General features: G+C 39.9%; 3 protein-coding genes across 5 annotated transcripts in view; 2 read left to right on the top strand and 1 right to left on the bottom strand.

Moving 5' to 3' along the window:
• ANO4 (anoctamin 4) overlaps nucleotides 1-18,779 on the top strand; it is a 250,595-nt gene extending 231,816 nt beyond the window's left edge. For all 3 annotated transcript variants that reach the window (XM_063447227.1, XM_063447226.1, XM_063447228.1), the window contains 9 exons: nucleotides 543-600; nucleotides 1,841-1,938; nucleotides 3,585-3,727; nucleotides 7,466-7,618; nucleotides 11,005-11,152; nucleotides 12,030-12,137; nucleotides 14,930-15,035; nucleotides 15,688-15,891; nucleotides 17,994-18,779. In XM_063447227.1, coding sequence (XP_063303297.1) covers nucleotides 543-600; nucleotides 1,841-1,938; nucleotides 3,585-3,727; nucleotides 7,466-7,618; nucleotides 11,005-11,152; nucleotides 12,030-12,137; nucleotides 14,930-15,035; nucleotides 15,688-15,879 — 1,006 coding nt within the window. In that variant the 3' untranslated portion in view covers nucleotides 15,880-15,891; nucleotides 17,994-18,779. The remainder of the gene's footprint in view (nucleotides 1-542; nucleotides 601-1,840; nucleotides 1,939-3,584; nucleotides 3,728-7,465; nucleotides 7,619-11,004; nucleotides 11,153-12,029; nucleotides 12,138-14,929; nucleotides 15,036-15,687; nucleotides 15,892-17,993) is intronic.
• A 14,530-nt stretch (nucleotides 18,780-33,309) lies between these two features.
• APPL2 (adaptor protein, phosphotyrosine interacting with PH domain and leucine zipper 2) lies at nucleotides 33,310-75,402 on the top strand. The gene is made up of 21 exons (XM_063447225.1): nucleotides 33,310-33,441; nucleotides 42,125-42,223; nucleotides 44,188-44,247; nucleotides 45,349-45,420; nucleotides 46,924-47,011; nucleotides 47,682-47,723; nucleotides 48,157-48,215; nucleotides 48,909-49,055; nucleotides 49,466-49,548; nucleotides 51,555-51,713; nucleotides 53,160-53,348; nucleotides 54,948-54,990; nucleotides 55,283-55,339; nucleotides 55,430-55,518; nucleotides 57,012-57,185; nucleotides 58,694-58,746; nucleotides 65,967-66,141; nucleotides 67,286-67,322; nucleotides 68,490-68,630; nucleotides 69,469-69,516; nucleotides 71,517-75,402. Exons 1-21 carry the CDS (start codon nucleotides 33,388-33,390, stop codon nucleotides 71,649-71,651), a joined length of 2,004 nt encoding a protein of 667 aa, XP_063303295.1. The 5' UTR covers nucleotides 33,310-33,387; the 3' UTR covers nucleotides 71,652-75,402.
• A 5,241-nt stretch (nucleotides 75,403-80,643) lies between these two features.
• Nucleotides 80,644-143,146, bottom strand: WASHC4 (WASH complex subunit 4). The gene is made up of 33 exons (XM_063447223.1): nucleotides 143,038-143,146; nucleotides 132,488-132,627; nucleotides 128,464-128,517; nucleotides 127,963-128,028; nucleotides 127,504-127,549; nucleotides 126,026-126,093; nucleotides 125,345-125,427; nucleotides 124,529-124,571; nucleotides 112,872-112,975; nucleotides 112,132-112,252; nucleotides 111,392-111,515; nucleotides 111,179-111,306; nucleotides 110,351-110,511; nucleotides 108,650-108,776; nucleotides 107,992-108,117; nucleotides 106,181-106,288; nucleotides 104,190-104,336; nucleotides 103,967-104,046; nucleotides 103,772-103,877; nucleotides 102,863-102,979; nucleotides 101,745-101,913; nucleotides 99,009-99,163; nucleotides 97,983-98,057; nucleotides 97,749-97,853; nucleotides 97,259-97,393; nucleotides 96,270-96,378; nucleotides 96,098-96,164; nucleotides 95,057-95,143; nucleotides 94,562-94,709; nucleotides 91,800-91,896; nucleotides 90,755-90,951; nucleotides 84,447-84,546; nucleotides 80,644-81,445 (listed from the first exon to the last, which is right to left on the bottom strand). The coding sequence occupies exons 1-33, from the start codon at nucleotides 143,102-143,104 to the stop codon at nucleotides 81,378-81,380; spliced, it is 3,528 nt and encodes a 1,175-aa protein (XP_063303293.1). The 5' UTR covers nucleotides 143,105-143,146; the 3' UTR covers nucleotides 80,644-81,377.
• Between the last annotated feature and the right edge of the window lie 1,033 nt (nucleotides 143,147-144,179).

The raw sequence follows: 144,179 nt of genomic DNA, 5'->3' as shown, positions 1-144,179 counted from the left end.
GTTTTTTGTTTTGGTGACTATAGTTTCCTTTTAAGTGTATATAAATGCTATGAACCAGTGAAGGCCAACCCCCGTGCTCCCATTATGTTTGTTGAGTATCATGGGAAAAATAGTTTACACATATCTGATGTTCCAAAACTAGCCATTCGTGCTTTAATGCATTGTTGTGTAACACATACTTGGATGATATTGCCATAAGAAAATAAAATTTTCCTCTAACGAGGAGTGTATGCATAATCAACAAATCACATTTTTAGTTGGTTGATTTCTATTGGCTGTGACAGGTTTTTTAAGTATCTCAAGCATCCAATCACAAATAAGTTTTTTGGGTTTTTTTGTATGCACAATAAAATAGGAGCAGGCCTCATTTTTTTTTTTGCCTCATTTTTCCTAGCAGTGGTATAATATGTGCTCCTTGATTTGTTTAGCACAATGTTCTTTTACAAAAAATAATTATATATTTTTTATAACTGATTTCAGGGAAAGTATGTTGTGTTTTTCTGCATGTAGTAATCCCATCTATTTTGTTTATTTTACTAAAGGTTTACTGGGAGACCGGGTGCTTATTTAAGACTTATAAACAGATGGCGACTGGAAGAGGTAAGCAATTTTACATATGTTAAAGTGTTTTTTCATAGAAGCTGTAAAAAAACATGAAGCAGAACACCATAAAATAGAATCTATTATTTTTTAGAACAGTACGTGTTTCAAGCTCTTTGAATGGCAGCCAAGCATTTTCTTGAATGAGAAAAAAAAGCAAATACAGTGTTTTCCCAATTATTTCCAAAGCTCCATAGAGTTATATTTTGAGAAAATTGCTCCAATTCAATACCTAGTAACCAGGTAAAAGAATAAGCTGGTGGCAGTCACGTTCGCCTTGTCAATCACATCAACCTCTCCACTCCATGCACATATTGGATGACCTTTCAATTGATACAACTTGTTTATGCCTTCTCTCATTCACGTGATGCATCAAACTTAAATTAAAAGTATTATTTTCTTAAGTTTTTATGTAATCAGCCCTATATAGATATATGTTTTTACTCATTGTTCCTTTGTATATTCCATTTCCGCTACCTGTGCTGCCACTCCGTGTGATCTTGGGTTAGAACCAGCTCTTATCCGGCCCAAAATCACTTACCCAGCTGCTTCCCGTCCACAGAAAAGCACATAACCAGGCACCTTTCATAGTCGCCTTCGTATCTTCATAGCAAAGCTGAGTAGCCATGAGTACCTCCGGCTCAGCAGTGAGGCAAACAATAAATAAAAAATCTATATCAACAGTTAAAGAAAAACATCATAAAATGAAAGAGGATCAAACTGAAAATAAATAAATAAATGACTGTTTTCATTAAGTTGATTTGGGGTATTGTTGTATTAATTTACAAGCCTTCCATTTTGAAGACGTAGACCAGCACCAAGCATTCAACAGTTTAGTCCTTTTTACTCTCTGATCTCCAGTCCTTGGATACATTTCTTCCTTCTGTTCATTATCAGACTTTATGTAATTTTTTTTACTCCTATCTAGTCCCCCAAAATCCTTTCATGTAGCTATTGCTGTCTCTGTATCCCTACATTTGAATACTTTCCTGGATGTATTTGCTATTTTTTATGAATATAATCATCCCCGGGTGTTACTTCCCGTGTTAAACGCTTCGGGTTAAGAAACACTCTAGAATCTTATACAGCACTGTAGAGCCTTATACATAGAGCAGCAAGGATAGCACACCTCTCCTTTTATAATGTTGAAATAGCTGTATGGACTAAGGAGCTTTGCTTGCCCACTGAATAACTCTGCAGGATAATTTGCATGTTAAACCTACTTCCCTTCTTCCATCAGTGTCACCCCAGTGGATGCCTTATTGACCTATGTATGCAAATGGGAATTATAATGGTTCTGAAACAGACCTGGAATAATTTCATGGAGCTTGGTTATCCGTAAGTACATACATATAAACATAACAAGCATTTATATCTATTGTGTTTGTAGTGAAAGGGGATGTTTTTAAAATACTGACTATACGAATGATAACCATGGCTTGTTAAGAATCTATTGTTTGATGTAAGACCCTACAATGAGTTATTACATTGATAAAGCCATGCAGAGACACCATACAGACATACATATAACCTGTAGAAGAAATAAAACGTGGTATATTATATCAGACAGACGAAGTAGGACTATCATTAAATCCAAAGGAGTTTAGCTGTTGAAGCAATAAATTGTAGTTAAAAAGATATAGAAAAACTAGTTCGATTTACCTATATTTCCAACTTGGATAATTTCGTCTACATTTGGCAATTTTGGATTTAATGTCACCACCACTTACTGGTTATTGGATAAGACAATCTTTAGAGTTTGGACACCATTTCAAACTGCATTTATTTGTAAACAAGAATATTTATACTTACACAAGTAGGTGGAAAAAAGTTCTATTAAAAAAAATTTAAATTCAGTGTGGGTTGATCTGGTATCTTCTATTAGTTTTTCGTAAAATCTTTACATTCATTTCATGTATACTGATGATAACCATGATAGCAAAGGTCACAAAAACAAAATTACTAAGTCAGGCACACTATGCAAGTTAAACCACAGAATATATCTGCAGAAACAAACACAGTATCACGGTGCTCACTGCACAGTCCTAGTCTCCATAGGACTAAAAGACATAGTACATTTGATACATAATGAGAAGCACAACCAATACAAAAATAAATCAACTTTATTATATGAACCATAAAGCACGGTACCAAAGAACAATTTCAATAAAAATGACGTTATAATGCTAATTATCTGTACATCACAGAAAAAAACATGTACATGAATAGCATATGTCAATGCAAAAAAATGCATGTAAAACATCAAAAATAATAGAAAAATAAATAAATTAGGGAATATCACAGAAAGAACTTTAGTATTTATGCTTCCTTGATAAAGGCGTTGGGAGTATTTCCTTGGATATCCCCCTTTGCTCACAGCTCTTTTGTGTTTCTGTGCATTCGTGTTATGTACTTTGTAAATGTTTTGGTATATCCCATTTTTTAGTGTATCTGGCATACTAGTATCTACTTCATCAGGTTTTTTCTGCGGTATTCCATCATGTATTTTTTGTCTATTAATTTTTATGTTTTACTTTGCATTTTTTTGCATTGATGTATGTTATTCATGTACATTTTTTTTATACCGAACTTAGCATTATACAGTCAGTTTTGGTTTTTGCATTTTTCATGGTTACCATGCTTATTTTTTAGAAATAAAGTTGATTTAGTTTTTTATTGGTTGTGTTCCTCATTCTTTATTGAAAGCAAAAGTCACAAAAACAGATCAGATGATGTGTTGATGTTTAACCATACAAAAGTCTTAAAACCATGTCAACAAAGTTCATAATGCTTAAAACGTTGCCAAGTACACATCCTTTCGAGTGGAATGAACATTCGTTGCTTGTGTGAGATTGATATTGCAGCTTACATTATTGATGTTGTAGTAGAGAAGGTCTTGTGGGACTCCAGAGTGGGTCACTTAGCTGTGTGACATAATATGTGTACCCTTCTGCAGATTTATAAAGATGTTCTTAACACCACAGATTGATTCAGAATTGGTGGACACGGAGAAGATTAAGACAAGAATATGGACCTCAAGTCAAAGCTAACTTTCCACAGTGGGAAAAAGATTATAATTTACAGCCTATCAATCCATATGGCCTTTTTGAAGAATACCTTGAGATGAGTGAGTATTTGATCTTTCAAACCTGTGTTCAAAGCATGGCTATAAAGAGCTAGCATTGCTTCACATAGAGTTAGTTGCATTACTTGGTTGCATTACTTTACATCATGTTAGCATAATGTAGGGAGTGGTATGGGGCTCTGGACACTTACTGTGCTTACCAGACGGACTTGAGGACCTCTGGAGCGTGCCTGAACTAATTCTACACATTTAGTGCCTGACCCGGCAATACCCTGAAACACTCTGAAATTGTTCCTCAAATAGGGGCATTGGGAAATTTGATGCGGGTATCGCCCAGTTCCCTGACCTCCAAATAGAGTGCGTAGGTACAGTCCAGGAAACGTCTGGACATTTTGTGTGGTGTAACTCTAGGACTGTGAGGGTACAGCAGAGAGCTGATTGTGTTAGCTGGGGATATTGTAATAAAGTCCCTTACACAGAGTGTCACCGGGGAGGGACAATTGTATTGTCCTTATCATTATAAGGAGGACCCCATGCAGTGTGAGTCAACTCTGTTCTGTATAAATAGCTGTGTTATGTACAAAATCATTCTATCCCCTACCTTCAGACTTGTCTAATGTGTGAGGGAAAAGCTATAATTAATATATAATCACTGCTCTACAGGAGAGAGGGTCTCCCGAGATATATTCATGGCAGCGTGGTCCGGTGGAAGAGATATTCAGAAACCCCAGCCAAACTTTTGTGACTGTGTCTGAAATGCTCCAGAATCCCCTGGTAGTAGCAAGGAAGCTAACCTGGAGGAGTACTCTGTACTCTGTCGGAGTACAGAAGCTCCGTCACGGTTATCATTCCTTAACATAGCTTTAGTTAGCATTCCTTCACATAGTGTTAGTTAGCATACATTAACTTGGCATTATCAATCCTCTCATGTGCATCTGGCTTTTATATTGATTTAGGGTGTGAGCTAAAATAGTGGTGATCAAAATAGTCAAGCAGCTAGTGATTCTGGGTAATGTTTCCTGTGAATGTCCAGTAGGGAAAACAATTCAAAAGGGAACATAAGGAGAATTGTACCGAAAGAGCCAGAAAAAAAAAAAATCACAGCTTCCTTGTAAGAATGGAACAAAAAAAAGGTTTAATCTAGGTTCTCCCGTACCATCAACAAACATGGGTACCTAGTCCCTCTGCAGCTACTGAGGGAACTATACTATAGATTGCTATCTCTTTTAAACAGTCCTTCCTCACCCCTTTTTCTATGCTGGCGCTATATAAAATAATCAATAACAATAGAAGAAGAACCCTGGGTAGAGTGGATGTCTGTGATGAAAGTATGGTTTGGGATATTTGCGGGCCTGGGAATTGTTTGGACTGGGAGGTCTGATGCTCTTAACACAAAGATTCAAGCCAGCTTCAGCCAGGATAGGTTTAAAGCTCCATCAATGATAAATAAACAGTCTTTGTGTAATGTAGAATCCTGTATTGAGATTAACTAACCAAGCTCTTAAACAGAACTAGGTTACACTTTGTTGGGCATTTTAAATGTGACCCGTCATGACGATTTAGTCTGTCTGGATTGTTTATGAGATGACGTTCTCTTAGTTGTTGTCATTGCAAAGATTAAGGAGCGGCAGCAGTAATAGAAAAAACTGCTTTCCAATCTCTAGTGTGTGTCTTAATGGTATATCTGGCACCAAACCACTGTACGGCTGAACAGCTACTTCTTCCATTTTTCTTCGAATGTGATAGAGAAACTGCTTAGCCATTCATAATCTCCCATAGGTATTTCTAACAGTGGCAATGTTACTTTGTAATCACTATGACTTTCACAATACAAATAAAAACGGAATGCTGAGCATTCTTAAAGGCCAGTAACTGCCTATAGCCATCTGATCCTTAAAGGGACACTCCAGGCATTTTATCAAAGTCTGCTCTTTGCATAGGCAGTGACGTCTCCGGGATTAATACTTAGGGGGACACACATAAAGGGCCAGGGACAAAAGTAGGGGGCAGTGTATACAGTATATATACAATCACAGTATGGCTGACAAATGTCATTTCGCCCTGGCACCTGGCATTTGTCAGCCCTTTGCTAAGCCACGCAGGAAACATTAAAGCCAGAGCCGCGGGGAGCATGGAGGCGGTGCGCGTAACAAAATAAGCCTTTTGATATCTTTTTAACTTTTACCAAACCAACAGTTACACTTCTGTCATTAAACAGATTGATCTCCAACTTTTCAATACTCTCAGGATATAAACTGAACTGAAAGAATGCAAGGGCATAAACATTTTCTTGATTGGCAGAGTTTTTGGATTTGGTTTCTTTATTCCATTTCAAAATATAACTCCCAGAAACTAATTGTCTGAGAGTAAAGGTAATGGTTTATTTAGCTAATTGTGCCTCTTTTGTTTAGGAATTGCAAACACTTCTGGCAAACTGAACAACTTACAATATTTCCTTGATTGGCCGTGTTCACACTCTGAAAATGATGGTCTTACCAAAATTGCTTTATGTGTTTAGATCTCTGTCAATCCCACTCCCGGGCACAGCATTCACAAAATTTAGAAATAACATGTTACATTATAGGCAGGTAAGAAAAGTGCAGTTAACACCTACGTTTGTTGTACGACTGAGGTGCTCAGGAGGCCTTGATGTGCATGACCTTGTCCTATTCTAAAGCGCAGCTAAGCTAATCAAGCACTTAATGGGCTTTCCAAAAAGGTCAGAGCCAATAGATGAACATTGAGGACACTTCCTGTTCTTCCTGGTGTTTTTCAGAGATCCTTTGGACCTGGGTGGGCAAAAGGACACTAGATACGTTTCTGCTGGCAACAGCATATAATTTATGCCTATGGAGAAATCATGCATATCGAGATGGTTTGTCTACCAGGGGAAGGGGCATGACTTTGGTGATTAGGAATCCAAGCTTCCACTGTCATTGTCAGAAAGGTCTGAAAGATTTAATTGGTGGATATTGCACTCTTTCATTTTTTTCTTGGTGACATCACGCATATGGGGCATCCATTAATGAAGGAATTCCTGTCAACTGCATTGAAACTGTTGCTGTAAGAAGAGGAATTTCAGTGAAATCTCCAGTTATCTTGAAAAATGAACAATTTAAAAAGCTAATACAATTGCTGTACTGGTAGAAATATATCGACAATACATTCTTTGCTCATTAACGCTAAAACATATGGTAAAACGTATTTTCAGAGAATGTGGGCAGAAAAATAGAAAATATAGGGTGGGAAAAGTCATAGACTTTCATTATGCACCAACGGTAAACAGAATGGCAACACGTGCATCTCACGTTGTTACTTAGAACCTGTACACCTTAATCATATCTATCCCATGTGCTCTCCAAGGTGCTGATGGGAATGCTCTGTTCCAGATCATACTTCCACATGGTGGAATGTAACCTGATTTCCAATTTCTGGAGGAGGGTCTTTTCATTTCATAGTAAACATTTAAATATATGCATTGATACTTGCAATCACTCCCGTTTTAATAATTTACCAATCATTTTATAGCAGATTCTCATCTAACATCTAAAAATAAGAGTAGCTCTTAAGCTGGGAGAAAAGTCCTTAATTTTAGAAAAGAGTTGAGTGAATGAATTTTATGGCAAGTTTATACCAGAAGGTCATGGTATTGATAATAGAGTAAATTAGAACAATGCGAATGATGAAATTTGCATACATTTGGTAATCCATATTTGTTGAATGCTATCCGTTAAGTAATTTAACAAATTAATGTTTAAACCTTGTTTTATTTTTACACAGTTCTTCAATTTGGCTTCACTACAATATTTGTAGCTGCATTTCCTTTGGCACCACTCCTTGCCTTACTCAATAATATCATTGAAATCCGCATTGATGCGTACAAATTCATCACTCAGTGGAGACGGCCATTAGCTTCACGAGCCAAGGATATAGGTGGGTGACATTTAGAGCTCATTTATTTATATTCAACAGTGGAGTATATTGACTGATATAAAAAAAAAACAGTTTTTTTGTTTTTTTTAAGATCACCTGTTTAATGTGGACAAAAACTGTGCTAATATCTAAAAAAAATTATATTTTATTTGACTGCACCAGTGGTCCTTGACCTTTTTTTGACAAGGACCCAACGAATGGACAGTGAATTAAGTCAATGATCCACCTCAATCTTAATATTATACAGAGTAAACACACATATTTCTGTTAAACCCCTTAAATGTCAGGAACTAATAAGGCTGCAGCAAACTACATAAAGAACAGAATGAATAGCAGACAAAAACGGTACAAGAATTTATGGCCCAGCACTAGAGTCGGAAACTGAAAGGTGAAGAACAGGCAAGGTCAGAGATGCAGGCGATATTCAGAACAATATAATGTAAGCTCGATCAATGTAATTTTTTATTTTTTTATTTATTCTTTATTTTTTTTTGTGCTGAGCAAGAACAAGGGTAACATTTCAGACATTGTGCAGTTAGCAATAAGATCATATCCAGCAAACAAGGTATATAAAGGAGACAGCATATTTGTTTTTCTTTTTTAAATTCAAGATAAAATTAGTGCAGTGCTAGAGTTGAACACAAGATACAATTAGGTGAGCAGAGGATATGCACTGAAAAGAGATATGAAATGAGAAATAGATAAAACTGTAAAATAAGTTGAATTGCTTCATCAAAGAGTGAAACCCTCAAGAGCTCCCCCCCCCCCTCATTTAGGCAATAACTGAATGTACTGCATGCAGGGCCGGCGCTACCATTAAGGCGGACTAGGCAGCCGCCTAGGGCGCCCCTTGGGAAGGGGCGCCGCCAGGAGCGCCGGCCCCCCTAAGGGCGCAGCATGAAGAGAGGAGCTGACAGGAGGGAAGCGCTCAGCGCTCCCTCCTGTTACTCCCTCACTGTAGCGTGGCCGAGCTCTGTACTGTCCGCCGGTACAGGGAGCATTTGTCTCCTGTACCCGGACGGACTAACAGGAAGTGAACACTGAGTGTTCACTTCCTTTTAGTCCGGCCGGGTACAGGAAACAAAAGCTCCCTGTACCCGCGGACAGTACAGAGCTCGGCCACGCTACAACATAGGTAGGGGAGGGTGGGGGAGAAATAAATGGGGGGGGAGAAATAAATGGAGAGGGAGGGGGAGAAATAAATGGAGAGGGAGGGAGGGGGGGAGAAATAAATGTAGAGGGAGGGAGGGGGAGAAATAAATGGAGAGGGAGGGAGGGGGGGAATAAATGGAGAGGGAGGGGGGGAATAAATGGAGAGGGAGGGAGGGGGGAATAAATGGAGAGGGGGGAATAAATGGAGAGGGAGGGAGGGAGGGAGGGAGGGGGGAGAAATAAATGGAGAGGGAGGGAGGGGAGGGCAGGACAAATAAATGGAGAGGGAGGGAGGGGGGAAATAAATAGAGAGGGAGGGGGGAGGAGAAATAAATGGAGAGGGAGGGGGAGGAGAAATAAATGGAGAGAGAGGGGGGAGGAGAAATAAATGGAGAGGGGGGAGAAATAAATGGACAGGGAGGGGGGGAGAAATAAATGGACAGGGAGGGGGGGAATAAATGGACAGGGAGAATAAATGGACAGGGATGGGGGGGAATAAATGGACAGGGGAGGGAATAAATGGACAGGGAGGGGGGGAATAAATGGACAGGGAGGGGGGGAATAAGTGGACAGGGAGGGGGGGATAAATGGACAGGGAGGGTGGGGGAATAAATGGACAGGCAGGGTGGGGGGAACAAATTGAAAGGGGGGGAAATAAATTGACACGGTGGGGGGAAGTAATTGACAGGGAGTGGAATTGACGGGGTTAGGAGGGGGAATGAGAGTGGGGAGGGGAGAAGAGAGTGACAAGGGAGGGGGGAGAAGAGAGGGACACGCAGGGGAGAAGAGAGTGACAAGGGGGGAGAAGAGAGGGACAAGGGGGGGAGAGAAGAGAGGGACAAGGGGGGGAGAGAAGAGAGGGACAAGGGGGGGAGAGAAGAGAGTGACGAGGGGGGAGAGAAGAGAGTGACGAGGGGGGGGAGAGAAGAGAGTGGCGAGGGGGGGGAGAGAAGAGAGTGACGAGGGAGGGAGAGGGGGAGAAGAGAGTGACAAGGGAGGAGGGAGAGATTGACATCCATCACACACACAATGCACCCCTTGCACACAGAAAAACACACAATTCATTACACACACAGACACACACACACAAGCAATTCAACCCTTACATACAATGCATCCCTTACACACACAGAAACACACAATGCATTCCTTACACACACTCAATGCACCCCTTACACACACTCAATGCACCCCTTACAGACGCACACACTGCATCCCGTACATACACAGAAACACACATTGCAGCCCTTACACATACAAACACAGATTCACACAATGCATTCCTTACACACATATCAGGACATCCCCTACTCCTGTGAACAAACTATTTGGTGGAACATGAAGGTGGACCCTGGGGCCCAGACCATGAGCTGTGTAAAGGGCCTTTAAAAAATGGAGCTGCTTTCCGTTCTCCCAGAACACAAACAGCCTCCAGAGAGCCTGTTCTACACCAGACGAGTGGAGCCAGACTGCAGCTAGAGCCCATTACCATCCTCATCTGATTGTAAGTAGGCAATCTAGTATATTATTCGTGGCACTAATCTCTAATTTACCTCACATTAAAGGGACACTTTAGTCCCCAGAACCACTGCAGCTTAATGTAGTGGTTCTGGTGTCTATAGCCTGTCCCTGCAGGCCTTTTAATGTAAACACGGCGGCACTGCAGCACTTGCGTTAGTTAACATGGGGCATTGTGATGTCATATGGGGGGGGCAGCAAACTTTACTTTTGCCTAGGGCAGCAAAAATCCTTGCACCGACGCTGACTGCATGCAGGTAGGAAAGACAAGCCATGCCATCCTTCCGGCATCCTTCCGTCACCCTCCCCACCCCTCTCCCCAGCGATCAATGTAAATTTAGTTCAGGATCAATGATAAATAAGCCAGAGTCAGGTGTGCTCCTGCTTTGGATAGGTTAAAAGCAGTACTAAGACAGTAAAACTTTTATTATTGGTGATCCTACAATTGATGACCCATTAGAATGACATGGGGACATATTTTTGGGTCCATACCCAGATGTTATGATCCACTGATCTACGCATTGTAACCAAAACAAACAAACACGACTATTTAGATTAACACTTGTCACATCTCCAGTTAACGTACTGGAACAGTGTGTCAACCTATGTGTCAACCTGTCCTTGATCCACAGCCATCTGTAATACCAAGGTTAGTTTATGTTCTAGAAAACTCTTAACAACAGTTGCTTGAATCTCATGTTGACATTATATTTTAGGTATCTGGTACGGAATTCTAGAAGGAATTGGAATCCTGTCGGTTATTACAAATGCGTTTGTCATTGCTGTGACCTCAGACTTCATTCCACGCCTGGTTTACGCTTATAAATACGGACCATGTGCAGGTCAAGGACAAGCAGGAGAAAAGTACAGTAATGTTTTGCCTTGAAATCTTTTTCTTAGATGGAATATGCATTTTTTTTATGATGTCTCTCATAAACAGAAATACATTTTAAAAAGAGAGAAATCCATTTTTAGGGGGTTCAAAAATATTTTTCGATTTATTAAGATGGCATAAATATTAATAAATGGAATACAATATTTACAAAAGTAACCCAAAGTAGTGAATAGTGAAAAATAATCGTATGTCACTAAAAAACGAATTGCAGAAGAGAAGGATATAAAAAGCCATTTCTTAAAGGACCATTATAGGCACCCAGACCACTTCAGCTCATTGAAGTGGTCTGGGTGCCAGGTCCCTCTAGTTTTAACCCTGCAGCTGAAAACATAGCAGTTTCATAAAAACTGATATGTTTACACTGAGGGTTAATCCAGCCTCTAGTGGCTGTCTCACTGACAGCAGCTAGAGGCGCTTCCGCGATTCTCACTGTGAAAATCACAGTGAAAAGACGCTGGCCGTCCATAGGAAAGCATTGAGTAATGCTTTCCTATGGGCGTTTTTAATGCGCACGGCTCTGGCCCTGCATGCGCATTCGGCTCCAATATTTTGCTAGTATAAAACACTGTCAGATCTGTGATCATCTGTATGTCAGCCACCTGATTCTCAATAACTTGTTGGAAAAAAAAATTATTATATTTGTCACCTCCAATAAAGATTTATTTCTTCACTTTTCAAAAAAAAAAAAAACATCTCATGATGAAGACATCTCTACAATTGTAAAAAAAAAAAAAAAAACTATGACGTGTGGGTTGATTGGGAGAAATATGTAGAATTTGAATTACTATTATGGTGCAATAAGAATAATATGCCGTTTAGTATTTTGTGTGTGGTCTCTCTCTGTAGATGCATGGTTGGCTATGTAAATGCTAGCTTGTCTGTCTTCTTGGTCACCGATTTCGAAAACCGTTCGGATTCTACATTATCTGGATTATCTGGGCCAAAATATTGCAGGTATGTAAATATTGTGTTTTAAATATAAGGGGTACCAGAATACAGTCCTACCTCTCTTTTAAAGGGTTACTCCAAACACCATGACCACTTTGGTCATGCACTTTACTGCAGTACTACACAGGTAAATTACCTGATTACAAGCACGTGCGGTTTATTTTGGTGAAGGATTTTGCAACAAATTAATTCTAATACCAACACGAATGTTGGCCTAGCCTAATAGGTTATGGTACTCACTTGTTTCTAGTTCCTCACTTGAGAGAGGTACCGGTTCACTCACTTTTCTATAGCCTGTTTCAATGGTTCGGAAGATTGACTTATAGTGAACTGCTCCTATTTGGCCACATTCTATTGGCAGCTTCTGTGAACCAATCAGAGTGTGAAGCACCATATTTAATCTTCGCAACACTCCGATATTACTGTCCCTTGAAGACAGACTATTCAAGGCGAAATGCTTGTCAGGGCTCTGAATTTGTCTGCTACTATCAGATATATGGTATTTGACATTGCAGTTTGGCAGAGACATGGCAAGTTGGGTTTCTTAGCACACTGTAGATCCGTTTTTATTTTGTAAGTCAGCTTTATGTTTCTTTTGCGTTTCAGGGAAAGGGTATTTAGTGGATTGGAATTATGATAGATAGGTGCACTCGAAAGCACAGATATAGGGCTATTCATTTATAGACAGGAATATTTATTTCTATTTTAGGAATACATTTATTATAGGAATATTTTATGCATATATATAAATGTACACTGAACAAAATTATAAACGCAACACTTTGGTTTTTGCCCCCATTTTTCATGAGCTGAACTTTCTATGTACGGAAAAAGGCCTATTTCTCTCAAATATTGTTCACAAATCTGTCTTAATCTGTGTTAGTGAGCAATTCTCCTTTGCAGAGATAATCCATCCACCTCACAGATGTGGCATATCAAGATGCTGATTAGACAGCATGATTATTGCATAGGTGTGCCTCAGGCTGGCCCAAATAAAAGGCCACTCTAAAATGTGCAGTTTCTGGAATTTCTGGAAGCTGAAGACATCCCAGTTCTTGCATGGCCAGCATACTCATCGGACATGTCACCCATTGAGCATGTTTGGGATACTCTGGATTGGCGTATATGACAGCGTATTCCAGGTCCTGTCAATATCCATCAACTTCGCACAGCAATTAAAGAGGCGTGGACCAACATTCTACAGGCCACAATCAACAACCTGATCAACTCTATGTGAAGGAGATGTGTTACACTGAGTGAGGCAAATGGTGGCAACACCAGATACCTACTGGTTTTCGGACACCCCCCTGGACTACCCCGGATCCCCCCAATACAGTAAAACTGCACATTTTAGAGTGGTCTTTTATTTGGGCCAGCCTGAGGCACACCTGTGCAATAATCATGCTGTCTAATCAGCATCTTGATATGCCACACCTGTGAGGTGGATTGATTATCTCGGCAAAGGAGAAGTGCTCACTAACACAGATTTAGACAGATTTGTGAAAAATATTTAAGAGAAATAGGCCTTTTGTGTACATAGAAAAAGTCTTAGATCTTTGAGTTCAGCTCATGAAAAATGGGGGCAAAAATAAAAGTGCTGCATTTATAATTTTGTTCAGTGTTTATATATATATACATAAAAAAACCCAAAATATGTGTTATATATATATATAAACACATATTTTGGGTTTTTTTTATGTTATTTTTTTTCTCAATTTAATTATATATGTTTATTGTGTTTGTTTCCTATATAGCTGAGGCTAGGTGTTTAAACCAAAGAACTACGATACATTGCAGTTCTTTCTTAATTTAATGTTAGTTTAGGTCTTCACACTATTAGCATTTAAGTTATAATTTAACTCATTCTACTCTTTATCCTGATTAGAGACCCGGGATGATTTATAGATATTATTAGGGTTTGAAGTAGTTTTAATTAATATGTTTTAATTTTCCAATTACCGTACTTAGGTCTGCGATCTATTATACATTTCACCTTATTATTATTTGTATGCTTTCAGTCCATTAGAACCAAATCATTGAGTATTACTTTTATTTGCTACTCTGTTAACTAGTGAAACATATTGCAATTAGATTTTAACTTATATAAACTACATAATCTTGATTCACACACACATCTCACTTCGTTTTTTTCAGCTTTGCAGCTATTTTGGTCTAGCAGTTAGATCTTCAATTTAATTAAGATACATAAGATATATTTTTTCTAGTATTTCCAATATATTCGGTTACTATTGTAAATTACTTCTTAGAACCTGGTAGCTGACTATAATACTTTTATTGCATGTTGTTTATCAATTCTATTTGACGTATTTTAATTGATAAAATAAGGGTTATATTTTATTACAGTAAGGTTGGGAAATGTATCAAATCTATTTTTTATTTGGTTTTTGGCAAAACTATTGGCGCCTGTCTTGCAGACAACTAGTGGAATTAATGTCAAAACCGGAAAAAAACAAACAAAAAACTATGTAAATAAGCCATAAGTGAAAGAGAAAAATAGACAAAAGGAAGAAAACTAGACACAACCAAATGAATCATATTAGGATATTTGTTACAACAAAAAAAGCTAATAACACTCATAGTTAATCAGTGTAATAAACAAATACAAGTCAAACATGAGCCACAAAAATTAATTCACCTAACTATACTCAAGCATAATACTCGGTTCTGTGTCTTATAATAAAAACATTGTGTTACTTGTATAAATTACAAACTTAAATTATTGGCTATATTTAATACCTTTTTAATTTCATAACTTTTATATTTCTATTCCTTTTAAGGTACCGGGACTATAGAGACCCTCCCCATGCTCCTGAGCCATATGCTTACACACTGCAATTTTGGCATGTTCTTGCGGCTCGCTTGGCTTTCATCATTGTATTTGAGGTTTGTTACAAAATTCTTTCATATGTGTAATGCAAATAATATCTGGAGTGAGGCCAAACTGCTCCACAATCTGTCCCTCTGTGCACAATCCAAAACCACACTGTTATTCTTCAGTATCACGAGTAGTCATTTCAGAGGGGATATTTCAATTCATTTTGATTCAAGTTTTTTTTTAAAAGTGTAACATTTCATTATAGTAACAACAACTGCTGTTTTTTATTTGTTTTTTCGGGGGGGGAGGGGGAGCCATTCAATGAAATGTGAGATGCAATTTAGCATATGCGCATGTTCTAAAACTGTTCCATATATAGTTTGTTTCACGGGGACTCCTCAAATATATAATATTTGAATTTGTTTCTTTTTTATCAACCTCAATACACAGAGTGCATTTGTGGCTGAAAAGAGAAATTTTATTTTTGAACATCTATTTAATTTAATTTAGTAATTGCATATATTTTATACCAAAGTATTCTTCTGTATCTTTAGATTGTAAGTTTGTTCTGGTAAGGCCTTCTTCACCTGCTGTTCTCGTATGCTGTGTGTTTTGTCAGAAGTGAATGTTTGTTTTGTGTACCTATTATATAGCGCAGTGGATTACGTTGGCGCTATATAAATAATTGTAAACATTTGGGTTTTTTTGTTCTTTTTACAGCACCTTGTTTTCTGCATAAAGAACCTGATCTCTTATTTAATACCCGACCTTCCAAAGGACCTAAGAGATCGGATGCGGAGAGAAAAATACTTAATACAGGAAATGATGTATGAAGCAGAATTGGAGAGAGTGCAAAAAGAAAAGAAAGAAAGAAAAAAGAATGAAAAATATCAAAATAATGAGTGGCCCTAAATGTGAAAAAAGGTATTGAACAATTAATTTAGATAAAGTGTCTATGGCAAAACATTTGATAGACTGCAAGAGGTGTTTAGAGACAGAAAGTATGTAGTTCCTTGCCCTCTTTGCCCTTAGTGTCAGGAATGCCCAGCCCCTTGGCATTAAGCACTACTTAAACATTTTTGTATAGATGGGTTCCTTTGCTTAAAGGAGCACTGAACACACCTAAGGCACTTTAGCTTGCTGAAATGCTTTATGTGTGATGAGTGTGTGCACTTTTCTCATTTTACAAAAAGTGCAGATTTCAATAGAAAACCTTGTTACATCTCACTGTCTGTCAGTCAGACAACCAGTTCTGTTAGTTCCTGGTTTGGTTAGCTCAGTGTAGCTAAACTCAAGAGGCAGCAATTGATCAAAACACCTGCCCTTCAAAGACTTCTCATTGAGCTGCATTGGGAAGTTTGTGATTAGACAGCCACAGAAAGTCTGGTCGGAGTTAGAAGGGGAGAGATTACAAGGGCAGCAGACAAGAGATCTACAGCTTTTGCAAGCTGTTGTTTATATTTACCCCTAATGGAAAAAAATGCATAATTAAATATATATACACATTTTATTTTTATTTGGGAAGTGAAGTGTTTTTTTTAACTATTCAATTTATTTTCTTAACTTTTCTATTAAAAGATTATTATTATTATATGAAATAGATACATATAGGGCAGTGGCTTGGTGGTAGAGACAACTTACTCACCTTTGGGATTGCATGTCCTCCATATCTGCCAAAAAGGTGAGGTGGAAAACACCATCCATTGCTGATATCAGCACTCTCACCACCACAATGGGTTCTGCAAGATGGCAGAGCGAAGGCCTTATCACCTACCTCAAGCTTTGGCAACAGTAACAGGCCTAGCAACATCCATCTGTGCCGTATCCCCGAGCATGTCAAAACCTCATATCGTTATATCCTGGTGTTGGAAAAAGGCACTCTTTTCAACTAAGAAAAAAACAAAACTTAAATTAACACACCAAGCCTGCTGTAGTAGATATCATGGCAGGAGTGCTCTGGGCTGACTTATGGAATGTTGTCAAACCATTTTAGTGCGGTTAAACAACTTACCTAGATCCTGCTGGGCGCCGGCAGCCATACCGCCTGCTTCCATTCTTCAACTTCTGGAGAATCCGATTAGCTCTACAGAGCAGCAAGGCTGAGTGTCAGCTGGTCACAGTATTGGATCAGCAATGCTTTATTCTATAGGCACATCCGTTCTCCTAGACACAGGAGCCCAGGAGATCATGGTAAGTTGTCAAACCATACTAAAATGGTTTGACATCTTACCGTGCAACAGCACTCCTACAGCAGGCTGTAGTGGTTATGGTGCTTGGAGTTATACTTAAAAACCCCATGATGAACTTAGTAGGAAAAAACAACCAAACACAAGAAGAAGTAAATAAAAAAAAAAATAGTTGTATCTCAATGTTACAGAAATAAAAGGCATTTGTAGTTGGGGACAATAAACCAAGTTAAAGGAGTGAAAAGGGGGCCCACTAAGTGAATGCAGGGAGTGGTGGGTGAGCTAAACCAGGAGGTCTTGGCCCAGTGGGAGGGGTGACCTGTGAATTTATAGGTCGGCAACTCCTCCTAAAACTACAGGCTCCACCTTTCCATATGTCAAAATATTCTGGTTTACAGCTGTAAGACTATTTGTTTGCCAGCCACTTTTGTATATGTGTGATATTGTTGGGTTTCCTTGGGGTTTTTGTATTTGTTGTTTTTAAAAGTAGCATTCTGCCTTTTAACGATCTTTTGTATTATATGAAAAGATAAAGATAAAAAGATTGTGAGTAGAAATTATTTTTTTGTTTTTTACAGGGAAACTTGAAAAAAAAGACTCCACTCAGCATTTAGGGACATGAGGGGAGTCAGGGGGTACATCTTTTTAGTAATGCAATTAGTGCCAAGGGGACCAGGCATCCTGGCACTGAGCAGAAGGGGGCAGGACTGCACATACTGCAGGAGATTGGCAGTGAAATCTTTTTGCAGGGGTACTGGGCATTTACGCTACCAAGGGCTGATCGGGTGTTGTATTACATTTTCATTCCTTTTTACTTTCTTGTTTTATTTTAATTTGCAGAGACAGATGGCTCCTACAGTACCATTGCACTATTTTACACACACTATTGCATGGAAACAAGACAGCAACACAGCATCAAGCTCACAGCAACTGATCTACTGTGAAATCATTTTTGCAAAGGAGATTGCAATATTGTTACTCTCGAAGCATGTGACTACTGGAAGACCTCCTCTAGTTTATATACTCTTAGACAAAAGGATAGAGCTGGACATCTTTTCCACCTTTTTGTACTTTTTGGCATTTTGCTTCAATATCTGTTTTACAGAAGCGTGGATTTTCTTGTCATACATCGATTCATAGAATATGTACATCTTACGTTCGAACACGAAAATTTGAAACTACAGATCTGTTTACATTGAAACAAAATTTTGTACTTCAGATATTTCTGAGGAAAGTTTCTATTATATTGTACATCCTATATAAATGTAAATATATAAATGTATATAAATCAAGGAGCTTAATAATTATTTGTACATAGCCAAACCCTTAAACAAAGAATGTTGAATTTTCAGACTTTAAATAAAATATTCTTTGGCATAAAGCCGTATTTTATGCTTGCATAATGTGATGCAATAAATTTAATTATGCACCTGAATATTTTGGCTGTAATTCATGATGCTTTAAGGCTAATTCGCTGTGTTTTGATTGTGACACTAATAAACAGTTCCACGCTTGTGACTGGGTGTTACAGCTCTCACTTCGATATATTGACAGCACAGATAGACATCTCCAATACATTATCTAGCCACTACCCAGTTACCACAGCAATTGTTTCATTAACCCACTAGAAACCACAATGTATCAGGCACATTTAGTTCTTAAGGGACGTGTCATCCAGCGCTAATAAATGAATTAGTATGTTACTCATCTGACATGGCTGATAATTTTTTTTTTTGTTTTAGTTTTTAATTCCCTTGTGACAGTTATGTGAAAATGTGTTTCAAATCAAATCATGTAAACATTATAAACAGAAATAGAGTCCCTCTCCATACGGAGATATCAAATGTGTATTTCTCCAAATTACACCAATAAATATCAGATGTACATAGCATAACACAGCTTCAAACATTTACATTCTAATTTGCAAAGGCAAAAAACAACTAACAAGTAACAGGGTATTTCTATTAGATATATAAATAGGTTTTAGTTAAAACTTGTTCAGTTAATGCCTGGAACCTAGCGTATAGTATAGTTAATGGTGTTAAGCTGTGATTGTTAATCATCAATTTGGTCATCAAGCTATGAGAATCTATATAGTGACATAGAGAGTGATGTGTTGTATCCAATGAAATTGGAGTCTATCCTTCGGTTATATAAAACAAGCATGTCAAACTCAAAGGCTAGCACGGGCCACATAAACAAGGTTTAAGTTTATGTGGGCCGCAAAAAAACCAAACCTTACATTTTCATAGAAACGTAGGTTTGTTTTTAAAAGTACAGTATAAAAAAAAACAACAGCATCCCTCTCTACTAAACCCAAGTCCCCCCTCTGTACTAAATACCAGCCCTCCCTCTGTACTAATTCAAAGTCCCCCCCCTCTGTACTAAATCCCACCCCCCCCCCCTCTATACTAAATTCCACCACCCCCCTCTAGTAAACCCCAGCCCTTGTTTAAAAAAAACAATATTAGCCAACAAGCAGACTCCACTCACATTGCTGCTGCCAGTATGCAACTCCAGAGTCCAGCCTCTGGTATACCCCCAATAGCGCCATATCCTGTGCCAAACGTATCCTCCTGCTACTCCTTGAAAACCTGTGAAGGGGGAGCACCTTAACGTCACGTCAGAATGTGGTGTTGCGTGCCCCGCCAGGTTCCCCACTGTCCAGCCGCGGCCATCGCAACACTGACCAACACACACTGACATACACACACACTCTCTGACAGACACAAACAAACACACACACCGACAGACAGACATACACTAAAAAATCACTTACACTGACAGTCACACACACACAGTGACAGTCACACACTGACAGACACACACATACACTGACAGCCACACACACACATACAGTGACAGTCACACACAGTGACAGACACACACACTGCCGCCAGAGACCTCTCCCCCGGCCGGGTAAATGAGCAGAGTAGGCACCTGCAATATGGGGAGAGCAGGTGCCTACTCTGCTTTAGTAAGCATGTCAAGCTCGCGGGCCGCAAAAATATTCATTGTGGGCCGCATGCGGCCCATGGGCTGCGAGTTTGACATGCTTGGTCTAAAAGAATGTTTGATCTAATGGAGGGGGGGAATCCATCTAAATAGATGATGAGATTAATTCTATAAATGTCTGATAAACATGCAAGCAGGTGTGGTGTCTAATTTTTAACTTAAAATGGCTTTTCTGCAGACAGCAGCAGTAGAGTGGAGTAAAGACTGTGTGTCTTCATTAGGCCTCTAACAATCCCCAGAGTGTTTTTTTGTGTTTTTTTTTTATAAACATAACAGACTCCACATAAATACATTTCAGTATTCGCTTAGATATAAAGTGAAACACGATACACATAATTCATTACAAATTTTAGGCAAAAATGTTTTTGGAACTTCTCTGAGTTTGTTCTGTCACATGCTATTTACTTTGCTTGATAATCGTTTTAATGGGACTTGCCTTTCCATTTTGAGACAACTTTTTGCGCCATCTTTTGTCTGATTTTGGTTTCTGCAATCCTTAAATCCTTAATTTCACCTCATTGGACTAAATATATGTTTACCTATATTAGAGGGGCCTAAATCCTTTTTCTTTATTTTTTTGTATTCTAACTACATTGTCATGGACAAATTAATGCGACATCACTCAAGTCCTCAAACAATTATGAACAGTTTGCAAAAATCTTCTCCAAAGCACAAACACATTGATCTCCATTTCAGAAGTCAGACGATTTGGTGTTCAATCCATCCTATTCTATCAGGGTTATTCACTGAAGTGAAGAGAACTGAAATTTTTAATTTTTAGGCCAAAGTAGCTGAACTGAGAGCACCAAGCCAAAAAGCTTAAAATAAAGCACAAAAATTGTTTCTTAAATTTAAAAAAGGGAAAAAGGAACAAATTGTCCTAGTCTATCTTGTAGAGCAATCAAGTCAAACATTAAAATGTTAGCAAGGGCCAAATAAACAAGGTTTAAGTTTATGTGGGCTGCAAAAAAACAAAAACTTAAATTTTCATAGAAACTTATTTTGAAAAGTACAGTATAAAAAAAACACCTCCCCCTCTACTAAATCCCAGTCCCCCACCTCTACTAAATCCCAGTCCTCCCCCTCTACTAAATCCCAGTCTCCCACCTCTACTAAATCCCAGTCCTCCCCCTCTACTAAATCCCAGTCCCCCACCTCTACTAAATCCCAGTCCCCCACCTCTACTAAATCCCAGTCCTCCCCCCAGTGGTGTATCTTGGTTTTGTGCTGCCCTAGGCAGGACAAAACTCAGACACCCCCCCACCCCCCGCGCGCGCGCGCACGTCACCCCCACCCAACCCTTCCCCCCTGCCCCGCCTTCTAAATACACACACATTCACTGACAGATACGCATACACTAGCTAACAGACACACACAGTCGGACACACACACACACACTAACAAACACACACAGTCGGGGACACACACTAACAAACACACACAGTCGGACACACACACACTAACAGACACACACAGTGAGACACACACACTAACAAACACACACAGTCGGACACACACACTAACAAACACACAGTCGGACACACACACTAACAAACACACACAGTGAGACACACACACACTAACAGACACACACTGTCAGACACACAGTCAGACACACACACAGTCAGACACACACAGTCAGACACACACAGTCAGACACACACACTAACAGACACACACACACACACTAACACACACAGTCACAGACACACACTAACAGACACACACACACTAACAGACACACACACACTAACACACACACTAACAGACACACACACACACACTAACAGACACACAGACACACACACACTAACAGACACACACACACACACACTAACAGACACACACACACACTAACAGACACACACACACACTATCAGACACACACAGTCAGAGACACACACACACACTCACATTAACACTTTTTTTTTTTATTTACTCCCCCCCCCCAGCCTCCCTACCTTTGGGAATGCTGGGGGTGGGGGAGTTCTCCCATTCCCTGGTGGTCCAGTGGCTGCAGGGCAGCACTGGCGGGCAGGCTGGGCGGCCGGCGAGGGAGCTCTTCCCCTGAGCTCTCTGCTCAGCTCCCTCGCGCGCCGCCCGCAGAGTGAGGCTGGGAGGCGGAGCCGGAATATGACGTCATATACCGGCTCCCAATCTCACTCTGCGGGCGGCGTGCGAGGGAGCTGAGCAGAGAGCTCAGGGGAAGAGCTCCCTCGCCGGCCGCCCAGCAACCAGCCCAGCGTGTCTGTTAGCCGCAAGGCTAACAAGACATTTGCCTTGGGCATTTGGGGGTGGCATTTTTTGCCGCCCCCTGGAAAATGCCGCCCAAGGCAAATGCCTTGTTTGCCTCGCGGCTAATACGCCCCTGCCTCCCCCTCTACTAAATCCCAGGCTCCCACCTTTACTAAATCCCAGTTCTCCCCTTCAACTAAATCCCAGTCTTCCCCCTCTACAAAATCCCAGTCTTCCCACTCTACTAAATCCCAGTCTTCCCACTCTACTAAATCTCAGTTCTCCCCTTCAACTAAATCCCAGTCTTCCCACTCTACTAAATCCCAGTCTTCCCACTCTACTAAATCCCAGTTGTCCCCTTCAACTAAATCCCAGTCTTCCCACTCTACTAAATCCCAGTCTTCCCACTCTACTAATTCCCAGTCCCCACCTCCACTAAATCCCAGTCCTCCCCCTCTACTAGATCCCAGTCTCCGACCTCTACTAAATCCCAGTCTTCCCACTCTACTAAATCCCAGTCCTCCCCCTCTACTAAATCCCAGTCCTCCCCCTCTACTAAATCCCAGTCCTCCCCCTCTACTAAATCCCAGTCTTCCCCTTCTACTAAATCCCAGTCTTCCCACTCTACTAATTCCCAGTCCCCTCCTCTACTAAATCTCACTCTTCCCACTCTACTAATGCCCAGTCCCCTCCTCTACTAAATCCCAGTCCCCCACCTCTACTAAATCCCAGTCCTCCCCCTCTACTAAATCCCAGTTCTTCCCTGTTTTACTAAATCCTAGTCCTTCCCTTCTACTAAATCCCATTTCTTCCGATCTACTGAATCCCAGTCCCCCCCTCAACTAAATTCCAGCACCCTCTCTATTAAACCCCTGCCCCCTGTTTAAAAAAAACTAAAACATTAGCCAACAAGCAGTATCTGGCGTCCGGCCTCTGGTATACCCCCAATGGCGCAGTCCGCACCCTATGCCAAAGCGGATCCTGAAGGCAGAATGTGAGATGGCATTGCGTGCCTCTGTAAACCTCCAGGTCCTCAAATGTCCAGCTGCGGCCATCGCAATACTGACTGACGCACACACACTGACAGACAAACACTCACTGACAGACACACACATTCACACATTCTTGCACATACTCACAAATCGTTTTATTTATTACTGATTGCTCCCTACTTTTGGGAGCTGGCGTGGGGCCTTTCCCTGGGGTCCAGTGGAGATCTTGCACATACTCACAAATCGTTTTATTTATTACTGATTGCTTCCTACTTTTGGGAGTTGGCGTGGGGCTTTTCCCTGGGGTCCAGTGGGGATCTTCTCTCTGGAGTTCTCCCTTTCTGCTCCTCACTGCTCTCTCATGCGCGCAGTTTAGTGATGCCGGGTCGAAATTACATCATATTCCAGAACCTGGCATCACCACAGAGGGTGCGCGCAGTGAGGAGCAGGTAGAACAGACTGCGCTCCCTCGGTGTTGCCAGCTTCCTGTTTCCTCTCCCCCCGGCCTGGTAAATTTCAGCAGATTAGGAACCTGCAATGTGGGGAAAGTAATTAATGCTCCAGGTGCGCCCCGAGGTGGCTAGCTGTCCACCACTTGGGCCCCCTTTTACAGTCCATCTACTTGCGGCGTCCCCCACCTCCTGGCCCAGGATCGGCCCTGCTCCCCTATAAGTAATAAATATCTTTGCTGGGCCGCAAAGACATATTTATTGTGGGCCGCAAGTTTGACATGCTTGTTGTAGAGGGTAAACATAGAATGTGACGGCAGATAAGAACCATTCGGCCCATCTAGTCTGCCCAATTTTCTAAATACTTTCATTAGTCTCTGGCCTTATATTATAGTTAGGATAGCCTTATGCCTATCCAACGCATGCTTAAACTCCTTTACTGTGTTAACCTCTACCACTTCAGCTGGAAGGCTATTCCATGCATCCACTACCCTCTCAGTAAAGTAATACTTCCTGATATTATTTTTAAACCTTTGTCCCTCTAATTTAAGACTATGTCCTCTTGTTGTGGTAGTTTTTCTTCTTTTAAATATAGTCTCCTCCTTCACTTTGTTGATTCCCTTTATGTATTTAAATGTTTCTATCATATCCCCCGTCTCGTCTTTCCTCCAAGCTATACATGTTAAGATCCTTTAACCTTTCCTGGTAAGTTTTATCCTGAAATCCATGAACCAGTTTAGTAGCCCTTCTCTGAACCCTCTCTAAGGTATCAATATCCTTCTGAAGATACAGTCTCCAGTACTGTGTACAATACTCCAAGTGAGGTCTCACCAGTGTTCTGTACAATGGCATGAGCACTTCCCTCTTTCTACTGCTAATACCTCTCCCTATACAACCAAGCATTCTGCTAGCATTTCCTGCTGCTCTATTACATTGTCTGCCTACCTTTAAGTCATCAGAAATAATCACCCCTAAATCCTTTTCCTCAGATGTTGAGGTAAGAACTCTATCAAATATTCTGTACTCTGCCCTAGGGTTTTTACGGCCAAGATACGTTATCTTGCACTTATCCACATTAAATGTCAGTTGCCACAACTCTGACCATTTTTCTAGTTTACCTAAATCATTAGCCATTTGGCTTATCCCTCCTGGAACATCAACCATGTTACATAACTTAGTATCATCAGCAAAAAGACATACCTTACCATCAAGACCTTCTGCAATATCACTAATAAAAATATTAAAGAGAATGGGTCCAAGTACAGATCCCTGAGGTACCCCACTGGTGACAAGACCAAGCTTTGAATATACTCCATTAACTACATCCCTCTGTTGCCTGTAACTCAGCCACTGCCTTACCCATTCAACAATATTGGAATCCAAACTTAAATATTGCAGTTTATTGATAAGCCTTATATGTGCAACAGTGTCAAAAGCCTTACTGAAATCTAGATAAGTAATGTCTACTGCACCACCCTGATCTATAATTTTAGTTACCCAATCAAAAAAATTAATAAGATTAGTTTGGCATGATCTCCCTGAAGTAAACCCATGTTGTCTCTGATCTTGAAATCCATGTGTTTTTAGATGTTCAACAATCCTATCCTTTAACATGGTTTCCATCACTTTCCCCACTACTGAAGTAAGGCTTACTGGCCTATAGTTGCCCGACTCCTCCCTATTACCTTTCTTGTGAATGGGCACAACATTCGCCAACTTCCAATCTTCTGGGACTACTCCTGTTATCAATGATTGGTTAAATAAATCTGTTAATGGTTTTGCTAGTACACCACTAAGCTCTTTTAATAGCTTTGGGTGTATTCCATCAGGTCCCATTGACTTATTTGTCTTTACTTTTGACAGTTGAAATAGAACCTCTTCCTCTGTAAACTCATGTGTAATAAATGTATCCTTTTTCTTAACTGAGGTCCCTCTCCTTCATTTTCATCTGTAAATACCGAACAAAAATATTCATTGAGGCAGTCAGCTAGACCTTTATCCCCATTTGGTACACTTTATGAAAGATAGATTTCTATATTCAACTTGTAATAATTCGGATTGTATATTTTAAGCCAAAAATATATATAATATATATATACAAGTGCCCAATGCCTTACTAACAACCATATATACACAGTATTAGGTCCATGATGATGAATAGCAGTTACTGACCCGAACTGTATCATTATTTTATTGAAAAGTAATGTATCCACCTTTGCTTCTGACTGAATACCTTGTGCTGGCCTCTAGAGGGGGTTCACGTATTGGACTTACTGTCTGCCTAAGAAGGTCTCTCATTTCACAAGTTACAAGACTAGGTTTCAAGGCATACCTGCCAAGTGTCCCTATTTAGGATAGGCAGTCCCTATTTTGGCTTTATATCCCTCTCTCACTCTATTTAATCCGAAATCCATTCTTCTCTAGGAGCTCCATATTGCTGGAAGAGCTTCCCAGCAGTAATACTCACAGTGATGTATCTTTAAACAGCGATAAATGTGTTTAGAACTCAGTCTGTGTAAATAAGATACATTGTTCTTGTTCTGAATTACATTTTAGTTAAAAAAAAAAAAAGAGTTTTTGGTAAATTATCAATACTAAAATTTATCAAAACAGCCAGCCCCTGGCTACACTCCAATCACAGCCCTCAAATTAAAGTGTCTCTCTTTGCCTATTTGAAATGTTGGGGGGGGGGGAGGGGGAGGGGGAAGTATCTCTGGTAGGATGAATTAGCAGGAGGATTAGATGAGACAAAATAATGTTCTTAGTTTAGAAAAATAAGTTTTCAGCAACACAAGTCTTCCCCCTTAAGGGCAAACTGTGAAAACGTTTTCCACTTTATTGTATGTACAAGAACAGTGTGAGCTGAACTGCAGGAAGCAAAGCTGCCTGCCAAGTAAAGAAAAAGGATAGCCAGCAGGCAGAGACAAAGTATCCTTAACACACATGTATGTATATCTGTATGTCCTTGCTACCCCCAAGAATTCCATTTGCATATGCCCAGTGTATGCCCACAGTAGTTCTATGTGTGTTGTTGTTCCACTTCCCCAGCACATTTGGATTTTAGTTTCAAGCAATGCTGGAGTGGCCAACTAGGAAGATGGAAATGTTTGTTTGTTTTATAGTTTTTTTTTTTTTTTCCGCCTATGGTATATATGGCTTAGTGTTGAGAAAGAAGGAGGTCTCAGGGTTTATCTTACTTGTAGCAAAGTATTTTATTGCATGATTTAAATTATTAGTATTTTTTGTCAGGCAACTAAATCTAAATGAAGCGGTCTTGGTGCCATGGCCCCTAACCCCCTGTTTTAACCCTTTTGTCAATGTCTATCACTTAAAGGGACACTATAGATAACCAGACAACTACATCTCAGTGAAGTGGACTTGGTGTGATGCCTCCCCCCCCCCCCCCCCCACACCTCCTTTTAATCCTGTAATTGAAAACATGGTGTAACAGATCCCAGTACTCCAGCTGAGTACATCCGTGAAGAATCTCCCAAGTCTCAAGCGCAGTAGTGATTATAAGTGTGAATATAGCTCCCAATCCCCCAAACATGAGCGTAGACTTCATGAAGGGGTAAAATTATCTGTTTAATCCAGGCTCAATGACCTGCTTTTATACAATACAGTGACACAGAAAACACGCCCATGACACTCCCATAAACACACCCACAAATTGTCCCAAAAATGCCATGTCACTATGACTAAGCATAAAATGACATATTATAGAAAACACACATATTTCCCATCCAGGAACCCCCATAGTTTATACATCCCAGGATAGCCTGGATCTGAGCACCAAACATATCCGAAAAGCGCTCAGATCCCACGAACGCAGCCGAAACGCCACCAGGGTAAAGTGCTGACCGGCCGCACACATGGGCCTATGCCCAAAACAGTTCCAGGATGTTTTGTGCTTTTGCCGGTCAACTTCGGGAGTTCCATGCGGAAGAAATACCGAACGCACACTCTGCCTATTTAGTAGCGTTTGTTGGTATGGTTCAAACGTACAAACCTACAGAACGGCGCTCTCCTAACATGTGTGGGAAGTAAGCAGGCATTCGTCAAAGTTCATCGGTGTTCGGGGGTTTCCGTATCTAATTTTAGTTCCATGCCATTGACGCCCAAACACCACTGCCTGCATTCCCGTGAACAAGATGCCGCCAACCCAGTTCCCACATGTTCGTGCATACGAATGGCGGCCACCCAGCCGCACAATTAGAACACACGATAATTAAAGTGTCAGGAGAGGTTAACAGGGGTTAACAAGCCCAGATATGGTCCGCAGTTCGTGAGTTTGTTCGGTTCCCGAACAGTACAAATAAATCCCACGAACCAAGTCTTTTTACCAGCCTTTTCTATGGCTCATAGTCAGTGGGCAGGAGGCAAGCATCCACACTCCTCCAGGAGTCTGTTGTGAACGTCCAGGCAAGGGGGCATTTTTCACATATGGGCGTTCTGTTTTCATTGCAGGGTGTACATGTCTCTAGTGGCTGGCACTTATATAGCCACCAGAGGCACTTCTGCAGAAATAGCGGAGTGAAACTGGAGTATTTCTATCAGATGGTCCCACAGACACGATCTGATTGGAACAGGACAGCATTGAGGCACACATGCACACTTGCCTCACAATGCTTTCCTATAGGCAAACATTGGATTGGCTGAGATCATTGATCTCGATGATTTTAGACAAGTGGGCGGGACAGCAGGGTGGAAGTCAGCACTGCAAGGAAGAAATGGTAAGCAAAATAGCTTTTTGGGCCTCAGACCATGCTACCAGGGCAGTGTTTGGAATACACATTTGTATTCCTAACACGTTAGTGTTCCTTTAACACAAACTTGGATCAATTATGCATAAGATTTAATAGATAGTGGGGGCGGAGCCTGACCGCTGAGCTGGACGGACGTGCTAAACACCAGCTCCTGACAAACGCGAAATAATAAGAGACATAAACCCTGAAATCCAGCTAATTCACCCACCAAAAAGCACAAGCGGAACAGGGGGAACCCAGGGGCACCAGACGGCACCAAACTCGACATACCTACCGCCCGGGATCCCGCAACATGCAAACGAGGCCTGACTGTGGCCGAGCCGAGGAGAGACGGCCGCTCTCCTGGACGGTAAAACCGCAAACGGATCCCTCGATGTATGTGCCTCCTACCCCCCCCCCCTCAGGAACCGGCGGGGGTTATCCCGGTCCACACAGAGTGACTGGGTCAATCAGCCGAGACCCTACCTTGCTCCCACACGGAAAACAGCCTGCACGAGGCGCACCTAAAATGGTGGCTGACAACACAGCACCCACAAGCAAGCTGCCGACACAGAGCCCACAGCGAGACTCCTTGCAGCGCCTGGAGGTGATTTTTGACCGCTTCTGGGACCAACTACAAGAGCGGCATCGAGCACACATTCCCGACCTGCATGACCCACTAACAACGGGTAAGAAGAATCGCAGACTGGGGGAGGTGGGGGGAAAACCCCAGGGCGCAAAACCGCAACGCTCACCCACCCTCACCTTACCTGACCCACCTGGGAAGCAGGCCATAGCAGAGAGCAACCGGAAGAATCTCACGCACACACAGAGGCAGAAGCGGCCCAAGAGACTGCAGACTACCGGTCCCTCCACCAGAAACGCTGCACCCCACCGACCAGAGACACTCACTCTCTTTCCTCCGTACGACCTCGGACCCAGCTTATGCAAGAATCCACCAACAACTACGACCCTCTATGCACCGCACGCTGGCTCCCACGGCCTCGAGAGATCGGGCATCGGATGAACTGTCTCAGGGACTAACGCACGTAGGCTGTAGTTCAGAGATGCCACTCATAATATGCAGCATTTTCCCTTGCCTTGGCACAACCCTACCCCAGCATGTACACCTACGGCAGCCTCCAGTAGTCCAAACTGATACACTAGAAATTCCCGTGCCCAGCAATAAGCTCTGGGGCAGCTTAGCCAAACGGCTTATCAATCCTGTCATGGGCATTGCTATTAGTGCTACCCAATGCCACACTCCTGCTCTGGCCTCTGATTAGCTGCACGATAGTTTTATCATTGTGTACTGAAACCTACCTAATCATCTAAATTGATACCACCGTGTTTTCTCCTGCCAGCCCTGGCTTGTAATGCTCGGCCTATATGTAAATAGAGAAGGGTAGGATTTCCAGAGCTACTTGATTAAAGCGACATACCCCAACCAGTAATATGACCTCAAGCTAAATTGTGTTTGGCAGCATGTATAGCCTGAATGTTATTGTTATTTTTAATTTGAAACGCCTGTATATGCTTGCTTCTGAATCTCTATACTCTAGCAAAGTACAGCAAATCTGATGTTCTACCATTGCTTGCTCTATAAGTTAACTACTCGTGTTACTCGTTGTCAGTTTTGATATTCCGCAAGGCTTAACTTACATAACTTTTTGGTACGGTCTCATAAACGGTATGCCACGACCGCTTTGACCAGCTGGCACCGCATATAAAGTTGGCCCTCCACTTAAGCGTAGTCAAGCGTACCCCTATCACTATATAGATACTGAAACGACATCGCTCGACATCATTATTAACTTTCAACTAACGTAAATACTCGATACTGTGATTGAACAAGATGTTTTTGTTAACCGACATAAAAATAAAAAATAGGCATTGTTATCCAGGAAATGTAACTAACGATGTATAAACCCTAACTTGTATGCCACTTTTGCATTTCCCCCTCTTCATTCTGTAACCCATTGCACATGCCTAAATAAAACAAAGATTGACAAAAAAAAAAAAAAAAAAAAAAAAAAAAGATTTAATAGATAGTGATAGTTGCACTTTTTGTAATATTTCCCTCTAGCTTGGGGCTTGCCAGAATGAGGTTCTTAGTGCAACGTTTAATTCATTTAAAACATTTTTAAACAAGTGTTGGATAATGGAGGGACAGTGCTGTAAATATGCAACAGTGAAATAGGAAGGGAGCAAAGTCTGCCAGGTGTAATCTCGCAATGCACAGACTTTTGATGAATGAGATACAATGACACCATATCTCAGTGGCCAAGGTTCTGACACGTAGAGGTGAAGTGAAAAAGCAAAGCAGTGAACTACCCAGATCTCCCTGTGCTTCGAACAGGCTGATTTACCAGACCCAATGCCAGCTCAATAAATAAGGTGTCCGTGAGAATGAATGTGTATCAGTGAGCGTGTGCGTCAGTGAGAGAGTGTGCAATTTAATTAGTGTATTTGTGTGTTAGTGAGAATGTGTATGTATCAGTGCGAGTATGCGTATCATTGTGTTTGTCATTGAGAGAGCATGTGAATAAGTGAGTGTGTATAAATGAGAATATGTGTGTCACAGTGTGTGTGCATGTATGCTATAAGTACATGTATTCCTATTATATGAAATATGCATAGTACATACAAATATATGATAAAGGTATGTGTAAAACAGAAATATAATTAACTCATAATGTGTGCATGTCAAGGGCATGGATTGGCAACAAAACAAGGAAACTGAATGCTATGTTCACACTCAGGCCCAGATATATACCTACTGTAAAGGAGTGCAGATATAAGACTTCAAATTAAACAAAATAAACTATTTATTTTATGCAGTTGTGCTCCAGCATATAATCTACATTTTAGTCCCATTACTGCACCGCCAAGGTACTGTGGCTGAAATATTGACTGTATGCTGTTGCACATACATTATTTCACAGGTAATGCACATGGACACACAGGCCTCATGGTACATGGGTGGGTTCCCAATGAGTGAAGCACTCACATATAAGCAAAAATAGCCTATAATGACCTCACAGAGCATTAAACACTAGAGAAAAAACCTTGACGTTAGGACAGGGCCCAAAAATCATGACTGGTCCAGCATATTTGTGAAATGTGGCTTGGCTGGTGGATGGCCTTGACAGTTAGAGTGATATTGCTTTGGACAAACTTCAGTTATACTTATCTGAAGTTTGTCCCCCCACCACCATCTTGCTGGTCAGCTCTCTTTTCAGTTCAGGGTGCTACGACACTGGTGTACTCTCTCAGACATGCAAGATTACAAAATGGATATTTATGGATCAAAACATAAATACGGTACTATAAATACTACCAAAACTTGGTATCCTCCACAGATCTTCTTCCACATGGCCATAGACATCTGTTGCTCTTCGCATGAAAAGATGCCTATTCCCGTTAGTGAAGGCCCTAGGATAATGGCAAGATGCTTTAGGCAGAAGATCCACAATTTTAGTCAGTCGAGTCTGTGAAGAGGTAATGTGTTAAATCATTGATTGTGTTGGCATTTCAGTGACATTTCAACACAACATTTATGAGGTTTTTCATACAAAATCAATCTTTGTGAAAATATTGTACGAGACTGGACACTGTAAACATTATGAAGAGCTGATGTATATCGATTATTTCCGTTTTAACATCTTTTGTCGTGGAATGCGGTTATCAAAAAGTTATAGCAGTGAGCCACGTTTACATTGTAAAAGTTACAATAAACACTTGAAAAACAGATCTACATATCATACTTAATCACAGTTGACATAGCGCCCAAAGGAATACTCGAAGCCCCTAGCTACTTCAAACCTCACCATTGTGAGTACCACTGTGAGTAGTCAAGCTGATTTAGAACGGTTTGACTTCTTACCTGTGGTCCCTCTGGCACTTCTCCCCGCCTCCACTACCTCTGTCAGAGAGCGAAAAGCTCCTGCATAGAAGCTTCCTGCAGTTTAAAACGCTTTGACTACTTACAAGGGGTAATCATGACAATGCACTCCTGGCACCATAAATACTACAGCACTCCATAGTGCTTATGGTGCGTGGAGTATTTATTTAATAGATGCATTCTAAAGAGAAGCCAGATAGCAACTATATTAAGAAGATGAAAGATTTGAAATACATGTAAACACATTAATAGGTTTATTCACTAAACTTTTGCAGCATATAGAAATTATAGCCGATCTGTGACTACAACTGACTTGCACAGTTTTTTCAGGAAATCAATTTTTGCCTAATTTTTGCTATTCAGATTTTAATTCAGCTGAGTGAATAATCCTGTCATTAAACACTTTTGAAAGTGTTTTCTTAACCCTTTGTATGTTCCTGGAGTGGTGTTAGTGATTTTAGTCCCTCAAATGAAGGGACTGCAGAACATTACAGAAAACAAAATTCCCCTTTTCTAAAAATCTAAAGTTTCCATTTTGTCAAGTGACATGGACACAGGTCCCTACATGAGATAGAACTCTTATTTTACTGGGATTTGTAATACGTTGATTTTATTGCTTTGTTAATTATATAAATGGCGTCAATGGGGTGTATGTTGACTGGGAAGCATGAGATCCATGTCTGACCATGACTGCAGGACCATCAGATAATAATCCTAATTTTTCTATAAATACTGCCATTTCAAGGCTAATAGAAGTCCAGGCTCACTGCTGCCAACTAGCGGCCGGACGTGAAAACGCCCTCACTGTACGTGTCAGAACGCTGAAGAAGGAGGCGGAGGGAGAGTTAATTGAATCCTGCAATAACTATTCAGTGTCAGCCCTGGTAGGACAACATGCCTGCTGTGGACAAGCTGCTGTTGGAGGAGGCCTTGCAGGACAGCCCTCAGGTAACGGCAGCCTAGCTGTGATGTGAGTGGGGGGAATGTTGCACAGGCTGGGTGATGATCACTGCATTCTGTTTACATTCTGCTCCACCTTGCCCTCTCTGCAATGATTCTGGTTACACTGTAACACTGACAGAGTGCAACATTCCATTACATTGTATTTGAAGAACTACAACCGCCTTGAGACTCGCAATGCATCCTGGTAGTTGTAGTCCATCAACAGTTGGTGGATTTTTTTTTTTATTTCCCTCCCCCCCTTTGCTTTAACAGCTGGGTGCAATCAACCGGGTGGGAGTCACATGACAAGCTGCTGGGTACGGCACTCCACGGGTTAATCAGGAATCTGGGTTGTGGTTTGTTTGTGGATGGGATGGGAGCGGATACCCGGATGCTGAATAAACTTTGTATCCTTCTTCTGTTCGTCTTTGTTTCCCACTTGAAAGAATGTGTTGGGTTTAATAATTGTACTGTGTGTGTGTGTATTGATGCTAATATAATATGTGCAGTCTGTGGAGCAGGATCTATGATTTATTTAATAATGCATTGCTATAGTGTGACTGTGTAACATTACACTAGAGGCTGTTGGAACACAATGTCTTTATAGCTCTCTGTGACAGCCATGATGTGAGGCCTGCAAGACATTCAGTTTTTTTTTGGTTTTTTTTCTTGTTGAGGATTAGGTTGATAATACTAACACAGGGTAATAATAGTGGGTGTTGGCTGCTGTGTTGTCACTGACCTGCTAGATTATTATTGCTCTGTAGGTGAGCAGATGGAACAGATCTAAATCAGAGAGAACTAGAAACTGAAGGATGGCTAAAATAAACACCCAACTTTTATGGTTTCATGGACAGGCTTGTATTTTAATTATTTAAATATGGGTTATTGGTATTTTGTACACATAATGGAACTGCATATACATTGAAAAATAAGGATTTTATTTGATGTATTCTCTATCTTTCATCTCTTGGTTATGGGATATAGAGGGTACGGTTGAGGCATTATTATTTATAAAGTGCCAACAAGTTCTGCAGCGCTGTACAATGGTTGGACTAACCGACACGTATTTGTAACCAGACAAGTTGGACGCACAGGGACAGAGGGGTTGAGGGCCCTGCTCAGTGAGCTTACGTGCTAGTGGGGTATAGTGACACAAGGATCACACATTATTAAAGGGGGGGGGGGGGGAAACACAGCATTCCTCATTTATAAAGCATCAACAAATTGTTCAATGGGTAACCCATGAAAAGTGATGGATTTTGGATCCCTACCTTGATTTTTGTAATCAGTTTCTTTAGAGCAGCGTTTTAACGCTACATATCACTGAGCGTCAATTCTCTAAACAAGAGGAGCGAGGGGCATACTGTAGGGGTGTGGGATGAAAATTAGGTCTTAGACGAGAACTATTATTAAAGTTTTTAGAATTGGGAGTACAATATATTTTCGGGTACTCCATTTATTTATTTTATTCTAAAGAGCACAGAAGAGACTCTATACACTGCGTAGATTATATTAATCTCAAAAAGACAATCGGTTCATGGGAGCCAGGGATTTCCACAGATCTGTCATCATCTCTTAATAGTTTTAAAAGAAAATGTGATCAGACCACAAGATACCTGCACCTGCTGATTGATGGACTTTAAAGGAAAAGAAGAAGAAAAATTGCAACCTTCCCTCCGCCATTCTATAGATAATATATTAAAATGTATTCAAAAGAAGTAAAAATAAATAAATAAAATACTTAAAGCTGACTGACAGACTAATCCCTGACAAGGGAGATTGTCCGCCAATCAGAATTCTGCCATTCTGTTCTATGGGATAAATAATTTAGCTCCCCTTTCCAAATTCTCCATAGAATGCGTGAACTGCTGTATAAAGTGATGGTAGCCGCTGTTTACAGGTGGCCTGGTGCATTGCTCTCTCGTGGGAGAGTTTTACTTTGTGAGGGCAACATGCGCATATCCTACATACAATTGAGACCACGATGGCACAATTAAAGGAACACTATAGTCACCTAAATTACTTTGGCTAAATAAAGCAGTTTTAGTGTATAGATCATTCCCCTGCAATTTCACTGCTCAATTCACTGTCATTTAGGAGTTAAATCACTTTGTTTCTGTTTATGCAGCCCTAGCCACACCTCCCCTGGCTATGATTGACAGAGCCTGCTTGAAAAAAAAAACTGGTTTCACTTTCAAGCAGATGAAATTGTATCTCAATCTCTAAATTGAACTTCAATCACATACAGGAGGCTCTTGCAGGGTCTAGCAAGCTATTAACATAGCAGGGGATAAGAAAATCTTAATTAAGCAGAACTTGCAATAAAGAAAGCCTAAATAGGGCTCTCTTTACAGGAAGTGTTTATGGAAGGCTGTGCAAGTCACATGCAGGAAGGTGTGACTAGGGTTCATAAACAAAGGGATTTAACTCCTAAATGGCAGAGGATTGAGCAGTGAGGCTGCAGGGGCATGTTCTATACACCAAAACTGCTTCATTAAGCCAAAGTTGTTCAGGTGACTATAGTGTCCCTTTAAGGAATTGAAACTGCTTTGATTAGAGCTGCAGCATTTTTTTACATTTTGGTACAGTTATAAGCCGTTCTCGGCTCATGTAACCTCTGTACACATTACTTTTTTATGTTTGTTTTTCCATGTGTGTGCTGAATATGTTGGTGTCTTAATTCTTTTTCCTGGCAGCTTAATTATGGAGCGGCCATGGGAATGAAGCATCGCCCCATTTATCAGGGACATTTAAAACTAATATATATATATATATATATATAATATATCTTTTTTTTTTTTCTTTTTTTTTTTTTAACAGTAATATTTTAAATGTAAACAGATTGTTGGTGGTTTTGTCTGCCCTATTTCACTGTTGACCTACATCTCTGTCTATAGAGAAAAAGTGTGGCTTTTGTAAAACTTGTGTAAATAACTACATGTAAACACTGACCTATACCGTGGTGACAAATATATAGAGGCAGTCGAGATGTAGGATGTTAGTAGACTGGAAGTGTATGTGATTGTAAGCAATACATAGTGATCATGAAGCCAAGATATAACCAGCATCACCTGAATTTTATCATGCGTGTTTTTTTTTGTGTGGTATAATTATAAGAATGCATTGGGGGTTCAAATTAACTACCCCATAGTTAGCCATTGGCAACAGGTGCTCATCAATGTATCAAAATCACTTAATTAAGATAAAGACTGTTCTTTATACCTCAGCATCTCAATCGTTGATCATGTCTGAAAGCAGAATTTTATATCCAAGGTTTTAGTAAAACACTCTGGGGTTTGTTCAACTAAACAGTGAATTGCAGTGAAGCCAACTTGCAGAATTTAGACTTTTAATATTTTTTTTATTTATATTTAAACTGCTATTTTAGGATGATGGTTTTTGTTTGTTTTTTTTCACTACAATTTTTAGTGGTGTGTGTGGTTTATTTTTTTTTTTTTTGTGTGTATAAATCCATGTGGAATTAACTTGGAGAAACATGAAATGGTTTTATTTTTAATGTCCTAGAGACACGTTTTGTGGCTAAACAATCAAATTGCAGGAGGAAGTGCCAGAGGGGAGACATCAGAATATATGTGTTGGGTAGCCTGCAAGGTGTCTGTGTGAGTTTACATTGGCAAATGTTCACGATCCTCATGTGATGGCATATGGCCCTTCAAAAGCTGTATAAGACTAGGGAAGCTACTGGGGGCTTTGTCTCAAATTTTCCTAGGCCAATCAAATTAGACCCATTGGGGTTTTCTGCCTTCTAGGCACTAGGAATTTTCTTCAACAATCTCAAATTATTTAATAAAATTACATTGAAACATAGGAGAGCTTTGGCAGCTGGGTGGCTAAACCCTGCAGTTCCTTCCATAGCAGAAGTAAAAAGTGGAATAGCTGAAATGTATTAGTTGATAAACTCATCGCTATGGTCCATAACTCCATGAAGTTGTTCTCTAACGTTTGAGAACCTTGGGAAGAGTGTGCAGCCTGACTTTGACCTTTCCCTTTTTGGTCTGAATGTTTGTATTTGTGTTTTTGTTTTTTCTTCTACCCAGCAGCTGACAGGAGCTGCTGGGTAGGTGGAAATTTAAGTATGTTTTGTCCTATTTTGTGTTTTCATGACCATGCTCCACAAAAATTGCATCATGTTACAAACTGTGCCTTGTAATTCTGTGCACAGAGCTAGCAGCAAAGTTTGCATACAATGGATTATATATTCTCATAAATAGACACCTGCTGCTAAGAGCACAGATTGTAAAATCGTCCATGACAAGCACACAGTGTGTCACTCTGGGAGGTGTGGTGTGCAAATATATTTAGCACAGACACAGTACTGAGTATAGGTAGACTAGTTATGGTCTTTATATAGTGTTTATATTTGGGGAAAACTGCAGGTTCTGTAATCTGCCACTGCAGTAAAAATCCTACACATCTTCAAAGATAAACTATAGGCATCAGAACCAACTCCTTGAAGTGGTTATGGTGCGGTGTGTGTGTGTGTGTGTGTGTGTGTGTGTAGTTCCCAAGGCCTTTGTCAAACCATTTCTAGCAGTTGAGTGGAGATTTTGTTTCATTTACAGGTTTATTTTCAATCAAAATGAAAAACCCCAGAAAGTAAAAAAAGAAGTGGGTTTTGGTTTTGTTTGTTTGTTTTTTTTAATCATCAATGCAAGATGCAATAATTATAGCACAGATACGATTATTAAATAAAAATTAGAATTTTACATTTTAGGCCACAGTAGTCAAATTGGGAAAATATTCAGACTTCTGATTTCAGTTTCTAATCTGGCCTAAAATTTTTAAATTCACAATGTGATGAATCACTCTGTTCATAGAGAAAAATCAAACCCGTAAAATGGAACTTGGCGAAATACATATGTAACTTTTTAAAACTTGCACAAAGCCTATAATACTCTGTTACAACTTCCAAATGTATCTTGGATTAGAAGTGATGCACCCTTCCCGTGTGTCTTACAGGTAGACCGTGTACTTTTTGTAAGGCTTGTTGATTGCGGTAAACGTCTTGCCTAACTCCCTATGTAGTGTGTGGGAGAGAACATTGGAAAAACCTTTGAAGGGATTACTGTTGCCTTGTATTTTGTTATTGACTATGTGTTTGGTTGTTTTTCACAGTCTGCTTCCTCACCCCTTTACATTAATATTGGGAAACTATTTGCACCAAAACAACTACCGTATAAGTCGAGACTCCTAATTTTACCCCAAAAAACTGGGGGAACTTATTGACTTGAGTATAAGACTAGGGAAATGCAGCAGGTACTGGTAAATTTCTAAATGAAATTAGATCACCAAAAAATTATATTCATTGAATATTTTATTTACAGTGTGTGTATATAATGAATGCAGTGTGTGTGATGCAGAGCCTTGGTGGGGGGTGGGCATTTGTGTGTTTTTTTTTTTTGTTTTTTGTCCATAACATTATTATTTATTATTATTATTATTATTATTATTATTATTATTATTATTATTATTATTATTTATTTTAATATTTTTTTATTATAATTTTTATATATATATATATATTTTAAATTTTTATGTTATTTTGTATTCGTCCCCCCTCCCTGCTTGTTGGCTGGCCAGGGAGGGGGGCTCTCACTCCCTGGTGGTCCAGTGGTGTGCACTGTGTAGGAGGGGGCTGGCAGAGAGCGTTTACTTACCTTTCCAGCAGCTCCCTTCTCTCACCTCCGGTCCGGTCAGCTCCATCTGCAAGTCTCACGAGAGCTGCGGGATCAGTGCCACGCGGAGCTCTGACCCCGCGGCTCTCGCAAGATTAAAAGAGGGAGCTGACCGGACCTGAGGTGAGAGAAGGGAGCTGACAGGAGCTGCTGTAAAGGTAAGTAAACGCTCTCTGCCAGCCCCCAACAGCCCCTTGTCTGTATTATGGCAATGTAAGTTGCCATAATACAGACACTCATTCAAGTATAAGACGAGTGGGGGTTTTTCAGCACAAAAAAATGTGCTGAAAAATTCGTCTTTACTCGAGTATATACTGTATATAGTTTAATAAAGCCGTTTATGGTTTATAAATAATGCCCCTGCAGTCTCAGTTCTATGCAATTAATGAGTTAAATCACTTTGTTTATACAGCCCTAGTCACACCTCCCTGCAAGTAACTTACAAGGTCTCTCTACACACTTCCTGCAAAGGGAGATCTAATGTTTTAACTTTATTGCAGTCTGTTTAATTTAGCATTTCCTATCTCCTTCAAGAGTCTGTAGAAACCTCTTGTGATGCAATCTGGTCGCTGGCTCTGCCCCAAAAGTACGCTCTGCACTAGTGGCCTGAACATAGTGCGAGCAGTCTAATCATGCGCTCGCACTAGGCTTCTTTGGGACTGTTCCCTGATGTCCCCAAAAGCAGAATGGCCGTACAGCACCCAAAAGTCATGACTTTTCCATCAAAATCAGGACAATTGTGATGCATGAAAGTGAACGCTCTGTGTTGTCAGATCTGATTTTGAAAATTAAAAAAGAGAAAAAAATTTCATGCAAGGAGGTGTGGCTAGGGCTGCATAAACCGACACAAACTTGATTTTTGTAACTCCTAAATGACGGAGAATTGAGCAGTAAGACTGCAGGGGCACCAAAACTGCTTTAAGCTAAAGTTGCTTTGGTGCTTAGTGTCCCTTTTAATTTGACAAATTCAAAAATTGCCAGTCTAGTGCTGCCTATTAGAAATTGCCTCTGTAGGTCAATCTGGCCTGGCTAGTCCTAGAAGCCTCTCTAGCTTGGTTTCTTGGCTCACGGCATTGTGGGTGTGTCCCAACATCCTTCCTTGTACTTTGAGTCAATGCTGCTTTTAAACTATGGGGGTTTATTTAGTAAGTTTATCCCTCCAGATTGAAAATTAGACAGATTCTTGGAGCTAGGTCCGACGGTTGTACAGCCACGTCTTTGTTAAGCACTGCCGTTGTTCCTTAAAAAATATGTGGATTTCAACAGATTTTGCTTTGAATTTGGCAAGATCTGAGCGACCTAGAGTTACTGTTTGCATTTTCAAGTTTATGAAGGAACAGCTGAGTTTTTTTTTATAGTGGAACATATTGGAGTTTATTGCCTTGGCTTCCCATATTATTAGCCCTACAGTAAAATTTAAGAAACTTTCGGTTGTTTTGTTTTTTTTTCTCCTCAGACTATACTTCCAGACATGGCACACATAGCACACATATAAACACTATGGAACCTGCTAACCTTTCATATTTGGCATTTTTATATCTGTCTCATCTCTGTGAACTCTCAGAACTTAAACATTTCACGTAGGATTTTGTTTTTAAACCAATCATGTGCCTTGTAAATTTATTTTATCAGGTTAATGTCTGTTGGAAAGTATTCTTGTGATGAATAATGATCCCAGCGTTTGTGAATCATGTGATGAGTTCATGAGTAATTATGTTCTAAAAAAAATAAATAAATAAAAAATACTCCTGTCTTTGCCAGGAATTCTGTTTCACATTATTCAAACAGATATGCTAGAGCTCTCTGTTTATACAAATTATAAAATATATATATATATTTTTTTATTTATTTATTTTTTTTATTTTATTTTTTTTTAAGCAGGGATTTGTGACGTGACTATTTTTTTAAGTAGCATTCTAATAACGAACTCCTACATTTCTTTGTTGTGGGTATGGTGTTGTACGTTGGGCGCTGCCTTCCTGATTTTTGTCAATCTGTTTTCAAGTGGTTTGACAAAAAACAGGGTTTTCCTTGCATCTACAGTCAAGTCTGGTTCCTCTGCTGTAGATTGGCTAATGTGAAGGTTGCATTAGCCATTTTAATAATCATTAATTACAGTATAAAGTATGATATTTAAGTCCCTGTTAAATAAACAGAGATTTGGAGGGGGGTGGGAACACTGCTTCGCAATTTGTTTTGTTCTTTATTTTTTATTTCTTCTCTTGTTCTTTTGACGTTCTTCTGCTTGATGGCCCTAGCAGACTTAAAAAAGCTCAGTTTACGTGTTATGGATAGGCCCTAATGTGATGATACAACAACTCTGGTAACAATTCCCCAATGTTACAAACAGACTGAAAATAAGATAAAATTAAAGTTTACATTGAAGCATTTTTTAGTAATGTGTACAGTGCACAAGAACCACATAAAACCTTTTTCTTCTTCTTTGGCAATTTTTCTCCCCTTCCCTTTTTTCACTTATTACTCATCTTGCCCTATTAATGGTTTTACTTTTCTCTCCTTGTTTTTCATTTTTTATTTTTTTTAGTTTTTGCTGTTGGTTAGTTTACATTTGATTATTGGTAGATTGTATTGCTAGATACCTTGCAATATATATAAATAATTTTTTTTTTTTTTATATATTTTTTTTTAACTTGAACTCACATTATTATACGTACAGTTTATATACAACTAAGACAGTTTGCTTAGCACATTTATTACCGTACGATGCCAGTATTTTCATTTTCATTTATAGTGTTTAATAAAAAATAATTCACAAAAACACCAATGCTATTTAGAGGAACAGTCTGAGCTCCATAACAATTTCTGTTATCGCTGAGGATTTTTCATATAAACATTCCTGACACGGTACCTTTTGGTTTTTGATGCTGCCTGGCCCTGCTTATTCTTATTCTTGTTTGTGTGTAGATGGATGGGGACTAAGTGCGTCAATACTGCTTTAATAATTTCCCCCTTTTTCTTTTTTACTGCAGACTCGGTCCCTGCTGAGTGTATTTGAGGAAGATGCTGGAACACTGACTGATTACACAAACCAGTTACTCCAGACCATGCAACGGGTCTACGGGGCACAGGTAAGCTTTTACCCCAGCAAGATATTTAGCTGAATGCAGTATCTGCTCCATTCACTCCATATACACTCAATAATGGATCCATAGTATTATCAGCGTAAAACCCCACTATATTCCACTGTTCATTCTGTAATGTGTTAACACGATCCCTCAGAACTTCCTTTCTGGTTTGTTTGATGTGGCATATTTCCCAAGTGACCCTCTTTAGGACTGAGAGTCCCTCTTTGGTTCACAGATCCCTCTGTCCTTGCTTTTCTACCACAGTATCTTACTAGAAACTTAATACATTTTTTATATTAAAAGGTGTCTGGGATCCACAGCAGTATTATGACTAACCAGTCTTTCTAAAGCACCTGGTAATGGGTATTTATCAATTAGTTTGTGAAAGTCAAATACTCTCAACCCCCATCACATGCTACAATTGCATAAATAGTTAACCATAAATGACAAGATTCCATGAAACCATTGCCCTCGTTTCTAGGTTGTGCCCTCTAAATCAGACTTCCCATTTACATCTGTTTTTCGTCAGCTCATTGTCGCCATGAAGACAAAGATCATGAAAACTGGTTAGCACAGTAGCAGAAAGTTAGTTTTTATTTTTTTATTTTTTTGGCTTAGTTTGTGTTTTTATATTTTATTTTTTTACATTGGTAATTTTAAATTAAATCTTATTAGATTATGTTTCAGCTTAGGGGGTATTAAACATTTTTTGGGGGGTTTTCTTGCTTTTTTTTTTTTTTTTTTTTTTTTAAATATAAAAACAACAAATCCCTGGCTAGCATAAAACTTCCATAAATAATACATCATGAAAGGATTTAAAAATGAAGTCCGTGTCCATCTGAATGAACGCACATTAATTACAACTGAAATTTAGAACCTTTTCAGAACTTTTAGATAATTGAGTAAAAAGGATAACTCTATTATCTCTGTTCCAGGAAACCATACAATTTTACACAAAATAACCCCAAAGCATATCTAAAATTATAGAGGAACCAACACCACAAATGGATGAATAGCCCTGATCTGAGCGCCCAAGTTGTCCAAATAGAACTGGATCGCCATTCGGGTTAAGTTCTGACCAGGAGGAGGTAGCCCAAAATAGTTCCACAAGAAAAGGGGCAGCGGCCTGTCTAGTTTTGGGGATTACTGTGCGAACACCGCCGAACGCGCCCCCTGTTCGGTAGTTCCTTTCTTCCGAACGCCATTCTCCTAACTTATCTGGGAGAGGAACGGGAAGCGGTAAAAGCTTCTCCAGAGTTCGCGGGATCGCATAGCCATCCAAGAGTTCTTGACACTTGACGACCATGTACAGCTGCGTGGGTTTGGGAGACCAAATGGCTGCCATTCACTTTGGCACGTGTGTTCGGTTATGTGAATGGCGGCTACCCAGGGAAAGAACTTGAACTAACTGTTCCTTTTGAAGTTAACAAGCCATTGGTGGTCAGCGTTCGACAGGTTTAAAAGATCTTTCATTTGGCTCATGAATAGGGGTTTATGGAGAGGTTCGCGAAACTTGGGCAACCAAAGAGGATAGTATAAGGGGCGCCACAGCCTAGATAACTAAAATAAAACACTGGTCGAATAGGACAGATTTCTCCTCAACTATTTTTACATAAGTGGTGGATATTAGACTGAAAAGAGGTGATCACCAGATATAAATGTCAGTTCACTTGTTCTCAGTCTCCAGCACAGGTAAGAAGTGTGACCCATATGGAAGAGGGGGATGGGATTACGTATAAGTGTTTTTTGTTTTAAAACTGTGTTCGTAGAATAGAAATCATCATAATATTGAAGATTTCAGCAGTTGTTTTAATAGTAGCCATAGTGTATTTAGTTTTTATTATCATGATCATAAAAATGATTCACTTTGCTATTTCGCATCACCATATTAAACGAGTTCTCTAGATTTACAGTTTGTTCCCCACCCTATCTTCTTTTAAATTGTTTTTTTATTTTTTTCTCTAAAGAATGAAATGTGTTTGGCGACACAGCAGCTCTCCAGCCAACTCCTTGCCTATGAAAAACAGGTAACTGTGCATTCCACACCATGATTCATTCATTACTTCTAGATCTAGGATGTCGCTTGTTACTTGAAAGTGGGAGTTTTATTACAGAATCCTTTTATATTTATTTTCAAAGAACACCTGTGCGTTGCTTATTCAACTCTGCTCCTAACGGTAGACAAAACGTTCAAGACTAGAAATCTAGCTACATTTTAAAATCCCTGACCTTTTTATTATCCATTTAGTCTTTCTGTCTTCGCATTGTGTAAAGAATCACTTTACGTTTGCTAGGAAACCATATCCCAAATGTGTGATCAGACCCTAATTATTTTCTGGCAACCAATTCAGTGGCCAGCACTTCGTTAGTTGTGGATAGATTAAGATGCATGATTCTCCTGATGTCGGAGTCAAAACTGTTAGATTTGTTTATTTTGAGAGATTGTGTTATTTATTTTGTAGCTTATTGGTATAGCTTCTCTTTTGTTGTATAATTAAAAACAAAACAAACCCTAAAGTAAATTTCAAAAGAATAATTATTTTAGCTTCTTTATTTCTCCTTGTTTTTAATGCAATATGCGAAGTGGTTATAGTCCCAGGAGTGCCTTGACTCCCCCCATTGCAAGCCATTTTGGAATGGTTTAACTTGTTAACTGGAGTCCTCAGAGTACATATCCATGCCTCCACTACCTTGGCCAGGGACCTGGAAGCTAAGTCAGGCAGTACAGAGCATAGCTCGTTTGCTATGAGCGATCAGATGGTGTTCTTAGAAGACTGTGCTATGCCTGCAGTACAGAGCATGTCTCAGGAGAGCTTACGGTAGCTACTATGGAGGAGCTTAAGGTTTTATGGCTGAGGTAGGGGAGGCACCACCCGGCAAACCCCAGGTAAGCAGTCAAACCGTCATACAATATTTAACACCTCACAGTGGGTGGCACCTTGGCACTCTTGGCACCATAACAACTTGCACAGTGGTGGTTATGGTGCTTGGTGTGTTCCTTTACTTTAAAAGCAAAACCTGCAAAGTGACAGTGCTGCTTTAACATGTATAGTGTTGCTAAGGTGTGAATAGAATTCAGAATACTCTGTAAGACTCTAACCCCGCTTTCTCAATATTCTGATTTGTAGAACTTTGCATTGGGAAAAGGCGATGAAGAAGTGATCTCTACTCTACAATATTTTGCAAATGTGATTGATGAGGTTGGTACATTAATGCATTTGACCTGGGTTTATCTCTACAGATTTACAATTGTGAATAAAAATACAAATGTTGTCGTGGGCTTTCATCGTACCACGGTTTGTTTTCAGTGATTTTGTAAAAACGCACAAATGGGCTTTTCAGTAAAGTGACTTGTCAGGAATTCATAGTTTATATTGTGGTTGAGTTTTATTTCTTGTTTGTTTTCTTGCTTGCTTGAGCATTTACTGGAAATATCATAACCACTACAACCGATGGTAGGGGTTATAATACTCCCTTGCCCAGTTCTCAGGTTTGCCCTCTTATCTGGGTCTCTACCAGGGTGCAAGTCTCCTGGAAAAGCCGGGTGATGAGCTGCAGAAGCTGGAACCCTAGCCAGTAGCCATTCACTTGCGAAGCATGTCAGCTGACCTCTCTCAGCCACAGAACAGCACACTGCGCAAAAACATTTGCACAGAATTGACATTATCCAGGTCAAAACTCGATGAACTCGATGACGCTGTTGGAGGTGGAGTTACACCTCTGGCAGCCAATGGATTAAAGTTGGTATACAGGCACTGTGACCACTTCAAATGACTGAAGTGGTCATGATGCTTGGAGTAACCCATTAACATTTATTTGCCTTCTAGAACTTTTTTACAGGATGCTGATAAAATACCAATTATGGCCTCCATTTAAAATAATTTATAAATGATTGATTTAATTTTTCTTTAAAGTTACAGCAGGAGTGATACTTTTGACCTACTGCTAGCATATCATTTGACATGCTACACATGTTAAGTCTGGTTTTGGGCTGAGGTTTTAAAGGGACACTATAAGTAAAAAAAAAAAAATTGCTTAATGGGGTGGTTTTGGTGTATAGATAATGCTGCAGTCTAACTGGTCACATTTATGAGTTAATTCATGTGATTTATGCATCCTTGCGTGTGACCTACAGTCTCCCTACACACTTCTTGTAAAGAGATCTAATTTTTAAACTTAATTTGTTACACCATGTGTTTTGCTCTTATAACTTGCTAGACTCTGCAGGAGCTTGCTGTGTGATTTTAAAACTCAAGTTACAGAGCAGGGGATAAAAACTTCTACATTAAATACACTGTGATCTGATTGCAGCTTCTGAGAAACTGCCATCATTTTGTTGTAGGGTTGAGACTCTCTGGTGGCTGTCAGACAGCCACTCTAGGTGCTTCCTACTTGCTAGGTGGCTTTTGGTCGCCTGATGCTGGACGTCCTTGCACTGTGCAATGGGACCTCCAGCATCAGAGAAAGTCCCATAGGAAAGCATAGATTCAATACTTTCCTATGGGGAAGGCCTAATGCGATTGCAGTTCTTGCCGAGCATGCGAATTAGGCCCCCCACCCTGGTGTTGGAGGAGGCGGAGCGCCGACCTAACTCCCGAGGCATAAATACAGCTCCATTTGTTCGACCAAAATACTTTGTTGGCTGTTTTACAGATCATGTTGTTTGATATGAATATAATGGCCGTTCTGACCTTCTCTTGCAGCTCAATGTCCTTCACACAGAACTTGCAAAACAGCTTGCTGACACTATGGTATTGCCTCTAATACAGTTCCGTGAAAAAGACCTGACCGGTAAGGAGGTGTATACCGTTAAATGTACTTTAATTCTGTTAAATTAGAAAATGTTACTCACTCAACAGGGGAAAAAGAAACAAATAATTTAGTAGATAGAGCGCCAATGAAAAAATGCAAGCATATTCTCCTATAATGTTATCATTTGTGGTCTATATCTACCAAAAAAAACTCCAATCTGACTGCTTCCTTTTATCTCCCCAGCCTTTGATTCGCTAGTAGTTCTGTCACTGATTTACAACATGGCCATTTTTGTTGCGCATTTATCCGTTACCAAGAGCCACATTTTAAGTGATGCCATGGGGCACAGTAGAGTCTTGTGTTTATGTTCAATTTATTACAATTATTATTTCAATTTGTGGTACATCGCTCCCTACCATTTAAAATAAATATTTCATTTATTAATTCTTGATCAACTTTGTGTTTAAGTGGTCCCAATATTAATTCATAGTATATTTAAAATGTAATAAGGAATGTAATCTAGTATGGTGAATGCCATTCTAAGAGGACAAAGTATATCAATTTTTTTTTTTTTTATATTTTTTTTTTTCTCCAAACAAATGGGTCATAGACATAGCACCAGTAATGTTTGTCAGAGTGAAGTTATGTGAATTATTATTTTATTTTGTTTGTTTATTTTTGCCTTACTGTGTCAATTTTTGTTTTGCAGAAGTAAGCACATTAAAAGATCTTTTTCTCCTTGCTAGCAATGGTATGTTTACTTCATATACAAAATAATCCATTCACTGATCCATCTCCACTAAGCAATTTTGAAGAGCTTTACGTGTGTGTTTTTTTTCTTTTTTTTTTTTTTTTTCTTTTCTTTAAATATAATTGCATTGACTGTTTATACCTGTGAATCCTAATTTCTGAGCTGGGAACCAAAACTGTGACCCGATTGCTCTTTTTAGAGGATTGCCATTGGCCATTCCAAAGAAAATCTCGGTTTGTGAATTTCCATAATACATTTGGTTCTTTGTTGGACAATGGGAAGACTCTAAATGTTTATCTGCTGAAATAATTCTAAAAGCCCCGTAGTTGATTTAACTATTAGATATCAGTTGGTCAAGTTAAAATTGCATACATAATTTTTCTCCCATTCCGATCAGTTTATACTTTGCTTTTTTTTTTTCTTTTTCTTCTAGAACATGATTTGTCTATGGCAAAGCACAGCAGGCTACCAAAAAAGAGAGAAAATGAAAAGGCAAGTCCTTGGACCTATAAAATGACTTTTACTGGAATGGTCCCAATTAATCCTGACCACTTCAGCTCTCACAGCTGTACAGGTGTTTTGGATCTAAAAGTCCCTACTTTCTGGATGAGCAGATGTGTGTTCTTCTAACATTGTTTTATTTAAAGTTACTCTAGAGTTCATTTGAACTGATACGGCAGTGAGGGCTTGTTTTGGCACCCTAGATGTTTTGTGATATTTTTTTAGGCCAGCAGAACACTGGGGAAATTACCTTTACAAATGGCTGTGGTGCCAGGGTTTGTCTCTAGTGCTATTGGTGATCTGTTCAGCAAATCCTGTATTTTCCTTCTCTAAACATTAGACCAAATCTGGAAGCCACTACCAGTAATGGGCATTTATGAGTAGGATTTTACTAGTCTCTCTAATTTTTCTTTGACTTTTGAGTTTATATTCGCTCAGTAAAAGGAATCTAGAATAACCTGAATTGCTGTTGATTTTAACGTTGAATGACTCGGAAAATTTCCTTCGTGTCTTTTTCATTGAACATTGGAAAGTGTCGTTTTTTTTTTTTTTTTTGTAATTTTATTTATTTAATTAAAAATGTCATAAATTTGACAGAATAAATCTAATATTTGACCAAATTGCCTCCATGTGGGTAGAACCGTTCAAGCCATTTTTTTACATGTTCTAACTCTTCCATTCCAGTTGAAGGCTGAGATTGCGAAAGAGGTGGCCAGTGCGAGGCGCAAACAGCATCTATCATCCCTCCAGTACTACAGTGCCTTAAACGCTCTTCAATACCGAAAGAGGACGGCAATGCTTGATCCTATCCTTGGATACACTCAAGGACAGGTACAGCTTTACTCCATTATTCTATGATGAGAATTTACTGCTTTAAATTAACTCTGTTTGGAGGAAAACATTGAAACAAAATCTATATTTGGTATATCTGTAATATCTGCAGCACGTGCTCGATTTATTTTATTATTGGGACATTAAGGGCTTAGAGTTGCTTTCTACGATTATCATTTGTTACTGTGCTGTTGTCGTTGCATTGACATTAAAACAGGCTCTGCACATTCACATTAAATGTCATTCATTCCTTAATACTGTGACTTTTTTTAAAGGTGTCCAGTACTGTACGATATAATACAGTGCTATATTTCACTGTTAGCCGTGTGAAATATTTGTATTTTTTGGGGTAGGTGGATAAAGTTTACTTTTTGTGCTTTTAACGTTTACATTTCTTATTTTTCCTCTAGATTACATTTTTAAAGAAAGGATCTGAAATGTTTTCTAGAAAAATGGATGGTTTCCTATCCTCCGTATCCAGTATGATTCAACGGTACAGTAAGCACATTCTGGGTTTTTCGGGTGGGGGTGTTTTTTTGTTTTGTTTTTGTTTTAAAAAAAAAAGTTATTATTTTTTTTCTCCGTTGCCATAGGCGTGCGCAGCCTATTGCATTAGGGTGTGCACCCTCAAGCACAAGCACACGCGGCGTGTGTGTGTGTATATGTATATATATATATATATATATATATATATATATATATATATATATACACACACACAAAGCTGTGTGAGGGTGCTGTTAGTGTGATGTGTGTGTGCTGGTAGTGTACTATGTGGGTGAGGGTGTTTGTGTGTGTGTGCGTGCTTGTGAGGGTGCTGTGAATGTGCTGTGTGTGTGTGCACTTGTGAGGGTGCTGTAAATGTACTGTGTGTCAGGGTGCTGTTTGTGTGTGAGGGTACTGGTAGTGTTTTGTGTGTGTGTTTGTTAGGGTCCTGTTTGTGCTGTCTGTGTGTCTGTGGGTGCTGTGTGTCTGTGGGTGTGCTGTGTGTCTGTGGGTGTGCTGTGTATGTCTGTGGGTGTGCTGTGTATGTCTGTGGGTGCTGTGTATGTGTGTATGTCTGTGGGTGATTGTGGGGGTACATTACTAAATATCCCCCCTCCCTTCTTACTTTATGTGGGGAGGGGGATTCTTATTCCTTGTCCCTGGTGGTCCAGTGGAGGTGGAGGCAGAGCAGTTATCCCCCCTCCCTTCTTACCTTATGCCTGGGAGGGGGGATCCTGCTGCTGCTGCCATCCCTGGTGGTCCAGAGGAGAGTGAACTCGAGATCTGAGCGTTGCCGCGGCAACGCTCAGATCTCGCGAGAGGAACCCGGCGGAGCTGCAGGCAATAGCTCCCCGGGTCCTCTCCTGCCTCCCTCACTGCCTGTGAGCCGGTGAGGGGAGGCTGAGAGCAGAGCCGGCGCTCGGATAGCGCCGGCTCTGCATGAGCCGGCAGGGGAGATCCTGAGATCTCCCCTGCCGGTCTCAATGCATAGGCGTGCCGCGGGGATTAGGGTGTGCCCAGGCACACCCGGCACACCCCGTGCGCACGCCTATGTCCGTTGCAGTATATCTAAATCCAGCTAGCATGGCTTCCGTACAAGTTTCTCTTCCTGATTGGCCAGCCCACCTTGATACTTCCTTCCAATACGCATACTAGCTTAATTTCACTGCCTCTGTTTTGTTTGCTAAGATTTACCTACTGACTCTACCTTCTAGATCAGATGCAGATTGGAACTACATTTCCCATGATACTCATGTGGGATTATTATTCTCCATACGCTGAACTAAGCTGCTAATGTATTGTAGTCATACCAGTCTTAAAGGGACACTAGTCACCGAGACAACTTTAGCTTAATGAAGCAATTTGTGTGTATAGATCATGCCTCTGAAGTCTCACTGTTCAATTCCCTGCCATTTAGAAGTTAAATCACTACTGTTTCGGTTTATGCAGCCCTGGTCACACCTCCCCTGGCTGTGACTCATGCATCCTGCATGGGAAAAAAAACTATTCACTTTCAATCAGTAGCTTGATTTATCTCCTGCTCTCTCAATTGATCTTTTTTATTGGAGGCTACATACTGGAGCCTGCTGCTTGGTCTAGAAAGCTAATCATAGAGCAGTAGACAATAATTCTAAATTAAACTGTATTCCCGATAAAGTGTAAACATTAGATGACCATTTACAGGAAGTATTCAGTTAGGCTGTTTAAGTCACATGCGGGAAGATGTGGCTGGGTCTATATAAACAAAGTGATTTAACGAACTCCTAAATGGCAAAAAATTGAGCAGTGAGACTGCAAGGGCATGTTCTATAAACCAAAACTGCTTTATTAGGCTAAAGTTGTTTTAGCGACTATTGTGTCCCTTTAATAATCGTATGCTATTTGTTGAGTCCTTTCTTGCCTGCAGCATACAAATCTGATATATTTATGTAATCTATTTGTAATGCATATATAATAATAATGGTGTTTTTATTTAGTTTGTTTTAGTAATGAAAGACTTTATTTGTTTTGTAGGATACAAAAGGAGCTGGATACAGAAGCTGAAGACATGAGACTCACCCAGCAGGAGTTGCTGTCGGGGAGCGATTTACTATATACCCCGGACTATGACGTGGCCAGTCCTGTTATTAACAGAAACCTTATACAGAAGGCTGGCTATCTCAACATGAGAGTGTGAGCACAATGCATGTATCTTAGCAGCCCAGATATTTGTGCTCTACATAATTCCTAATGGCTATCTTAAACATCTGGGCTGCCTAGTCATTACTGCTCATACAGTGTATACTTACAGGACATAAGCTGATTTTTCATTATTTTCTTTTTTCTTCAATTTGACAATTTTTATTGATGGTCAGGTTACAGCATGCTTATGTCATATCTGGGCTCAGCAAATATTGACATGGGTTATTACATTCATCATCAATGTGCATAGTCAAAGTACAGTTAAAATAAAAATTCGAAATCCAGAATCAAGACCCAATGTGTATAGGTTTTCAGTCATATCCTATTCGAGGCATGTTTGGGAGCCAATAGTTGTGGAATACTAGAAGAAGCCCTTGATGTCCCGTGTGTATCGTGACATAGTTTTCCGTGCGTGTAAGCTGTTGGGCCCCAGGTATATGTTGTGCGTTTCGTAACTTCCGTGAGTTCGGAGTTTCATCCCTATGTGGTGAAGTAGCTCCCTTATGTAATTACTGGGCCTTGATACCCCTCTATCCTTGTTTGCTCTTTTGAACTTGGTTGTACATCCCATGTGTCATCCCTCTATCTATGGTCTTCGTTAGTCTTTGCGATCCCTTTGCCACAGGGATGATCCTCCCTAGCTGTCCCTCGCATCAGATTTTCACTTGGGTGATAAAAACCAAAGGAGGTAGAAAGAACAAAGTATAACTATGTACAAGGATTAAGCCGATCTTTTAAGTATCATTATTGTTTTCACAGCCATAATCTATAACATTGCTCTCCTTTATAATGTGAGTCGAGACAGTCTTAAAGTGGAATTGCCACTTGTCTGGAAGTTACAATTCTTGCCCTTACCCCAATATATTCTATTGAAGCTGGGGTAAGCAGAGCTGTGGAGACAAGTATAACATTTGCTTCCATGAGCAGCACCTCTGTGTTCCGGGCGATATCATTGGCCTATGATGCTCCAGGCACGCTCAGATGGCTGTACCAGGATGTCCAGTGATACCATGATGATTTAACAAGCTTATTTGCTTAGGGGTGAATTTTAAATTTACTAGAAAAATCTTATAAGTCAGCAGTGCTTTCACTTTGGCTGTATTGGCCTTTAAATTGACATTTTCTTGAAATTTTCCCTTTAGTGAATAACTCTGTAAAATAAATAAGAAAAACATTAGAAATAATATGGCACAAATCGTAGCTTTTAGTTTGTTGCTGGGTTGTGCAAAAAGATGTGACATTTCCACCTTAAATCAACACACTAACCTATGCTTTACATTTTGCCATGCTCTAGAAAAATCAACACGTTTCCTATGCATCCTCTGTTAAATAAACCAGTTTTTATAAAATAAAAAAAAATTGTATTGAATTTAGTAGATTTTTTTTTTTTTTTTTTTTTCATGCATTTAATATAAATTTTCCTGTGCTCCTCTGTAGTAAAACTGGACTGGTGACCACATCCTGGGAGAGATTGTACTTCTTCACTCAAGGTGGGAACCTGATGTGTCAACATCGAGGGGAAGTAGCCGGGGGCCTGATTCAGGACTTGGACAATTGCTCCGTCATGGCCGTAGACTGTGAAGACAGACGGTATTGTTTCCAAATCACTGCTCCGAACGGCAAATCGTAAGTGCTGTAGGTGTTGGGTTTCCTGATAGCTGATAATGTACATTTGGGCAATACATTCTGGCCTCTGTTTGCTTTACAGTTTGTTTGATATGTCTGACAGATGTTCTGAGTGTATGTATCAGTACACGTGTTGACTTTTTGGGGAGTGTTATTTGCACTTATTCTTGCTGCTTTGCCATACGGTGACTGTTCACCACCTTATGAGTCACAGAGCTTGGATTCTGTTCCATACTAAAAAAAAAAAATCTAGCATCCAGGTGAATTTTACCACTTTAAAAAAATAAATAAATTATATTTAAGTTAATAAATATAAATACATATCTATAACTCTCTCTCTCTTCATGGGTGCATTTATATAAAATGGTCCCAAAGTGTTATGTAATGGTGAAGCATGCATTCTAGTACCCAGTTGCCTTTCCTCCATAACAAGTAGTCAATCCATTTGAGAACAGTTTGACTTTTTACCTGGGTCCGTCGGGTAATGCTCCCCGCCACTCTGCAGCCTTCACACTTCTTTCAGTTGATTATTCTCACCAAGACCTGCACCGCCTGGCTAAGCACAGATCTGAGCTCATCCAACTGGAATAGGGACCTGTTCTAAAATGGTTTGACTACTTTCATTTTGGGGTGAAGATGTTGCCAAGATTGGTGAAAGTTGCACTCCTGGAAAGTATCTTCTATTTGTGGTGCTGTCGTTAAATCAGCCCCTCTTTCTTCACTGATCTGTCAGGAGTTGCACCACCTCCTCGGCTCTTTTACTGGGATATCTGTATCGGGAGTAGCCAAACTAATGGCTGCCGATTTCTGCTCTCCCCAAGACTTCCACTAGTTTCTGGAACATTGAAAACCTCACTCCATATACAAAAGGACATTTGAAAACCTGTTTAAAATAATGGGAATGTTATGTAATTATATTCACCACCCCCAGAGCTTGCAAACTAGATTTTCCTTCCAAATTTCAAGACCTTATGTATAAGTGAGACTTGCACAATATAGTGGTGTCAGCAGATGGGTCAAGCTTGGGGTGACGGGAGATCACGAATTGTTGTCCAATATTTTAGCTAGTTTAAAACAGGGGGGACGGGGTGGCACCCAAAGGCTCCTTGATCCATAACTACATCGCACTGCAGTGGTTATGGTGCTCAGATTGACAAGCTTTATATTAGGTTCTTGACAAGACTACTTGCTCTGCACACTATATATTTTTTTTTTTCTGATTTATGACTAGCCCAGGAAAAATCAATGCTATTATTTACTCTGAATTTGTCCTTTGATCTTTGTTTTGATCATTAGTGCAAGGTCTGGATTCTCCTCTCTATAGAGATATTTAGATGTATAAATCTAGATATTTTGCACTTATTCTGTATCAAGATTATGTCAACTTAGAGCTAGAAAATCTTTTGAAGGATGGTTTGTCCCATTCTTTAACCCCTTAAGGACCAAACTTCTGGAATAAAAGGGAATCATGACGTGTCAGACATGTTATGTGTCCTTAAGGGGTTAATAAAGTAGCGTTTTTTTTTTTTTTTTTGGTTTTAGTGCATCATTATTACTAGTACCATAATTTACATATAATTTTTTTTTTTTTTTTTGTAGGAGTCTTATTCTCCAGGCTGAAGGAAAACGGGAATATGAAGAGGTAATTGTATGACCTGCTGATATTGCAGTTGTGCAAGGAAGGGGTGTCCAAAGGCACATATCTGGTAGTTGTAGTGCAATAACTCCCATGATGTTTTACCCGCCTTAAAAGACACTCTCACCCCCAATACAGAGGGAATAAAACAACAGTATATCAATTCAAAATGTTATGGTCTTCCATAAGAATTACAGTGATCAATAAATAAAATTGTTAAAGGGTATTTGCCTTCCACTGTCTGCAATGACAAACCATTTATTAAACCAAACATAAAGTCCTTTCATGTCATTTTCAGTGGATTTCTACTATCAACAATATTTCCAGACAGATCTATTTAACAGATAATCCAGAGGTATTGGTTCTAACCTATCCTGTTTTCATTTGTGTTCCTGAGCCCTGATCCAGATGTTTAAGGTTTCGATTTGATTCTAATTTCTACTAGGCTGTGGCCATCAAATTAAACCAGACTGCAATGGAGGCTGTCACCCCCATCACCAGCTTTGAAAGGAGATCTGAAAGTTCACAGCCCAGGTAGCTACCTCTACATGTCACTTTCCCAAAGTGCCAAATAACTTGATCAAGTTATGTCATTTAAGGATTCATTAAACCATAAATATCATTATTCATTAAACAAGGAGTTGTAGTAACTTGGTAATTGACTTACAAAGTTAGGGTCAAAAATAGACCAGATGAAGAGGGGAAAACATACCTGAAAATGTTTACTCTATTGGGTAGACCAGGGGTAGGCAACCTACGGCACTAGTGCCATGCACGGCACTCGAGGTGCCTTTGCACGGCACTCAAGGGTACAAGAGACAAACAGGCTCTGGCCTGTCAGGAGTCCCAGTGAAACTTAAGATATCTGCTAATATGAAAAGGTGGTGAAGGACAATCCTCCATTTATGCATTGCAGCACGTAGAGGAAGTGATCTCAGATCACTTCCTCCCAGCACTTGTGAATAGGAATCCACACTGTAGTAGAGCAGCCCACAACCTCCTGTCCTTGAGCTGTACCTGGCCAGCCTGGTATCCACTAAAACCCAGGGAAGCCTCAGAGCTGCAGAATAACCCTCCCCTCATACAAATAATACAAACACACACACAACACCACCAACAATCCACATACATGCACACAACCCCACATGCAGCCTCTCACATGCAATACCCCAAACAGCCCCACACATACACACACTACCAAATACACAATGTGATATATCCATCCACACACAATTCCACAAGCAGCCCCCATACACAGCCCAAATTCATAGGTATTATACATGATACCACAAACTATTAATGAACATATACAATATAATAGCTCATATACGCACAAATACAATGATACAAAGCAAATATGCAGTACAAATAACACAAGCAGAATATGGCAACATACACACCTCAATTTAAAGAAATAGGACCGGCACGCTACGGGACATCACAATCATATTTCGGCACAGTGCTGCTAAAAGGTTGCCTACCCCTGGAGTAGACCATTGATCCTGAGAGCTTCTTTCTCATAGGGAAACATTGGTTTTATGTAAGGTTCAGACATGAGGCTCAATGTATGTATTTTTTTATTTTTTTTTCCTCCAATAAAGAGTCTGTGGACCTCTTTTAATCTCTAGATTTTATACATGGATTGTTTACACTTGTTTAAAACTTCTTGTTTATTTAACGTATACTATATAAGAAATAAATTCTGACATTGCACGTCGATAAAATAATGAATTAACGGTGGTGGGAAAGATTTCGTGAAAAATAGTATGGGGTGTAAGGTACAGATGATGATGTCAATGTTCGCGATTTGTGGGGGGCGGTCAATGGCAATAGAAGGTAAGGAAACTGTATCTAGAAGCAGAGTAAATCTTTTAAAGTGTGTAATCCCACCAGATTCGCTGCATTGTATATATCAAGGTTAATAAAGCGTATCTTCTACATGAACTGAATGGTCATTATTCTGATGACCCATGTGTTTGGGAGAGAATTTCCAGAAGTTGAACGTTGCTGTTATTGTTTATTTCAAGTCATGTCTCCAGTGAAACTATAAAGCCTGTGGTACAAAATGAGAGCCATCGCCAGCCAGCTGAAGAACCTGTACATGAAACTGAGCCCGAACAGTTAATAGCCCCTGGAACACCCATTCAGTTTGACATCGTTTTGCCGGCCTCGGAGTTCCAGGACCAGAACCGAAGCAGCAGGTAACCTAGCTTCCACATCTCTGGTTGTTTGCAGAGACGGATTGATGGCGAAGTGTCACTGAAATCCACTACATTGTGAATTTTTAGTTTCTTCAAGAAGCTAAAATGAGTGATGCATTATATAAATAATACATATTGTATAAAGGGAAGTGTACTATGGAAGGGAAACTCAATATTTCAAAGAGTTGTATGATATCAGTTTCCTTAGTTAAAATGATGTAAAGTAAACCTCAATTAAGTTGTACGTAACTGGAGCACAGAATATTCGAGCACAAAATCCTAAAACAAATCTATATTACGTATAGTGAAATAGATATGGGTGTGGGGACCCCTTACACCACAAAAAATCACGAATATTACATGCAATAGGTGGAGTATATGTCTCTTGTTTCTATAAAGAAAAACAATATAACATAGTATAGTACTGTTTACATGGTTAGAAATGTCTGATACAAATGGTATTACTCACAAACCTAGAGCCAAATCTTAGCATATGGCTCGCATGGGCAGCGCAGTGAGACTCCTAACAGGATGTCCCCATCCTTCCTCTGGCTGATCCTTGTTAGATCTGTGAGATGCTAGAAAAATAATGAATCCAGAGATTACCTCGTAGATTATTTTTTTTTTTATTGAATTCAAATTAAAAATCATAAAGTGCAATAAAGAGGAACTCGATGGTGGATTAAATCCAATAGTTTAATCACAATCTAGTGCTTGTAGATCCGATCTGCGTTTCGCCCTATGGTGGGGGCTTCCTCAGTCGGCACCATAGGGCGAAATGCCTATTGGTTCTACAAGAGAACTTGACAAGCACTAGATTTTGAGCAGACTTTCAACAGATTTGGCTGTTAATAACCAAGCACTACTTAGTAGATCTATCCCCTATGTATTGTAATAATTGTGTGTGTATATGTATATATGTGTGTACACTTTTTTTTTTTTTTTTTTTAATATTGGTGGTCTGTCTAAAAACTGCTTGCATAGGCTTCAGACAATATATCTGCAGCTTTTGCAAGCCCTCCCCTTCTAACTCCGTCCACATTTTCTGCTGCTGTCCAATCAGACTTTCCAATGCAGCCCGATGAGAAGTCTTTGCAAGGCAGGTGCTCTGGGCTGCCTCTAGACCAGTGGTTCCCAACCCAGTCCTCAAATACCCCGTAAAAGTCCAGGATTTAGGGATTAATCCGTTGTCTACTTGAGGACTGGGTTGGGAACCACTGCTCTAGACCGTAAAACAAAGGGGACGTATCAATGTTAATTTATAAAATTGAAAATGAGCAATGAAACACTTTTTTTCCCACACACAACCTACATTTTAGTCAGTTGAATGATTTAAGTGTCCTTTAAGAACCTTTGTTTAATGATCTTTATCCATATTATAAGCTGGTAGGGGGTCATTGCAGATAAAATCAACACTTTTTTTTTTCTGTCTGCGGTCATGGGGAGTTGGCACGCATGATGCATACGGACTTGCTTGATTTTCTTTTCTTTTTTTTTTTTATAAAAAGACGCACAAATCCTTTTGGAGAATCTGAAGATAAAACTGACAATTCTGACGAAGGTAATGTTACTGTATTGACTGTGGTGCTGATTACATTAGTGTATTATTTACACTGCACACAATGTTACTGCTACACATTCTTACTTAAGGACACAACTTCTGGAATAAAAGGGAATCCTGACGGAATATTTCCGTCATGTGTCCTTTTAATTGATCTATGTCTGTAGTCTCCGTACACAAGCAAAGTTTGTATGCAAATCATTGCTTCCAACTCTGTATCTCTGAGCAGTATAGCTCAAAATGAATAAAGGTGAAAGTTGGCTGCAGTGGGGGAGAGCAACATTTTTCCTGGTTTGATTCTTATTTTGCCAAGTGTTACCAATGATTTTTTTTTCTGTGTGCTTGCTGTAAAATCATTGGGTGATCTAAAATCCAAATTTTTTATTTTTTTTATTTTTTATTAGCCATGAATTTGTTCCTAACTCTGTCAAACCTTAGTTTAATTAGAATTCTCATTTCTTTGAAAGAGATTTGTAAGTTTGTTTTAAAAGAACACTATAGTCACCTAAATTACTTTAGCTAAATAAAGCAGTTTTAGTTTATAGATCATTCCCCTGCAATTTCACTGCTCAATTCACTGTCATTTAGGAGTTAAATCACTTTGTTTCTGTTTATGCAGCCCTAGCCACACCTCCCCTGGCTATGATTGGCAGAGCCTGCATGAAAAAAAAAAACTGGATGTAATTTACCTTAAATAATTGTATCTCAATCTCTAAATTGAATTTTTTTTTTTTTTTTAATTCTTTATTTTTCTTGTGCATATTAAAGAACGTATAGTTTGTCTTACAGTGCCACAACAGCAACTGCAGGCTTGTTATGAACATTGACTTGTTATGGCATGTGATTGGCTAGCACATTTTTATAGCATTTATCATGAGAAACAAACGATTACGAACTGTTCTATAACGTAAAGGGTTAAGCATTGGCAGGAGCTTTTTCGTATACGAACTGTAGGATAAGGATCGTTGGGTACATATATAATTTTTACACATCAGAGAGTAAAGTGTTGGTCAGTTGCTATTGCGGATTCTACTAATTATCCCAAAGTAGGCGGCCAGAGGTGCCTGCTTAATTTTATATGACCTAAACATATTAGCTCATCTCGATGTTATAGCATTCCCTGGTACTAGCTAGTCGTCCGAGTATGCCCTTTTCGCCTTGCTCTCAGGTTAGCATAACGGCACGCTCAGATCAAGCATAATCATGCAGAAACGATTTTAGTTTTAAGTAAGCAAGCTAGCTGGGCTTCCCTCTGCTTTAAACAGTATATCGCTATTGACTTGCTTGGTGTCTAATTCCTACGTGTGTGTTGGTGGCTGCGTGAAGCTACCGTGGTTGCACTCTAAGAATACGTGGATTAAACATGCATGAGACACTGTAAGTATATATAGCAGGTCGAGCAGAGAGAAGAGAAATGCATAAATTAGCGGCATAATAGAAAAACATAAAAACTTAAAAATAGGTCACATAAAAGAGGGTCCGTTTTAAATAGGCTTGTTGGCGTGTATCTAGGGTGTAAGAGATCCAGAGGATATACAACCGACCTGACCCTGTCATATGTTGCTATCGTAAATCAGTCCACTGTTGGCCCCTGGAAGCAGGCCTCTTGAGAAGCCCGATGTGCATGGCTGGCTCTGTGGAGCTGGGGTATTCTGATGACATTGCTCGCGCTTGCAGGTACAGTTCCCTCTCAGATGCCTTGTCGGTGAGGTTAGAAGGCAGGTATACTTCGAGGCAGTGTCGGCATTAGCCTGATATTCTGGAACATATGCATTACAGCTGACAGTCGACTGCCTCAGAGAAGGTTCTGTGCTGCATGTTGCTCATTGCTTGAAGTCTTGACAAGCCGCCATCCTAGGTGAGTGTAGCATATTTCGGCCAGGGTGGCACGTGTTGCGGGCAGAGGGTCCGGTGGTTCTCTTGGTCCCTTCCACTCTCCAGCCGGTGTTCACTGTGTGCTCGTTTCGCCCTTCGTGTAGGTCAGCGTTGTGGTTGTGAGTTGCCGGAGCGTTTGGTTAGGTGCTCTGAGCCGCCGCCATTTTCGCTTGTGGGACCTGGGTGTACAGCGCCCTGTAGTCGGCTCTTCATTCAGCTCGGTAGTCCCAGTGGGGACCGGGATGACCCCCCCGGTCCAGAAGGGGGGGGGGATACAGGACCGGCAAGCCCCCAATCCTCCAGCGCATGGCAGTGTGGTGGGGAGACAGGGCAGCGGCCGTCCACCCCGCTCCCCCCCAGGTGGGCCGCAGCCTCCGAAGCCTCGTGTTCCCCGTGTAGGGTCCGAGGCTCCCGATCTCAGGGTCCGCTACCTCTCCCACCGCTGTGTGGGTATTTTCAGGCTCCGTTCGGGTATGATAATCCGCTTATTGTGGCCTAAAGGCCCGGTTCCTCCGGAGCCCCTCCGCCATGCGACCGGTCAGCATGGCGGTCCGGCCCCGCCCCCCCCTAAATTGAACTTTAATCACATACAGGAGGCTCTTGCAGGGTCTAGCAAGCTATTAACATAGCAGGGGATAAGAAAATCTTAATTAAACAGAACTTGCAATAAAAGCCTAAATAGGGCTCTCTTTACAGGAAGTATTTATGGAAGGCTGTGCAAGTCACATGCAGGGAGGTGTGACTAGGGTTCATAAACAAAGGGATTTAACTCCTAAATGGCAGAGGATTGAGCAGTGAGGCTGCAGGGGCATGTTCTATACACCAAAACTGCTTCATTAACCCCTTAACGCCGTTACGACGTTCTATGCCGTCACGCTTTAAGTGGGCTTTAAAGCCGTTGTGATGGCATAGAACGCCGTAACTGCTTTGAGCCCTGGAGCGCCCGGTATACTTACCTTACCGGCGCTCCGCTTCGGGAGGACTGCCTCACAGCCCAGGCAGCCTCCCCACGGCAAATCAGGCCCCCGGGGGCCATGTGATCGCTCTCAAAGAGCGATCACATGGCCCCCTATAGCTGGCTGTGGATCTGCCAGCAGGGGGACTGTCTAAAATATCAGACAGTCCCCTGCTGGTGGGATCTGTAAAAAAAAAAAAAAAAAAATATTAAACATGTTCAAAAATAAAATATATTTATATATAATATATGTATATTATATATATTTGTCATACATAGTGTATTTTAATACTAATATAAGTACATATATTAGTATTAAAATACACTTAGAATGACGTTACATATATATAATATACATATATTATATATATTATATGTATAATTACAATAATAAATAAAATTAATAAATAAAATATTGAAACAAAATTTAATATAAATTATATATACATATGTAATTTCATTCTAACTGTATTTTGTTATTTATATATATATGTAACAAAATACACTTAGAACGACATTCTATATATATCTATCTATATATAAAATGCAAATAACCGCAAATATATATAGATATAGATATAGATATATATAGATATAGATAAATAAATATAATTACATTAGTATACACGTAGAATTTAAATACCTATAAATGCATATATATATATATATATATATATATATATATATTAAAATTCTACGTGTATATTTAAGTAATCTTTTAACATAATTAGGTGATTTGATTGACATACCTGACAACACAGGGAGAAAGTGCTGAGAATTTAATTTGCAAGCACTATATTTGACCCTGTAACTCTCAAAGACAACATAAAACTTGTACATGGGGTGGTACTGTTTTACTCTGGAGACTTCGCTGAACTCAAATATTAGTGTTTCAAATTGGTAAATTGTATTACAACGATGATATTTTAAGTAAAAGTGAAGTTTTTTGCATTTTTTACAAATGGCACTTTTATGGACTATATTATTATTGTTGTAATATGTTTTACTGTTTTTTTTCCTTTTTCATATTCTTTATTTTTGTTGTGCTCAAGACGATACATACTCGTGCACTGCCCCAACAGCGGTGGCACAAGAATAAACATACAACGTATAACAAAATAGGGCATTAGATAATTCTGCACATTTTTTGTAATGGTAGGATTTGATGATGCATACAGTTGATATCCTATGCGCTTGATGATAAAACATTCTTGGCAATGCATGCACTAGCTATTGAATATGCTTAGCAACCATTACTCGTGATATTGATTATGCTGGACAACAAATACGTGTGGTAGTGATAGTAAATATGCTTGGCCACAGATACGCGTGGGAATGAAGTTGCGTAGTGGCACATAAGCGTAGGGTTGAGTATGCTTGGCACCATTTACGCGTCTATATTAAATATGCTTGATGACAGCTGTTCTAGATAGTGAATGTGTTCGGTAATATATACGCATGAAGTGCTAGGTTATCACCTAGAAAGAAAACAATAACAAAGGCAAAAGTTCCCTAGGAATTAAAGTAAAACATTATAACATAACTTAAGAGCATGTAAAAGACTCTCGCTGTATACCTGTCTAGCATATGAACATGGCAGTCCGATCTTGGCTCTATTTTAAAGGTAAATTTGTGATTCGCTTAACGTAAACTGCACATAAAGCAAACATAATTGTGATGTACAAGGTTTAAACAGGTGAGTGTCATTCTAGGCTAGTTTGTCTAGTTTCTTGATGCTTTAGCTGTAACTGGCTCTGACATTGGCATTTAAATGGTTAGTACTATGTTTTAGGGAATGTATGTTAAAACCACTATGGAAGCGGGGCACAATACACGTTTGTGGGACACGAGTATATGATAAGAAAAAGGAACAGATGAATCGCTGGGTAGTCAGGCTTGTCAGTATGAAATCAGTAGGTGACAGGCTATCTGGGAACATGTCTAGTGGGCGTAATCAGGCGTTATCAGGTTGGAAAAAGAATATTTTAAGAAGTGCAAAACCAAATAGAAATGAAAAAACAATGCAGAGCACTTAAGAGTTCAATGTTGTCCGTTAGGATAGGCCAAGGCAGCGGTGCCATCTGTGTTCATCCAATGCCTTGTCTATGTGGTGATCGGAGGTCGCCTGGTAGTGGGTAAGTATCATTCGTGTGGGCTGTACAGCCGTCATCTCGTAGTGGGGAGCTGCCGGCATTCTAGTGGTCTTGTTAATTACAGTTCCAGGGATGGGTGAGTTGCAACAGTGAGCGCTGATCAATGGTGGTATTCGGGGTTAAATATGACATCCTCGCGTAACTTGCGGTGTGGCCCCAGTCGTTGGGAGCATAAAACACAGTTCAGGTAGGTTGTGATAGGCTGTGTAATGACTGTCTCGACTGCAGCTTGGGTTTGGTATGCTGGAAGTTCCGTGTGCCTATGCCTGCCTTCGGGACCGGTGAGCCGTGCGGCCGCCTGTCGCAGGTCAGTTCAGGTGGTGATGGTAGCGTATGGGTCTGGTGTGAGGCCTTGTGGGACAAATGGGACAGTCCTGGTTGGGTCCCATCTGTGTCGCGGGGAAACTTGGCTCGTCTGGCTTTGTGGTTTGAGGGAGTCCATCGTTAGGCCTAGAGATTGTAAGAGTGGGACCGCGTCACTCGGTTCTCGTATCTGGTGTAAGTCAGTACCTTGTTGGACCGTTAGGGTGTGGGATGGCCGCCAGCGGTAGCTAAGGCCTCTTTGACGGATGAGAGTGGTCAGTGGCTGGAGGGATCTTCTCCAGGCCAGGGTGCCGTTGGAGAGGTCCGCGTAGAAGCTCAGAGCCCTGCCATCAAACTGCAGGGGCGTTTTGCCCCTTAGGGCGTCCAGTAGCGCCTTTTTGTCAATGCTGCTCCGGAAAACAAGTATGGTGTCTCTGGTGGACCCGGCAGGCGCCTTAGGTGACTTGGGGACCCTGAATATGTTTTCTGGGTGGATGTTCTCTGCCTGTGCCGGCGGCAATATCGTTTTGAGCAAGCGGTTGATGACCTGTGGAAGGTCTGCCTCCGCTGTATTCTCTGGGAGCCCCCTTAGCTTCAGATTGTTACGCCGTCTGGCGTCTTCGTTCTCGGCCATGCGGTGTTCTTGAGAGCGTTGCTGTAGTTGGAGCTCCAGGACAGTGCTTTTGAGTTCTTTAATGTCCTCAGTATTTGTGTCGGTGAGGGTCTCCACTGTAGTTAGGCGGCTTGTTGCTCCCTTTAGGTCCCCCCTCAGCGCTGTGATCTCCTTGTGTATATTGTCGTGGTGATCCGCCAGCATCTGCCTGAGAATTGCCACTGTTACCGGTGCGGAGTCCTGAGTGGCGTTAGACGGTGGTGAGGGTCGTCCAGCTGTGTGGGTTGGTATATATTCCTCCCCTGAGAGGTCGTCGGAGAAGTCCGAACAACCTCAGTGGAGCGCCGCCATGTTGGCTTCGTTTGCGCCACGGGCCTGCCGCCACATGTCTCCGATGGTGAGTCCTGGGTTGTTTTTCCCCGGGTTTTTTTTGGTGGTTTTGCGACCCATCTTGTTACGATGCGGGCCTGGGGCAGTTGCCGTGGTTCTGTAGCCGTTTAGGTGGGTTTTTGTCCGTTTTTGTTCGCTTGGGCCTCGGAGCTCCAGAAGAGTGCGACCGCTTGTTTCGGCTGGGAAGCTCCGCCCCATGTTTTACTGTTTTAAAACACTAATTTGTGTTTAGTGAAGTCTCCCGAGAATAACAGTACCCCCCATGTACAGGTTTCATGGTGTTTTGGAAAGTTAGAGAGTCACATATAAGGCTTGCATTTCATTTTTTTGACCAGATTGGTTATGTTGCCTTTGAGAGCGTATGGTAGCCCAGGAATGAGAATTACCCCCATGATGGCATACCATTTGCAAAAGTAGACAACCCAAGGTATTGCAAGTGGGGTATGTCCAGTTTTTCTTAGTAGCCACTTAGTCACAAACACTGGCCAAATATTTGTTTTTTGCTTTTTTAACACAAAAACAAATATGAACGCTAACTTTGGACAGTGTTTGTGACTAAGTGGCTACTAAAAAAGACTAAACATACCCCACTTTCAATACCTTTGGTTGTCTACTTTTTCAAATGGTCTTTTTCTTGTGATGTTCAATTATGTCTCATATTTGGTCTTTACTGGATGAATCCAGAATTCTTTCTGTTATGTGCAGTGGTGTGTTATGATTGGAGTTAATTACTAATGCTTGGTCAGAAATTCATGGTGATGGTCAAACTTCAGTTCACTCTAGAAAAAACAAAAAATATCCCGGCTAGGTTTTCAGTTTCTTATGTTTTAAAGTTCAGCATTAAAGTAGATGAGCCTTGTGTACAAGAAGTAAAGGTGACATCAGAATAACTTCTCACTGGTGGTATTGTTGGTCTTTTCCCCTTTTCCAGGTTTACATTTGCAACAGATGTTTGTAGTCCGTTTCTTGGGTTCAATGGCCATAAATTCCGACCAAAGCAAGAAGGTTATATTTGAGGCCATGAGACAGGTGTTGGCTGCACGAGCCATTCATAATATATTCCGCATGACAGAATCTCATCTGATGGTAACCAGTAATAACATCAGGTGTGTTGTCAACTTCCTTTAGACACTTCTTCTGACACGGTATGGTGAAAAAACTGTTCTCATTTAACCTGTTCAGTGGTTCTTGTGTATTATGTGCAAGGGAAAAAATAAAATATTGAGCCGAAAAAACATTTATTTGCCCATTGCCTAACATGAAATGTTTGACCCAATCCTTCTAATTATTGCATGTCTGTATCTTTCCATAATGTGAGCTTTAAAATAAACCTATCAGGGATTTAGACACTACATGCCCAATTTTAGTATTTTTTTTATTTTTTAAGATTTTATTTCTTTTTAAGGCAAAATTTGAGCTGAAATAGCAAAGCAGATAGCAGAGGTGCATGCTCTTTCCAAATCTTCTGTTGCTGCCTAAATTTTTGCAATTTGGTTTTCCTCTAACTGCAATCCGGTGTTTACAGGAACACTTTAGGGTCAAGAACACAAACCTGTATTCCTGACCGTATAGTGTTACAAACACTACGTGGCCCCTGGCTCCCCCTGATCAGCCTCCTTGGCTGACATCATAAGAAGTGATAAGTGATAGGAAAGCATTGGATTGGCTGAGATTGTCAATTCTGATCTCTGCCTAGGAAGCTGGCCAGGGGCGAAGCCAAATGCCACCATGGCCAATCTCCTCAGATGCACTAAATCAATGCATCTCTGAGTAAAGGTTCAGTGTCCCCATGCAGAGGGTGAAGACACTGAATGAGTGTGCAGCACTGCTCCAGGAAGCACCTCTAGTAGCCATCTGTGGAGTGGTCACTGGAGGTGTCCCTAGGCTGTAATGTAAACACTGCCTTTTCTCTGAAAATAGTGTTTACTGCAAAAAGCCTGCAGAGATTGACTATACTCACCACAACAAATACAAAAAGTTGTAGTTATTCTGGTGACTATAGTGTCCCTTTAATGAGAAAATCCCATTATACTTTATAGCAATACAAAATGCACTTCGAACATTTTTTTAGATCGTATTGCCATTTTGGTGGCATGTCACATAAGTGGACAGTAAGTACCAGACATGTCGATTTTAATGTTCTTTATTTGCAGTCTTGTATATGGCTACTATGGACAGATAATTTTACTTTGTCCAATCATCTGTCTCTTTTTAAATGTTTACGATTAAATTTTTACTATTTTATTGCAGATTAATAGATCCACAAACGCAAGTCACACGAATCAGTGTAAGTTCTATTTAGTTTTGTACGTAATAGATTTGTACAACCGGTCTGTCCATGCAGAGATTAAGGGTAAATTTTGTTAAATTGTGACCTAAAACACACACAAAAAAAAACAATAGTTAAAAAATGACAGATGTTGAGTATCTACAATTTCAACTTGGCAACGCTGGTTTTCAAATCCCAACAATAAATTTTTACTGAATAAAACCATTGGCTGTGTTGATGTTGAGATACCAAATGTTATCCACTTGTAAAAATCTAGATTTAACAAGCTCAATATTTTAGGTTAACCCCTTAAGGACAGACGACGGATATATTCCGTCATGATTCCCTTTTAATCCAGAAGTTGTCATTAAGGGGTTAAAATACCTGTTGAAGTGTTTAGCAATATGTCTGCTCTGCAATTTAAATACTGATAAGACCTATTCCACAATGTATACCAAATTTGTTATTGAGCACCTGTGCCAGTGTTTTTTTTTTTTTTGTTTTTTTTTTATTTATTTTTACCTGACTACAATGTGGTGATGGGCAACCGCTGGACACCAGATAATTTGTCAAACCATTGTAAAGCTATTTGAATACTACTACCATCTGGGAAGGTGCCGAGCACTCCTGCACCATAAACACTATAATTTGTGTTTTATACATGTTTTAAAAAAAATTGATACAATACTTTTTGATAACCTTTTTGGCATTGCTGGATCACCACAGAAGGACTCTATACTCACAAAAACAAATACCCAAGTCCCGTTCAGAAAACGTTATTGGTTGGACACTTTGTCAATGATCCCACTCGAATAGAAGTATTCAAAGACGGAAAGACCTATAGAGTCCAGAGGTGCACATGCCTAAACAAGCAGATAGTAAATGGTTGCTGCTGCAAGTACTCACAACTTTAAATTTTCTGCAGTTTCTTTTAAATGCAATGAAATTGTCACGTATGTGTTGTGTAAACACGTACAAAATGACTTATGTTGCAGTGTATGGAATTCAGCCTCAACCATGTCTACAATGGAACAGGAGTTTAAAAAAAACTGTCATTTCTAAAGTACTTTTATGCACTAATCTTGTATAGATTACAGCAAATGAGAAAGTAGCCCAGGGTTATAACAGCTGTAGATCGTGTGCAGTAAATGCCTTTTCACTTTTACCATTCTGTTTTCTGAACAGTTTGATCTTGAAAATATCACGCAATTTGCAGCACACCAAGAGAATAAAAGACTGTTTGGATTCGTGGTCTGTGTTCCTGAAGCTTCAGGAGAAGACTCTCTGAGTGCTTATGTTCTAGAATGTAATACAGAGGGTGAAAAGGTACAGACCTGTTCCTATACATTCTATTCGCTGAACTGTGTTGCTTATGCATTTTTCATCAAATAATGTGTATTGGCACAATACAATGTATGTCAGTGAGATTGTTATATTCAACTGAAATGTTTACACATTTTGCTGGTTCTGTACTTTTTTTTTTTATTTATTTTTTACGGAGGCTTCTGACTTAACAGCCTGTGATACATTTATATATAATCTGTTCTAATAATTTCTTACGAGTGTAGTGAATCACTAAAGACCTAAATCTGATTACCTAAAAGACCTATTCAATAAGAGGAATTCTGTTTAAACTTAACGCTTCTGTCTCCTCAAACTTCAATGCTACCTGGGTTATTCGCTAGTTAAAATACTTGGAAATTTCAATTTTAAAGGGACACTATAGTCACCAAAAAGAACTTTAGCTTAATGTGTGTGTGTGTGTGTGTGTGTGTATATTTAGATATTCTAGCCTTAATTTAGAAAATTCACTTTGAATTCCAGGCATTTCTCCCGTTCATGAATAACCCAGCTTTTACAGGTTAAATTCTGGTGACTTTGTAACATTCCGATTTGAGTGGCTCCGGCACCTCATTTCAATAAGACTTAGTGTTATACCTGACTGGATATTCCTGATTTACATACTGGCAGAGCCCCATGGAGAAAGGGGAACTGCTTCCTTGGAGATAGCAGAGTGGCGAGGAGGATACATTTTAGGAAATGATATGGTATAAAATGCTGACCACTCTGCTCCATTGTGAGTGTCTTCAGAATAAAGATGTTTTAAGCTATCAATGTATGCCACAGCTGCTGATTGCGTTAAACTGATCATCTTGTTCTACAGATTTCTTATGCATTTAGCTTGGGGAAAGAAATTGCTGCTGCACAGATGGTAAGTACCAATGTCAATACTTTACGTTTAAAATGCAGTAGAGCCACTGTAACTGGTGGTTTGTTTTGTGTGTGTGTCCATCTTTTATTATTTAAAAAAAAAAAAAAAAAAATTTTTTTTTTTTAAAACTGTCGGATCCAATTTTTTTCTGGATTTACTCTATTCTATTCTCCGTATAGTAACATGTTTGCGCCAATTACTATGCAAAATAATGAATGGTTCTTCTCCTGCAGAATTCAACAAAGAATGAGCAAAATTAAAATACTGTGTTTAGAGCTTCATGCCTAGCGTGACTGACGATCCATTCCTAATCAGATTCTGTGGTCCTCACACTAGCTGACAATCTGATCTAGAAGAGGCACAACCATGCTTGTGTCTTTAACTTTCTCCGTGATGGATGAAACCGGAACCAAGTGTTTTTTTTTTTCTCAGGGTCACAAACCATGACTCGTTAATACCAATAAGACATCACTATTTCTATATTTCTTGCTTGCTTTCACATTAAATATATTTTTGCATTTGCTTCTCAAATGTGTTCTTTAGATCGAACTTCCCTGTAACTTAACAAAGGCAGCATTCTGGGACTCGTAGTGGTGACCACTTGAGACAAAAGTTTTCAATACGAACATAAAAAAACCTATAATTTCTGTGTGGTCTTATTAATTTACCTTTTTTAGATCTAAAGAATTTTAGAAGTTTTAGTCCAACATTTGTGCTAAGCCCTCCCTACGATATGCAATCTCACTAGCAAGCTGTAGCTGAATCTTTTCAGTGAGGAAGATCAGGAACTACATGCAAACTTTAGGCTGTGTGCTTTCTATTCTATATATGAAGGTGGGTGTAGGTAGTTATGGTGTGAGTGTCCCTTTCCTTAACAATTACCCTAATGGTTATTTCAAAACGCACGCATGTTAATTGAATGTTTCTTTCTACATTTGCCTTTTAAGGAATAGTTTGAATGGAAATGCATGTCTGTGCAGTTATATATTTTTTTTTTTTTTTGTAAAATGCTAACCTTACTAAACACTCCCAAACATATGATCTTACACACTCATATCTCTGTGCAGTGTTATAATAGAAAATCTTAGTTTGTAATGAAAGGACTTGCATGATGCAGGTTTTATTTCTGGACATCTATGAAACGAAGAGGCTTATTCATTAGATTGCAAATTATAGGCTAAGAATTCAAACATATATGCTTTATTATTGACAATTTAAAGAAACTTGGCGGGAGGGGCGTTTAAACATTTTAGGGTGCAATTTTACAGCAGTCTTGTACTCAGCATGCTTTGGGATGCCTATAGGGGGGGGGGCATGCTCTTGCGAATGTACCAACTATCCATTTCCAAAGGCAGTCTTGGAGGAAATGTATGCCATCTTCAAATATATACCTGTTACAGAGGAGCAGTCACTGCTTTGGAACTTAACACCAATAAACAAACTAAACACAATTAAAACTCTCTTTAATCATACAATACTCCGTTTTGTATGTGTATTAAATATTGTAGTAGTTCCTGTCTGGCATATCCAGAGTATGCATTATATTTGAGGACAGCAGCTTTTTTTTTTTTTTTTTAAATATATATCTCCTTACCCGATTGACACGTACAAAGGATGGAGCTCATGAATTAAAGGGACACTCAACCGCCCAAACAAAAATCACTGTTTACTAGAAAGCATGTATATTTGTTTATCCACACACGAATAAACCTGCAGATATCTTGTCTGCTGTCTTTGCAAGCCCTCCAGACACACTCTTCACACAAAGATTTTTGGTAAGCTGAAAAGTGATTTAGGTCTGGAGTGTCCCTTTAATTAATAAGGAGCAAGGTAGGATATCAGTTCCAGGAAAGAGTTAAATGCAGCGTGTGTTTCTACATTTAGTTATAGTTATCAAACCTCACAAACGCACATTTTGTTAGATAGGTAAACCGAATTTAAAAAGCCTGGGGGGGGTGATGTTTTAAAATTAAGCTAATGGTCGTATACTTACATTTTAGGATCCTGAAGCACTGGCACAGCTTATGTCCTCTGTTCCACTATCGAACGATGGAAGATTTGTTTTGTTAAAGGACCAGTCGGAGGAGAATATCAGAAGTGTGAATGAAACTGAAGCACTGGAGTCTGAAGCATAACATCTCCATGTTTACATCTCAAACACATTCATTCTTCGTATACATTCTTACTATTTTAATATTCTAAACTATTTTTGGTAGAGACTTGTGAGATGTGGTGAAGCCTATGGTTTTATTTTAATCATTAAGGGGTAGTAGAATGTGAGTGAATGGTACTAGCTATAAAACATTTTGATTGCACTTCGGGATGTTTACTTCTGTAAAAATGTAATGCATCAATTCATTTAATTCCCTAACCAAAAAAAAGTATACATTTTGTTTTGCAGAGATCCGGTATGCACACCGGATAAATCTGCGAGATTTATTCATTCAGTTATCGTGCTTGTATTTCATCTGCTGCTGTGCATGCATTCAATGAAGGGTCTCCTCTCATCTATTCTATGTTATTTAAAGAGAACCAATCTGGCACACAAAATGATGTAATAACTTGCCCAGCTTTTATTACCAGGCCAATGGGTATCTTCAGCAAAGGGCACCCTGATTTTCAAAAAAAATTTTTGGTAGGTCTCCCATACAATGTATTTATTACATTTTAGGGCAGGCATAGGCAATCTTCAGCACTTCAGATGTTTTGGGCTACACCTCCCATGATGCGTTTTTTTTTTTTTTTTTAAAGAATTATGGGTGTAAGTGCATTTAGGGGGAAGTGAATATAGTCAACCGCTAGTGGCATCACTTTAACCGAATGGCTCTTGTTTATGTGCAATAGAAATTGTTCATAATTATTTCAAAAACATTTATATGATTAGACTTTATATACAAAACAGCCCTGCAGCTGAAATACTGCAAATAGATGTGAGTCTCACTAACACTGCAGAGACCAGGACAACAACTCGAACCTTCGATTGGCTCGGAGGATACAGATATCATTTGGATTAGAAGTTTGCAGTGTCTGGTTTAATGGCTCTTCTAGTGCATTCATGAAAATGCTAAATTGACACAAACCACAAACGTTACAAGATTTAGTTTAGTATGTTTTACTAAGCCATTACATTTTGGGGTATACTTCCCATTTAAACCTTGCTTATTTACACATTTTAGTAACAATATTAAATTAACTAGTAACTTAATGATCTGTATGTTTCACATATTACAGTAGCAATGTACACTTTTTTTTTTCCTTCTCTAACTATACGTGAAATAACCCAACTTTAAATATAATCTATTTTTATATTTCATTGCAACTAAATGTAGAGTATAATTATTAAGTGCCTGACACGTTCTGAAATATTGGCAATGAAACTATAATTTGATGTTTTAATCCAGTGGGGTTTTTATATTAAAATGCTGACCGAGAGATAAAGTAGAAAAAAACAAAACACTAAACTAAAATCTAGTAAACCATCGCTGACTGGCATATTTTCATATAATAATCACGGTTATTTCCTAAAGTGTGAACTGCCGGGAATTTTAAGAAAACTGTACATTTTACATCAAAATGTAAAATTCAAAGTCAGCTATATTTTCAATTAGAGTTTTTGGATTCAAATTTTACTTTCACTTTTGAATAGACAATTCAGATTTTAGTAAATGACTGTGGTTTTCATTAACGGAGACACAAAACTCACCAAGGAGGAGATTTTCTATTTTGTGTTTATTTCCGATGAGGTATTTATTGTGTCTGACATGCATTTGTGCTCCTACCATCCACTAACCCTCCGAGAAGCAGAGTTCAGTTGCCATACGACAATTCGTTCTCTTGGTGATGGCGTTATTGCTGACTATATAGCTATATGTGTCAGGATCACACATCAACTTAAAATGTAATCGGAGCACTCCAATATATACCTCGGCTGTAGGTGGTCAAAGCTCATACCTCCCAACTGTTCTGGTTGGTAGAGCCATACCAAATTCAGGTTTCTGTCAAGGGTTTGTGAGCTTGTGTTCTCCATCTGAGGACACCAGATCCATGTCTCCAGTCCGCACAGCACTAGACCCAAATGTACTATGCCAAGTGTTCTTAGAAAACTACTGAAGTGCTAAATAAGTGTGGGCAGCCCTGAGCAAGACCTGATCAAATGTCAATCTGACATTTACCATTTGAAACTGAGCCGTCCCATCACCACCTTTGTAGCCCACCCATCCCCGTTACCAGGTGCCATAGTTGGCAGGTATGTAAGGCTGCAGCAAAAAAAAAAAATAAGTTCATTTTACCAGGCTCCACTAGTACAAGATAGCCATCTGCAGTCAAATCTTTAAAGGGTTACTATAACCCTTTTGCGAGGTGGGACCTTTCTGGTGTACAATGCCTTACTGAGCATTATGGGGAATGCCCCCATATCACAATTTTTTTTGAAACACTTTTAGGAGAAAAAAAAAGTTTTACATACATTCAATTCAGTTCCGGGCGAAGCTCCAAGCGCTGCTCTTCCACATAATCTCTTGATATCACTGGTGCCACATGTGGTCCAATCACAGGACTTTTAAGTATGTGAGTAAACCATTTTGCCGGCATAGAGCACATACGCATACTTCAGGCTGGGGAGGAGGGAGAGGATTATAAGAACAAAAAAAAAAAAAAAACAGAGCATGGTGGGAGGGAAGAACTAGATTCCCCTTTTAGGTGCTCTGCCTGCAAGTGCAAGTCTTATCACCATGTAATGCGCTCTGACAACAGACGTAATTTATGCACAGAATTGACATTAGGCAGCCCGGTACAAAGTTCTGGCCTGCCTAAGTTATATATGCTGTGGGTGCAACTTGCCTTCACACACAATTACAGATATCTCAGTATGTACAACCAGACTCTTATGACTATGAGCACTTCAAATCACTGAAGTGGTCGTGGTGATTGGAGTTGCCCTTTAATTCATCAGTATTGGAGTGCATTAGGATCCTTGCTCCACATGTCATACATCTTGTAGGGAAGAAGCAGAAATTGCTAAATCTAGTTTAAAACCAATAATTCTGTATGACATTTTATTTAAAATGATAGGGATAACAGCTTGTTAGAGACGTTACGTGTTGGGTAGGGTTTTCCCAATAACTGCTAGGTTGGGTGAATGAAATATCCATACTACAAAAACATTTTATATTGTTCCATTTGTAATATGAATAAAATATATATATATTGTTTACTCACCATAAGCATTCTAGTGTACGCAGTGGCGTAGTGTGGGGTGGTTGCCTTGGGCGCAAAATTCTTAGGGGAGCAAAATTTAAAAAATAAAATAAAAAAGTAGTAGTAATGCATTTTAAAATTAGCTTGCTTTCCCCTCAAACAGAAAATCTCTCAATGTTTGAATATTCTGCATAGTTTTCCCAACATGACAGAGCAAATAAACAATGCCATGTAACATTTTACAAATGAATTACAGCCATACTGTCCTCATGTAATCCATGTTGGTGTGTTACATAGTACCAATTTACTGCCGGTATCTTCAAATGCAAAATCACACAATTTATAGCCATTATGTAAATGTCGATTATAGGGCATCATTCCAGTACGCTGGTAATGTGCGCCTAGAAAGCCTCGCTCCACTATCCCAGGTAGGGACTTGTAGACGGCTAATGGTCCATGGGTTAGGGGGGCAATACTTGCCTTGTTTCTGGCACTAGCAACCCATGCTACGCCACTGAGAGTAGGCCGCACCTTTTTGGGCTGGTAGCGCCACATTGTCCAGATGAAAATGAACCTGGACTCATGCTACATGTTGTAGAAAAATGGAAGAAGCGATTAAGGACTTTAAAGAGTTATAACCATTGTGGTGCCTGCACTTTTAAAATGAATAAAGTGGTGTTTTATGAATCACGTAATGCTTTTGTTGTGTTTGATTAATTAAAAAAAATATATACATATAATTTTAAAACAAAATCTACCTTTGTACGCAAACTGCAGAACTGCAAATTTTACAAAACGGAGACCGAACTAATAAAGGGAACACCGACCAAGATGGCGGAAAGATGTGAACGCAGCAGGACATTGATCGAGAAACGAAAAATTAGAAGGTAAAAGCAAGGGCTCAAAGAAGGTCCCCCTTATGAAATAAAGGGTATGTCGATTTTAGCAGGAATCTAATAAACTTTGATGGCTTGTAGATTTTCAAGGATTGTAGAAGTTTTTCCTCAATGCATCCAAATATCTTATGTAATATTCCACATATTACACTGCTACCCTAAAGGACCATAGCAGAACAGTAGAGTAATCACACATGCAGGGCCGCCACCAGACATTTTGGGGCCCCTGACAAAGCACAAGGTCTGGGTGTGTGTTAGTGTTGTGGATGCAGTGTGTGTGTGTGTCAGTGTATTGAATGCAGAGTGTGTGTGTGTCAGTGTTGTGGATGCAGTGTGTGTCAGTGTAGTGGATGCAGAGTGTGTGTTAGTGTTGTGTATGCATGTAAATGTAATAAAAGTTATTCCCCCCCCTCCCTGTTTCTTACCTGGTTCCTGGTTCCCCCCCCCCTTACCTGGTCCCTCCCCCCCCCCCCCCCCCCGCTCCCTATACTTGCAGAGGGGGCCCAGCGGACTGCAGCTGTACTTTACAGCATTTCCTCGCTCACTCCCGCGAGGTGTGGTGTGCACGCCGCGCGGAGCGTTGCCATGGCAACACTCTAACGGCCACACATCTCGCGGGAGAGAGAGCAAGGAAATGCTGTAAAGTACAGCTGCAGTCCGCTGGGCCCCCTCTGCAAGTATAGGGAGCCGGGGGGGGCCACGGCTGCACCTATATATAGCAATCATCGCTATATATAGGTGCAGAGAGTAATTGGACTGGTTGTCACCCCCTGATGGCGGCCCTGCACACATGTATTGCTTATTACACTGCTACCAATCTGATCACAGCAGGTTTAATCAGAGTTCCTGTAACCAAGGATACCCTTTCCTTAAATGAGTCTACATACGGTCTACGTCTTTCAAGGGAGAGATGCTGAACTCCCTTGGCCCACACTAAATGCAAACTAGCCAATGTGAGCTAAAATAAAATTAGCATATAGGCAAGACAATTTACCTGATACCTTGTCCACAGCCAAGAGGACAGGAAAAGAGACTGGGGAGAGGGGAAATCCCATTTAGAATTTATTTCCTGTCCTAAACAGCCAAGTGTGCGGAGCTAACCCTATTGTGATGCTGTCATGGATTAGGCAGGAAAGTAATATTTTTTTAAAAAGGAGAGCTTGATGAGGCTCTCTAGAATAACCGTAACTACTGGAGAGACATCGGAACAGATTGTGTGGCAACTTGTAGGCACAATAGACCCAGTCTTCAACAAAGCAAGAGGTCGGTGTTTATTTACTTTAAACACCTTAGCGACCGAGGCTTTTCGGAGACTCCATGCGCGTGGGGTCGAAACCTTCTCTGGCACTTTTTACATGTGTTTCTTCCATTGTAATTTCTCACTCTCAAAATGCTGTCATACACATTCCATATTGTACAGGACAGATAAAGCAGTAATATATTACAGTACTGGTATTGCTAACTACAGTCATTCTGCCCTTTAGTGTGGATATATATATATATATATATATATATTAATATATATATTTATTAAAGGAACACTAGAGTCACCTAAATTACTTTAGCTAAATAAAGCAGTTTTAGTGTATAGATCATTCCCCTGCATTTCACTGCTCAGGAACGTTTTAAAGAGAAATGATAACAGACAAAATGAATGTTGAAAGGGAGAGGCGGCTTTTGGAGTAGTATTTATTAGTGTTATTTTAGATGTAAAATTGTTTTAAACATAGGATTGAAGAATAAGTGATATTAATAAATAACATCTCTAGAAAAATGTTTCCATTAGCATACAAATGTTACATTTGGTCCATCATACCTGAGAAAGTCAAACAGTCTTAATAAGCACTGATGAACAAGTCAAAAATATTTTGTTTTGTTTAGTTAATATGGAATGATGTTTGTTTTAACCTTTTAAATCGGTTCTTCTCCCTTTAACCATACATTAACTCTGCATTAGACCACATTGTTCTATGGTTAGACATTAATGCACTGCGTACAGAGCAGAGTGTATAGGGGGGTGGCGATGTACTGGATATTGAAGGGTGTCCTCTAACTGATGCTTCATTGCAATTATAGTTCATAAAAAGCTGGGGACTACCTGCTAAATAGGTACATTGTGTATAACGGTTGCTTTACAGTTCTATTCCCAAAATAATGCAATACAAAGAAAATATTATCAGGACAGTATAATTTCCAACACATGGGGATGGATCGTTCCTTTTTTATAGCTCTATGGTCCTGAACTCTTATTCAGATATAAACAAATATTCATCATTTCTACTTATACTGGGAATGATGAATTCACAAAATATGGGCGGGATGGACAGAACGTATCCAGCAATGGGTACATAAAATAGTAAAGGGAGGCAATGGGGGTATTCCCAAGCAAGGTTATCCAACAAAGCGAGAATTGACATAAAGTCAATGTGATTTTCAAAATTAAGTTAAAATAAAAGTCATACTAGAAGCATAACGGACTTCGAGGATTTTTCTAGTTTGTAATAAAATTTGAATTCTTGACAGTTCTCTCTTTAGTGAGTAAATTGTGGAGGACTAAAAAATAACCTGCAAATTGTAGGCCAGAATAGTCACATTCATGAAGAAGGTGAATTATAGATTCCCCTCCCCCGCCTCCTCCAAATTCAACTATTTTAAACAAACAAATTTTAGATCACGAGAGCAAATAAAAGCACTCCTATAGGACAAATCGGATGCCTGATACGTCAGGGGCATTTTTGGCCCTAGACGTACCTCCATGAAGGCTATAGTATGTCGCTCATACAGCAAATTACTGACAGTGGACAACACAGAGGAAAAAGAATACATTTTTACAATTAAATCCACATGAAAAACACAATTTCTGGTTATGCGCTAAACTTGGAATTGTGCGAATTTGTAAGGTTTGAAGAGCCATTATAGTAGTTGGAATGAGTATACAATGACATATTAAGTTAGTTTACAATGTACAGAACATACTATTGTCAATAAAAACAGAGCAGGACATGGTTGGAAAAAAAGGTCTTATGTTTGTCCTATACAGCCATTAGGGCTCATTCACACTACACTAAATAAAGCACTGTTCACATAATAACACAATAATATTCTGCACTTTGTGATTGAATGATAGACTTGGGTTGCATGATTTTTCTAAAAAAAAAAAAACGTGCATTATACGATGTGCCAGATCAGATCACGCAGTATCACATAAACAATAGTTGCATAACCGGTTCAGCTTCGAAAGAAGGCAGCTTGATTTCATACGTCATACTGTAAGCACGCACATTTAGGTTAGTTTATTTGTGAATTTTAGCTTCACAAAAGCGTGTTACTGACACACTGAGCAGTATGGTTTAAAGCAGTCCTCCTCAAACCTCTCCTCAAGGCACACCTAACAGTCCAAGATTTATGGATTACCTGACTGTGTCTAAGGTGTAAAAAAATAAAATAAACATCTTAGTTAAGGTTTTTTCTTTTTCTAAACACCTTAGACACAGTCAGGCAATCCCTAAATCCTGGACCGTTGGGGGTGCCTTGTGGAGAGGGTTGAGGAGGACTGGTTTAAAGTACCAGCAATGTGATCAAATAAAAATTAATTAGTAGCAAAAAAAATTGTTGAAATCACAAGTAAAAATAGATCAACCTGAATATACAACTGCATACATTGTGGAACAAAAATAAGAAAATTAAAAAACAAAAACGTGGACAGTTGAAAAGGGAGTTTTACACGTCCATCTCTACTAGATGATTTGAAGATAATTGTTCAAATCCTTACATTTTGGGCCTCAGGTAGCTTGGTTTTAAAATGTGCAATTTGTACATCCATTCTACACAATTCCGACTGACTAAAAGAATTATTTTTAACTCACTACTGAGGGTGATCCGTTTCAGATTAGCATGTGATCTCAATTAAGGTTTAGCACACTAATGTTTAAACATAGCAAATTAAAATACATTTCCAGATTAATTTTCATTTTCACATATTTTAATCTAAGGTTAATTGAAATAGATAACCGCTACCACAAACCCAATTAAAGCTTTGTAGAAAGAGCATTTTCCATAAAAGGGACACTAGACTCATGCAAGGCACTCCAGCATGTCCCTATAGGCTATTTGAGAAAAGTGACAATTTCAAGAGAAATCTGCACTTCTATGAATCCCTTTAATAACACCTCCAACCCGTAAAACAGACTGCTGGGAGAGTGTCCTGCCTCACTCAGGTTTGAATTAGTTCTCAGAGAGATGCATTAGTTTCAATGCTTCCCTAGAAGAAACATCGTTGGTATACCCCTATGCACCTCTAATATAAACATGAGTTTACCATATTTGTATTCTTTCAGTGCAGAATTGCGATCGGAGCAAATAATCTAAAGGATGAAACCAATAAAAAATAAATTAATTTAAATGGAATATTTCTTTAACTTTTTTTTTCCCTAGGATTTACATTCTCACTAATAAAAATACCTGGATATTGTAAACCAACAAAGAATATTATTTAAATTAGAAGGTGAATATCTGAAAATTACGAGCTTTTTACGAAAGTAAAGTTTGAGCAAAAACAGTTCTACCTCATCCTCACCAAAGCATTTCACCCAGTTCATTAAGCTGACGTAAACTGTGCAATTCACGATCCTCCTAATAAACATTAGAAGCTGTGTTTGGTGTAGTATCAGCCAGTCACAGAGCTGAAGGAAGCAAACCGCAATCATAGCTATTTCTAAGGCAGCCAATGAGAGTGCTCAGTTCAATGACTGAAAGCTGCCCTCACCAATATAAAAAAAAAAAAACTACGAGGAGGGCAGTCAATACAAGTCTGACACTAATCAGGTTTATTCACTAAACCAGGAATTGGGAGGAATGTGAAAATCTTAAAACAAAATAGCAGAATCTGATCTATTCTCCATTTAGAGAATAACTGAGAATAATATGTTAAAACATGACGTGCTGGGAGAAAAGCTGGTTTGCGCTGCTTCACTTCCCTCAAGAACACTACAAAGGGACAATTCTTAACATATATATCTATTTTATTTTCCCAATTACGGTTTATATAACTTCCGTTTTTATTATGAAAACTAAAAGAAAATAAAGATTATCTTGTTTTTTTCTATAAAATAAAGGGAGTGGACTGAATAGGAGAATATATTGCATCTGTTACATGTATAATCTGCTCCCTTAGCTATTACATTTGCCCTCTATGTATGCAGGCAGTTAGATAAGAACGGACACCTGACAGTTTGAATTAATGTATATTTTATACATTTTTACATTTGTTGTTAGGACATGTACAATACTCAAGTGATGTACAAAACGAAAGGTGTGCCTTTATACATCTATACACACTCAGATCATCCATCCGGTCATCAAACGTTGGTTTGTCAATTTACAATAAAGAAAAATATGCATCTGTGGAATTCTTTTGTTTCTCAAACTACCTCCAGTTTTGTTTTATCTAAGCTCTGGATACTGATCCAGAACATTCTCTGTTCAAACATATTTATGGATCTATTCACACAATCGCCGATCATGGTTATCCTTCATTATATATTGTGCAAGCATTCTTTCCAGTCCACTCACAGACGTCTTAATTTCCATTTTCTTTCGATCCAGTTGGATCAGGGTGCTCGGGTATCACAAGTGAAGTGCATTGTCCGTTTTCCAGTTTTCTGAAAGGTAACCCCAATGGATGAAAAGAAAATCCTTCAGGTCTCTGAGAGGAGAACACTAGAACCGCATGGTGTATGAATAGCTTCTATGTAATTCTATTGGGTATCTTCATTTCATGACAGAGTCTGAGGATGTAGAATTACTTGGCAGGTTTCCAGTGCTCAGTTTCGACGTTTCTTTAAAGAGAAAAATACAGAAATGTTATCACAAGCCGTGTATCTAGAGAAAGATTGTTAACACCTATTGAAAACCAAAAATGACAGCTGATGGATGACCCTACTGGGTGAGCTTGTTCTCTTGTTTTGGTTCCCCAATCTACCGTCGTCCCCCCATATGTATCTCATCTCTGTTCTTATATTATTATTTTCCCTTTCCCCGGATCAAAGAGATATGTATTAAATATTAATGGTTTTCTTCTATCTCAATGAAGTGGTGTAAGTATAGGTTCCATTAACCCTGCACGTTAAAACATTGCAGTTTTAGAGAAGCTACAATGTTGACAATACAAGGTTTAGTCTGCTTCTAGTGACTGTCTCCAAAAGTAGTGTGACTCTGAAACAACGCTGGACATTCTCGTCACGCTTTGCATGAGAAGGTCCAGCGTGTTGAAAATCCTTATAGGAAAGCATTGAGTCAATGTCAAGGACCTCGGCGCTGGAATCAGGTAGGTGGGAAAAAAAATATTTTTAACCATTTACCACCCAGATGAAGGGGGGAGCGGGGCGCTGCAGGGGCAAAGGAACACTATACTGTTAGGAATGCAGTTTTGTATTCCTAACACTAGTGTTCCTTTAAATAATTAATCAGTTAAGAGAACTGCAACACAATCTCTGCCAGACCAAAAAAAAAAAAACAGAGGTTTTTTTAAAAGGTCCTTGGAAATTGTAGTTGTCTTAACAGAATTTTCACAAACTATCTGTTGAAAGGATTTCATAGCATAGCTTTGAGCCAATTGCTTTTTTTGGTTCCATGTTAGCACAATATTCCTACAAAAGGCATTAAATAGCGCTGATAAGGAACTGGTCATAGACTAAGGTGACACAGGGGGCTGCTTTTCTTATTACCGATAATGTCCCCGAATAGGTGTTACACTAACATACGAGGATTGCCAGACAGGTTTTAATGGCGTGTATACATTGTAACTATGTACACCTATTAACCAGCAGCAATTGCATGTTCACATACGCGGGATACATCATAAAATAGCTGCCGCACGTCCAGTTAACCAAAAGACGCGCCAGATGTTATGCTTGGTAACACACTACACACCCACAAATGACAGTTTAAAAAACTTTAAATTAAAGGAAAAAGGCTGAAACACATTCTTTGCCTCGACATTGTAACAAGCGCCTTAGTTTCAGTTTTGGAAATTACTGGGCACTAAAATCGCAGATAAAATTTAACGTAGAGAAATGCAAAGTTATGCACTTTGGGGTCAAGAATGCACAAGCAACTTACACCCTAAATGGTAGTGAATTAGGGACAACCACACACGAGAAGGATTTGGGAATTGTTATAGACAACAAATTAGGCAGCAATATGCAATGTCAATCTGCAGTTGCTAATGCCAGTAAGGTTTTGTCATGTATAAATAGGGGCATAAATTCTCGGGATGATAATATAACTTTGCCTCTTTATAAATCCCTGGTAAGACCATACCATGAATATGATGTGCAATTTTGGGCACCTGTTCTAAAGAAGGATATCATGGCACTAGAAAAAATGCAGAGACGAGCTACAAAATTGATAAAAGGAATGGAACATTATAGTTACGAAGAAAGGTTAAAAAAATATAAATCTCTTTAGTTTGGAAAAATGGCACCTCAGAGGGGATATGATAACATTATACAAATATATTCGTGCCAGTACAAACCATTATCTGGAAATCTATTCATAAACAGGGCTATACATAGGACACAAGGTCACACATTTAGGCTGGAAGAAAGGAGATTTCATCTAAGGCAAAGAAAATGTTTTTTTTTTTACAGTAAGAGCAATAAGGATATGGAATTCTCTGCCTGAAGAGGTGGTTTTATCAGAGTCCATACAGGTGCTTAAACAGCAATTGGCTAAATACTTCCAAAAACAACCTACAGGGATATAATTTCTAATTAGTGGGGGAATATCTGCTTGATCCAAGGAGGTATCTGACTTCAATTTTGGGGTCAAGAAGGAATTTTTTCCAAGTTTGTTGCAAAATTAGATGCACTTCAGACTGGGTTTTTTTACTTCTTTTGGATCAACAGGAAAAAAAAATGTTAGGAAGGCTGAACTTGATGGACGCAAGTCTCTTTTCCGCTATGTAACTACGTAATAAAGTTACCAGTGGACAACACGTGTTCCAATACGAAGATGGACGTAGAAAAAATGACCGGCTAGATAGACGCACAGTGATGACTTAAGTGGAACGCATGTGCGTTCCACTACGGAGCTGAGCACGGAATTCATTCTTTCCAGCTGATTTCTTCAATCGGGATTGGCTGACGGCGACCCGGTAAAAAGACTTACAAGATATATATGTGGATATTGTGTTTGGACACTATCTATTGAGATATTGTGCACCTGAGGAAGTCTGGTGACCCAGACGAAACGCGTAGGGCCGCTCAGCTGCAAATTATTATTTAATTTTTATTTCCATTTTGGATTTTTAATATACTTACCTAAGGATTGCCTGCAATAACACTTTCAGCAGTAAGAACGTTTGCACACCAGCACTTTATATCCAGTGACGAAGTGTTCTGGTTTTATTGATGGGCTTGCATGAATTGTCCTGATTGTAAGTTTTTACTAATAAATTGTTTATTTACCTTTGATATACTGCCACATATTTCGTGTCCTTTTTCCACATATATATATATTCCACATTACATTGAGGAAACCTTCAAGATGATCAAGTACCTGTGTACCTGACATCCTTATGACCTAGTGAGTGCAATAATTAACTCATTTGCGGATAATTTAAACCGTGCTACTCTATGTATGGTTTCTTTCTTAAACTTGTAGATATTTTGTCTTTTCAGATGTTATGCTTATATGGTTTGCACAAGCCTGACACAGCAATGAATGTATGGTGTAAGAGTTTCGATAAGTATAGGTGTATAAACCAGGTTGTATTATGTCTCCCTTTCCATGGTCACATGGTATGTGGACAGATGTACATTTTAGGTTTTCACAAACCTTCCTTTTCTTTCTTTTCCTGGTTTTCTTCAGCGGCGGTTTTGTCAGCTCTAAAGAATATTCTTGCACTGCTTAGTGAGAAATACAGGAATTCAAATTCCTAAAAGAAAAAAAAAAGAAAAAGAAAACACTATTATTCACGGCCCATATGGGTCTAATGGGGACTATTTTTGCCAGGCAGAAACCAGCTACTGAATGAATAAACATACCAATACACAGAAAATTAGTTTTTATTTTTTTACCTCATTTTCCCGTTTTATGGGCACAAAGAGACATTGACAAGAGAAAAGAATTACTACAGGGTTAGACAGAGCTAGCCCTCGGAGTCAAATAAAGGACTAAATGGGCAACAGAAATTGGGCATAACCCAGAGCGATAAATAGGAAGGAATTCTCAAGAGTTAAAGGTATTTGGGAGGGAGGGCGAAAGTCCAGCTTCCAAATAACACTAAACTCAGGGTGTGCCCATATCGGAGGTAGCAATTAGGACTCCCCTGGTAAAAAGAGGAAAAAGGAAAATAAAAAAAATCTTTAATTAAACGTAAATAGAGTAATTGTGCAGAGAGTGTATGCAATACACTGGGTTGGAGTCTCAAAGTGAGGTATCGCTTGTATAAGCCGAGTTTTTCAGCACATTTTTTGTGCTGAAAAACCCCAACTCGGCTTATACTCGAGTCAGAGTCTGTATTATGGCAATTTGCATTGCCATAATACAGACTGGGGCTGTGGGGGCTGCAGAGAGCGTTACTTACCTTTCCTGCAGCTCCTGTCAGCTCTCTCCTCCTCCGCGCCGTCCGTGCAGCTCCCTCTGTCAGCTCCCAGTGTAAGTCTCGCGAGAGCCGCAGCTCTCGCGAGACTTACACTGGGAGCTGACTGAGGTGCTGAACGGACAGCGCGGAGGAGGAGAGAGCTGACAGGAGCTGCAGGAAAGGTAAGTAACGCTCTCTGCAGCCCCCACTGGAAAATAAAAAAAATCTTTAAACGTAAATAGAGTACCGTATATACTCGAGTATAAGCCGAGTTTTTCAGCACATTTTTTGTGCTGAAAAACCCCAACTCGGCTTATACTCGAGTCAGAGTCTGTATTATGGCAATTTGCATTGCCATAATACAGACAGGGGCTGTGGGGGCTGCAGAGAGCGTTACTTACCTTTCCTGCAGCTCCTGTCAGCTCTCTCCTCCTCCGCGCTGTCCGTTCAGCACCTCAGTCAGCTCCCAGTGTAAGTCTCGCGAGAGCTGCGGCTCTCGCGAGACTTACACTGGGAGCTGACAGAGGGAGCTGCACGGACGGCGCGGAGGAGGAGAGAGCTGACAGGAGCTGCAGGAAAGGTAAGTAACGCTCTCTGCAGCCCCCACAGCCCCTGTCTGTATTATGGCAATGCAAATTGCCATAATACAGACTCTGACTCGAGTATAAGCCGAGTTGGGGTTTTTCAGCACAAAAAATGTGCTGAAAAACTCGGCTTATACTCGAGTATATACGGTACTCTATTTACGTTTAAAGATTTTTTTTATTTTCCTTTTTCCTCTTTTTACCAGGGGAGTCCTAATTGCTACCTCCGATATGGGCACACCCTGAGTTTAGTGTTATTTGGAAGCTGGACTTTCGCCCTCCCAAATACCTTTAACTCTTGAGAATTCCTTCCTAGACATTGACAAGACATTGGAATATTTTCGCTGTACATAAATGGAAATATAGAAACATGATAAAGTAACTGCAAATGTTTTTTTTTTTTTGTCAATCTTTGTTTTATTGAGGCATGTTAGGTTTCGGGTACAGAATAAAGAGGGGAAGACAATAATAAGTTGTACAAGTCGGGAATGTCACATCGCAAAACATATCTTCGAGATTCGACAGCCTCATTTTTTTTTTTTTTTTATTTTTTTTTTAAGAAAAACAAGTATATAACGGCATAGCAAATGTAACCATAAACAGTGCCTATCTAGGTGAGTTATCAAAATAAAGAGTCTGTAAGCTATATAACACCATAGATATGCTGTAGGCGATTTAAGTGGCAGGTTGAAATAACGTATAATGAAGCAGTTAAGAGGGTAGCTTTGCAAAAACCAAACGGTTAATCTTAAAACCTGAGTAACATCCAGGTTTAGTCAGCAAGTTAATTGCATGCTAGTCTGCGGGCTGGGCTGGTGGATGCTCGGAACTATGGCTAGGTGCGATCCTGGTCGCAGAATTTAAAAGAATGGACGCAAGCATAGAAAAATGGTCATACGACGGCCTAGGCTGCTGAATTTCGAGTTAGCTTAGTTTTAGTCTGGATGCAGTAGCAGTCCAAAGTATTTACCCCCAGCAATATGCCTATTTGAGTAAGTCAGGGGTGCGTCACATACTATTACAGTGGAAAGACACTAGAAAATGCCACCTGGTGGCTGCATGATTGAATTACACAACTTAAATAACTAGTAAAAACGTAAGTGTAGCATTTGGTAACGCAAAACCTGAGGACTGTCATATCCCTTAAGTAGGTTGCTGGGGTAATATTGCGCCATGTTGAAAGTGTCCGTCAGCTTGTGGTCTGGCCTATTCTTTCTGAGTTCTTGGAATCATTCAGCCGATGCCGGTCAGGATCAAGGTTGGTGTTGGACGGAGGGATGGTCGGTTGTTCAGCAGTGTAGTGAGGTAAACGTCAGTCAGTGGGGTAAACGTGAAGAAGGATTGAGTGCGGTGAGAAGCTTCTCCCCAGCTCCAGGCTTTACATTGGGCCCACACCTCGTGTCCACAGACTCGGGTACCTCTCTGGGCCGGGTCTTTCCCTTTGTGGGCGCTGTGGAGGGATCTGATGGTTCTCCGCCGCCGGCGGCGGTCGACCCTCCTGCGGTGTGGTCGGTGTTTTGGAGAGATTCTCCTGTTGGGCCTTTGCCTAGAAGGGCACTCCGCCATGGAGTAATTGGCGGCCATGTCCTGGATCTGCCCTCTCCGGCTCGCGGCCTCCCGCTTCCCCACTACTGCAGGTTGGTTGGGGGTTCGTTGTAATTGCCGCTGCTCCAGTTTCTCCCAAAAACTGTTCAACAGAGCATCCAGGCGTTCATGGAGGGGTTGAGTGGCTGCAGGCTCCGTGTTAAGGGTTGTGGTCGCCATTTTGCGGTTTACAGCCTGCTGGTGCAGAACCTGTTGTGGAGTGTCGTCGGTTTTTGCATCATTTGTGGGCTGATGGTACATGTTGATGGGGACCGGGATAACCCCCGCCGGTCTTGGGGGGGGGAGGGAGGTCCGATACTGCGGGTGCTGTGAGGATCGGTGAGCTGGGAGAGCGGCCGCCTCTCTCCAGCTCTGCGAGATGTAGGCCTCGGCCCTCCGGTTCAGCATCACAGCGGGCATGTAGGCGTTCAAGGTGTCCCCCGGTACCCCTGCTCCTGTGGGACAAGGCAAGGTGAACTGGGGTGCAGAAATTGTAGATTACCCACTGATTTTTGCCTAAAACCGGGATCAGGCTCAGGAGCTCTCAGTAAACGTGTCTGTTCAGCTCCCCGGTCAGGCTCCGCCCCTCAAGTAACTGCAAATGTTTGACCAAAATAGTTAAACTGGAAAGCCACAAGTTTTGGAGAATGTTACCAATCTGACCAGATGGGTTCCAGTTCCCTTTTTATTTCTCCAAAATTCTTTGTTTAGTGAATAAACCACATCAGAAACCAATACGCCTTAGAATTTATTCCCTGTTCAGGAAATATGTAATCAAAACATGTGGCTTAAATGATTCATCCAGTAAACAACATCCAGCGTGTGCCAATAAAACTAAACCCCAGTAAATTATTATTATCGCCATTTATAAAGCGCCAACATATTCCGTAGCGCTTTACAATTTTATAAGATTTGACAAGAAATTAGACAATTCCAAAAACTTAAGGGAATAATAGGTTGAAGAGGACCTTGCTCAAATGAGCTCACAAGAAGGGGTGGGGTATAAAGCACAATAGGACAGGAATTGGGTTTAGCACGGTAAATTTTGAGGGGTACATTTTCTCTTTTGCAGTATGACTGCACCAATACATCTGGACCCAAGATACCATTGCATGTTTTGGGTTTTTTCCCCACACTTACACAGGAATTTTGCCTCAATATCATTCAAAAATTTACTCTGTAAAATAGGCTATGAACTGGATGACAAGCAACGGTTTACAATAGAGATATATGGACAAAGAAAGATTATTATTTTTTTAATTCTTCTTCGCCAATAGGAAAAACGAAAAAACAGACTAATTAACCAATCTGATCAATTAAAACTATTTACCCAGATGATAAGTGAAGAAACACGAACAATGTACCTAACTTCTTTATATACACAAGAACAAATTGAAATAACGGCAATAAACAGCTGGAATAAGGAGTTACAGATAAATATAGAACAGTGAAAATGGTTCAAAATGCTGACCTAAGTAAGCAAAGCTATACACTGTTTAAATGGGATAGAGGTTCATTACAAATTAGTTAACAGATGGTATTACGACCCATTAAAACTTTTTTTTTAAAATGTACCCAAATGATCATCTGAGTGTTGGAGATGTGGAAAAACACAAGCAGACTACATTCATATTTGGTGGTTATGCCCAGAAATATGTAAGATATGGGTTTTAAATTTTCAAATGGATAGAGGCACGGACAACAAAAAATAGAGTTCTCCCCTGGATATAGGTTGGCAAAAAAAAAAAAAAAATCGAAAAAAATAAGCGAGATTTACATACATTATTAGCAACCAAGTTATACATAGCTAAAAACTGGAAATCCAATAATCCGCCAAAAATGATATAAAATTACACATTATAAATCAATGTCAAATGGAGCAGGGTATAGATAATCAATATAATTCAAACTCACTGGCGAGAGATACATCTATAGCTGAGGTTGACAGACGGGGGAGGGACAGAAGAAGAGACTACGACCCTGAATGTCTACTGGACACCATGCCACACCCCGACAGGAAAACATACCCAAAGACAACAGGAACACACACTGGGGGTTCTCCACCCCGACACACAGGAAAAAACGGACACTAATCACCACTATCCCTGATCACACAGGTTAAGGAAATGACACACCACGCGACTGCACACAGCACAGCTGACCACTTAGACATTGACGAATATATATGGCGACACTGATATGCATAGAGGAAACAAATGTAGACAAAGGAAAAATAAAAATTAAAAATAAAAACCCCATAAAGAGTACATAGAAATAATGAAAAGAAACACAGCTTAGGCTGCATGCACATAGACATATCAACATGGACCAACTAGGGTTGCACTAACTGCTTACCAAAGCGACCTTGACGTCCCATTGTCCGTAAGCCTTGACTATACTTATCGACGTCATACTGATTACACGCAAGCAACTGGGTGACTCAGGCTAACCGTGTATTGAAATAAGACCACCCTAGACCCACACAACACGATACGCCTAACTGATGCGGGTCTGCAAATCCGTTCCAGATGCTGTGGATATAGCATAACCGGAGATCTGTGAGTTACACTGCTACGTTATGTGACTATCACGTCTGCTTGTTTTACTTGTATTACACTTATTACAACACACTTATTACAACACAATGTGGCCTGCGCGCCACCAATGCCTGCGTATAAGATTGTAATGTCTCCCGTAACTCTAGGGGCTTTGTTAGTTTGATTGACGGGACCTGCGAGTCCCTACTGAAAATGTTTTCCTCTCAAAGGTAAAGTTGAAATAACACTCAATAAACATATTTATAAAAACAAATATATATAATTCAAACTCAAGATGGATAGATTGGGCAGAAATAATTAAAAAAGATAAACCAGGATAATCAAAAAAAGAAAAGAAAAGGGAGGATAAGGAGAACATGGAGTACGATATAGGAAAGAAGTAAAATAAAAATTAGAGATATAAGGTTTAAGTATTTATATACTACGTGTGTGATATATTGTGAATTTTGATGTACAGACGCATAAGAGAGGGTGTTATAGGCATACATACAGGGAGATATAAACCCCGAAAGGGAAAAGAAATACAATGTAAACAGTGGGGTAACAAAAAACAAAACAAAACCAAAAACGTCTTTTTAAATGTATTGTATAAAAAGATATATAAAAGGGATATATACACGTTTTGAAAAAGACGACAACGTACATGTTATATGTTTTGTCAAAAAAGGAGCATGAAAGAAGGAAAAAAAAAAAAACTTTAAAAATAAAGATTATATTCTAATTATAATAATAATAATAATAATAATAATAAAAAAAAAAAAAAGGGACTGTGAAACCTGAACTCTCCTCTACCAAATCACAAATGCCTCTATTCTGCTAAATACAACGTCATACCTGAAGATATATTTCCAGCCTCTTCTGGGTTAAGTTCATGGTCTGAAGTAGCTTTTCGTCCTGATTGGCTGACTGCACGTTTTGCTGCTTAGAGACCGCCCTTTTCTCCTTCATATACTTTTCTCTTACAGACTGAAACCAGTGCAGAGAATCAAACTCCTGGTACTGGTCCAAAAGCTTAAGGATGTAGGCGACCCCTATGATAAAATACAGACATTGACAAATCATGCAAGTCAAAGACCACAATGTTCCAAAATCACCCTAGGGGTTATTCACTCAAGGTGGAATTGTTGCAGAGAATAAACATAACAACAAGAGTAGCTGAATATATAACCCAAATATAGAAAATGGATAGAACTGCAGGTTGGGAAATATATGCTTCAAAGAAAGGAGCATAGGACATTAACATACAAATCTCTTCATTTTGTAAATATAGTTTTTATTGCTTTTTTGTTAATGTTTTTTATTTAATTTTTTTCCATGGCAGCATTAACATAGAACAAATGAGCAATTTAAACACCGAGGCGCGCAGGCCTCCAGGATTGTTCGGAATAGTTGATATTTATACAGTGTACACGATGGACTCGCAGGCCCGGTTGAGTTAAACATGCCGTTTTTGAATCGTGTTTCGTTAACCTTTATTACGGACAAGATGTAGGCATCTGTGGGTGTGTAGCGGCTTTATGAGGGATGAATCGTTCCTAGTGATTTATGTAGATGAGGTTGGGTTCGATCTGTGTAGTCATCTATCATATGACTGCGGGGTCTGTTTTTTTTATTTTTATATATATATATATATATATATATATATATATATATATATATATATATATATATATTTTTTTTTTTTTATTGTATTTGTTTACAGGGTAAAACTCTCCATTTTGGTCAATAACATTTCAATTAGAATTATTTTTGAACGGTTAAAAGCAATGCAGCCACCCAATCACCCACCGCCTCTTTAGTGAATAGTTACACCGATAATTACAATAGAGTAATTACAGCTTTTAGATGACAACTCAGATTGAGATTAAACACGTCTTACCCATTGCAAAGCCATCATCTGTAAACGCAGCTCCAACTTTATTCTTCTTGTTCAGCTTTTCCTTACAGCTAATGGAGTGCTCAACAAAATTTAACGTCTACAAAACGGAAAAAAGAAAAAACAAACAACAAAAACAAACAAACTTATGAACAAGAGGCAGCAAGCTTCATGACACAAAGCAAAAAAAAAAAAAAAAATACACAATCCATTTGAAGAGCAGAGGGCTATAAAAGAGGTATAGATTTCTGAAGACCGAATTCTGCATGGCAAAAATATATCAAAAGAAATGAAGCAATAACATGATACGATCTATAATATCCAGGAATTATTGTTTCATCAGAACCTGGAAAATAAATCCAAATAGGCTCACTATAAACTCTTAAAATGGCAAACAGTAAGCAATATCATGGTTGCTTTCCAAAATAGAAAATAAGCTCAAATGCAAACAAACCCAAGGTTTTAAAAAAGTAAGTCAAATGAACTCAAAAAAGAACTGGCACATCCTCCAAAAAGATGACATTCTAGGCAAGATTATTCCAATCCTGACCGTCCAATTATGATTTCTAAGAAAGCAGACAATCTTAAAAGTAAGTTGGCTCCCAGTCTACTCCCGGAAAGAAAGAAAAAAAAACCCCACCAAAATATGACAATATCAGGTATCAACAGAAATGGATATCAAAATGGATATCAATAGAAATTATACAGCTGCGGCCATTGCTCAACCTGTGTCCATCAAAAAAAAGTACCACAAAAACGTTTATTGGTACCTATGCAAAAAAGAATATACAATTAAAAAGTTTATACAATACGCCTCCTCGCATGTGGTATATCTGTTACAATGTGGCTGTAGGACCCAATACGTCGGCAGAACAACACGTAGGCAACATGTAAGAATACGGGAGCACTTTAATAACATACGGAAAAGGACACCAATCAGTGTCCCGCTTTCCAATGGCACAGCTTTGTAGCTATAGACCAGGTGGTAATGAATTGGAGCGGGGGTAATAGATCATTGGAACTTGCCAAAAAGGAAGCCCAATGTATCTTTAATTTAAAAACCCTCAAGTTAGGTGTTTAGATATTGATTTGGCTGGTCTAATTTAATTTCTGCTTTCTTAACTGTTTGATTTTTCTATGCATGGGAATTTTGCACACAGTTACATATGGATGGGTGGCTATCCAGCAATCATTTATTTTTTTATAACATTCATACACATTTTTTTTTTATACACTTCTTTGACTGTTTTATAGTGAATGAGCAGGTTGCTTGGTGGCAATCCATCCATTGAATATATATATATATATATATATATATATATATATATATATATATATATATATATATATATATAAATATATATATATATATATTTGCTGGTGGGTATGTGTGTGTATATATATATATATATATATATTTTGTTGTATTTTCTATGTGAATACTGAGCACACATTGTATGTGTATGACTCCGTTTCCACACAGCCTTTTGTTTTTGTTCAATCGTTATAGAAGCCAATACTCATCTGTGACTTTTTTCACAAGTAATCTCCGCAATCTTTCTGTCAGACGGACACAGCCGAATGACTGAAATGACCAGAAGAGGAAATGAACAGCGCATCCCACGGTGGAACACATTTGACCGCCAGCTGAACTGAAATTAGGAGCCATATAAAAACTGAGAAGCGACCACAATGTCCCGATCTCTGAACCCAACATTTGGATGAAACGTGTCGGATGCTGAATACTTGGGACCTTTTATAATTTATGTTATTTTATTACTTGTTCATCGGCTATTGTTCCTGCCCACTCCTACCTGCTGATTTTAAGATCCACTCCAGGTGGAGATATGCCTAAATCTACTGCCTTCTTGTAAATGCATTTTTATTACGTAAAGTGTTTTTTTAACATTATGACGCTTATTGGTTCCTTTTTCTTATGATCTACAGCTAGATACTGAAGTACAGTCTAACAGACCCTTAGCCCTTCGAGGGGAAATAAGCCTGCATTCTCCTACGTCTTGTGAGTGCTCTCACTCCCCCTCCCTTTTCTCTTCATTATTGTATTACACTATATATCATTGTCTTTTAGATCTGTGATCAGATTCTCACATATACCCACGGGTGGTATTTATTTGCTTATTTACATGTTGTGGAGCTGTTTTTTCTTATACTTTGTATAAGCATTTGTTTGCTTTTTTATAGTGGTGGTGTGAGTTTCACCAAGTCAGCTCCTAATTCTATTTTGCACCCCTAATATAGTAACTCGTTTTTAGTATTATCCCTCATAATGAACACAGGCTGGGTCCCAGTAGTATACAGCTGCATATGACAAAAGTAGTAAAGAATAAATAAAAAAACTGAAGTAACCACAGTTGTAAGCACCCCAATTCTCCTACACCACACCCATATTCCTGCCATCATCATACAAGATGTGACCCTCTCCATCTCCCCGTGGAGACCGTAAGCTTCCATCACTTTAAGTAAAAGTCGATTTTTTTTTTGTTTCTCCTGTATGAACTATAAAAAATGGACTTCACGTCAAAAAGACAGACATTTATACAGCACTTCTATTCTGTCACTTTCTTTCTGTATCTTGATGCTGTCTAATAGTCAACACAATTTCACTCCAGGTTTCTAAACAATTTTCAAATCACTATTCAGCCAATCAACATCTTAACAGTGCTCAGGCAGTCTGATCTACCAAATTCAAAAATCAGAAAAACAGAACCAGACATGGACAACACCACCACCCAGCTTGAGCATACCAGAGGTGGAACAATGCTGTAGAAGTTCCTAAGATGAATATTCTTTGTGCTGCGGAACTCAGGGGCAAACACATCCACCAGCATTTTGAAGTATTCTGTACCTTCTGCGGAGTTGCGTGTAAGGTCTGTTAGAACCGAATCCAGCTGTCTGCATATAGAAAAAAAAAAAAAAAGAGGTTCACTGAGAAACACTGAGTTGTTTAGGAATGTATAGGTAAGGGTTAGTATTTTGAATTGACACCTATAGGATACAGGAAGCCAGTGTAAGGATCGACAGAGGGGAGAGGTATCGGAGGTTATTCCATGAACTATGAAATGTAAGGAAGACAGTGAATTTGAAATTTTAGGTCAATATGGCTGAATTTGCTAAATTCTCAGTCAATTGTGCTTTCAGCTAGACAATTTGGGCACAACATTTGACAAGTCACGTTGACTACACTTGCATTTCCAAACAGATTACAACTTGTATAGGAGTTTCACTGCACTAATACAAACCTTGCAGCCTTCTGGGTTTCTTCCGACAGTCCCTCTTCCTTAACCAGCTCTTCAAAATTCACTATATCTTCCAGATCTGGAACAAATCTGCAAAGGCAAGATCAAAGGCTTGGTGTAATAATATTTTAAATTAAATGTGTCCCTTTACAATTTAGGTTACTGGACGACCCTTTATAGTCCTATTAAAAAACAAACAAATCACACTTTAAATATAGTAATTTTAAAGGGGCGGAGTCACCTAAACTAAGCAGATGTGTTCAGCAGTTGCTACGAGGAGAACTGGCTTTCTTCACAAATTATTATTCAGATAAAACTCACTTCACAATTGATATCCGGGGCAACTGTGGGGCAGTGCTTCAAGCCAGCAAATATCAGCACCCCTACTAAATCTTCCAACATTGGGGACCTACTCTGCCAACTGAACTCAAAGTAAGCCTCAAATAAAAAAAATGTGTAAGAAACCCTATAGGGTCAGGAACACAAACATGTATTCCTGACGCAATTGTGTTAAAACCAACTTTTAGGTGGCTTGTCCTCCACCCCTTAACCCCATTAAAATGTAAAAAACGTACCTTATTTCCAGCGCAGCATAGCTCCTTGCTGACATCAGATTTATGATTTTTAGTCAAACCAAAGCTTCCCCATAGGGAAAGCATTTGATTAGTTGAAATCGGCAAGGAGGCGTGTCGGGTGCGGGGCCAAATGCTGGTTTGGCCAATCAGCACCTCCTCAGAGATACAAATTCAGCATTACTATGTAGATCGTGGAGACTCTAGATGGAAGTGCTGCACACGGTAAATCACTGCCCCAGGAAGCACTTCCAGTGGCCATCTGAGGAGTGGCCACTGGAGGTGTCCCTCAGGGGCAATATAACCCCTACTTTTTCTCTAAAAAAAAAGGCAGTGTTTACATGAAAATGCCAGCAGGGAATGATTAGACTCACCAGAACAACTACATTAAGCTGTAGTTGTTCTGGTGACTATACTGTCCCTGTGAAAAAAGTTTTTTAAAAAGTCATAAAGCAGTTTAAGTTTAGTATACCTGATTGCATTGCTGCAGCAGTGAAGCCCACCAGATCGTATCATCCTGACATAGCCCATAGCATTTCCTAAAAACAAGATTATAATACTGTATTAGCAGAGAAAGTTTCTCTATTGACAAAAAAGGAAAATAAAAGGAAAACAAGGGGAAAATAAATAAACTTTGCTCTCACCTATTTGGCTTATAAGTTGTCGGAATTGATCTAGGTAGCTTTGCCCATCAGGTGTAAGACCCAACTTCCGTATTCCACGGTTAAACTTTTCCGCCCTTTCAAAAGGATACTAAAGGGACAAAACCAAAAAAAAGTGTTAAACAGATACTATTACTCACATAGCACCATATCTGAGTTTTTATAGGCAATAAGTATTAAAATCGACAATAGTGATATATAAACGTGTGCTCTTAAAAAAAACACTGAGAACGGTACATTGGAGATGCTAAAAAAAAAAAAAAAAAAAGTAAAAAAAATAAACCAATTTCTTTTGTATCTTGTGACACAAATAAGATTTGCATGAGATATAATACATATTAGCAGTTTGTATGGAGACGAAGATTTAAAAAATATATATTATATTAAAAGATTTCAAACCTTGCAGATCATAGCTCTAACACAATACCTGACATTTTGCCATCGGACCATGTGAAACTAAAGGTTGGCAGATGTGCTGGAAAATAGTGTTATGTTTCCAAGTGTTAAAAAAGGCAATGATTTCGAAGAACAAGTTTCAGAAGAACTATTTCTCTATTTAAAGAGCCTGCAAATTGCAACCTTTTATGTGTGGATACAGGGTGAGGGGTCCACGCATGTTGCGTGACGTGTCAAAAATCACAAATTATTGACTTCTCCCCTAACTAAAAAAAAATATACTTAATGCCTATTTAAACAAGAATATAAATCTATACAGGAAGATCACATAATTCTTTTTTTTTTTTAATAGTAATTTATTTATACAGTTTATAGAGATACAGAGTAAAGGAAATCATCTTCTAAAAGCAAATCAAATCAGTATAAAAAGCATCATAACACCAAGAGAAATCGGTCAGGAAATAAACCAGGAAGAACAGCATCCATAAGCAGTACAATAAGTTACAGAAATGATAGCACCGTGAAAGTAGCTTTAATAAACTCTATCACGCACTATTGGTCCCAACAATATTTACCTTTTGATCATTTTGATCTTTAACTTCTCTGAAATAACGAATGTCCTTGATCAGTCGGGACTTGATATGCTCATCGTACATAAACTGACTAAAAATATAGAACTTCTTCCTTAGGAACTGGTATGTGAAGTTTACCTGAAGGACAAAATGAAAATCCTCACTGCAAAATACTGTATTTGGAGAACAAATTACTCCATCGGCAATTTCTCAGTTTGTTTTAAAACAACCAATTAAAACAGACATACAATTTCCCCATAATTTAAACTGGATGGAGCCAATGTGTGGGATTTATAAAAGTCTCACTAACAGCAAAATGAGGCAAAGTTCTATTAGTCGAGCAATCACTGTGGAAACTGAGGGAATCAGCAGGAACATTGCTTTGATAGCCATAAAGACTGCTCCACTTTTTTTTAAAACAATGTCCTCAATCTTCAGTTAGTGGCGCTGGAATACCACCGATGGTCAGTAGAAAATCTAAAGGAATGCTTACAGTTGTACTCATGATCCCTGTGCCATGCGTTCGGATGGAATTGGCGATATGTCGGATGTTGATGGTGTTCAGATGCTTGTTATTGCTGGTCCTCTCCACGAAGATCTTAGAGAAAAAAAAAAAAAAAAAAAAGGAAGGAAGATGAGACATTGTCCGCATGTATCTCCTGGAACCACTGCATCTACAGTATGGAACCAGGCTCATACGGTCATCATAAAGAAGTCACATACCTACCTGATTATTGAGGTTGTACAGGTAGCGGGATACAAACACATGGATATTCCTCATTATTTCCAGAACATCTAAACCCTGAAATAAAAGGTTTTGCATACTATGTAAGAGAGGTTTAGATTTTTTACAAAATGTGTGCATAGCAAGATTTTATAGGGTTTACATTCATTGATGCTTATGGTCTATGTGTCCAACCACAAAATATAAATCGACTAGTAACACTTACATTTTACACCTTTTAGGCCACTAGCAGTAATTAAAGGAAACCCTGCCAAGTATTTTAACACGTGTTCTTTTGAAAGTGCCTTACATTTTACCTATACATTGTGCTAGCAATTTTGCAAGCAAAATGTATATACTGGGGAAAAAACACTTAAAAAAAGCCTCTCTCTCACCGGTCAGTCAAATGTTTGACAAAGACTATCCCAAAGAATTCACTAACAAGAGAGAGCAGAAAAGAACTCCCGCACAGGCAGTACTTCTGCTCCACGCAAAGCAACCACAGTGTGGTTGCCATGGTAACTCCCTCACCCAACGCTGCTAGAGCCGACTGACTTTGTTCAGATAACAACATGCTTGCAATGTTAGCCAGGAGGTTTGCCCTGCTTGGGGACACATGGGGCAAATTAAAGAAGAGAGCAGGAAGAACACGGAGCGTAACGGAGGTAAGTGTTACAAGAAGAGTAACACCCATGAAGATTCTCATGGCGGTGCTGGAGTGGGGTACGGTAGGTGTATCTCAAAAATAAGCATTTACTGCAATATGTATTATTGTGATATATGATATATTCATTTTATTTTGGAGAGATTTAAGCCATTAAAAATTTGCGTGACCGGTTCACTTTAAGAATTGGGTTTAAGCCAATCTGTGAGAACAGGGAGTTATGCTGTTTCATTATCACGTACGCAGACCTAACCCCAACATTTTATTGATACAACTGATCTACAAACAGAATAGTCCAGCCATTTCATTTTGGGGAAACTTTGCATTTTATAGAATGCGCAGACTCCATTATACACAGTAAGTACCTGTTCTAATGTCTGACTTGGTAAATGAGGCTCTGTCATCGTCAAACCATATCGCTGGGTGGCCAAGTTTCGCATTTCACTGTAGGTGGCCCAATCATGGAGAGCAACCGTTGTGAGATTATAAAATGTTTTATCCAGATAGTGTGTCACATAGGCTACAAAACAAAAACACACAGCAAATTTAGACCAGCCAAAGAACAATAAAAGCAAAAGCAGTTGCAAAGTCCAAATAAACAACATTTTAAAACTCTCAAGCAGACCAATTACCACATTTTCCCTTATGTTTTACATGTAAAATAAACAAAAAAAAATTTTTCTCGCTATGGCGCCACAACCATATTCAACACTTTCATATATGTTACTTATCTGTTTGAAATTGGAATAAAATACATGAAACAATGTAAAGAGAAGAATGGAGTAATAGGCGCTCTCTATAGTAACTAACGTACAGGCAGCAGTATACAAACAAGGATTCCCAAACCTTGTGAACAATGTACAGAAAAAGGAAAGGTGTATCCCCCCGCGCCTAGTATATTATATGTGCAAAAAATACATACATATATTCTCAAATATATCCGGAAGGAACCGAACCTCAGAATAAAAACAGAGAATAAAACACAATAGTGCAATACACTAATAAAAAATGTTATTATGGTGGTGAGTACAGCTATATATAATCCACTCACATTTATATGAGCTATAACAGAGCTCAGCTGTGCAGCGCTTGGACGGTACAATCCCCGTCTTAGGATATGTTGTTGTAGTATATGCAGGTGCTTCCAAAGTGCAGTATGCGTGGTATATGCAGACAAAAGGAAAAAATAGCAGCCAATGGTGAAGTAAGTCCCAATAATGGTGTAAATAATGGATAATATTGTACTTACAATTAATAGAGCATGTAACCTGCTCTAGTGTGGTCAGCTTAGGTGGTATAATCCCCACCAAGGATATACCGGATCCAGGAGGTAAAAGAATGAATATAAAAAGTAACTTTAAAAGTATACTTTAATATTAATACAATATAAACAAAAACCATAAAAAGGTATAAAAAGTAATGTCCCACTTAACGCGTTTCGCCTCACAGGGCTTCTTCAGAAGTGTGGTGCAACCTCCTCTCAGATCCGTTTTTATATGGTGGTAGATTGGTGGATTTTCGTCCGGTGTGTTTCTTCTTCCTAGTTCGCGTCGAGCCGGAAATGACGCGGTGCTCGCGTATAGCTGAAGACCGGCATTAACTGATACTGTAGCGCTGGAACGCACGTAACGTCCATGATTCGGCGTGCGTTGCGTTCCAAAAGCGCTCATAAGGGGCCAGCTTAGCAAGATAGAAAGTATAGAGAGAGAAGATATGCCCCCTCTCCATACTTTCTATCTTGCTAAGCTGGCCCCTTATGAGCGCTTTTGGAACGCAACGCACGCCGAATCATGGACGTTACGTGCGTTCCAGCGCTACAGTATCAGTTAATGCCGGTCTTCAGCTATACGCGAGCACCGCGTCATTTCCGGCTCGACGCGAGTGCCGCGTCACTTCCGGTGCGCTGTATGCCTTCCACCGGCACTAGGAAGAAGAAACACACCGGACGAAAATCCACCAATCTACCACCATATAAAAACGGATCTGAGAGGAGGTTGCACCACACTTCTGAAGAAGCCCTGTGAGGCGAAACGCGTTAAGTGGGACATTACTTTTTATACCTTTGATGGTTTTTGTTTATATTGTATTAATATTAAAGTATACTTTTAAAGTTACTTTTTATATTCATTCTTTTACCTCCTGGATCCGGTATATCCTTGGTGGGGATTATACCACCGAAGCTGACCACACTAGAGCAGGTTACATGCTCTATTAATTGTAAGTACAATATTATCCATTATTTACACCATTATTGGGACTTACTTCACCATTGGCTGCTATTTTTTCCTTTTGTCTGCATATACCACGCATACTGCACTTTGGAAGCACCTGCATATACTACAACAACATATCCCAAGACGGGGATTGTACCGTCCAAGCGCTGCACAGCTGAGCTCTGTTATAGCTCATATAAATGTGAGTGGATTATATATAGCTGTACTCACCACCATAACAACATTTTGTATTACTGTATTGCACTATTGTGTTTTATTCTCTGTTTTTATTCTGAGGTTCGGTTCCTTCCGGATATATTTGAGAATATATGTATGTATTTTTTGCACATATAATATACTAGGCGCGGGGGGATACACCTTTCCTTTTTATGAAACAATGTAAAACTATATAACGCATCAAAAAAAAATGCAGAGATTTAATACTTTAAATTCCAAAAGATAAATTATATTCACTGAAAAGGGTCTATTACCTCATTTTATTGACAAGTACAATTTAACTCACCACAGCATATGCTATGGAAGCATTTATTGGAGTGAGGTGTCAAACCAGTTTCACCGTTCAGAAGACTAGTGGTCTATGTGCACAAAACCTCAGGAAGAAAAATTCATTTATAAAAGATGTCAGGTTGTGTCTTGCATTCAGTACACAGTGTTAACTTTAGTCAACTAAAATGTTTTAGATTTGCCGGTAGTTGACTAAAACTAGACTAAAGCTAAAACAATTCAGATAACTAAAATACGACTAAAGCAGTTTTAGTCAAAAGACGATGACTAAAACTAAATTGAGATTAAGAACATTCAAATACAATGTGTGATTATTTTAGTTGCATTATGGTGTGGAAGCAAAATCCATGATTGCCCTCTCACCTTTGATGTCAATAAACCGGTCGAAAAAGCGAATGGGTTTTAATGAAAAGAAGTATGCCAAATCCTTCATGCCGACTTTGAAAGGATTCCTCTCATCGAGCTTAAGGTGAGTATGGACCGACAGACGCAGATCTTTCTCTATCTCTTTACACAACTTGTCCAACAGGTGCTAGGAAACCGTAGATAGACAATATTCGCATTTATATAGCGCTAACATTCTCTGAAGCATAAAAATGTGAGATAAAATTGTTAACAGACAGAAGCGCTAAAGAAAGTCCTGCTCAAATGAACGTACAATCTAGGAGATCGGTCGTAGATTTGTTATTGGCGACTTGATAGATTGTTTAATGTGTTTTTTTTGTTGTTTTTTTTTACATTTTAAAAAATTTAACTTTAAATAAATCAGCTCCTAAACATATGTGGTGAAAAATATATTTTAATCAGTTAGCAGAAATGTTTTTATTTCTTTTAATGTTTAGTGTTAATGAACATTGGAGACAGAAACCACCAGAATATCATTTAACACTTGGAAAACTAATTATGTTTTACTCCTGGAACCAACAACTGGGAACTTTAAAAACAGCTGGAAAGGAGACATTTGCAGCTCTGTTGTTTTGGGCTAAAACATTTTAATCCACTTGTCAACACTCCACAATTAATAATTTAATAAAAACTTAGTGTAAATGTTTTAATTGCTGCGATAAAAGATAGCAAGAAATTGGAAAGGAGAACACGATTTTACTTGTAACCAAGTGAGAAAGAGTTACACCAAATATCCAGATAAAGCCTCTAATCTATGGGACAAATGGGAAAAGGAGTTGAGCAACGTTTCCAATGATGGCCACGTTTGAAAGGCGATAGAAAGGCTGGGGACTCTCGATGACTGGAAAGTTAGTGGTTTATTTTTGTACTGTAGATAATTAAAAAAAAAAAAATACATTTAAATATAGAGTCGCAAATATGAAAGAGGGTGTATGTATTGATGTAATGTTAAAATTCTATTCTTTGTTATTTGTAAAGCAAAAAAAAAAAACTAAAAAAAACGAAACACAATATAAAATAAAAAACACCAGTACAAACTCATTGTAAAATACTGCCAATCCATCCAAAAGCATTACCTCTGTCAATACATCCATGATTTCCTTGTCATAGCACTGCAGTAATAACTTGTAGGAGTCTAAATGTCTGGAATACATCATGGATGGGACACAGCTCCACAACGCACTGAACATAAACTAAATGAAAAGGTTTGAGTTATAACAAAGCATGATATTACTTATATTGGACAATTACTTCATCAATGAATCGTAATATCATGCAAATAACTAGATGTCTAATTATGACAGTCACTGTGTTTAAAAGAATATTTATTAAGGATCAGACTCTGTTCATTACATAAGCACATAACAAGGTATTTATCAGAACTACAAAGCGTAATTGCGGGATGAACGTCTAAAAATGAAGTGATCAGTAGAAAGGGTATCATTGATTCCACACTTTTAAAATACACAAAGGGAATCAACACAGTAAGGGGGACAATATATTTAAAATAAGAAAACTACCACAACAAGAGGACATAGTATTAAATTAGAGGGGCAAAGGTTTAAAAATAATATCAGGAAGTATTACTTTACTGAGAGGGTAGTGGATGCATGGAATAGCCTTCCAGCTGAAGTGGTAGAGGTTAACACAGTGAAGGAGTTTAAGCATGCGTGGGATAGGCAGAAGACTATCCTAACTATAAGATAAAGCCTAATGAACGTATTTAGAAAATTCGGCAGACTAGATGGTCGAACGGTTCTCATCTGCCGTCACATTCTATGTTCTTAAAATAACAAATTTCTATGGTTACCTGCTTCACTGTTTAGAATTATACGACTTAAAACGATTACCAATAAAGTGGATACTCCATTTTACCCATCTCTCTCCCTGCCTTTTTAAGAAAAGCTGGAGGTTCTTGAGTTTTTACACAGAGTAAATTAACCCTATACTATATATATACACTATATTTTTATATAATAACTTACATGTATTCTGGATGCATCCACGGCATGCTCATACAAATCGTCCAAATAGATGGGGAACACTGCTCGGTGCCAGTACAGGAAACAGCAGTCACATTGGGCCCGGACTCTACAAGTAAATCCATAGTTATCAAGAAACAGAAAAGAAGAGCTTAATCAGACACGAAAGCCCAACACCCAATACATGCAGATCATTACCTTTCCCTCAGCTCACTAATAAGATCCAACTTCTTCAAAACAATGAGAAGTGGGAGAAGTTCTTCATCTTTAAAGGTTTTCTACAGAAAGATAATAAAAATGATTGATTTCCAGCATCAGGCCTGACTCTAAAGACAGAGTTAGGAGACGGAATGTTGAGTCCAGTAACTAGAAAGCAGTTGGGCTCATGGCTGCTTCTGCTTCCTGTATATTAGTGACTTACCATCTGTGTTCCTACACTTAATGCCAGGGAAACAACGAGCCTCCTCTGCCGTGTACTTGGTCCATTGAGTGTATTTTCTGCTAACACAAGTGCCGACAGGACGTCTAACCTCTTCTCACTGTATTTCTTGTCGGAGATTACTCTTTTCTGAATAATAGAGGAAAAAAAGAAAAAGTATTAGAAACACAGTTTTAATACTTCTCCAGTTTCTGTAAAAAACAATAGATTTGAACATTTCACTGTTATTATTCTAGTAAAACACATGGAGGGAGATTTATCAGGGTAAAAACAAGTGCAATTCTGGGACAAAGTCCTAAATAAGGAGCAATCACCATGAAATATCGCTGAGCATTGTGCACTTTGCTCCCAGAATAGCAGCTATTTTGCCTTGATTAATCTCCTCCGAGCGATCTGTGCTCCCATAGACTGAAAATGGGAGAAGACACACGCCATGCAGAACAATTTAATAGACAAATTCTGTCCACGTTATTAAAAGTGAAGTTTTGCTTATTGTCTTTTCTGTTTCTTGTAATAAAAAGAAGAAACAAAGGGTGATTAATAAAAAAAAAAAAAAAAAAAAAAAAAAAGGTATTCAGGTACTGTCAATATACTCCAACTGCAATGCCCAGCTACTGCTTCATGATGGTCAGTGACCTTGTAGAGTGCAGTATAGACACAAGCAGACAAAAAAAAAATCATTTGGAATGAATCAAAATATATCAAATGTGCTGATTTAAATGGCATGTGATGTCTAGACAGCTATACATATGTATAAATGAGGCGTTATTTATTAAATATACTCATATTCTGCCCACAGACCATAGATTTCACAGGGAAATTGCAAAGGATGCTGGTTAATATGCAAAAATGGAGCTGTAAGTGGCCAAGCATGTTTTAATAAACAAAATGGCAATACGGGGATATCATTGGGGCTATATAACAGTATGAAGGCCCCTTTTAATAAATATGTCCTTAAAGGACCACTATAGGCACCCAGACCACTTCAGCTCAATTAGATGGTCTGGGTGCCAGGTCCCCCAGGTTTTAACCCTGCAGTGTAAACATAGCAGTTGCAGAGAAATTGCTATATTTACATTGCAGGGTTTATCCAACCTCTAGTGGTTGTCTCACTGAAGGCCACTAGAGGCCGCTTCCGCGATTTTCACTTTGAAAATCACCGTGAGAAGACGCTGATGTCCATAGGAAGGCATCGAGTAATGCTTTCCTATGGGCATTTTTAATGCGTGCGCGGCTCTTGCTGCGCATGCACATTCGGCTCCACTCGGGAGCCAAAGACTGAGGGGGAGGAGACGTCACCAGCGCCAAGGGAGCCCAGCGCTGGAGAAAGGTAAGTGGCTGAAGGGGTTCTAATCCCTTCAGTCCAGCGGGAGGGGGGCCATGAGGGTGGGGGGGACCTAAGGACTACATAGTGCCGGGAAAACAAGTTTGTTTTCCTGGCACTATAGTGATCCTTTAAATTTGAATGATATTCTTATTTTTTATGTTAATACTTACGGTCATGAATATGTGATATTTAGGTAAACGTTTAACAGTTATTATAAGCAAGTAAAACCTTTAATAATAAGAAGGAAAAAAAAGGTAATTTTATGGGCAATGTGGGAGACATTTTGCTCAGGTACCTCCTATATCACCCTTTTTATATTGGTTATGATTTTTATGTATAAGTGTTTATGTTTTGGGGAGAAACCTGAAGAGGATATTCCCTGCCTCTTTCCTTTTTTAAATGGAGTAATATTCAAAGTTGATGACATTGACGTCAGTACCCAATTTGCATGGTTACTAACGCAAGTTATTTTTGCTATCTTATTTGTATGTGGTGTGATCTTTGGCAGAGTTACATAGATATGATGTACAATTTTAGTAGCGGTCTTATTTATTTGGTTAAAAAATAAATAAAAAGTGTAGTTTTGAATATGATTTTCCAGAAAATGAAGATTTAGAAGTTGGATGCATATTATAACAAATGGTACCTTGGCAACAGCGATGGCAGTAAGCGCTTGATGCTGCAAGTGTTGAGTAATGTGGGAAACAGAATCTGCAACCACCATACTTCTTCTGTGGAAAGTGTGTTCTATCGCCTGAAATCACACATCAAACCAAAAACACTTAATGCAGGGAAAAACAAACAAACATGGAATAGTGAATAGCACCAAGATCAGCTTGTTGTAGGAATGGAGCTTGTTAAAGGAACACTATAGTCACCTAAATTACTTTAGCTAAATAAAGCAGTTTTAGTGTATAGATCATTCCCCTGCAATTTCACTGCTCAATTCACTGTCATTTAGGAGTTAAATCACTTTGTTTCTGTTTATGCAGCCCTAGCCACACCTCACCTGGCTATGATTGACAGAGCCTGCATTTAAAAAAAAAACTGGTTTCACTTTCAAACAGATGTAATTTACCTTAAATAATTGTATCTCAATCTCTAAATTGAACTTTAATCACATACAGGAGGCTCTTGCAGGGTCTGGCAAGCTATTAACATAGCAGGGGATAAAAAAATCTTAAACAGAACTTGCAATAAAGAAAGCCTAAATAGGGCTCTCTTTACAGGAAGTGTTTATGGAAGGCTGTGCAAGTCACATGCAGGGAGGTGTGACTAGGGTTCATAAACAAAGGGATGTAACTCCTAAATGGCAGAGGATTGAGCAGTGAGGCTGCAGGGGCATGTTCTATACACCAAAACTGATCATTAAGCTAAAGTTGTTCAGGTGACTATAGTGTCCCTTTAAATCAGTAATACAGTCAAGAGGAAATTGCTTATGAAACAAACATTAATTTATTGGCATAGCTAAGGAGTTGGACAATGCTGGTTTAGATTATCAGCTTAATCAACAAAAGTAAATCACACAAACACTTGGAAACAAATCTTACCACTTTTTAAAACATTATATAGTGCACCATGTCTAAACCCTGAAGTTAGACTTAACCTCTAGTTAGAGTATTGAAAGGGACAATTTAGATCCCTGAAGCACTTCAGCTAAATGAATGTTTGAAGGGTAAATCCTCTATTTATAAAGTGCAGATTTCAATAGAAATTGGTACTTTTATAAATTAACCGCGTTAAAGCAGGTCCTGTTACTTGCAGGTTTGGTTTGCTCAGTGGAGCTGAACTTAAGAGGCAGATAATTGCCTGGAACACCTGCCTTGCAAAGATTTCTCATTGAGATGTATTGGGAAGTCTGTGATTGGACAGTCACATGAAGTCTGGCCGGATTAGAAGGGGAGGACTTTCAAAGGATTCCGACATGAAATTTGCAGATGGTGTAAGTTGTTTTTAGATATAACTCAATTAAAAACTGCATAAGTTAATACAAGCATATTTTCATTTGGGGGTGCAACAGTGATTATTTTTAAGTTTTTTTTTTTGTATTTGAACAGAGGAGTATCTGTCCCTCTCAGCAAGTTTAGTGTTCCAATGTTGGAACAGATACATGATTTTTATCAACATCATCAGGTCCCAAGCAACTGCCCGAAATATATTATTTATTGTAGCGCTGCTTTTACCATTACAGTGAAGACTACTTGCAGACTGGAAAGAGAGTATAAATCTAAAACTTATTCTGTTCTACATTACAAGAACCCTGACCTAACTTTCAAAGCAGACTTCTGTTGAAAGCTTTCAATGGTGGTTTGAAAGATGGTAACTTACATTTTTCTTATCTATTTAAGTGTAACACTGAGCTACAGAGTTGCTGTATGTGCGGATTGCCAGTTAACTCAATGGAGAATAACCAACATTAAAAGAATTTGTAGGACAGGCGGCATTTGCATTACTTACCTTGAGAAGCTCTACAAGTCTACATAATGATTTCACAGATGTTTTGGTCATTGGCTTCTGCATAGACATATACAAGTTCATAGTGGTTTTGATGATGTTGCTAAGGCCACATGCATATAGGAAGCCCTAAAAAATAAACAAATAAAAAATGGAGGGAAAATGTAAAACAAAAACAGGTGAAAGATCCCACAATAAAACTGCCAATAAACCTTAAACTGAAACTTAAGAGCAAAAATCAGCTGTTATGCATGTTATACCTTTTTGGCGTTTGTAGTGTAGTTTTTGGAGGGATAGGGGGGGATCGGTCTCCATGCATTCAGCATGCAAGGACACACGCCCATTCTAAAATAAATCGTTACTGGTATGTGATGTCCCACTCAGTTTATCTGTACAGTTTCTATAATAACACAGTTGTATGGATGATTGAAAGCGCCTGGGGTTTAAGCTACTTGTTACAGTCGCTGAACTTGTCTGTTTTTAAAGTGTGGTGATGTCTGCAATGTAATGAACATTACTGTGCCAAGACTTTTCTACAAAACTAATCTTTTAGTGGACTGTTTAAAACAAGCTGCAGACTGTCATACTAGTAAACTGTATGAAAGGGAAATTCAGCAAAAAAACTATTTTAAAAAAACATTTATATTCAAAAGAACCATACCTGTACAAATATATTACATCTACTGGTCAAATCCTCCGCAAATTTGTCGACTTTCTGTTCTTTTGCCAAAATGGCTTCCATTTTCATCATCCAAGAACTGACAAACACATAGTATGACTGGACATCTCTTGGAGAAAGGGCATAGCATAGAGTTAGAGCAAAATAAAAAGATCCAACTGACAATATAAACATATACTGCAATAAACCTTTATATTATAGATCTGAGCTGTTTGACAAACACGAAGCCACTGCCAGCACCCAAAGCCCAGACAACCTCCTGCCAATGAAATCATGCAGACGTTTCACTTAAAGAAACACTCTGGCCACTAAAAACCTTCATCTGAATTTGGCTAAACTTTATGATTTTAGTTATGGGATTTTTTTTGTACTAATCCATACAAATCTACATAATGATCGACTACGTGCTGGGGTAGCATAGCTCAGGGATTATGGCCTATCACCAACATCTACATTTGGACCATTCCATAAACATTTCAGACTGATCTCATCTACAAAGGCAATCAAAAAGCACCATGTCAAGCACGTATCCTGTATCAATGAAAGCTTAAAGGAACACTATAGGTTAAGGAACACAAACATGTATTCCTGATCCTGTAGTGTTAAAACCACCATATAGCCCCTCCATGCCTCCCTAAATACAGTAAAACCTTACTTGTATTCAAGTCTGCAGCTGCTGCCTCTGATCTGCCTGCTGACATCAGAAATGGTGGTCTGAGCCAATCACAATGGCTTCCCCATAGGATTGGCTGAGACTTTCAAGGAGGCAGATTAGGGGCAGAGCCAGCACAAGTCAAACACCGCACTGGCCAATCAGCATCTCCTCAGATATTAATTGAATCAATGTATCTCAATAAGAAAAGCTCATTGTCTCCATGCAGAGAGTGAAGATACTGATGACAGTACTGCACAATGTGCAGAACTGCCCCAGGAAGCACCTCTAGTAGCCATCTGAGACGTGGACAGCGGAGGTATCCCTAGGCTGTAATGTCAAAACTGCATTTTCTCTAAACTAAGAGTGTTTATTGCAAAAAGCCTGAAGGGAATGATTATACTCATCAGAACAAATGCAATAAACTGTAGTTCTGGTGACTATAGTGTCCCTTTGTCAGTCTCAAAAAGTCTTCCTCAATGTAGAATGGCTGGTATCCATCTAGATACAGTGAAAAAGTGGCCATGTCCACCTTAACATTTAGATGTGGGGCAAGCTGTAGGCATTTGCAAATAAGGCACGGTCTGTAAAAGACATTCACAGAAAATGGAACGCTTAAGAGCTTTCCCTAGGAGAAAAATTCACTTGTGAATATCTCATAAAAGTATTAACTCACTTGTACCAAAAAGGGGACTGCATGGGGATGGTCTATCTGCAGAGTTAAGTAAACTAAACCTAACATTGCTGAGACAGACTGCGTTTATGGACACAATAAAGTCTGAATTATTTTAATTTGGATAAAATGGATACTGGTATTGTGGAAGTGTTATTCCTCATTTGCAATATGCAAACGTAGGTTCCAGGACGTGTGCTCTCCACGAGGACCCTCGGTTTGTGTCAAACTGCTTGAAAACCGTTTAAAACACATGACGGCCATGCAGGCACTATAACCACTACAGAAGACTGCAGAGGCTGTGGTGCTTAAAATCCCATTTCATTCTTCAGAGGGCAGAGATTGCACTTGCACTTACTTGGCTAAGGATTGAGCCCTTGTTTGTAGATAGCTTTCCCTTTGCGCTTTAATAGAATGTAAGCTCTTCCGGTCCAATTGTTTGGCGGCAGCTGGAACCTTCTGTATCAGGAAACTATCCGCATACCAAATTACATTGGCTGTCAAAGTGATTGCTGGTACCTTAAAAAGGATGTAAGTCGGCGTCACTACATGATCCTTTCACAGCTAATTGGTGACGATGAGCCAAACGCAAATACACAAAAATATATGCTACATAGAATCTCACAGAGTTATTCACTAAAGTGAGAATTCAGGGTGAATTAAAAAAAATAATGGTCAAAATAAACAAACTCTAAAAATGCCTGCATGCTTTCCATTCAGCTACCCTGGCCTTAAAATTTTAAATTCGATTTGAATTTACTTAAAAAAAAAAAATCTCCATTGAGTAAATAACCTTGGTAGATAACAGGGATGAGGGGGTTATAATCAGTCTATAAGGGCAACTGTGAATTCCAAGGATTGTTAATATAATGCACACTTATCCCATACATTTATTATATACTTGTGTATATAAAGGTGTGAAACTTAAATGTAGAAAGCCCACCTTTTTTATTTAGCTCTATCCCATAAACTGGCTCTTTTACATTTTGTGCTCCACTTTCTTTGAATAGAATACTTTCATAAATCTGGTTCTACTACTAGCTATGCTGGTATTAAAACAGCGCAGCGTACTGAAACCTCATTAGTATAGGAATGCATGGAATAATATGGGGTCTTTAAAGGGTTTAATACACATCCAAGTAACAAAATAGAATAATCAACACGCCACATATAACAAGGATTATACCTTTTTGCAGACATCCAGGAGAGATTTGTAAAATTTCTTGTCCACAGTGCGAAAGATTTGGAAGTAAAGAACATAGAGGCCACACAGCCCTACATATCGTTCGCGCTGCTCCATTTCAGAAGCTTCCCCTTTAGAGACAGAAAAACAGACCACATTAAAACGAATGAACAGACCACTGACTCTCTAATCGATTTATTAGAATATAGGACTTACCAAGTTTAAGTTCTACATTCGAGAATATTGTTCGAATGTTGTGTGCAAACTCTTCTGCAAAAGTTCCATTCTTTGACACAGAAACTCCTCCATTTGTAGAGTCAAACTGCTGCTCAACACATCCCTGTATTAAATGCACTATTCGTTATAAAAGGTTTACTGCACTAAATGTTTTGTTTTTTTCCTTTATTTGTTCAGAAAGACCAACATTAATGGAAATAAGAGAAGTATAGGAAAGTATAACAGTTCACAGTGCTGCACTAAACATATGCACTCCTGTAATGAAAAGGGAGGGGGGAAGCCTTTTCGGATTATGGAGCTTGAATAAGTGCTGAGAGTTCCGATAAACTTATCATGGGGGTGTAAGATTTTAGGAAGAAAGGCTTGAAAACGTTGTAGTAGTTAGAAAAGACATTAGTTAAAAAGGCACCTCTTAGGGGATAAAACACACACACACAGTACAAAAGAGGTCACCTATTTGGAGTTGGATAGTTTGTCTACAAAATTAGTAGTAAAAACCAGCTGACACAAGACAACTACACAAACCCAAATCACACCAGGTTATACCCGCCTAGACAATATATCTTAAAGTACGCAGAGTACACACCTGTAATTAAACTAACTGCACATGTTCAACAGCAGAAACAGACGTGTGAATGGCTGAACTCACTAGACTTGAGCATTTTTTCAGCTTCTATTACTTGGTGTCATTAAAGATTGTATTGTCAGTTTATAGGTACCTGGAATAGCATGCCATCAAGCAAGTGGCTCTCAAGCTTTAACAGAAGTTTCTCGAACGGCTTCAGTTTATCTTCCTGTATTCCAAATTTGACAGGGTTATGATGGACTGATTTCAGCAACCTATTGAAAAAAATAAAAATGACGAAAAGATGGGGGCAGAAAATAAAAAGTACACAACACAAAACAATCAAACTCATGTTTCTTTTACGGTCTACAGAAATGGGACAAAGGGAATAACAAATATCATGTAAAAAAAAAAAAAAAAAAAGCCATGCCTTTGTCCATTGTATTCAAAATAACTTCATTCCAGCAGACATGGCTACTGCTAGAGGTTTTAGATACACAATGTTAGATTTGTTTGGCCCTTAAGGGATCTTTTGTAGTAGAATTCTGCAGCAGAGTTTGCAGGTCATACACTTTTTTAGTGGAGGAGTGAGACTCCTGGAGCATCACTAAACTACTAGCTCAATGCTATCTTACCTCATTTGCCTTTTCTATTTGGACATAATTATTCATTCACATCAGCTCCCTAGTTCCTTGCTCCATTTTAAAAAGTTTAGCCCAGATTTGCACTTTATGCTACAACATATAACGGGTTATTTACTAAAGGTGGTAAAACATCTCCAAGCCAGCTGTGCTTTCAGTTCAGCAATTTTGGTCTATAATTTAAAATTAACTTTGCATTTCTGACAATTCTCACTTTAATGAATTACTATGCTAGAATCTGCCTCAATCCTACCTTTTATACATGGTCCAGTGATCCTTCAGTGTGGCGTGATTTTCAATAATTTCATCCAGGGTTAACAAGACAGTCAAGAGCTCGCCCAGGTGTTCATACATAGGCTGAATATAAAAAACAAAAAACAGCATTACATTTATTGTGAAATAGTACGGTAGAACGATCAATATTTTATTGTAAGGATATTAAAACTAGATAACACAGTATAAGTGCATTAATATTTGGATATTCCTCCCATTCTTCTGGGCATTTACAAACATCTGCACAGGTCCGTACGCATGTCATCAAGTGATCTAAAACGTTACTCCAATCATAACCAACACAGCCCGCAATTCAAAGAGTATCCTGACCTGGTTCTCCAGTAATGGGGCACACAGTCTACTAACGGCATGCCTCCTTACCTGGGTCATTGACAGGCTTTGAAGCTCTCTAGTAGTTTGTTGGCAAACCTCCTGCTTATACATCCTTCTACAATCATTGCCTCAAAACGTCAGCTGAATGCGCTAAGCCAATGACTGACATTCTGTGCAATAAAAGCTGGACAGAATCAACGCTAGCAATCTGTAAGTCTAGATCCGGGCTGGTTGATGACACCCCAATGACGCTGTTGGAGGTGGAGTTACTGCTTTGGCAGCAGAGGGGTTAAACTATAACATGCATTTTTAGCAATTGAGCCATTTTAGAAATGTTTTCATGTGAATTAAAATTGGTGTTTTAGGGGGCGTGGCTTGGCGCCGAACAAGAATGGCGGCATAATCCCCGCGCTCTGAGCCCTGCCGATACCAGCCGCTCACATCAGCACAAACAGAGACCTAATGGGCCGCACAAAACGAGGCACCATGACCCCCACCACACCGAGGACGCAAGGTGAGGGTCCGTCCTCCTCCATCCGCAATTACCTGCACACGCCGGGGATCCTCGCCTCACACCACGAGGCATCCAACATGGCGCCCTCCTCACCGGGCTCCACTGTCTCTGAAGACAGCCTGCTCACTGCCGCCGGCTCCCGAGATCAGGGGACTCCCACGCCAGACTGGTATGCCCTATTCTCCTCCCTGCCAAAAAAAGAGGACCTCCAATCCGCTGTGCAGGAGGTTAAAGCATCCCTGAGAACAGAAATTGCTTCCCTGCGCACCTCTCTGCAAGATTTGGAGGGAAGAGTGACAGCGCTGGAAAATGCTGGCCCCACAGTGCAGGTACACCACCCCAACCCCACTTATGACAGGCAGCTCACTGACCTGCGGCTCCATGTAGAAGACCTAGATAATAGGAGCCGTAGGAACAATATTAGAATCAGAGGGCTCCGCGAACCCATAGGCCCAGAACACCTAAGGGAGACATTGATCCCACTGTTTAACCTCATACTGCACAGACCCCCAGAAGCACGTCTATACATTGATCGGGCGCACCGTGCCCTCCGCCCAAAGCCACCTCCATCTGTCCCACCGCGAGATGTAATTTGCTACATACAAGACACTCAGCTAAAGGAAGATATCATGAAGGAAGCAAGGGCGGAAAGGTCTTGGCGGTACAAGGGCCAAACGGTGGAGCTGTACAACGACCTCTCCCACCTCACCCTACAAACCCGCAGAGCCCTCCGCCCGATCACCACGCTGCTCCAGGACCACCAGATAAGATACCGATGGCACTTCCCGTTTGCGCTCACGGCACGCAAGGACAACACGGAAGCCACAATCCGGCTCCCAGCGGACGTTCCCATTTTCCTGGACACCTTGGGACTGCCGGCCACCACGGTAAGGGACTGGACTGACTGCCCCCTCAATGAAAGCTACCTGGGCAGACCGGTGGCCCGCACGTTGGAAGCGGAAGGGCCGGTCGGGGATACAATACCACCCCACCAGGGCGCCCATGAAGAGTAATACACGGAGCCCCAGTGGCGGGTGCACCAGTTGAGAAACACAAGAACTGCCCCGCGAACCATACAACGCACCTTACCCCTTGGACATGGACATACAAGGACAGCCACGACCTACACGGAACAGGACAAGGCTACGCCGAACCTACCACGGTCCATCTCCTAACCTTCCCCTTCCTCGGTTCACATGGCAGCCCCGACAGCGAGAAGGCCACCTGTGCTTATACGGCCTCCTTACACTAAGCAGAGACTCTGGATGTCTAGCAATTGGGACTATGGGGTCCTTACCCCGCTCTGGGTTTTTTTTTTTTTTTTTTTTTTTTTTTTTTTTTCTCTCTCTCCTTCCCCCTACCAGCCAGAAGCCGGAGCTGAAGGGGCTCTTCATGGGACTTGTAGAACTGCCGCAAAGCAACGCAGACCCACATGGACGTGGTATCGTATCACTGCAATGCTCTGTAGACTATTCTCCCTGCACTGGGGGGGTGGGGGGGGTGGGGGGCTGAGGAAATTAATGCCGGACAGGGAAGGCTGACTGCAACCCCACCAATCACGGAGACCCGCACACCGGGACCACTGACAGGCACTCACACCACACCGCCAGACGGAGTTCACAAAGACCATGACAACATCCCCACGACTCTAGGACGACTCCGACCCTCTGACACCTAGACTACCGACAGACAAACTCCCCCCCGCAGGGGTCCCCACGACACTCAACGGACTGGACATACCAGCACTCAAAGCCAACGGACGGATCCCCCTGACCTAACCCTGACCCCGTACCCATGGGCTCACCCCCCGAGCTGCCGGCAGTCCTCAGAGGGGGACACCAGGAGCCCGAACCCACTTGCCTCCATAACCTCTCCCCCCGACCCTTCCCCACAACCCCGACCCACTACTGATCCCAGCCCAACGAGACCTCGCTACGGGAAGGGGACGTACGACAACGGGGCCACGACCGGTGCCCACCGCCACGGGTCTCTGACACGAACAGCTTGTAAGGTCGAGACCTAGATACAGGGTTAATGGTTAAGAAAGGTTAAAGTTAATACGGACCATTACCTCCAACTGCTTAAACTGACAATGCCTAGATAATAGGTAACTGATTGTACATAGTTCAAGATGTCACGGTTTGCAGAACCGAAAGTTTACCATAATATGCCTAGCTAAGAGGTTAGTAGCCATTATATGTAACGGTTGCCATGGATCACTAGTGCTAACGGCCTTTACCGACGAAGCCTAGACAAACGATAGCCGATTGCCAAACGATACAGCAGACACAGGCCTGCTCGACCAATCGCCCTCAGTGCTGAGGCCTAGATAACTGGTCACTAATTGCTAATTGCTAAGTTTCCGCGGACATCTACCGCTCACCAATTAGACTGACAAAGCCTAGACTCATGGCAACCGACTACTACAGACTCAGGCTGAAAAGGGTTTGCACAACTAAACGTCCAACCCACCTGCCCCCATAACCCCTCCCCCCGACCCTTCCCCACAACCCCGACCCACTACTGATCCCAGCCCAACGAGACCTCGCTACGGGAAGAGGATGTACGACAACGGGGCCAAGACTGGTACCCACCGCCACGGGTCTCAGCCACGAACAGCTTGTAAGGTCGAGACCTAGATACAGGGTTAATGGTTAAGAAATGTTAAAGTTAATACGGATCATTACCTCCAACTGTTTAAACTGACAATGCCTATATAATAGGTAACTGATTGTATATAGCTCAAGATGCCACGGTTTGCAGAACCGAAAGTTTACTATAATGTGTCTAGCTAAAAGGTTATTAGCCACTATATGTAACGGCTGCCATGGATCACTAGTGCTAACGGCTTCTACCGACGAAGCCTAGACAAACGATAGCTGATTGCCAAACGATACAGCAGACACAGGCCTGCTAGACCAAACGCCCTCAGTGCTGAGGCCTAGAAAACTGGTCACTAATTGCTAAGTGCTAAGTTTCCGCGGACATCTACCGCTCATCAATTAGACTGACAAAGCCTAGACCCATGGCAGCCGACTACTACAGACTCAGGCTGAAAAGGATTTGCACAACTAAACGTCCAACCCACGACGCCTGGATAAATGGCTACTAACTGCCAAATGTTAAGGTCAACATGGACCTTTATCGCTAAATGTCTATACCGACACTGCCTGGATAAAGGGGTTTCACTATCCATTGCTAAGGCTGCATGCGACCGTTGTTACATAAATTGTACTCTTACTGGCTATTTAAGGCCTCTGTATTACTTGCACTCACCCAGACGGCAGGGCTCGGACACCTCCAACACTTGTTCGAATCAACCACCCACGGACTTTGCCAGAGAGCAGAGACTCACCACCCACACCCCCACGGGTTACTGCCCTCCCACAGGACGAGCTCACCGGACTCGCAATCCCTACGTGAGACCCGCCCTAGAGGCAGACCACCCCTTTTTACCGTCTCTACCGACCCCTCTACTGACACAAAGGGGGAATACAGGCAACAGGAGACACTTCCAGAACACCCCAAATCCACCCTACACCTCCCACGCGCACATCGCGCACCCCCCCCACACGACCTCAACCAACTCAGCCACAGCATCCATAGCCACAGAGTGACACAGATAAAAGGAAACACCTAGGTAACCCACACGAAACTCCGACCAACCCACGTGTACTGGACACCCCAACCACCATCCCTAACCCCTCTCCCGACCAAGGGAGAAACAAACCACACCAGACAGCTGACATTAACACCCTTACGCTACACAGCACACGCACTAAACGCACGCCGCACCCCCGCACCAACACTACGCTCCCCCGCGTGCCCCCGGCGGAGACCACTAGAGGGGACCCGCCGGGCGTGCGTGGGAGACCCCACTCAGCACACACACTCCCACCCTCCCCCCCTTCCAAGACCGCGGGGCGTTGGGCCGGCCCGCGCGCCCGTTTGCGCAGACATGACCCCCCCTCAGATACACCCTTCCTGCAGGCATCAAAGGACACTACAACCGGGCCTCAGAATCTACACGATCAACGCCAAGGGGCTCAACTCCCCACAGAAACGAGCAAGAGCCCTGAGAGAACTGAAATCCCTGCACATCTCCACCGCGTTCTTCCAGGAAACGCACTTTCAGACGACCAAACATCCCAAATTCACAAATAAACACTACCCGCTGAGCTTCCATGCCACCAACCCGGACTCCAAGACCAAGGGGGTCACAATACTCTTTGCGGCAGACACACCGTTCCGCAAAGAAGAGGAGCTTGCGGACCCAGGAGGCAGATTCCTCTTCCTGAAGGGTACTATACACACCACGCGATTCACGTTCGCCAACCTATACCTCCCAAACAAGGGACAAAAACCCTTCCTGGCGAAAACCCTCGCACTACTAGACTCCTTCAGTGAGGGCAAACTAATCCTTGGAGGAGACTTCAATGCGCCGCTAGAACCTAAACTGGACACCTCCACAGGCCACACAACCCTCCCGGGCCATGTCCTCAGAGGCATGAAAGCCAACCTCCACGAACACCAGCTGTCAGATTGCTGGCGGATCCTACACCACCTAGAGAAGGACTACACCTTCTTCTCCCCCCCCCACAATTCCTATTCGCGAATTGACTACCTGTTCCTCCAACACCGCCATCTGGACGACCTCCTTACAGCAACGATAACCCCCATGACCTGGTCGGACCATGCCCCGGTCATCATCACACTCACCTCACCAACCCCATTCCAGAAACACTGGAACTGGAGACTTAACGAATCGCTGCTAGATGACCCCCTAATTCGCCAAGACGTGAAAACACACCTAGAACAATTCTTCCAAACAAACAGCGAGCAGGATTCCCCCCCGGAAAAGATATGGGAAGCACACAAATGCGTGATCAGGGGCGTCCTGATCAGACATGGCGCGCAGCGCAAGCGACTACGCACCCAAGAAACTGCCGAACTTGCACGAGCGGTAGCAGAACTGGAGAAACAACATAAGTCCACGATGGCAGACGACATATACACACAACTAGTCAACGCCAGGGCAAAGCTCAACTCCCACCTGTCCCAGAAGATCGCATTTCAATTCAGGCAAACGCAGAAGACTTTTTACGAATATGGTAACAAAAGCGGGAAACTGCTAGCGAGAGCACTGAGGAAAACCAGACAAAAAAGCTTCATATCTGAGATCACACATAATGGCACTACACATAACACACCGAAAACAATAGCGGAAGGATTCCGCACCTACTACGAAGCGCTTTACAATCTCCGCAATCAGGAAGGCACCGGGGAGGGGTCTGACGCCTCCAAAACCCACATACGAAATGAGTACCTTACCAAATACCTTACCAGCACACTGGACACAGACACGGCCGACGCCATGGAGGAGCCGATCACAGCGGAAGAAATATCACGGGCCCTAAAAATGGGCAAGAATGGGAAAAGCCCAGGCCCAGACGGCTTCACGATCAAATACTACAGAACATACCACGACTCCTTGATCCCGCACCTACTCAACATGCTCAATGCACTCAGACAAGGGGGGTCCCTCGACCACCACACCCTGAGAGCGCACATCGTGGTACTGCCCAAAGAAGGCAAGGACCCCATGACTTGCCCGAGCTATAGGCCAATCTCCCTGTTGAACGCCGACCTGAAATTATTCGCAAAGGTTCTGGCACTCCGACTCCAACCGACCCTACCACAACTAATCCACCCAGATCAGGTAGGGTTTATCAGCAACAGAGAAGCCAGAGATAATACCACCAAAGTAATTAACCTGATACAGGCGGCCAAGAGCGAACAGACGCCCGCACTACTGATCTCCACGGACGCGGAGAAGGCGTTTGACAGGGTAGATTGGACCTTCCTCTTCGCAACACTACGACACCTAGGATTGGGACCGAACATGAGGAGATGGATTGAAGCCCTATACAATGGACCGACTGCACAAGTCTACGTGAACAGCACATTATCTACACCATTTCACATACACAATGGCACCCGGCAGGGCTGCCCCCTCTCGCCCCTCCTGTTCGTGTTAAGCCTAGAACCCTTCCTCAACGCGATCCGCACCAACCCAGATATCGGGGGCATAAAAGGCAAATGGGGGGAAAGCAAAATTTCAGCCTACGCCGATGATCTGCTGTTCACGATCCGAGAACCGCACATGGCACTCCCAGCTATCATGCTAGAATTCGAAACGTACGGCTCATTATCCAACCTCCGCATCAACTACTCCAAGTCGGAGATCCTACACCTGGGATGCGACCGCACCCTGATCACGACCCTCAAAACACGATTCCAGCTCCATTGGCGTAAGGACGAACTCAAATACTTAGGCGTATGGCTCACGGCGGACCCAACCCACCTGTTCAGACACAACTACCCTCCCCTCCTGGAACGCGTACTCAAAGACCTAGCAGACTGGGACGTACCACACATCACCTGGCTTGGCAGAGTAAACGTTCTTAAAATGAACGTCCTTCCACGCTTCCTATATGTGCTCCAAACGCTCCCGATACATATCCCGCAATCCTTCCTGACCCAGGTTCGCACAGCCTTCACGAAATACGTATGGAGGAATCGACCGGCCAGGATAAAATACGACATTCTTACAAAAGCCAAACCGCAGGGCGGACTGGGACTCCCGGACCTGGCCAAGTACCACCAGACGACCCACCTACAGCGTATAGTTGAATGGACCCAGGGGACAAGAGACAAACTCTGGATAGCCATGGAAGCTAGCTTCTCAACGGACCCGCTGAGCTCGCTCCCATGGCAACCCCCAGGCCAGACGAGCAGGTACAACATCAGACACCCCACAATAGAGGCCACACTGAAGGTGTGGAGAAGGATAGCAGGGAACCCGGACCTCGCACCAGCTATCTCCCCCCTATACCACCTCTCGGGCACAACACAATTCCACATGCTCAACAACCCCCGGACCTTGACTAACTTAGGCCTGCCCTCCCCGTGCAGGCTACACCACGTCCTAGTGAACGGGACCATCCCTCCGTTAACGGAAAGGCCCACACCGAACCCGCCTGATCATATGACCAAATTCCGATACCTCCAACTGGTGAGCGCACTGAAGCGAACCCCCAACCTACCCTCGGCAGCTAGACCCCTGACCACGTTTGAGACCATCTGCACGCAAGACACACCCACGCCGCATGCAATATCACTCCTGTACCGGCTACTGACCACACCGCAGGGAGACACCCGACCTCCCTACTTTACCAGATACTGGGAAAGAGATCTTGGGCATCCGCTGACCCAAGACCAATGGACCACAGCATTCACGATGACACACAAAACCTCCATAAGCACTAGATTCCAAGAATCGGGATATAAAATGATATCGCACTGGTATAAAACACCGGAGAAACTCGCCTCTATGTATGACACGAGCGCACCGGAATGTTGGCGATGCGGAACTGAACTGGGCACACTCTACCACATCTGGTGGACATGCCCGCGGATCAAACCTTTCTGGCATGATATCCATCAGGTAGTTCTGACGCTCACAGACAACGCCGTAGATCTTACACCAGAACACTACCTACTACATCTGACACCTCTACAGCCCCCTGCCTACAAAAAAACGATCACCCCATATCTGGTAAACGCAGCACGCAGCCTGATCCCAACATTCTGGAAGAAAACCACGACACCAACCCTGACGGACTGGATAACAAGGGTAGAAGCCATAAGGACCATAGAGGAAATGATCTTGACGGCGAAAGGAAGACCCCAGACATACCTGACGACGTGGTTCCACTGGCTACAATGGCTCACCACTAGACAAAACCCGGGACCACGCCCATGATGGATGAACAACGAAGGGTGAGGGCCCACGGACCCCGGGACACACACACCCGGAGACAGGGCACATGAGGACCGAGGCGGCGATACCCGAAGACCTGCAACGAGACCACACAGCACCGGCTGCGCAGAGGGGGGGCCTGGGCGCTGGCGGGACGCGGGGGCTCGGGCGCCCCGAGGAGAACCCACCCCTAAGCCCTACCCCCTCAGGAACATGACATACCCTCCCACGAAACACAAAGACAGAACAAACACAGACACGCCACCACCGACCCAAGCGGTACCACATGACACACCAGACCTCCCCCTACTGTCCTACCCTCCATTAGACACAAACGACAGCACCACACCCAAGTAGAGAGATGGAGGGAGGACACCCAAGGAACCACCCCGACCTAACTAGTACGACACGCAGTTAACCCGACGGACCCCAATCCGGAGACGGCCCCGAATAGAGAGAAACAACACAAGGACCCCACAACACGGGTTCTGACCACAGACACCCCCACAAGGCAACCACCAGAGACATACCGCTTTACACCTTTACGAAACACGACCTAGGTACATAATATAGCACTCTATCATCGGTTCTTCGACTCCCTCTGGAACGCACGCAGCACCGATCACTATGCAATATACCATAAAACAATATTACCATAGCGACGACACCCCATGAGCCCACACACACCCAAAATACTTGAGAAAGATACAATACCAAATGATACGAAATGTCGACCTCAAAACTCACAGGGATAATTCGTTATAAGCCTCTGCGTAGGCTCAGATTGCAAAACTACAGATGTACCAAAAACGCATCTCAAACCATCTATCAACCCTACCACACTACCCCTGCGTGGGTAAACTGTTCTTTGACAAATGTTAAGCAATGATCTCCATTAGTGAGGCCGCAACCACTACGAAATACATCGTAAGTCTCCTCTTGTTTGATTGATTGATGCTTTAAGCCTCTACGTAGGCACCGATGCACCGTTTTTGCAAACCTGTTACATGTCCTCTAACACTTACCAAGTTCTTATATACTACAATAGTGAACATGTCACACGTTAATATCCGCTCTCCTTAGTTTAACGTACAACTGTTTTACGTATAAATGTCACACTAGTTTAGTTTGGCTATTGGTCCAATCGGGAAGGTTAATCTATTGTAAAACTTATAAAACTGTGCTCACATTAAGCTACAGTATTAATAATTACAGTTATGAGACCTTTACTTCGACAGCGTTACTGTCAACCTACTCAATGTGTCTAAAATGCGTTAACTGCCATCTTATTATCGGACATAACTTGACTCTGCTTGTTTACTACTTTCAAACAATGTGTGTTTATTTGATGCCTACCCGTTTGACATTCTCATGTCCGCAACAAAAAACATGTTTGTAAAATGTCCATGCCTGTCTAATAAAAACCGTTGGAATGAAAAAAAAAAAAAAAAAAAAAATAAGCCAAGTAAACAAATTCACAAAAAAAAAAAAAAAATAATCAGCAGCGGTACACGGCACCACACCCCAGCGAACACCTTACCTGCACCTGGCACATCACCATGTCTGAGCTGCAGGCTCTCTGGACACTGACTACACCATGGGGCTATGACTTGCCCCGAACTGGCAAGGGTTAACCGGGCCTCGGGTCCCCCCTTTTCAGCAAATAACCATCTTCAGGGTTCTTGTTATTCATATTTTATTTTTATTTTTTTACTGGGCCTCGACACGGCTGTCACGGGAATCCAACCTTTCAGTTAAGGTCATCTCTGTACTGTGATGCTAGGGATAGTTATTTGCTTATTTTTTCAATTATATCATCTTATGTTATTTACACCAGTACCCCGCAGTACATGTTAACACATAAAATAACTACTTGGTTTAAACTTTAAGTTAAGGGTTAAATAGCAGTCCACATTGGCGTGCCGACTATGGGAGCCGGTTGTCCTTCCCAACGCTTCTCAACGCATCCAAGTAATCCCTGCGGCCACTATATTGCTTATTGTATGCAAGCATGTTTAATTTCCTTTGGTAGGCTATCCCTGGTGGTCACTACCAGACACATAAGCCATGCAATGTCCAGTCTACACAGTTGAATCCCATGCCTCCATTATCCTCGCTGTTAATACTACTACTATGTTTTATGCCTCAGTACATAACATGCGTAAATCCAGCATACCCCATATATTTTCCTATTAAGCTCAACATGAGACCGACATATCCCACTATAAGCAAAAGTGAGCTTATATACGTTACTCAGTTATATGCATACTTATACCGATAATGCGTTCACACTGATATTGCCTCAAGCTTCAGTTTATAACGAGCGTAACAAGCTTGACTACTTTACTATTTTTTCTTTTCATACTTAACATGAGACCAGCATATTTCAATGTAAGCAAAGGTGCGCTCATCTAGGATACTCGAAGCTCCATGCATACTCAACCTTGTAGGTCATGTTATTCTACGATACTCGGTTATATGCATACATGTACTGCTAATGCCTTAAGCTTTAATCTATAAACAAGCGTAAAAAGCTCGACTATTTTACTAGTTTTATTTTTATTCATATTTGTTCCTCTTATGTATAACATAATATTGCATATTTCAATATAAGCTACAGTGTGCCCATCTATGATTGTCAAAAGTTATGTGCAATCTTACTCTAGCATGTCATATTACAAAAATGTGCAAATTATCTACAAGCCATGTTTATGTTCAACCCGATGAAAAACCGCGCTTGTGAAAGCTAATGTGGCTATACAAGCACTGCTGTAACTCCTTTTGCGCAACAAAAATAAAGAATAAAAAAAAAAAAAATAAATAAAAAAAAAAAAATTGGTGTTTTAGTATAAGCACCACACTTTATACACAATATCTATATATAGTATTTAATTATCCATCTTTATAGATATCTATCTATAGCTGTGTCAAAATATGTAAACATATCCATTGAGTCTTATTTACCTACCAGAAAGTGAACTCCAGTGGTCTCTATCATCTTTGGTTCATTTCTGAAAAAAAAAAAAATAAAAAAAATTTATATATATATATATATATATATATATATATATATATATATATATATATATATATATATATATCTATATCCACATACATACATACATAAACTGCATATTATCATCAGATATTTTGAATTAAATAAAATAAACTACAGTGGAATACACAAATAAAGCAAGCAGTCAAGCAATTTTCATTTAAAAATGTACAAACACAAAATGTACAAAACGTAAAAAGTAGAAAATATATGCACGTGCTCTTATTCACCATGCAATAGCCTTTTTTTACGTTCATAAAGAAATCAGGGCAACTAGGAGTACATTTAGGTAGCTGTAATACCATTATTGAACGTTTGTGAAATAGTGAAAGAATGAGCCAGTGACGTGGATAAGGGCTAATCGGAGGTGAAGTGATGTGAGATGCAAAGGAAGGGAGTTGATGACAAGTGAGGAGTGGAGTGGGCACTTTTCTATCCACACATTTTCTCACGTCGCGCACTCCTTTTTGGTAACGAAGAAGTAAATTAAGCCCAACAATGGTGGCCTGTCCTCTCTTCTCCTCGGCTGTCTCATTTAAGCCTTGTATATCGTTCGAAACGAGGGGTCAAAGTGAGCGGGCCCACTCTCACAACTTGGCGTTAAACCATTCATAGAGCGTTTAACCCTTCAAAGGTAAGATGGCATCCAGGACCTCCCGGCACCATAACCACTTCAATGACATGATGTTGTTATGGTGCCCAGTGTATTTCTTTAGGTGCTTGAGTTACCTGCTGCCCGTATATAAGGCTGCCAATTGATGGACGACATTCATTACTACTTCATAACACCGATTAACAAAACAGGAAAGTTCCTGAAAAAAATAAATAAAATGCTCATTAATAAAACATAATGTAATTATGAGCTTTCCTAGCTGCACTGAGAGATTAGGATACATCTGCAACTCTTCAAGGCCAATAATAGATTAAAAGACACAATTACTGGACAAGGTACCAAGTCACAGCATGAATACTATTCGTATGCTGAATAGATTTATTTGTGTTTTTTTCCCCCATGGATGAGGACACAGAACATACTGCACCATAACCTGTACAAGGAATATAAAGTATTATGCTTGGAATGCCCTTTTTAATAAATGTACTACCGAATGTCAGAATTCACAGCTGCAATATTAAACGCACTGTCTGTAGTCAACAGAACCTACAGTGACACAGATGTAGTGTAAGAACACACGTCAAGTGCCAGATGGTCGTATGACTCACAGTATACTAAAAGCCTTCCACTCGGTCCCTCGTGGCTCCAAGTCAATATATTCCTAGTAACTAGTTATGGCTGAGCATATGAAAAGGGCAGGCATTGTGAGGCAGAGAAAAGAAGGGGTTAATGAGGAAATGAACAGCGTTGTAATAAATAAAAATGTATTAAAAAACACCTATTTGTCACAGGTTTACCTGTAAGAATGAAAAAAATCTTCCCATTTGGATTTGGGAATCTCCTTCCACCATGCTGGACTCAGCAGCTGCAGACAAATGAAACCAGAATTACATTTTGAATATGGTGGGTGTGTTGGAAAATACACAGCTAAACAAGATACAGGTAAGAAATTTGAATCATTTTAAAGAGAATCTAACCTACTGGCAAGTCAAAATGGAAACCATCAATAACAAGTATCAAAACTATTGCCCATTTATATGCACCGTTTTATTACAATGGACTTGAACCCGTTGTCTGAAAGTACAGGACTGTAGGCCTTTTGCAACCTGCTAGTCACTTTATCCTGAGATAGATGACCCTGTGATGCATTAAAGAGGTTTGCCCAGGTCCCTGACATCTCTCTCTATGTTCTGGATGGCTGAAGGCCTGGTCTACTATAGGGTTACAATCTTGCTCAAATTTGAGGTGGCTGTGGAGACAGACCATTTAGTTGAGGAGCAGTGATTCTCTGCCCGGTGTGCAACCTCATTAGTAAAGCTCCAACATTCTCCGGGTACATTCCAGAATTTCTGTGATGGGGTTGGCTGACGCACACAGCGCAGGGAATCAGCCACCATTGAGAGCTCAGCCATATTCTAAGTCATGGGAAACCGCATATAATATTTGTGAGTTCAGCTGTGTGTAAGGGAATGTGTAATTGAATATGTCTGTTTGTAAAGGAGTAAAAAATTTGTGTGTACATATTGATAGGCCCCATGGGAGGCAACAACCAAGCGTCCCCTGGAGTTTTGTGCCTCAATGTTAAACACTGCAGTTTTGGAGTTATGAGAGATTTTCATTGTAGGGCTTACCAGAGTTCTAGTGGCTGTCTTCCTGACATCCAATACAGGACACTTCCTCGCCCAGAACGGAGTTAACAAGTTTAAGTTGATTTTAGTCGATATGGGGACATGAATGTTCGTCTTACTTTCATTGGTTTAAGCACTGTCCCCTCACACTACAAGGTAGGCGCACACAGAGGAGCCTCCAATAGTGAATTACCACTAATTACATGAAAAATGTATAAAAACATAAAATGCACTCACAAACAATCATGCAGGACAGAGTACTTTTCTACCCGCACTACTGCTATGAAACTGCTCTGCTACGCCATGGTTAATTCAGTGGTTCACTGCACCAATAAATCTCACTGGGTAATCTTCTTCCAGTAAATGCTTCCACATTTGTCTACAGGTTTCGCGAGATACGGTTTCACTTTCTCAGGACTGCTTCACTTCTTTTCTCTCTGCCTCCATGGTATGAGTAAATTTTACCCAGGCTGCTGCTGACAGGCTGAGAGCATCACCTGACACACTTAGCCGGTCATTGGCCTCCAATGGGAGAATTTTTAAATACTATTCAGTGTTACAGTTTTTTTACATCTTCAAGACTCCTTCCACTAGACCGAACATTAGCAAGATCATTGAATAATGATCAGTGTATTACTGGCACTTACCACCTTCTCCGTAGAATAAAAGGCCATTATAGAACTTTGTTTCAGCCTGAAACAAGACACAAAAGTAAACATGAGAAAGACATTTATTACAATGGGAAATAAGCATATACAGTGGGGCTTAGAGTGAAGACCACTTCATAAGAAACATTTACTACCCATTAAAGGGCAAGGTTAAGCACTTTTCAGTGCTTACGATTCCGAGCGCCCACCCTCATTTGTGCATGACCTTTCCGAGCGCCCACCCTCATTTGTGCATGACCTTTACTTCTTATGAAGAAGGGGAGCTATAAGACAGTCCACCAAGAAAAGTTAGCTTTGGGTTGCCTTGTATGAACTTTGTCCCCATCACTTTAAATGCCAACAATTCACATTTGAATATAAGGGATACAACTTAAAAAAACAAATCATTGAATCTAGAATCCAGATATGATTTAAAAAAAAAAAAAAAAAAAAGCTCACCTCATACTTCAACTTCTTGATCTCACAACACAAGGCTGCGTACACAGTGATGACTTTATTCAAAACCTGAAAGGGGAAAAGAGCAAGGCTGAATCACGTCCAAAACATGACTTAACGTGTATTTTGGGTACAAACCAAGCACCAATGAAAGCACAACAATTAACCGATGGCAGGAACCATTTCCTGAGTGTGCACTATTATTTATACAACAACATACACTTCACATTGCCGAGTAAACAGCAGTGATGACTGTCCTGTAACGAAAATACCATCATGTAATCATTTCCCAAATTTCTTAAACAGTTATATTGTTACACAGAAAGTATCCTCTTAAGGGAATTGGTAGATTAAGTCACATTGTTAAGATTTTGTCTTGATTACCATATATTCCTGCAGTACCATCATTCCTCTGGAATGACGTTATTCATCTGGTGGTACTCAGAATGTTTACTGTACCGAACACTATTAGCATATGAAAAGATGGACGCTTCAGGACATTACCTTGTTTTCCGTTCGTATGAGCTCCAGAAGGCTAGACTGTTCATAGGGCACAAGCTAAAATAAAACATGGACATAAAACATGTTTATTCACAAAAAGGTCTATACAAAATAAGATTTATAAAACAGAATATGGTTTATTTTTCATTTTTGAGAATGGAAAAAAAATAAACATATGCAGGTTATATTAAAAACGGTATCATTCTATTGCCATCTATTGGCCCAATCGTGGCTCAAACCAGATGTCGCCCCTATCCCGGTAGTCGTAGCTAAAATTAAAGACACCTGTCTTACGGAGAATATGACTGCTAGAGTTAGAGGAACACTGAAGAAATTTGATAAAATTTGTGATTCATGGGTAACTGGTGATCTTGTAGACTGACCTGACACCAGTACGTTGGGTAGTTCTCACTGTCGGAGTGCCTGTGTGGGAACAGCATGAGAGTGGTGTCTGCACCCTCTCCCCCTTTGTCTCTTGTCCCTTCATCCCCCCCCCCCCTCCTACTTTTGGACAGCCCTTTCACAAAGTCACTGCTTCTATGACCCTTCTGGTTTCTTTTGTTTGTCTATTTCCCACTTTTCTCTCTCATCTGGTTTCTTTCCCCACACTCGGAATGAATACAGTAGTTCATAGGCTCCCCCATCAGAGGTCTCTAAACTACTTCACTCAAAACTAGGAGTTAAGATCCAACTATCTTGTCAGAGAGATACAAATCTTCAAAAAAGTGTTCATAAGTTATTGCATTATTGCATCATGAGCTTCCACTAGCTTATTTCATTTCTATTTCAATATTGAAATAAAACTTTTTGCTGGAAAACCCACTATGTTGACAACCGTTGTGACCTTCGTGCGATTTTATTTTCTCTGTCCATTGGCTTATCTATATCACTATAGCTATGTAACTCACAGTGATCTGTGTTTACCATAAGTAATTTTTGTCATTCAAAAATAAAGAATTTTACAAAAAATTAAACAAAATTTTAAAGTTTCACATAATCAAAAAAAAAAAAAAAAAAAAATTTGGTTGGAGTAACTGTTAGAAGAAGAAGGAATAGCACAATCTCAAGATTCCATCTATTAAAGAGACCGTTCACACTCAGGAGACCCATAAGCCTGATCTGCATCACATGGAGCACACACACACAATGTCAGAAGGGAAATCATGAGGCATGTAGGATTTTTTTTGAAAACTTAAAATTTTGTCCTTAACTGTAATATACAGTCCATTAGAGCTTGTTTTCTTTAAGAACAGGAAGTCTGTCTCAATGTAAAGATGAAGTAATTTTTACAGCATTACAGAAAAATTTGTGTTTACAGGAAATCAGAGTTTTACCACAAAAAATTGGATCTGAATCGCCCAGTTATGCAAGTGCAGTGCAAGTTATGGGTGTTGTTTCCTATGACCCCTAGAAATTTAGGTCTGTGATTTAAAAAAAAAAAATGATTAACCACCTCAAGGGTGAATCAATGGATCAAACTGCATAACCCCCTTCTGCCCCTATGTAGTATGAACAGTCACCATTTTGGGACTAAAGCTCTCAGTCCCCTTTTGTTAGGAGCTCTATATTGTTGGTCTCAGTGTATAACAGAGCTCCACAGCAATAGAACAAACAGTAATGTCTTTAAACTGCAATAAATGTGTGTAGAAATCAGTCTGTGTAAATAAGATCCACTGCTCTTGATCCAATTAATTTATGAAACTAAAATGTAATCAGTCAGTCATCTAAAATTACTCCGAGCAGCCCCACCACTACCCCTGAAATTAAAATGTCACCATCATTTTTGAAACTCTGGGAGGAATGAAACAAGCCACTTGTGAATTATTATTAAATTTATTTTCAAGTCTTTTAGGATAGTGACTTCCCACTGATGAGTTACAATATCAAACAGGATTGTATAATTTATTTAATTTTTTTGCTGTAAATTCACTGGATACACTAATAGCACTCACGTCAGTTTTAATTGAGTAAGATTTAAAAGGAGCAGGGTATGCAACATGACCACTACAATCCAGTGGTTTTATTTTCACATTATACATGTGGCTGAGGTGGTGGTCTCCAGAATAGACCGAGCACATCTCTTCTATGTTAGAAATGGCAAGACCACTAAACAGTGATTTATTTAAAAATGCTGCTGGCGTCCATTTTATTTTAAACACTAAAGAATAGGGCCAGTAGTTTCCCTTTATCAGCTGTTTTACTATAGGAAGTCTGGGTGCTGACAGGAAAATCCACGGTTATATAGCACCGTTATTATTGCAGAATAAGTCAACTAAAATATGTGAACTCATGACAGTAAAATTATGAATTATCTTATCAGTCTTTTTTTTTTGTTTGTTTTGTTTGGTTTTTTTCCCCTCAAGAAAAACAAAAGGAAGCTTTCTGGTTTATCTCAGGAAACTGAACAAATAAGGTTCTGCTAAGTCATCATAGTCAGTTAGTGAAGTAAGCAATTAGCACAGGCATTCTGGGGTCAACAGACACAGAACATTGCTCACGGCACTGGTTATAGTTGTAAAGATTTATCCATTCAGGAAATGAGGAAACACATTCTACAATACTATTCCAATCTTAATTCTATGGAATCTACTAGGAGTATGTATTATGCCAGTTCCAGGATTACTTTATTAACAAGGCTAAAATAAAAGGCATCAGGTGTGTACCTGTTAGAATGGTTACCTCACAGCAATGTAGCTCAGCTACCATCTTTTATTTCCTTACAGCCAATGCATCTATTAAAATGACGCTGTCCCTTACATTTCCTTTCCATTAATAAAGAAAAAACAAGACTCCAGCACTCTGTAATATCAGGTGCACTGTGGTTTTTTCCCCCCCAACCATCAAAACGGCAGGCTGCATTTCAACACAGTGTGTCTTTTCTCTTAATATTTATCAAGCCATAATAAAGTGCATTATACATTGCCTGTCTATTTGATGACAGACTAAAGCCACACTGCAATGACTATTACAGAGTGATGAAGTCTTTTTCTTTCATTATTGATTATTTTAAATCTCCTGGAGCAGAGATTCTAAAATTTGGACTTCAACAATGCCCCTTCTGCAGATATATTTCCATCTATCAGATTAAACCGGCACGGTCTCTGTCTTGGGACTTTGCATAATTAGCAAAGACCAGGTTGGGCAGCGAAAGGTGAAATATACTTACCTGGGCTTGCCCCTCACAGGCTCCGCCATCTTCTTCTGGACGAGAACACAGAATCATCTATAGATACAACTAATATCTCTGCAGTCATCACTGTTAATAGGTGGGAGATTGACACTTCTAGACTAGAGGACGATAGCTCCGCCCAGTGTCGAGAAGTGTCAGGTGTAGGAAAAATACTGAGACAAAATTAGTCTGTGACAGTGTCGCTTTAAACCAGGGATCTCATACTCTGTTTCCCTTCTATATCCACGACACATGGGCAAAAAAAAGAAGTCCACTCCTACCACACCAGAGTGTATAGTCATGAGGCAAAATAGGAAGAGAGGAGCCAATCTCTCTATACCACGCTTGAAAGATAAAGATCCCTATTAATCAAGAGGAACTCTTTCTACTTCCTTAAACAATAAGTGGTTAAAATGGCGCTCATACGATCCTGTATAGATTTTCTCTTCAGCAACATAATCCAGGGTTCATTTGCAAGTGGGTGTGCAATTTTGCAAGGGGGGGTGTTAAAAAAAAAAAATGAAAAAATTCTCAAACATTTTCTGTACAAATTGCCACAAATATATTTATTTTATTTAGATTTTTCAAATACCATTCACAGTTTAGTGATGAAATACTTTAATAAACCTTTCATTCATATTGCTAACTTTCACCACATAAATTGTATCCAACTTGATGTCATAATTGATTAATGCATTTCAGAACTTTTATAATCTCTTCCAAGTTAAAGGGACACTTCAGGAAAATATTCTACAATAATGTATCTAGTAGAATATGATCGTCATGTAGGCAAACATTCCATTTTTTTTATATGGAAATTTTTTATTAATCTGCATTTATTATTTCAAAGTATCAAACCTTTAAGGCTATTGGATCCAGATTGAAATCCCACACATCCCCTATAGAATCATCCAGAGCGTTTTCAATTCGCCGAAGCTGAGAGGTATACTCTTCAAGAAACTTTCCATAGTTTTTTAGCTGAACCTCTGCATGAATCTCTGCAAAGGAAACGAGGATTGGTTAGAAAATAGCAAGTGTTCACAGGAGGTACAAACCACTTTAAAATATTATACAGGTGGTATCTGGTACCGACTAGGGTTCAATAGATGTTCCCAGAGACATCTGACAGATTGAGGAATGTCACATATCTGGTGCAATTGAGCAACATTTTAAACATTTTGGAAATATTTAACTCAAATTGTTGATCATGGTACCAATTTTTCCCCCTCTGTTGTTTTTACTTGAAGGACCACTATAGTGCCAGGAAACAAACTCATTTTCGTGGGCCCTCTCCCGCTGGGCTGAAGGGGTTTCCTCGGCACTGGTGACCTCTCCTCCCCCTGCAGACGTCAGCACTGAATGCGCATTCAAGGCAAGAGCCGCATGCGAATTCAAACCGCCCATAGGAAAGCATTACTCAATGCTTTCCTATGGACGTCGGCGTAATCTCAGTGTGATTTTCACACTGAGAATCACGGAAGCGGCCGCTAGTGGCTATCAGGGAGACAGCCACTAGATGCAGGGGTCCTCAAACTCCGGCCCCCCAGATGTTGCTGAACTATGAATTACATAGATGGCCAGAGAATCAAAGAATCATGAGAGTTGTAGTTCAGCAACATCTAGATTTGAGGACCCCTGCACTAGAGTCTGGATTAACCCTCAATGAAAACATAGCAGTTTCTCTGAAAATGCTTTGTTTTCAGCTGCAGGGTTAAAACCAGGGGGACCTGTGACCCAGACCACTTCATTGAGCTGAAGTGGTCTGGGTGCCTATAGTGGTCCTTTAAACTAGCTCCTACGACAACGAGTAGGCCTCAGAGACCGCAGCTATCAATATATGAGTGACAACTATTTTCTATTATACCAAGATTTTAGATATCTCCCACGATACTAAGTAAAAAAAAGATAGATCATTAGTTACTGAAAACAAGGGATATGATCTAGTCTTGATGCAATTGTCTGTAATGTATACAACATTAGGACAAGTATGGGATTCTAGGGAAAAAAATGTTTAGCAAATTATATATGGTCAAACTTAACTGATCGTAAGCTTACATGTATAACGTGTGATGTGATTTAACCCAATGATAAAAATTTTTTTATAAAAAGAAGTTTATGTGTACCATATTATAAAACCCTTCTTTTATTCCCATTTCTTTTTTATCCTTGTTAATGGTTACATTTATGTGTTATAACTGGTTTGTAATTTTATATATATATATATATATATATATATATATATATATATATATATACATACATACATACATATACATATACATACATATACATATATACACACACACACACACACCTTAATAAAAAAGTATGTGAAAAGCAAATAGCAAGTGTTCAGCTAAGCGGTTAAGCAAAGGAGTTAACATTTGAACTACATAGTGGTGTGAAAACAAACCAAAAGTCACTGGAACGGAGATTGCAATGTTCTACAATGTTAGGAAATACTTTAAATTGTGTGAGAAATTTGTGACCAAATGCAGAACTTCAACAACAAATACATTAAAAAAAAAAAAAAAAAAAAAAAAAAAAAAAGCTAAGATACAAATCACTAGCAGTTACTTCATGTATTTAAAAGATATTTTACCAGGAAGGATACATTAAGATTTCTCTCGCTTTCAATTAAGTTCAGGATAATTAATAAGGAATATTATTACAAAATCTGCCAAAGACGACAGCAGCTCTAAGGTCCCATATTATGGCAATATTTTTTATCAGCTCTCATATTAAATCAAAAGGTTGTTTGTTTTTTTTCTTTTAAGTAACCCCTTAAGGACACAGCTTCAGAAGCTTGTCTTATGCTTAATGACAAGCTATTTTTGCATTTTCTTGCTGTATGCGTTCAACTGCAATTTGCATCTCTCTCGTTTATTGCACCGACACATATTATATACTGTTTTTTAAAGGACAGAAAGGGCTTTCATTTGATGTAACACACACACATACTTATTTAATAAAAAAAAAAAAAAAAAAAAAAGAATTTTTTTTTTTTTGGTACAGTTTTTGCAATAATAATGTGTGCCTAATTAGTGCAGGTTAAAGAAAGCAATTAAAAATAAATTCATTTAGTTGTTCTGATTTAAAGAATATATAATGTATCTGGGATTTTAAGTTTTTTTGGTCATTACAGGTCACAAAGCACAAGGAGTAAAATAAACTTTTAATGTGGAGCGATTTTAGAATTTGGTAACACTTTCTAAGTAGCCATTTCACCGCTAATCTCTGCTAAATATTGGAGAAAGATTTTGTTTTTTGGGGGGTTTTTGGCACACAAACTTATAACAAAACTTCTCATGTGTATTTTGTAAAGTTGGTGTGTGCTATTCCTGTACAAAGTTTTATTGTGTGTTAAGTTACTTCTGCTGAGTACAACGGTACCCCCATTGTATGTCTTTGGCACTATTTCGTGAAGCTACAGTGCCATTCAGGAGACCTGTCCGTTTCAACATTTACAGTAGAATTTTGAGAGGCGGATTTAGTGGGAATATGCTTCCATTTGGGGTATTATAACAGTTTGAATGTTCAAAAAAAAACACAAAAAAAAAAACACAAAGGCCTACCATTTGTAAATGTAGACACCTCAGGGTACCTCATATGGTGCTTTAACATGCCCCCATTTTTTCACCAATATATGCCAAAGTATGTGGTAAAAAATTATTTTAGGCTTTTTTTTTTTTTTTTTTTTTTTTTTTTTTATATACGGATTACATTTTTGCTGGGCATTTTGTAAATTTCATATGTGCCACTAAATTCAAACCCCCCCCCCAAATTATGCTCAGATAAGTCTTCTGAGTAAAACAATATGCCCAATGTATGACCTAGACACTATTTTGTAAAGTTACACTGCTGTAAAAGAGACGTAACAAGTTAAGGTTTTTAAGTGTGAATTTTCATGTAGGGTTTTGATGGGTCCGTGTCCCACTTTGGAGCACTTGAGCAGGCTACATATTACAACTACACTATAAAGGCATACCATTTCTTAAAGAACACATCCCAGGGTATTTTAAAAGGCATATTTTAAACCTTAGCGTGGGATAATTTTTCCGCTAGCTTGTACCAAGTGTAGTGGTAATAAGCATTTTTTTGCCTTTTTGACACAAAGTGAGTTTGCACAGTATATTTTGCAAATCGTATGTGTGCTACGACTGTATAATACTTCATATGTTGCTCAGCTATGTCGGCTGAGTACAGAAATACCCCTGTATGTACCTTTGCCAGGTATATGTGGACATTGAAGGGGCACATTTGAGACACAGCCATTCCAGTTTTCAAACTTTTTTACGCTGTGTCCATGTCCCATTTTAGAGTATTTTACCAGGCTATATAATCCAAATACCCCATAAAGGTATACCATTTCTTAAAGAAGACATCCCAGGGTAATTCAAAAGGCATATTTTGAACCTTAGCTCGGGATCCTTTTCCCGCTAGCTTGTACCAAGTGTAGTAGTAATGAGCATTTGTTTTTACTTTGTAAAACCCGTTTTTAAACTTTTTTTTTTTCTTATGAAATGTTTTTCACTTTAACTTTTTTTACACTTTTAAATTTTGTAATAAACTTTTCTTTTACCGTTAACCCCCTAACTAGCAGTAAGCAGCACTAACAGTAAAATCCCCATAACTCCCACCCACCCAGCTAGCAAAATATATAATTATAAAATATTTAAATTAAATAAATTGAACCCCTGAGGGTTTTAAAAAAAAAAAAAAAAAAAGTTAATCCTCAGGGGCTAAAAAATGTTAGATCACAGTATAATACTGCCAGGGAAGGGGTTAATTTTTATTCAGACTAGGTAAAGGGGGTTGGTATTTTTTATTATTTTTTTACTTAAACGTTGCTAAAACATTTTTTTTTACCTTTTTAAAGCTTATTTTAAAACTTTTTTTAACGTTAACCCCTAGTTAGCCTAACACCAAATTCCCCACTAACTTCCACCCAGCTAGAATATATATATATATATATATATATATATATATATATATATTTAAGGCCGTAAGGCCTGTATTTGTGGGAGGAGTTAAGCGTTCCATATAAACGCTACCCCCCCCCTTCCTACCTGCCGTACGCACGCTAGTCACCCCACCCACCTCTCCCTCTTATACAATTCATTCGGGGAGGCCCTCTTTTACAGGCCTACCCCCTACGTCGGTTCCAGCACACCACACAGACAATATATATACACACACATACACACATACACATTACATACATATGTACATTCCTAGCTTCACGAAGAGTAAACCCATAAAAACTAGAAAATCGACTGATTATTGGTCTGGCCAATATTCAGTAATATGAATATTGGCTATAATACGGCTGATGGCCGAAGCCCAGCACTCTATCTACAGCTCCTCACTCTCTTGAGAGTTGGAAAGAGGGCCTGCAGGAAAGAGAAGATAGAATGTGCCGGGCCCGACCAGGGGGTGCTGAAACCCCCTGGCAGCCTCCACAAAGACAAAAGGTTAAAGACAGGGAGGAGAGAATAAAACTAAAATTCTTAAAATACTTTAAATGCAATAATTTAAAATAAATTTAAATAAAAATGTTTTTAAAGCTTTGAGCCCTCAGTAAGTATTCGCCACAGAATGCTCCCCTAAATATTTACGCACAAACTAAACACTAAAACACCAAAAGCTGGCTGGCATGTATATTTGCCTCATGCATTTACCTTACAAGAAAAGATAGATTTACAAAAAATAAATAGAAAATATTAAACATTCAGTTAAATCGTATATTTGTGTAGAAATTGGTTTGTTTTTTTTCCAAAATTTTTTTTTCTAAATGTACAGAATTTTGGTACAAGTAATCAGCTATCGGCTTAAAAGGCCACAAATTATAGGTATTGGCCCTAAAAAAGTCATAATTGTTTGATCCCTAATAACACAATGCAGCTAGGTTGTATCTTTGCACCAACAATAAGTCTTACACTGACAGCAGAAAAGGCTGCAGGCACAATACATATAGCTTCAAGCACTCTTGCAGCAAATCAGCTGCAGCTGTCAAAGCAGAGCCTGTCGGACATATTCTCAAATTACTACTTTTAGTAAAAGTATTGGTTCTGTATGAAAGAGATAGAGAATACAAGTTATTCACCAATGACAGCAATAAGTGACTGTGAATAGCCTGGGCAGCACACATGCTTCATTGTGAAAGAAAATAAATAAATATTTAGTGCCTCTTCAAATTTACTAGCATGTCACTTAACAGAGTACCCATCGTTCCCTTTAATTTGTATTGCTGGACAAACGGAAAGTTAGATATTTTGCCGTCTAGACATTAATATGGTCATTCACCAAACTTTGAATTGTTGAGTGCATTTAGGTCAGGCTGGTATGTCCCCCTTTTGGGCGAGTCTTTCCCCTTTCCACCTTCTGGCCTGCCCACACAGGTTCAAGTTTTATACCAAATGCTGGGTGGTACACAGAATCATAAAAATTATAATAAAATTTGTATATCTACTCCCACTCTCCCCCCCCCCCTCAAAAAAAAAGAAAAAGAAAAAGAAAAAAGAAAAAAAAAAACACACACCACAAGGAAGTTTATACATTTTACATTGAATAACAGCATTTCTCAATGTCATTTTCCTGAAGTGAACAAGTAGTTCCTGCTTTGAAATGTGTTCAAGTAACAATAACATACTTCAAAAATGGCATACACACACAAACACAAAAATAACCCTGCAAGGGTAAGCCTTGATCTTCCTTCCCTTCAAACACTCCATCCCCACACTGATAAAAACATGTTATTTCTTTTTTTAATTTCCTCCTGAGCTCAGAGGGCCCTCACGCTCTGAGCCGTTAGAATAGTCCAATCAAATGCTTCTCTATGAGAAACATTTGACAGGCCCACATGCAGGCAGCCGTGATGACGGAGATATGGAGCAGGGAGCTTTAAGGGGATGGTGGGAGGGGAATAATGGCAGAAGGGTACTGTAAGCTTAATAGCAAGAATGTATACAATGGGTTAAAGTAACCCTTTATATCACAATCTATCTTGTGTGCCACAACAGATAAAATATTACATTTTCAGATCATAAAGTGGAGGTTGACATGTGAATGTTACAAAAAGCTGAGAATTCCTGCCATTCTTTGACTCTAAAAGGAATTTATTAAGGGTATACTTGTTCTTTCACATTCTACTACTGCAGAAAGCAAACTGGATCAAGGTGAAAGGCAAAAATCTTTCCTAAAAACGGAGAACTGTAACCTCAAAACTTTATTTTTGTTCCCCCCAGATATTTTTATTGAATGACAGTTAAACAAGTAGATATTCTTATGAGCAATAAATCTAGTTCACATCATTACATGAAATTCAAAATCAATGTTAATTTTACGTTATGAAATCTGAGTCAAAGACAGGTAAACTTGCACATCGAACCATAAATTAGCAACATTCTTTGCATCTTTCAATAATTTTCTGTTGGTTTCGCATTTCACGCTCCTTAAATCATTAATATGATTAAAAAAAAAGTGTGATCCTACGTATGATTTTAAGGGCATGAAATAAAACAAATATCCCCAAGAAGCAATGAAATCCTTAAAAAGGAACACTCCAAGCACCTAAAAGGACTTTAGTTTGCCGAAGAGTTTTAGGGTTAAATTAACGTTCCCAGATTTTATCAAACCATCCATTTCAACAAAATCTGAATCAAGATTAAAGGGACACTGTAGGCACCCAGACCACTTCAGTTAATTGAAGTGGTCTGGGTGCTGAGTCCCTTTTGCACTTAGTGCTGCAATGTTTACATTGCAGTTGCATAGAAACTGCAAGGTTTACATTGCAGCTCTAAGTCTGCCTCAGTGGCAGGCTCTCAGACAGCCACTAGAGGGCTTCCTGAATTGAAATGGACCTTTGGATGCGCATAAGACCCCGCTCGTCTCGGGATGGAGGGGGGCCTATTGTTGACCCAGTCCCGAGGGACATCAGCACTGGGAAAAGGTAAAGTGTTTTTAACCCTTTATTTACAGGGGGGGAGGGGGAGTGTCACTATAGTATCCCTTTAAGGATAATAGAAACCCCTACTCAGTATAAAATCCAAAGTGATCACCTCAGTATTTTAAAAACAGAATTTCATCCCAAAACCAGCCCACATAAGTGAAACTTTTTTTTTTTTTTTTTTTTTTTTTTTTAAAAAGAGTGACACTGTATTCCAGGCAATATTCTAGACAACTGATATAATCTACGCATTTTGTTACAAAAACTGTATGAAGACATGGTCTAAGAATTTATAAGTGCATTTAAATAGAGCCCTCCACCCCTACCAAATCAGTAATAGTAACAATTCTCAAATGTAAATATTTAATAAAATGGCCACACACAGAGTTATTCACTATACTCTGAATTTTAGCAAATTGCATGCTTTGGCCAAGCCGGCTAGATGGAGAATTTTTTCAAATCATTCTAGGCTCAATATTGCCATTCCAGCGCCGAGTCCCTGCAATCGCTCAACGTCATACTGAAAGCCCAATCCTATACTAAAAGCGCACGTGTATCCGCACTGTGCTGCTACTGGAGGTTGACTATGAGAACCAAGATTGACCTGGTCCCCACAGCAGATGTGCCTCTTGTGGCTGTCAGGAAGAATTTAACCCTGCAGTGTAAGCTTTGCTGTATCTACTAAAAATGGCAATGCTTTATTTTGTAGGACCACTACATTGAAATAAAGTGGTCTGTGTGCCTTTGGTGTTCTTTAAGGATTTTTATGTTGTGAAGCAACAACAGTTTGATAGAAAAATACAGCTTCAGTTGGTGGCTGAACTACGGCAGCACTGATTTCCATATTGCTGCCCATCCTGCATGACAATATGATGGAAGTTGAGCTTGGCTCACCTTTATTCTATAAAGTGTAGGAGGCAGTGATTGCCTGACAGCGTCACCTGATAATTCTTAGCCAATCCCTGGCACGCATTAGTATAATGGGAGGCGAAAGTATATTTGGGCTCCAGGCTGCCAAAGTAAAATAATCTCTACCAGTGCCCCACATACAAGGCACAATAACTACTTCAATCTTCTAACTGGTCATGGAGTTTACAGTGTCCATTAACTAACTCCAACACAAATGTACATCTTCCCCTGTGACGATACACACGGGTCAAAAAAACACCCATATGTGCACATTTAACCTTGTTTTTAAGATCATGTTTGTTTCTTTCTTTCTTTCTTTTTGGGGTTAGTGAACACATACTCCGACAGAAACAGACAAGGTGAGAAACTAGTTGAGTTTCGGTTTACCTGCAGTGACGTGAAACTAGTTTAGAATTCAGGAAAGAGCGTTAACCTGAAATGATTACTGCATTTTCTCTCTCAAAACTAAGCGAACCACGCTTAAAGGCAGACTATAATGGAAACAGCAGTAACAACTTCATATTATCATTCTACTTGTGTATATTAAATACTTACGAATACTAGTTATGTGCTTATAAAAAGCAGTTTAATAGCGGCAAATTCGTTTAAGACCTATTTTGTTGATTTGTGTACACGGTACTGTTTGTGTACACTGTACTGTCTTTTTCACTTGTACAGGGCTGTGGTATTTGTTTGGCCTTTATAAATGCCGGTAATAACGCAGGATATTAAGCTTTTCTAACCATTTAAACATAAAAATTATTAATTAGTAAAAGACCAAATGTCAGTGAGCAGAAAATCAAATTGCAGATTTTAGAGTTTAATAAATAATTTCCTCAATGTTCTAAAATCTCACTGCAATCCTACACTCTGAACATCAGAATCAGTGTATTTTTTAGATTGAGGACAACCAGTTAAATAAAGGCTTCAGTATCAGATGTGTGCAAGCAAGATCTTTATCAAAACTTTGCAAGAAGCAAAATAAAAACGTTTTTGTGTTAAAGCAGACTATAGCTCGAGAGGAACGACAAACACATTGCCTTTGATGCACTTGGAGATTGAATTAATGAGAAAGGCAGCCATTTAAAAAGACACAGGAAATGTAGATTGATTCAGCGTGATTTTGGGTCACAGAAGAGGGCAGTTACTATGTGAGGAAAACAAAGTTTCACTTTCAGAACTGGTTTGATTTCACGGCTCTCTTTGGCTATTAGAAGGCATTCTGTAAAGAAAACATGTCTAAGTGTGAAATTGCAAACCGTATCAAGACACAAGGTTGAGATGATGGTAGTTTGTCGTGATGTGCCATGATTATAGATGTGTGCCAACATAAATCGGTTGGGTTAAACAATTTGAATACAAGTTTAATTTTTACAGATGCAGTAAAGCCATACTTGCATATTTATAAAGATAGCTAGAATACAGCTATAAGACAAATCACCATTAGACTGTATGACAATGATACATTATTCCTATTTGCAGGTGCACCACAGGTAATTATTGTTGATAGATGCAAGAAATGTTGATAAGTGCGGTTTTCTACAACCAACTCATTAATTGTGATGTGTAGTATTGATGTGCAAAAACTGTTGAACTGTTCTGTCCTATTGTGTTTTATACACCACCTGCTATAGACCGTAAGCTTGTTTGAGCAGGGTCCTCTTCAACCTATCATTCCTGTAAGGTTTCTTATAATTGTCCTATTTATAGTTAAGTGCCCCTCCCCCTTGTAATAATGTAATGTACTACGGAATATGTTGGGCTATATAATTGGAAATACAGTAATAATAATAATAACTGCAAGGCATGCAGATATAATTTTGTTGGTCTACAACGCCATATATTAGTTATAATGATCCAAAATGCCTGTGATATATCATAGTTATGATGATCTGAATTGCCTCTGTGTTGATTTGCAATGCCTGGTGGTATATAATAGTTGGGTCATGCTGCAATGCCTATTGTTATATAATAGTTGTGATAATATGCAATGCATGGTATACTATATAATGTTACTGCTCATCATAAGAGGTTCCATGATCTATGCCCATTATATGATTACCAGACACCAGTCAGCTCCAAAGATTAACCCCTGACATTCCGGCACACTGTGTGTATAGATGAGGTGTCCCCCAGCACACTGTGTGTATAGATGAGGTGTCCCCCAGCACACTGTGTGTATAGATGAGGTGTCCCCCAGCACACTGTGTGTATAGATGAGGTGTCCCCCAGCACACTGTGTGTATAGATGAGGTGTCCCCCAGCACACTGTGTGTATAGATGAGGTGTCCCCCAGCACACTGTGTGTATAGATGAGGTGTCCCCCAGCACACTGTGTGTATAGATGAGGTGTCCCCCAGCACACTGTGTGTATATGATGTGTCCCCCAGCACACTGTGTGTATATGATGTGACCCCCAGCACACTGTGTATATGATGTGTCCCCCAGCACACTGTGTATATGATGTGTCACTGTCTCACCTATAGGACACAGTAACCCCAGCCATACACCCTGCTCCCACCCCAGGAGCCCCATACACGCTCCTGCTTACTCTGAGAGCCGTCATCATAGCGATCAAACTCCCAGTCCGGGGACATGGTCTCCGTGCTCGCCGCCATAGCCTTCCAGCGGAGTAGGAGCACTGACCCTGCCCGCCTCCTTTCCCCGTGACACACGGGACCACGTGACTTCCTGCCAGGGCACGCCCACCGCCCTGCAAGAGGGCTGACGTCAGATGACATGTCTGCATAGAGCGATGAGCATAGGCGGCCATTTTTATTGTGGGCGGTGGAGGACTGTGTTCATGGCTGTCTGTGCAGTTTATATGTAGTTCCCACACTGAGCCAGACTTGTAACGACCAAACTAACTAGGGGATCTATGTGAAGACCTAGTCTGTAATAACGTTCTAAAATGAAAGGGCAGGAAGCCAAAATTCTTCTTCAGAACATTGCCCCAGAGTAGCTCTTCCTATGTGTGTTATGATTTCTATCTATGTGTGTTGTGATAATCAGGGTTATTCATCAAAGTTAGAATTCAAGGTGGGGTCAAAGTGAATTTAAAATTTAAAGGGACCCTATAGTCACCAGAACAATTGCAGCTTAATGTAGTTGTTCTGGTGAGTATAATAGTTCCCTTCAGGCTTTTTTCATGTATACACTGCCTTTTCCGAGAGTTCGTGTATATGAATGTTATTGTGTATTTGTGTAGAAGGTTAGTGTGTATATGAATGTAGTTGTGTATTTGTGTGGGGCGTGAGTGTGTATGTGAATGTAGTTGTATATTTGTGTTTTTATGCATTCTCTCTCTTTGTGATTTCCTGACCCTACTTTTAATATGTTGTGGTGGAATCTCGGTAAAAATAAATTTAGTAGGCCGAGATTACCACGTGGCATGTGTACGTGCATATACTGGTGTATCGGTCGGTTGGTTGCACGTGGCAAAGATACAATCAGTAGTGTACGGAGCATGTGCGAGAATACCGGATGTAGTATTCCCCTCCTCCATTGTGCTGGGCAAGCCATGTGGTCAAACAGGAAGTTAGTTCTTGTTCGATTGATTGGGTAAGAGTATGTGTGGGTGGAGCTAATTATGGGTGGAGTTACATGCCTATATAAGGAGCCTACACTATTGTCCGGGGCTCAGATCTTGTTGTATTTTGGTGACACTAGTCCCTCCGAGTCCCGTTCGGTGAA

The sequence above is a fragment of the Pelobates fuscus genome, chromosome 3, assembly GCF_036172605.1.
Source record: "Pelobates fuscus isolate aPelFus1 chromosome 3, aPelFus1.pri, whole genome shotgun sequence".
NCBI lineage: Eukaryota > Metazoa > Chordata > Amphibia > Anura > Pelobatidae > Pelobates > Pelobates fuscus.
This window is presented reverse-complemented; position numbering and strand designations above follow the sequence as displayed.

Excerpts from the sequence above, each read along its gene's own strand:
- APPL2 (XM_063447225.1), top strand. The coding sequence starts at position 33,388 with ATGCCTGCTGTGGACAAGCTGCTGTTGGAGGAGGCCTTGCAGGACAGC. Across the intron at positions 44,248-45,348 it reads TCCTTGCCTATGAAAAACAG|AACTTTGCATTGGGAAAAGG; the intron begins GTAACTGTGCAT and ends TCTGATTTGTAG. Across the intron at positions 47,724-48,156 it reads TTTTCTCCTTGCTAGCAATG|AACATGATTTGTCTATGGCA; the intron begins GTATGTTTACTT and ends TTTTTCTTCTAG.
- WASHC4 (XM_063447223.1), bottom strand. The coding sequence starts at position 143,104 with ATGGCGGCGAGCACGGAGACCATGTCCCCGGACTGGGAGTTTGATCGC. Across the intron at positions 126,094-127,503 it reads TTTATTCTACGGAGAAGGTG|CTGCTGAGTCCAGCATGGTG; the intron begins GTAAGTGCCAGT and ends ATTTGTCTGCAG. Across the intron at positions 125,428-126,025 it reads GATTTTTTTCATTCTTACAG|GAACTTTCCTGTTTTGTTAA; the intron begins GTAAACCTGTGA and ends TATTTTTTTCAG.